We start from the raw sequence: 144,179 nt of genomic DNA on the forward strand, positions 1-144,179 counted from the left end.
TTTTTTTATTTGGTTTCTAAATTCTCTCTGAAAAAATCACTTTTTTTTAATTTGTTTTCTAAATTCTTCCTTAAAAAATCATTTTTTTTTTTTTGGTTTTATAAATTCTCCCTGAAAAAAAAAAACAGTGGGAGATTAATATTGGCCTTTGGGCTTGTGTGCCAGTCCTGAGCGTGCCATCTCTCTCTCAAATAGTAGGCCATAGAAAGCCTATTTTTTTTTTTTTTTTGGTTTCTAAATTCTCTCTGAAAAAATCACTTTTTTTAATTTGTTTTCTAAATTCTTCCTTAAAAAATCATTTTTTTTTTTTTGGTTTTATAAATTCTCCCTGAAAAAAAAAAAACAGTGGGAGATTAATATTGGCCTTTGGGCTTGTGTGCCAGTCCTGAGCCTGCCATCTCTCTCTCAAATAGTGGGCCATAGAAAGCCTATTTTTTTTTTTCTATTGGTTTTATAAATTCTCCCTGAAAAAAAAAAAAAACAGTGGGAGATTAATATTGGCCTTTGGGCTTGTGTGCCAGTCCTGAGCGTACCATCTCTCTCTCTCAGATTGTGGGCCATAGAAAGCCTATTTGTTTGTTTTTTTTATTTGGTTTCTAAATTCTCTCTGAAAAAAATCACTTTTTTTAATTTGTTTTCTAAATTCTTCCTTAAAAAATCATTTTTTGGGGGGTTTCTAAATTCTCCCTGAAAAAATAAAAAAAAACAGTGGGAGATTAATATTGGCCTTTGGGCTTGTGTGCCAGTCCTGAGCGTGCCATCTCTCTCTCAAATAGTGGGCCATAGAAAGCCTATTTATTTCTTTTTATTGGTTTTATAAATTCTCCCTGAAAAAAAAAACAGTGGGAGATTAATATTGGCCTTTGCGCTTGTGTGCCAGTCCTGAGCGTGCCATCTCTCTCTCAAATAGTGGGCCATAGAAAGCCTATTTGTTTGTTTTTTTTATTTGGTTTCTAAATTCTCTCTGAAAAAATCACTTTTTTTTTATTTGTTTTCTAAATTCTTCCTTAAAAAATCATTTTTTTTTTTTTGGTTTTATAAATTCTCCCTGAAAAAAAAAAAACAGTGGGAGATTAATATTGGCCTTTGGGCTTGTGTGCCAGTCCTGAGCGTGCCATCTCTCTCTCAAATAGTAGGCCATAGAAAGCCTATTTTTTTTTTTTATTTGGTTTCTAAATTCTCTCTGAAAAAATCACTTTTTTTAATTTGTTTTCTAAATTCTTCCTTAAAAAATCATTTTTTTTTTTTTTTTTTATAAATTCTCCCTGAAAAAAAAAAAACAGTGGGAGATTAATATTGGCCTTTGGGCTTGTGTGCCAGTCCTGAGCGTGCCATCTCTCTCTCAAATAGTGGGCCATAGAAAGCCTATTTTTTTTTTTTTATTTGGTTTCTAAATTCTCTCTGAAAAAAATCACTTTTTTTTAATTTGTTTTCTAAATTCTTCCTTAAAAAATCATTTTTTTGGGTGTTTCTAAATTCTCCCTGAAAAAATAAAAAAAAACAGTGGGAGATTAATATTGGCCTTTGGGCTTGTGTGCCAGTCCTGAGCGTGCCATCTCTCTCTCAAATAGTGGGCCATAGAAAGCCTATTTTTTTTTTTTTATTGGTTTTAAAAATTCTCCCTGAAAAAAAAAAAACAGTGGGAGATTAATATTGGCCTTTGCGCTTGTGTGCCAGTCCTGAGCGTGCCATCTCTCTCTCTCAGATAGTGGGCCATAGAAAGCCTATTTGTTTTTGTTTTTTTGGTTTCTAAATTCTCTCTGAAAAAAATCACTTTTTTTTATTTGTTTTCTAAATTCTTCCTTAAAAAATCATTTTTTGGGGGGTTTCTAAATTCTCCCTAAAAAAAATAAAAAAAAACAGTGGGAGATTAATATTGGCCTTTCTGCTTGTGTGCCAGTCCTGACTCCTGGGTGTGCCATCTCTCTCTCTCAGAAAGTGGGCCATAGAAAGACTATTTGTTTTTTTTTTTTTATTTGGTTTCTAAATTCTCTCTGAAAAAATCATTTTTTTTATTTGTTTTCTAAATTCTTCCTGAAAAAATCATTTTTTGGGGGGTTTCTAAATTCTCCCTGAAAAAAAAACAGTGGGAGATTAATATTGGCCTTTCTGCTTGTGTGCCAGTCCTGACTCCTGGGTGTGCCATCTCTCTCTCTCAGATAGTGGGCCATAGAAAGCCTATTTTTTTTTTTTTTTGGTTTCTAAATTCTCTCTGAAAAAATCACTTTTTTTAAATTGTTTTCTAAATTCATCCTTAAAAAATCATTTTTGGGGGGGGTTTCTAAATTCTCCCTGAAAAAATAAAAAAAAACAGTGGGAGATTAATATTGGCCTTTCTGCTTGTGTGCCAGTCCTGAGCGTGCCATCTGTCTCTCAAATAGTGGGCCATGGAAAGCCTATTTATTTTTTTTTATTGGTTTTATAAATTCTCCCTGAAAAAAAAAAAACTGTGGGAGATTAATATTGGCCTTTGGGCTTGTGTGCCAGTCCTGAGCGTGCCATCTCTCTCTCAAATAGTGGGCCATAGAAAGCCTATTTATTTTTTTTATTGGTTTTATAAATTCTCCCTGAAAAAAAAAACAGTGGGAGATTAATATTGGCCTTTGCGCTTGTGTGCCAGTCCTGAGCGTGCCATCTCTCTCTCAAATAGTGGGCCATAGAAAGCCTATTTTTTTTTTATTGGTTTTATAAATTCTCCCTGAAAAAAAAAAAAACAGTGAGAGATTAATATTGGCCTTTGGGCTTGTGTGCCAGTCCTGAGCGTGCCATCTCTCTCTCAAATAGTGGGCCATAGAAAGCCTATTTGTTTGTTTTTTTTATTTGGTTTCTAAATTCTCTCTGAAAAAATCACTTTTTTTTAATTTGTTTTCTAAATTCTTCCTTAAAAAATCATTATTTTTTTTTTTGGTTTTATAAATTCTCCCTGAAAAAAAAAAACAGTGGGAGATTAATATTGGCCTTTGGGCTTGTGTGCCAGTACTGAGCGTGCCATCTCTCTCTCAAATAGTAGGCCATAGAAAGCCTATTTTTTTTTTTGGTTTCTAAATTCTCTCTGAAAAAATCACTTTTTTTTAATTTGTTTTCTAAATTCTTCCTTAAAAAATCATTTTTTTTTTTTTGGTTTTATAAATTCTCCCTGAAAAAAAAAAAACAGTGGGAGATTAATATTGGCCTTTGGGCTTGTGTGCCAGTCCTGAGCCTGCCATCTCTCTCTCAAATAGTGGGCCATAGAAAGCCTTTTTTTTTTTTTCTAATGGTTTTATAAATTCTCCCTGAAAAAAAAAAAAAACAGTGGGAGATTAATATTGGCCTTTGGGCTTGTGTGCCAGTCCTGAGCGTACCATCTCTCTCTCTCAGATTGTGGGCCATAGAAAGCCTATTTGTTTGTTTTTTTTATTTGGTTTCTAAATTCTCTCTGAAAAAAATCACTTTTTTTAATTTGTTTTCTAAATTCTTCCTTAAAAAATCATTTTTTGGGGGGTTTCTAAATTCTCCCTGAAAAAATAAAAAAAAACAGTGGGAGATTAATATTGGCCTTTGGGCTTGTGTGCCAGTCCTGAGCGTGCCATCTCTCTCTCAAATAGTGGGCCATAGAAAGCCTATTTATTTCTTTTTATTGGTTTTATAAATTCTCCCTGAAAAAAAAAACAGTGGGAGATTAATATTGGCCTTTGCGCTTGTGTGCCAGTCCTGAGCGTGCCATCTCTCTCTCAAATAGTGGGCCATAGAAAGCCTATTTGTTTGTTTTTTTTATTTGGTTTCTAAATTCTCTCTGAAAAAATCACTTTTTTTTTATTTGTTTTCTAAATTCTTCCTTAAAAAATCATTTTTTTTTTTTGGTTTTATAAATTCTCCCTGAAAAAAAAAAACAGTGGGAGATTAATATTGGCCTTTGGGCTTGTGTGCCAGTCCTGAGCGTGCCATCTCTCTCTCAAATAGTAGGCCATAGAAAGCCTATTTTTTTTTTTATTTGGTTTCTAAATTCTCTCTGAAAAAATCACTTTTTTTTAATTTGTTTTCTAAATTCTTCCTTAAAAAATCATTTTTTTTTTTTTATAAATTCTCCCTGAAAAAAAAAAAACAGTGGGAGATTAATATTGGCCTTTGGGCTTGTGTGCCAGTCCTGAGCGTGCCATCTCTCTCTCAAATAGTGGGCCATAGAAAGCCTATTTTTTTTTTCTATTGGTTTTATAAATTCTCCCTAAAAAAAAAAAAAACAGTGGGAGATTAATATTGGCCTTTGGGCTTGTGTGCCAGTCCTGAGCGTGCCATCTCTCTCTCTCAGAATGTGGGCCATAGAAAGCCTATTTGTTTTTTTTTTTTATTTGGTTTCTAAATTCTCTCTGAAAAAAATCACTTTTTTTAATTTGTTTTCTAAATTCTTCCTTAAAAAATCATTTTTTTGGGTGTTTCTAAATTCTCCCTGAAAAAATAAAAAAAAACAGTGGGAGATTAATATTGGCCTTTGGGCTTGTGTGCCAGTCCTGAGCGTGCCATCTCTCTCTCAAATAATGGGCCATAGAAAGCCTATTTTTTTTTTTTTTATTGGTTTTAAAAATTCTCCCTGAAAAAAAAAAAAACAGTGGGAGATTAATATTGGCCTTTGCGCTTGTGTGCCAGTCCTGAGCGTGCCATCTCTCTCTCTCAGATAGTGGGCCATAGAAAGCCTATTTGTTTTTGTTTTTTTTGGTTTCTAAATTCTCTCTGAAAAAAATCACTTTTTTTTATTTGTTTTCTAAATTCTTCCTTAAAAAATCATTTTTTGGGGGGTTTCTAAATTCTCCCTAAAAAAATAAAAAAAAACAGTGGGAGATTAATATTGGCCTTTCTGCTTGTGTGCCAGTCCTGACTCCTGGGTGTGCCATCTCTCTCTCTCAGAAAGTGGGCCATAGAAAGACTATTTGTTTTTGTTTTTTTATTTGGTTTCTAAATTCTCTCTGAAAAAATCATTTTTTTTATTTGTTTTCTAAATTCTTCCTGAAAAAATCATTTTTTGGGGGGTTTCTAAATTCTCCCTGAAAAAAAAACAGTGGGAGATTAATATTGGCCTTTCTGCTTGTGTGCCAGTCCTGACTCCTGGGTGTGCCATCTCTCTCTCTCAGATAGTGGGCCATAGAAAGCCTATTTTTTTTTTTTTGGTTTCTAAATTCTCTCTGAAAAAATCACTTTTTTTAAATTGTTTTCTAAATTCATCCTTAAAAAATCATTTTTGGGGGGGGTTTCTAAATTCTCCCTGAAAAAATAAAAAAAAACAGTGGGAGATTAATATTGGCCTTTCTGCTTGTGTGCCAGTCCTGAGCGTGCCATCTGTCTCTCAAATAGTGGGCCATGGAAAGCCTATTTATTTTTTTTTATTGGTTTTATAAATTCTCCCTGAAAAAAAAAAAACTGTGGGAGATTAATATTGGCCTTTGGGCTTGTGTGCCAGTCCTGAGCGTGCCATCTCTCTCTCAAATAGTGGGCCATAGAAAGCCTATTTTTTTTTTTATTGATTTTATAAATTCTCCCTGAAAAAAAAAAAAACAGTGAGAGATTAATATTGGCCTTTGGGCTTGTGTGCCAGTCCTGAGCGTGCCATCTCTCTCTCAAATAGTGGGCCATAGAAAGCCTATTTGTTTGTTTTTTTTATTTGGTTTCTAAATTCTCTCTGAAAAAATCACTTTTTTTTAATTTGTTTTCTAAATTCTTCCTTAAAAAATCATTTTTTTTTTTTTGGTTTTATAAATTCTCCCTGAAAAAAAAAAACTGTGGGAGATTAATATTGGCCTTTGGGCTTGTGTGCCAGTCCTGAGCGTGCCATCTCTCTCTCAAATAGTAGGCCATAGAAAGCCTATTTTTTTTTTTTTTTTGGTTTCTAAATTCTCTCTGAAAAAATCACTTTTTTTTAATTTGTTTTCTAAATTCTTCCTTAAAAAATCATTTTTTTTTTTTTGGTTTTATAAATTCTCCCTGAAAAAAAAAAAACAGTGGGAGATTAATATTGGCCTTTGGGCTTGTGTGCCAGTCCTGAGCGTGCCATCTCTCTCTCAAATAGTGGGCCATAGAAAGCCTATTTTTTTTTTCTATTGGTTTTATAAATTATCCCTGAAAAAAAAAAACAGTGGGAGATTAATATTGGCCTTCGGGCTTGTGTGCCAGTCCTGAGCGTACCATCTCTCTCTCTCAGATTGTGGGCCATAGAAAGCCTATTTGTTTGTTTTTTTTATTTGGTTTCTAAATTCTCTCTGAAAAAAATCACTTTTTTTTAATTTGTTTTCTAAATTCTTCCTTAAAAAATCATTTTTTGGGGGGTTTCTAAATTCTCCCTGAAAAAATAAAAAAAAACAGTGGGAGATTAATATTGGCCTTTCTGCTCGTGTGCCAGTCCTGACTTCTGGGTGTGCCATCTCTCTCTCTCAGAAAGTGGGCCATAGAAAGACTATTTGTTTTTGTTTTTTTATTTGGTTTCTAAATTCTCTCTGAAAAAATCATTTTTTTTATTTGTTTTCTAAATTCTTCCTGAAAAAATCATTTTTTGGGGGGTTTCTAAATTCTCCCTGAAAAAAAAACAGTGGGAGATTAATATTGGCCTTTCTGCTTGTGTGCCAGTCCTGACTCCTGGGTGTGCCATCATTCTCTCTCAGATAGTGGGCCATAGAAAGCCTATTTTTTTTTTTTTGGTTTCTAAATTCTCTCTGAAAAAATCACTTTTTTAAATTTGTTTTCTAAATTCATCCTTAAAAAATCATTTTTTGGGGGGGTTTCTAAATTCTCCCTGAAAAAATTAAAAAAAACAGTGGGAGATTAATATTGGCCTTTCTGCTTGTGTGCCAGTCCTGAGCGTGCCATCTGTCTCTCAAATAGTGGGCCATGGAAAGCCTATTTTTTTTTTTTTATTGGTTTTATAAATTCTCCCTGAAAAAAAAAAAAACAGTGGGAGATTAATATTGGCCTTTGGGCTTGTGTGCCAGTCCTGAGCGTGCCATCTCTCTCTCAAATAGTGGGCCATAGAAAGCCTATTTTTTTTAATTGGTTTTATAAATTCTCCCTGATAAAAAAAAAACAGTGGGAGATTAATATTGGCCTTTGGGCTTGTGTGCCAGTCCTGAGCGTGCCATCTCTCTCTCAAATAGTGGGCCATAGAAAGCCTATTTGTTTGTTTTTTTTATTTGGTTTCTAAATTCTCTCTGAAAAAATCACTTTTTTTTTATTTGTTTTCTAAATTCTTCCTTAAAAAATCATTTTTTTTTTTTGGGGTTTTATAAATTCTCCCTGAAAAAAAAAAAACAGTGGGAGATTAATATTGGCCTTTGGGCTTGTGTGCCAGTCCTGAGCGTGCCATCTCTCTCTCAAATAGTAGGCCATAGAAAGCCTATTTTTTTTTTTTATTTGGTTTCTAAATTCTCTGTGAAAAAATCACTTTTTTTTAATTTGTTTTCTAAATTCTTCCTTAAAAAATCATTTTTTTGGGGGTTTCTAAATTCTCCCTGAAAAAAAAAAAAAAAACAGTGGGAGATTAATATTGGCCTTTGGGCTTGTGTGCCAGTCCTGAGCGTGCCATCTCTCTCTCAAATAGTGGGCCATAGAAAGCCTATTTATTTTTTTTTTATTGGTTTTAAAAATTCTCCCTGAAAAAAAAAAAAAACAGTGGGAGATTAATATTGGCCTTTGCGCTTGTGTGCCAGTCCTGAGCGTGCCATCTCTCTCTCTCAGATAGTGGGCCATAGAAAGCCTATTTGTTTTTGTTTTTTTTGGTTTCTAAATTCTCTCTGAAAAAAATCACTTTTTTTTTATTTGTTTTCTAAATTCTTCCTTAAAAAATCATTTTTTGGGGGTTTCTAAATTCTCCCTGAAAAAATAAAAAAAAACAGTGGGAGATTAATATTGGCCTTTCTGCTTGTGTGCCAGTCCTGACTCCTGGGTGTGCCATCTCTCTCTCTCAGAAAGTGGGCCATAGAAAGACTATTTGTTTTTGATTTTTTATTTGGTTTCTAAATTCTCTCTGAAAAAATCATTTTTTTTATTTGTTTTCTAAATTCTTCCTGAAAAAATCATTTTTTGGGGGGTTTCTAAATTCTCCCTGAAAAAAAAACAGTGGGAGATTAATATTGGCCTTTGGGCTTGTGTGCCAGTCCTGAGCGTGCCATCTCTCTCTCAAATAGTGGGCCATAGAAAGCCTATTTATTTATTTTTTTATTGGTTTTATAAATTCTCCCTGAAAAAAAAAAACAGTGGGAGATTAATATTGGCCTTTGGGCTTGTGTGCCAGTCCTGAGCGTGCCATCTCTCTCTCTCAGATAGTGGGCCATAGAAAGCCTATTTGTTTTGTTTTTTTATTTGGTTTCTAAATTCTCTCTGAAAAAAATCACTTTTTTTAATTTGTTTTCTAAATTCTTCCTTAAAAAATCATTTTTTTGGGGGGGTTTCTAAATTCTCCCTGAAAAAATAAAAAAAAACAGTGGGAGATTAATATTGGCCTTTCTGCTTGTGTGCCAGTCCTGACTCCTGGGTGTGCCATCTCTCTCTCTCAGAAAGTGGGCCATAGAAAGACTATTTGTTTTTGTTTTTTTTGTTTGGTTTCTAAATTCTCTCTGAAAAAATCATTTTTTTTATTTGTTTTCTAAATTCTTCCTGAAAAAATCATTTTTTGGGGGGTTTCTAAATTCTCCCTGAAACAAAAACAGTGGGAGATTAATATTGGCCTTTCTGCTTGTGTGCCAGTCCTGACTCCTGGGTGTGCCATCTCTCTCTCTCAGATAGTGGGCCATAGAAAGCCTATTTTTTTTGGGGGGGGTTTCTAAATTCTCTCTGAAAAAATCACTTTTTTTATTTGTTTTCTAAATTCATCCTTAAAAAATCATTTTTTGGGGGGGTTTCTAAATTCTCCCTGAAAAAATAAAAAAAAACAGTGGGAGATTAATATTGGCCTTTCTGCTTGTGTGCCAGTCCTGAGCGTGCCATCTGTCTCTCAAATAGTGGGCCATGGAAAGCCTATTTATATATTTTTTATTGGTTTTATAAATTCTCCCTGAAAAAAAAAAACAGTGGGAGATTAATATTGGCCTTTGGGCTTGTGTGCCAGTCCTGAGCGTGCCATCTCTCTCTCAAATAGTGGGCCATAGAAAGCCTATTTATTTTTTTTTATTGGTTTTATAAATTCTCCCTGAAAAAAAAAACAGTGGGAGATTAATATTGGCCTTTGCGCTTGTGTGCCAGTCCTGAGCGTGCCATCTCTCTCTCAAATAGTGGGCCATAGAAAGCCTATTTTTTTTTTTTTATTGGTTTTATAAATTCTCCCTGAATAAAAAAAACAGTGGGAGATTAATATTGGCCTTTGGGCTTGTGTGCCAGTCCTGAGCGTGCCATCTCTCGCTCAAATAGTGGGCCATAGAAAGCCTATTTTTTTTTTTATTGGTTTTATAAATTCTCCCTGAAAAAAAAAAAAACAGTGGGAGATTAATATTGGCCTTTGGGCTTGTGTGCCAGTCCTGAGCGTGCCATCTCTCTCTCTCAGATAGTGGGCCATAGAAAGCCTATTTGTTTGTTTTTTTATTTGGTTTCTAAATTCTCTCTGAAAAAAATCACTTTTTTTTATTTGTTTTCTAAATTCTTCCTTAAAAAAATCATTTTTTTTTTTTTGGTTTTATAAATTCTCCCTGAAAAAAAAAAAAACAGTGGGAGATTAATATTGGCCTTTGGGCTTGTGTGCCAGTCCTGAGCGTGCCATCTCTCTCTCAAATAGTGGGCCATAGAAAGCCTATTTTTTTTTTTTATTGATTTTATAAATTCTCCCTGAAAAAAAAATACAGTGGGAGATTAATATTGGCCTTTGGGCTTGTGTGCCAGTCCTGAGCGTGCCATCTGTCTCTCAAATAGTGGGCCATAGAAAGCCTATTTGTTTTTTTTTTTTATTTGGTTTCTAAATTCTCTCTGAAAAAATCACTTTTTTTTTATTTGTTTTCTAAATTCTTCCTGAAAATATAATTTTTTGGGGGGTTTCTAAATTCTCCCTGAAAAAAAAAACAGTGGGAGATTAATATTGGCCTTTCTGCTTGTGTGCCAGTCCTGACTCCTGGGTGTGCCATCTCTCTCTCTCAGATAGTGGGCCATAAAAAGCCTATTTTTTTTTTTTTTGGTTTCTAAATTCTCTCTGAAAAAAATCACTTTTTTTTATTTGTTTTCTAAATTCATCCTTAAAAAATCATTTTTTTGGGGGGTTTCTAAATTCTCCCTGAAAAAATAAAAAAAAACAGTGGGAAATTAATATTGGCCTTTCTGCTTGTGTGCCAGTCCTGAGCGTGCCATCTGTCTCTCAAATAGTGGGCCATGGAAAGCCTATTTATTTATTTTTTATTGGTTTTATAAATTCTCCCTGAAAAAAAAAACAGTGGGAGATTAATATTGGCCTTTGCGCTTGTGTGCCAGTCCTGAGCGTGCCATCTCTCTCTCAAATAGTGGGCCATAGAAAGCCTATTTTTTTTTTTTATTGGTTTTATAAATTCTCCCTGAAAAAAAAAAACAGTGGGAGATTAATATTGGCCTTTGGGCTTGTGTGCCAGTCCTGAGCGTGCCATCTCTCTCTCTCAGATAGTGGGCCATAGAAAGCCTATTTGTTTGTTTTTTTATTTGGTTTCTAAATTCTCTCTGAAAAAATCACTTTTTTTTAATTTGTTTTCTAAATTCTTCCTTAAAAAATCATTTTTTTTTTTTTGGTTTTATAAATTCTCCCTGAAAAAAAAAACAGTGGGAGATTAATATTGGCCTTTGGGCTTGTGTGCCAGTCCTGAGCGTGCCATCTCTCTCTCAAATAGTGGGCCATAGAAAGCCTATTTTTTTTTTTTTATTGGTTTTATAAATTCTCCCTGAAAAAAAAAATACAGTGGGAGATTAATATTGGCCTTTGGGCTTGTGTGCCAGTCCTGAGCGTGCCATCTGTCTCTCAAATAGTGGGCCATAGAAAGCCTATTTGTTTGTTTTTTTTATTTGGTTTCTAAATTCTCTCTGAAAAAATCACTTTTTTTTTTATTTGTTTTCTAAATTCTTCCTGAAAATATAATTTTTTGGGGGGTTTCTAAATTCTCCCTGAAAAAAAAAACAGTGGGAGATTAATATTGGCCTTTCTGCTTGTGTGCCAGTCCTGACTCCTGGGTGTGCCATCTCTCTCTCTCAGATAGTGGGCCATAGAAAGCCTATTTTTTTTTTTTTGTTTCTAAATTCTCTCTGAAAAAAATCACTTTTTTTAATTTGTTTTCTAAATTCATCCTTAAAAAATCTTTTTTTGGGGGGGTTTCTAAATTCTCCCTGAAAAAATAAAAAAAAACAGTGGGAGATTAATATTGGCCTTTCTGCTTGTGTGCCAGTCCTGAGCGTGCCATCTGTCTCTCAAATAGTGGGCCATGGAAAGCCTATTTATTTATTTTTTATTGGTTTTATAAATTCTCCCTGAAAAAAAAAAACAGTGGGAGATTAATATTGGCCTTTGGGCTTGTGTGCCAGTCCTGAGCAAGCCATCTCTCTCTCAAATAGTGGGCCATAGAGAGCCTATTTTTTTTTTTTATTGGTTTTATAAATTCTCCCTGAAAAAAAAAGAAACAGTGGGAGATTAATATTGGCCTTTGGGCTTGTGTGCCAGTCCTGAGCGTGCCATCTCTCTCTCTCAGATAGTGGGCCATAGAAAGCCTATTTGTTTGTTTTTTTATTTGGTTTCTAAATTCTCTCTGAAAAAATCACTTTTTTTTAATTTGTTTTCTAAATTCTTCCTTAAAAAATCATTTTTTTTTTTTGGTTTTATAAATTCTCCCTGAAAAAAAAAACAGTGGGAGATTAATATTGGCCTTTGGGCTTGTGTGCCAGTCCTGAGCGTGCCATCTCTCTCTCAAATAGTGGGCCATAGAAAGCCAATTTTTTTTTTTTTATTGATTTTATAAATTCTCCCTGAAAAAAAAAAAACAGTGGGAGATTAATATTGGCCTTTGGGCTTGTGTGCCAGTCCTGAGCGTGCCATCTGTCTCTCAAATAGTGGGCCATAGAAAGCCTATTTGTTTGTTTTTTTTATTTGGTTTCTAAATTCTCTCTGAAAAAATCACTTTTTTTTTATTTGTTTTCTAAATTATTCCTGAAAATATAATTTTTTGGGGGGTTTCTAAATTCTCCCTGAAAAAAAAAAACAGTGGGAGATTAATATTGGCCTTTCTGCTTGTGTGCCAGTCCTGACTCCTGGGTGTGCCATCTCTCTCTCTCAGATAGTGGGCCATAGAAAGCCTATTTTTTTTTTTTTTGGTTTCTAAATTCTCTCTGAAAAAAATCACTTTTTTTTATTTGTTTTCTAAATTCATCCTTAAAAAATCATTTTTTGGGGGGGGGTTTCTAAATTCTCCCTGAAAAAATAAAAAAAAAACAGTGGGAGATTAATATTGGCCTTTCTGCTTGTGTGCCAGTCCTGAGCATGCCATCTGTCTCTCAAATAGTGGGCCATGGAAAGCCTATTTATTTTTTTTTTATTGGTTTTATAAATTCTCCCTGAAAAAAAAAAAACAGTGGGAGATTAATATTGGCCTTTGGGCTTGTGTGCCAGTCCTGAGCGTGCCATCTCTCTCTCAAATAGTGGGCCATAGAAAGCCTATTCTTTTTTTTTATTGGTTTTATAAATTCTCCCTGAAAAAAAAAACAGTGGGAGATTAATATTGGCCTTTGCGCTTGTGTGCCAGTCCTGAGCGTGCCATCTCTCTCTCAAATAGTGGGCCATAGAAAGCCTATTTTTTTTTTTTTATTGGTTTTATAAATTCTCCCTGAAAAAAAAAAAACAGTGGGAGATTAATATTGGCCTTTGGGCTTGTGTGCCAGTCCTGAGCGTGCCATCTCTCTCTCAAATCGTGGGCCATAGAAAGCCTATTTGTTTGTTTTGTTTATTTGGTTTCTAAATTCTCTCTGAAAAAATCACTTTTTTTTTATTTGTTTTCTAAATTCTTCCTTAAAAAATCATTTATTTTTTATTTGGTTTTATAAATTCTCCCTGAAAAAAAAAAAAAACAGTGGGAGATTAATATTGGCCTTTGGGCTTGTGTGCCAGTCCTGAGCGTGCCATCTCTCTCTCAAATAGTGGGCCATAGAAAGCCTATTTATTTTTTTTTTATTGGTTTTATAAATTCTCCCTGAAAAAAAAAAAAACAGTGGGAGATTAATATTGGCCTTTGGGCTTGTGTGCCAGTCCTGAGCGTGCCATCTCTCTCTCTCAGATAGTGGGCCATAGAAAGCCTATTTGTTTGTTTTTTTATTTGGTTTCTAAATTCTCTCTGAAAAAAATCACTTTTTTTAAATTTGTTTTCTAAATTCTTCCTTAAAAAAATCATTTTTTCGGGGGGTTTCTAAATTCTCCCTGAAAAAATAAAAAAAAAAACAGTGGGAGATTAATATTGGCCTTTCTGCTTGTGTGCCAGTCCTGACTCCTGGGTGTGCCATCTCTCTCTCTCAGAAAGTGGGCCATGGAAAGCCTATATTTTTTTTTTTGGGGGGGGGGGGTTCTAAATTCTCTCTGAAAAAATCAATTTTTTTATTTGTTTTCTAAATTCTTCCTGAAAAAAATCATTTTTTTGGGGGGGTTTCTAAATTCTCCCTGAAAAAATAAAAACAAACAGTGGGAGATTAATATTGACATTTGTGCTTGAGTGACAGTCCTGCGTGTGTGGCATCTCTCTCATTTGGTGCCACCAAAAACAGAGTGTGTAACATTGTGCCTGCTTTTCCTTGCGGTCTCACCCACCTGTAAAGGGGTATCTAAATCATACTGAAGTTATAGCTCACCGTGTAAGTTGTTTGACAGCAACAAATACCGTTAGTTTGGTTACGTTTTTAAAACAATGAGGAAGTCTGGTGGAAGAGGTCGTGGCTGGGGGCGTTCATTGTCAGCTGGTAATGAGGGTAGTGGTAGTGGTGGAGCATCAGGTGGTCGTGGGAAAAAAAATATTGCACCTAAGTCTGGAGCTGTGGAGCCAGGTTCGTCGTCTGGCTACACAAGGCCTCGAATGCTCCCTTTTCTGGGAGTAGGAAAACCGCTTTTAAAGCCGGAGCAGCAAGAGCAAGTTTTGGCTTACCTTGCTGACTCAGCCTCTAGCTCTTTTGCCTCCTCTTTTGAAACTGGTAAATGTAAAAGCAGCGCGTCGTTAGTGGATGTTCACGGTCAGGGACAAGTCGCTTCCTTGTCCTCTTCAGCAAAAACAACAACAGAGAAGGATGCAGCAGGCGACACAACGGGTTACTCCATGGAGCTCTTTACACATACCGTCCCTGGCTTAGAAAGTGAAGCAGTTAACAGGCCATGCCCATTACATGTTGAATCTGACATGGAGTGCACTGATGCACAGCCACAGCCAGACTACTATGCTGGTCCTTTGACTCAGACCACAACATTGCCCTCGCAGGGTACTGATCCAGAATCAGACCCTGATGAGACTATGTTGCCCCATCACGAACGCTCTACCACCGACTTACACGGTGACACAGACGGAGTTGCGCACGAGCTAGAAGAGGAGGTTATAGATGACCCAGTTGTTGACCCCGATTGGCAGCCATTGGGGGAACAGGGTGCAGGCGGCAGTAGTTCTGAAGCAGAGGAGGAGGGGCCGCAGCAGGCATCAACATCGCAACAGGTTCCATCTGCCGGGCCCGTATCTGGCCCAAAACGCGTGGCAAAGTCAAAACCTGTTGGAGGACAGCGTGGCCATCCGGTTAAAGCTCAGTCTGCAATGCCTGAAAAGGTATCCGATGCTAGAAAGAGTGCAGTCTGGCATTTTTTTAAACAACATCCAATTGATCAGCGCAAAGTCATCTGTCAAAAATGTTAAACTACCTTAAGCAGAGGTCAGAATCTGAAAAGTCTCAATACAAGTTGCATGCATAGACATTTAACCACCATGCATTTGCAAGCCTGGACTAACTACCAAACGTCCCTTAAGGTTGTAGCACCCTCGGCCAATGAAGCTAGTCAGCAACGCAACATCCCTTCCGGCAGTGTAGGGCCACCATTTTCCGCACCACCTGCAGTATCTGTGCAGGTTTCTTTGCCAGGCCAAAGCAGTCAGGGTCAGGGAATCACCAGTTTCGTAGTAGGAAACACTGCATCTAGGGCACCGGCGGCAACAATACCATCTCCCACCGTCTCTCAGTCTGCCATGTCCACCGACACCCCCGCTAATTCCACGATCTCCAGCTCTCCAGTCCAGCTCACCCTACATGAGACTATGGTTAGAAAAAGGAAGTACTTAGCCTCGCATCCGCGTACACAGGGTTTGAACACCCACATAGCTAGACTAATCTCGTTTGAGATGATGCCCTACCGGTTAGTTGAAAGCAAAGCAAAGCTTTCAAAGCCCTGATGGACTACGCTGTACCACGCTACGAGCTACCCAGTCGACACTTCTTTTCCAGAAAAGCCATCCCAGCCCTCCACCAGCATGTTAAAGAGCGCATCGTTCATGCACTCAGGCAATCTGTGAGCACAAAGGTGCACCTGACAACAGATGCATGGACCAGTAGGCATGGCCAGGGACGTTACGTGTCCATCACGGCACACTGGGTGAATGTTGTGGATGCAGGGTCCACAGGGGACAGCAATTTTGGGACAGTTCTGCCTAGCCCACGGTCTAGGAAACAGTTGGCTGTAGCCGTTCGCACCCCCTCCTCCTCCTCCTCGTCCTCCTGCAGAAGCGAGAGCTCGTCCACAGACCGCAGTCACACAACCACTCCATCCGCAGCTGCCACTGTTGCACACCAGGTCTCCCATTATGGGGCACCTACTGGCAAGCATCAGCAGGCTGTATTGGCTATGAAGTGTTTGGGCGACAACAGACACACCGCGGAAGTTCTGTCCGAGTTCTTGCAGAAAGAAACGCAGTCGTGGCTGGGCACTGTAGATCTTGAGGCAGGCAAGGTAGTGAGTGATAACGGAAGGAATTTCATGGCTGCCATCTCCCTTTCCCAACTGAAACACATTCCTTGCCTGGCTCACACCTTAAACCTGGTGGTGCAGTGCTTCCTGAAAAGTTATCCGGGGTTATCCGACCTGCTCCTCAAAGTGCGTGGACTTTGCTCACATATCTGCCGTTCGCCCGTACACTCCAGCCGTATGCAGACCTATCAGCGGTCTTTGAACCTTCCCCAGCATCGCCTAATCATAGACGTTGCAACAAGGTGGAACTCAACACTGCACATGCTTCAGAGACTGTGCAAACAGAGGCGGGCTGTTATGTTTTTGTGGGAGGATACACATACACGGGCAGGCAGTAGGATGGCAGACATGGAGTTGTCAGGTGTGCAGTGGTCGAAGATACAAGACATGTGTCAAGTCCTTCAGTGTTTTGAGGAATGCACACGGCTGGTTAGTGCAGACAACGCCATAATAAGCATGAGCATCCCCCTAATGCGTCTGCTGATGCAAAGTTTGACGCACATAAAGGATCAGGCGTCTGCAGCAGAGGAAGAGGAAAGCCTTGATGACAGTCAGCCATTGTCTGGCCAGGGCAGTGTACAGGACGAGGTATCGGGCGAAGAGGAGGAGGAGGACGAGGAGGATGATTGGGATGATTATATTTTTAATGAGGAAGCTTTGCCGGGGCCACTGGAAATTGGTGGCGTGGCAAGGCCGGGTTCTGGTTTTTTGAGGGACACAAGTGACGTAGATTTGCCTGAAACTGCCCCTCAACCAAGCACAACCGCAGATTTGACAACTGGAACTTTGGCCCACATGGCGGATTATGCCTTACGTATCCTCAAAAGGGACACACGCATTACTAAAATGATGAACGATGACGATTACTGGTTGGCCTGCCTCCTTGATCCTCGCTACAAAGGCAAATTGCAAAATATAATGCCACATGAGAACTTGGAACTAATATTAGCAACCAAACAATCAACTCTTGTTGACCGTTTGCTTCAGGCATTCCCAGCACACAGCGCCCGTGAAAAAAAAAAAAGGACTCGTCTGGCTACCCAAAATGTAGATGATCTAACCTTCATTAAAATGAACCACAACTGGATTTCGAAATCTTTTGCCCCACCTTGCCCGGCCGACACCTAGCTTTCCTATGAAAAGGTCTTGCCTGTGGACTATTCTGAATGACTTTTCCAATCTCGTAATTTGCAGCACCTGATTGTCCAGCATATGACATGTTTACACCTCCCTAAATGGCCAAACTCCCCACACGGGGCCGTGGTATCGCCACTTGGCGCCAGCACCCGTGAGAGTGCTGTTTGTCTGAAGAGGTGGGTGTGCCCGCTTTTGGTCAACGGCACTGCCACTGGGTCCCTCATAGTACAATAAAGTGTCTCTGGCGGTGGTGGTGCGCACCCAACGTCAGACACACTGTTGTAACATGAGGGGCCCTGGGCCTGTACCGCCGGCCACAAGAGAGTTCCCCCACCCCCAGCTCAAACATTGCTAAACCACTTGCACAATTATCTCTCACAATTCCACCAATGTTTAGTCTATGCGCTGACATCCTTAAATTCCAGCCACTGACAATACCATTGTATTGACATGTATGATGGTACTTAACATAGTCCGGGGCAGTGTCCTATATTTACCCAAGTAAATACTTTGCGCCAAATTACTAGGTCTGAAACTCCGCAGAGGAGTCCACCCCAGTACCGAATGATTGCACTCTTTGGTGGTTTCGTTTTGTTGTCATGCGAGAGATTAACATGTATTTATTGTTTGGGACTACTAACTGGCAGACACTCATTACAATCGGCCTCTGCTGACAACACCAATGCTGCCCATGTACCCCTGGAACCAATTTTAAAGTGCCTACAGCCCAATTTTTTTTATGTTAGGCCTTCGAAGCCTGTCTGCGGTCCCTCCTTCCACTAGTCCTCCACTGACCAGACCACTGCTGCCCGTGTACCCCTGGAACCAATTTTAAAGTGCCTACAGCTCAATTTTTTTATTTTAGGCCTTCGAAGCCTGTCTGCGGTCCCTCCTTCCACTAGTCCTCCACTGACCAGACCACTGCTGCCCGTGTACCCCTGGAACCTATTTAAACGTGCCTACAGCCAAATTTTATTATGTTAGGCCTTCGAAGCCTGTCTGCGGTCCCTTCTTTCTACTACTCCTCCACTGACCAGACCACTGCTGCCCGTGTACCCCTGGAACCAATTTTAAAGTGACTACAGCCCAATTTTTTTATGTTAGGCCTTCGAATCCTGTCTGCGGTCCCTTCTTTCTACTACTCCTCCACTGACCAGACCACTGCTGCCCGTGTACCCCTGGAACCAAATTTAAAGTGCCTACAGCCCAATTTTTTTATGTTAGGCCTTCGAAGCTTGTCTGCGGTCCCTCCTTCCACTAGTCCTCCACTGACCAGACCACTGCTGCCCAGGTATCCCTGGAACCTATTTAAAAGTGCCTACAGCCAAATTTTATTATGTTAGGCCTTTGAAGCCTGTCTGCGGTCGTTTCTTTCTACTACTCCTCCACTGACCAGACCACTGCTGCCCGTGTACCCCTGGAACCTATTTTAAAGTGCCTACAGCCCAATTCTTATTATGTTAGGCCTTCGAAGCCTGTCTGCGGTCCCTCCTTCCACTAGTCCTCCACTGACCAGACCACTGCTGCCCGTGTACCCCTGGAACCTATTTAAAAGTGCCTACAGCCCAATTTTATTATGTTAGGCCTTCGAAGCCTGTCTGCGGTCCCTTCTTTCTACTACTCCTCCATTGACCAGACCACTGCTGCCCGTGTACCCCTGGAACCAATTTTAAAGTGCCTACAGCCCAATTTTTTTTATGTTAGGCCTTCGAAGCCTGTCTGCGGTCCCTTCTTTCTATTACTCCTCCACTGACCAGACCACTGCTGCCCGTGTACCCCTGGAACCAATTTTAAAGTGCCTACAGACCAATTTTTTTTATGTTAGGCCTTCGAAGCCTGTCTGCGGTCCCTCCTTCCACTAGTCCTCCACTGACCAGACCACTGCTGCCGTGTACCCCTGAAACCTATTTAAAAGTGCCTACAGCCAAATTTTATTATGTTAGGCCTTCGAAGCCTGTCTGTGGTCCCTCCTTCCACTAGTCCTCCAGTGACCAGTCCACTGCCGCCCAAGTACCCCTGGAACCTATTTCAAAGTGCATACAGCCTACTTTTTTTCTTTAATTTATAATTATAAAGCCCAGATGGACTACGCTGTACCACGGTAAGAGCTACCCAGTCGTCACTTCTTTTGCGAGAAAAGCCATCCCAGCCCTCCACCATCATGTAAAAATCCGCATTGTCCATGCTCTCAGGCTATCTAATAGTAGAAAGGTGCACCTGACAACAGATGCATGGACCAGTAGGCATGTCCACGAAAGGTTACATGTCCATTACGGCGCACTGGGTTAATGTTGTGGATGCATGGTCCACAGGGGACAGCCTACTAAGTCTGTCTGCAGTCCCAAATAGAAATTGTCCTCCGCTTACCACACCAATGCTGCCTGTGTACCCCTGGAACATTTTATAAACTCCATTGACCAAAATTTTGGGTTTAAAGCCTACTACCAGTGTCTGCCGCTCCACGGTGTTCCCCGGGTTGCCTTTTCTGAGCTTTGATCTTCAGGCTCTCATTTAGTAGTTTTTTTAAATCTAACTGCAGTGGGACTAGTACTTGGGTTGGGGCCTACTACCAGTGTCTGCCGCTCCAAGGTGTTCTCCGGGTTGCCTTTTCTGAGCTTTGATCTTCAGGCTCTCGTTTAGTAGTTTTTTAAAAATCTAACTGTAGTGGGGCTAGTACTTGGGTTGGGGCCTACTACCAGTGTCTGCCGCTCCAAGGTGTTCTCCAGGTTGCCTCTCCATTGCTTCAATCTTCTGGCTCTCGTTTAGTAGTTGTTGAAAACAGCACTGCATGCGGCCTACAATTTGGGTCAGGGGTGTAGAGACGGTGTGTTCCACTCCAAGGTGTTCCCCAGGTTGCCTCTCCATTGCTTCAATCTTGAGGCTCTTCTTAAGTAGTTGTTGAAAACAACACTGCATTCGGCCTACAAGTTGGGTCTGGGTTGTAGAGACGGTGTCTTCCGCTCCAAGGTGTTCTCCAGGTTGCCTTTCCTGAGCTTCTATCTTCAGGCTCTTGTTAAACAGTTGTTAAATGGAACAACTGCATTTGGCCTACTAGTTGGGTTGGGGCCTACTAACAGTGTCTGCCGCTCCTTGCTGTTCTCCTGGTTTCCTGTCCTGAAATTCCATTTTCTGGCTCTCGTTAAGTAGTTGTTAATGTTAGACTGCATTTGGCCTACTAGTTGGGTTGGGGCCTACTATTGGTGTCTGCCGCTCCTTGCTGTTCTCCTCCACTGAACAAAGCTGTGCCGCCTGTTTACTACTGTTGCCAATTTCAAACTGCATTTAGACTAATTACTGATTTGGGCCTACTCTCTGTGTCAGCCTCTCATTACAGTTGTCCTCCACTGAACAAAGCAATGCCCCCTGGTTAGTCCTCTTACCAATTTTGAACTGCATTTAAACCACTTTATTCTTTGGGCCTATATCTGTGTTTCCTCCTCATCCTGCCCATTGCCCAGCCAGTGATAGATGAGTCTGCTGGTACATTGACCCATAACGCAACATTCCCCGTGCACGCTACACAGCAAGATTGTGACCCTGCTGAAAGTCAGGTTCCTCTTCCCACATACCATACCACCTTACACGGGGACAAAGAGGAAGGTGCAGATGAAAGTGCAGGTTCCTTCATCAGGTGGGGGGAGGAATACTCGTTGGCGACGTCACTGGCACAGGGCCCCTCATAGTACGCAAAAGTGTCGCTGCCGGTAGGAGGCGCCCCCGCCGTGCAAACACACCGCCGTACTTTGAGGGGCCCTGTGCCAGTGCCAATGCCAACGAGTGGGCCCCCCCTGCTTGCTCAGGATCACAGCACTTGCAAAGTTTAAATACTTACCTTACCTTAACTATTATTATAAGGGAAATTAAGATTGACAAGCTTCATTAAGAAGAATGCATGGTTTTGGCATCAAAATGGGCACTCTAGGTGTTTTCCTGGCCCCCACTCACTGCCGACTATGCTCCCCATTGACTTGCATTGGGTTTCGTGTTTCGGTTGATCCCGACTTTACGTCATAATTGGCCGATTTCACTCGACCCGACTATTGAGATAGTCGGGTTTTGCGAAACCAGACTCGACTCTAAAAAAGTCAAGGTCGCTCAACCCTACTCGTGATCTTGAGGCTTTTCAGCTTTTTCTGGAATTTGCCAACTATTATAAAAAACTTATCAAGGTGTTTTCGCAGATTGCTAATCCACTTACTGACCTTACACATAAGGGGGCATATCTCAAGGTTTGGTTACCGGGTGGTATCAAGGCTTTAGAAAGATTAAAAGAACTAAGGCCAGGAACTAAGAATGTATGAGCTGATGCATTATCTTGTAGTCTCGATTCCATTTCTTCTCCAGAACCTCCATCCTCCATTATTCCTCAGGGTATTGTGGTTTCAATGGTAACCTCGGAATTTGAAGAGGAGATTTGTAAAGTCCAGTCATTGACTCCTTCAGCTTCCCCAGGGTCCAAATTATTTGTGCCTGTGTACATAAGATTGCTGGTGTTACAGGAATTTCATGATTCCATCTTAAGTGGTCATCCTGGGATTACTGCTACATGGAAAACTGTTGCTAGACGTTTTTGGTGGCCGTTCATGCATAATGATATTAAAGATTTTGTATCTGCTTGTGAAGTCTGCACACACCAAAATCAGTCATAGCTCGCTGCCTGCGGAATTGGCTCCATTGCTAATTCCAGAAAGACCATGGACTCATTTGTCCATGGATTTCATTACAAATTTTCCTCTATCTGATGGGAAAACTGCTATCTGGGTGGTAGTTGATCGATTCAGCAAACAAGCTTATTTTGCTCTTTTGTGAGAGTTATCTAATGCAGAGACACTCTCCAGGTTCTTTATTTCTCATATTTTAAGGTTATGGGATCCTTCTGAACATTGTGTCTGATAGGGGAGTACAATTTGTCTATAAATTTTGGAGAGCTTTTTGCAGTAAACTAGGTATTGACTTGTCATTTTCATCTGCTTATCACCCTAAAACCAATGGTCTGACTGATTTAGATTGAGAGGACAAATCAATCTTTGGAACAAATTTTAAGGTGCTTTGTAGCAGCTAGATAGGAGGAAAGGTCTTAGTTTTTACCTTTCTCCGAGTTTGCTTTTAACAGTCGAGTAAATCAATCTACCAGAACCTCACCATTCTGCTGACTGCTGAAATTATAGTTTTCATCTCCATTTGGTGAATTTTCTAGGATTCGTTCTGAACGCCCTGGGGTGAAGGTCGCCGTACATAAACTTGGGGATATATGGTGGGAGATTCAAAACAATATTGGGACTGCTCAGATTCTCCAAAAACGAAAGGCCGATAGAAGACGTTCGGTGAGTCCCGTTGTTAAGATTGGGGATAAGGTTTGGTTGCCATCTTTTTTCCGTAGGATCCTTCCTACTGGTCTTTATGATATATTTTTTACCTTTTTATTATTAAATTAAAATTTATTGTTTTAGGTCTTGTGTCAGTTCTTCGGTTTTCTTTTCTTAAATAATAGACCTTGTTTACTGTTATTTTGGTTTTTCTTGCCATCTAGGAACATTAAACTTAAGTGACGTCAGCGAAGTTGGGTCTGGTCCAAAGTTTATTGGTCCATATGAGATTCTAGAGGTGGTCAATCCTGTGGCATTTAGATTAAAGCTTCCTCCATCCCTTTGCATCCCTAATGTATTCCATAAATGCCTATTAAAGGAGTATGTCCCTTCTGCATTGTCTCCCTGATCTCTGAAATTTTTGTAACACTCGCCGCAAATCAGGGGAGATGGCAGACACAATGACTCCTTCCTTGAGGATACTCGCCGGCTCAGATGAACCCGGAGAGTCGGGCACAAAACTCCTAGACAGAGCATCCGCCTTCACATTTTTTGAGCCCGGAAGGTACGAAATCACAAAATCGAAGCGGGCAAAAAATAACGACCAACGGGCCTGTCTAGGATTCAAGCGCTTGGCAGACTCGAGATAAGTAAGGTTCTTATGATCAGTCAATACCACCACGCGATGCTTAGCTCCTTCAAGCCAATGACGCCATTCCTCGAATGCCCACTTCATGGCCAGCAACTCTCGGTTGCCCACATCATAATTACGCTCAGCAGCCGAAAACTTCCTGGAAAAGAAAGCACATGGTTTCAACACTGAGCAACCAGAACCTCTCTGTGACAAAACCGCCCCTGTTCCAATCTCAGAAGCATCAACCTCGACCTGGAACGGAAGAAAAACATCTGGTTGACACAACACAGGGGCAGAACAAAAACGATGCTTCAACTCCTGAAAAGCTTCCACAGCAGCAGAAGACCAATTAACCAAATCAGCACCCTTCTTGGTCAAATCGGTCAATGGTTTGGCAATGCTAGAAAAATTACAGATGAAGCGACGATAAAAATTAGCAAAGCCCAGGAATTTTTGCAGACTTTTCAGAGATGTCGGCTGAGTCCAATCCTGGATGGCTTGGACCTTAACCGGATCCATCTCGATAGTAGAAGGGGAAAAGATGAACCCCAAAAATGAAACTTTCTGCACACCGAAGAGACACTTTGATCCCTTCACAAACAAGGAATTAGCACGCAGGACCTGGAAAACCATTCTGACCTGCTTCACATGAGAGTCCCAATCCTCTGAGAAGATCAAAATGTCATCCAAGTAAACAATCAGGAATTTATCCAGATACTCACGGAAGATGTCATGCATAAAAGACTGAAACACAGATGGAGCATTGGCAAGTCCGAACGGCATCACTAGATACTCAAAATGACCCTCGGGCGTATTAAATGCAGTTTTCCATTCATCTCCTTGCCTGATTCTCACCAGATTATACGCACCACGAAGATCTATCTTAGTGAACCAACTAGCCCCCTTAATCCGAGCAAACAAGTCAGATAACAATGGCAAGGGATACTGAAATTTAACAGTGATCTTATTAAGAAGGCGGTAATCAATACACGGTCTCAGCGAACCATCCTTCTTGGCTACAAAAAAGAACCCTGCTCCCAGTGGTGATGACGATGGGCGAATATGTCCCTTCTCCAGGGATTCCTTCACATAACTGCACATAGCGGCGTGTTCAGGCACGGATAAATTAAATAATCGACCTTTAGGGAATTTACTACCAGGAATTAAATTGATAGCACAATCACAATCCCTATGCGGAGGTAGGGCATCGGACTTGGGCTCTTCAAATACATCCTGATAATCAGACAAGAACTCTGGGACCTCAGAAGGAGTGGATGACGAAATAGACAAAAATGGAACATCACCATGTACCCCCTGACAACCCCAGCTGGATACCGACATAGAGTTCCAATCCAATACTGGATTATGGGTTTGCAGCCATGGCAACCCCAACACGACCACATCATGCAGATTATGTAGCACCAGAAAGCGAATAACTTCCTGATGTGCAGGAGCCATGCACATGGTCAGCTGGGTCCAGTACTGAGGTTTATTCTTGGCCAAAGGTGTAGCATCAATTCCTCTCAACGGAATAGGACACCGCAAAGGCTCCAAGAAAAACCCACAACGTTTAGCATAATCCAAATCCATCAGATTCAGGGCAGCGCCTGAATCCACAAACGCCATGACAGAATACGATGACAAAGAGCATATCAAGGTAATGGACAAAAGGAATTTGGATTGTACAGTACCAATGACGGCAGACCTATCGAACCGCTTAGTGCGCTTAGGACAATCAGAAATAGCATGAGTGGAATCACCACAGTAGAAACACAGACCATTCAGACGTCTGTGTTCTTGCCGTTCAACTCTGGTCATAGTCCTATCGCACTGCATAGGCTCAGGTTTAATCTTAGACAATACCGCCAAATGGTGCACAGATTTACGCTCGCGCAAGCGTCGACCGATCTGAATGGCCAAAGACATAGACTCATTCAAACCAGCAGGCATAGGAAAACCCACCATGACATCCTTAAGAGCCTCAGAGAGACCCTTTCTGAACAAAGCTGCCAGCGCAGATTCATTCCACAGAGTGAGTACTGACCACTTCCTAAATTTCTGACAATATACTTCTATATCATCCTGACCCTGGCACAAAGCCAGCAAATTTTTCTCAGCCTGATCCACTGAATTAGGCTCATCGTAAAGTAATCCGAGCGCCAGGAAAAACGCATTGACATTACTCAATGCAGGGTCTCCTGGCGCAAGAGAAAATGCCCAGTCCTGAGGGTCGCCGCGCAAAAAAGAAATAATAATCAAAACCTGTTGAATAGGATTACCAGAAGAATGAGGTTTCAAGGCCAGAAATAGCTTACAATTATTTTTGAAATTAAGAAACTTAGTTCTATCACCAAAAAACAAATCAGGAATAGGAATTCTTGGTTCTAACATAGATTTCTGATCAATAGTATCTTGAATCCTTTGTACATTTGTAACGAGATTATCCATTGAAGAGCACAGACCCTGAATATCCATGTCCACACCTGTGTCCTGAAACACCCAAATGTCTAGGGGAAAAAAAAGACTGAACACAGAGCTGAGAAAAAAAAATGATGTCAGAACTTCTTTTTTCCCTCTATTGAGAATCATTAGGTTGGCTCCTTGTACTGTTATGTAGGCAATCCAGTGACACAGTGTGCCAGCAATCAGAGCACATACAGTGATCTGACAATAACCCAAAAATAATAGAACGAGCTCTGAGACGTGGAATCTCTGTAGACCGCAATACCTGAACCTATCCTAAACACAACTAAAGACAGCTGTGGATTGCGCCTGACAATACCTATGCAACTCGGCACAGCCTGAGGAACTGACTAGTCTGAAGATAGAAATACAAGCCTGACTTGCCTCAGAGAAATACCCCAAAGGAAAAGGCAGCCCCCCACATATAATGACTGTTAGCAAGATGAAAAGACAAAACGTAGGGATGAAATAGATTCAGCAAAGTGAGGCCCGATATTCTAGATAGAGCGAGGATAGCAAAGAGAACTTTGCAGTCTACAAAACACCCTAAAGCAAAAAACCACGCAAAGGGGGCAAAAAGACCCACCGTGCCGAACTAACGGCACGGCGGTACACCCTTTGCGTCTCAGACCTTCCAGCAAAACGAATTGACAAGCTGGACAGAAAAAGTAGCAACAAAAGCAAAGAAGCACTTATCTAAGCAGAGCAGCAGGCCACAGGAAAGATCCAAAGCTCAGATCCAACACTGGAACATTGACAAGGAGCAAGGAAGACAGAATCAGGCAGAGTTAAATAACAAAGCAGCCAACGAGCTCACCAGAACACCTGAGGGAGGAAGCTCAGAAGCTGCAGTACCACTTGTGACCACAGGAGTGAATTCAGCCACAGAATTCACAACAGGTGTAGTACAATGCCAAAGATTCCACTTACTTCTTACATTACATGAGTGATATCAATAACTCAGAAACTGGACAGTATAGTCCTCCATACTATATTATGGGCATCACATAGTGCTCTATACAGAATAATGAGCCCCATATATTGCTTCATACAGAATAATGGACCCCATATAATGCTTCATACAGAATAATGGACCTCATATATTGCTCCATGCATAATGAGCCCCATATAAGGCTCTATACATAATGGGACCCATATAATGGTCCATACATAATGGGCCCCATATAATGCTCCATACAGTATATGATGGGCTCCATGTATTGCTTCATACATAATGAGCCCCATATATTGCACCATACATAATGAGCCCTATAAAATGCTCCATACTGTATATGATGGGCTCCATATAATGCTCCATTATATTATGTGCCCCATGTAATGCTCCTACTGATGATCATCATGACAAGATGAGTTGTGACTGGAAGATGTTGACATGAAGGTCTGACCAGATGGAGAAGGAACAGCAGAAAATGACTCTAATCAGATGAGACGTCAGCGGTAAGGTCCTGGATATAAATATTATTCTGTATCTGGACTGTGTGACTTGGAGTGATAATGTTATCTGTAAAACCCGTTAGGCCACATTCTCACATTTGTGTGAAATGTCTATGTGCTGCTAGATTTTTTTATCGGATGGCACATGACTTGTAGAGAGTAAGGACACTGACAGACAATGGTGAAAATACATCTGCGGCGACACTTCGCGGGACCTCCATCTTTCTCAAAACTCAGGCCTTTTCGTTGGTCAGTGTCTCTACTCTCCTCTTAATCTAAGGAAGTGCATGTCCGCACATCCAAGATGTGTCTGTAAGTTAGAAGCTTGCTTAAGCTCTTACCGCAGTCTGGATGATTTGTTCACAATGATGAATATACTGCAAAGGTATTTGTATCACTTGTAAATACATACTGGATTAAATATTTTATTTATAAATTATGAAGAAAAATTACTTGTTGTGCCATTTTCTGTTTTTTATTATCAAACTTATCCTCCATCTCATGCTTCCAAATGGAAATGACTGATTGAAATACTGACCACTGAGAGACTTTCAAAATTAATTTGCTGCTTTGCCTATTCTATTGTGATTTATGCCACTACGGTATATAAAGATGAATGGAGCCTCACTTCTATATCAACAAGCAGCTAGACCTGTTTTCTGGCAGGTCATAAAGAAATCCTTCTGTTTGGTATTCTGATAGTAAAGATAGATCTTAATGTCACAGATTATAGCTTTATGTTGAAATGGCAATAGATCACACGGTTTATAATGCTATCTCAGACAAAGGAACATACCGTGAATTTGTTGATAAAATCACAACCCCAACCATGTGTGGAGGACCTACAGTATGTTACATGTCACATAGACAAGAGCAATGAAACAATAGTAAATTCAGGATAAACACATTGTACACATGCCACATTAACACTTACTATGTATCTTGACAAGGCATGTAATATGGTAAATGGTAATTGTAATAGTGAATGATGGTTTCCAAGTATGAAAGTGTCTTGTATTCCAAGGTATGATTGCTTTGATAAACAACATGATGAAAAAAAGACTGTATGATATGGTTTCAGTATGATTTTAAAATGGTTAGGAAACCTTTGTAAGTTAATTCTTAGGTTGACAAAATAAGGTATATATAATATAGCGTAGTAAATGTAGTTAAATGCCAATTTGTTGACATTGGATAAAAGAAAAAGTTATAATGATTTTTTAATGTTTAGACATTTAATCATTACTATTGTTAACCCCTTTACCCCCAAGGGTGGTTTGCACGTTAATGACCGGGCCAATTTTTACAATTCTGACCACTGTCCTTTTATGAGGTTATAACTCTGGAACGCTTCAACAGATCCCAGTGATTCTTACATTGTTTTCTCATGACATATTGTATTTCATGATAGTGGTAAAATTTCTTTGATAGTACCTGCGTTTATTTGTGAAAAAAACAGAAATTTGGCGAAAATTTTGAAAATTTCGCAATTTTCAACTTTGAATTTTTATGCAATTAAATCACAGAGATATGTCACACAAAATACTTAATAAGTAACATTTCCCACATGGCTACTTTACATCAGCACAATTTTGGAACCAAAATTTTTTTGTTAGGGAGTTATAAGGGTTAAAAGTTGACCAGCAATTTCTCATTTTTACAACATCATTTTTTTTTAGGGACCACATCTCATTTGAAGTCATTTTGAGGGGTCTATATGATAGAAAATACCCAAGTGTGACACCATTCTAAAAACTGCACCCCTCAAGATGCTCAAAACCACATTCAAGAAGTTTATTAACCCTTCAGGTGCTTCACAGGAATTTTTGGAATGTTTAAACAAAAATGAACATTTAACTTTTTTTCACAAAAAATTTACTTCAGCTCCAATTTGTTTTATTTTACCAAGGGTAACAGGAGAAAATGGACCCCAAAAGTTGTTGTACAATTTGTCCTGAGTACACCGATACCCCATATGTGGGGGTAAACCACTGTTTGGGCGCATGACAGAGCTCGGAAGCGAAGGAGCGCCATTTGACTTTTCAATGCAAAATTGACTGGAATTGAGATGGGACACCATGTTGTGTTTGGAGAGCCCCTGATGTGCCTAAACATTGAAACCCCCCACAAGTGACACCATTTTGGAAAGTAGACCCCCTAAGGAACTTATCTAGAGGTGTGGTGAGCACTTTGACCCACCAAGTGCTTTACAGAAGTTTATAATGCCGAACCGTAAAAATAAAAAATTATATTTTTTCACAAAAATTATCTTTTCACCCCCAATTTTTTATTTTCCCAAGATTAAGAAAAGAAATTGGACCGCAAAAGTTGTTGTCCAATTTGTCCTGAGTACGCTGACATCCCATATGTGGGGGTAAACCACTGTTTGGGCGCATGGGAGAGCCTGGAAGGGAAGGAGAGCCGTATGACTTTTCAATGCAAAATTGACAGGAATTGAGATGGGACGCCATGTTGCGTTTGGAGAGCCACTGATGTGCCTAAACATTGAAACGCCCCACAATTGACACCATTTTGGAAATTAGACCCCCTAAGGAACTTATCTAGAGGTGTGGTGAGCACTTTGATCCACCAAGTGCTTCACAGAAGTTTATAATGCAGAGCCGTAAAAATAAAAAAAAAAATTTTCCCACAAAAATTATTTTTTAGCCCCTAGTTTTATATTTTCGCGAGGGTAACAGGAGAAATTGGACGCCAAAATTTGTTGTCCAATTTGTCCTGAGTGCGCTGATACCCCATATGTGGGTGTAAACCACTGTTTGGGCGCATGGGAGAGCTCGGAAGGGAAGGAGCCCCGTTTGACTTTTCAATAGAAAATTGACAGGAATTGAGATGGGACGCCATGTTGCGTTTGGAGAGCAACTGATGTGCCTAAACAGTAGAAACACCCCACAAGTGACACCATTTTGGAAAGTAGACCCCCTAAGGAACTTATCTAGATGTGTGGTGAGCGCTTTGACCCACCAAGGGCTTCATAGAAGTTTATAATGCAGAGCTGTAAAAATAAAACAAAAATTTTTTCCCACAAAAATTATTTTTTAGCCCTCAGTTTTGTATTTTCCTGAGGGTAACAGGAAAAATTGAACCTCAAAATTTGTTGTTCAATTTGTCCTGAGTGTGCTGATACCCCATATGTGGGGGGGAACCACTGTTTGGGCGCATGGAAGGGCTCGGAAGGGTAGGAGTGCCATTTGGAATGCAGACTTAGATGGAATGGTCTGCAGGCATCACATTGCATTTGCAGAGCCCCTAATGTACCTAAACAGTAGAAACCCCCTACAAGTGACCCCATATTGGAAACTAGACCCCCCAAGGAACTTATCTAGATGTGTTGTGAGAACTTTGAGCTCCCAAGTGTTTCACTACAGTTTATAACGCAGAGCCGTGAAAATAAAAATCTTTTTTTTCCCACAAAAATTATGTTTTAGCCCCCAGTTTTGTATTTTCCCAAGGGAAACAGGAGAAATTGGACCACAAAAGTTGTTGTTCAATTTGTCCTGAGTACGCTGATACCCCATATGTTGGGGTAAACCCCTGTTTGGGCACACGGGAGAGCTCGGAAGGGAAGGAGCACTGTTTTACTTTTTCAACGCAGTATTGGCTGGAATTGAGATTGGACGCCATGTCGCGTTTGGAGAGCCCCTGATGTGCCTAAACAGTGGAAACCCCCCAAATTATAACTGAAACCCTAATCCACACACACCCTTAACCCTAATCCCAACAGTAACCCTAACCACACCTCTAACCCTGACACACCCCTAACCCTAATCCCAACCCTAATCCCAACCCTATTCCCAACCGTAAATGTAATCTAAACCCTAACCGTAAATTTAGCCCCAACCCTAATTGTAGCCTTAACCCTAGCCCCAACCCTAGCCCTTACCCTAACCCTAACCCTAGCCCTAACCCTAACCTTAGCCCTAACCCTAGCCCTAACCCTAGCCCTAACCCTAACCCTAGCCCTAACCCTAACCCTAACCCTAGCCCTAACCCTAACCCTAGCCCTAGCCCTAACCCTAACCCTAATGGGAAAATTCAAATAAATACATTTTTTTAATTTTTCCCTAACTAATGGGGTGATGAAGGGGGGTTTGATTTACTTTTATAGCGGGTTTTTTAGCGGATTTTTATGATTGGCAGCCGTCACACACTGAAAGACGCTTTTGATTGCAAAAAATATTTTTTGCGTTACCACATTTTGAGAGCTATAATTTTTCCATATTTTGGTCCAGAGAGTCATGTGAGGTCTTGTTTTTTGCGGGACGAGTTGTCGTTTTTATTGGTAACATTTTCGGGCACGTGACATTTTTTCATCGCTTTTTATTCCGATTTTTGTGAGGCAGAATGACCAAAAACCAGCTATTCATGAATTTTTTTTGGGGGAGGCGTTTATACCGTTGCGCGTTTGGTAAAATTGATAAAGCAGTTTTATTCTTCGGGTCAGTACGATTACAGCGATACCTCATTTATGTCATTTTTTAATGTTTTGGCGCTTTTTACGATAAAAACTATTTTATAGAAAAAATAATAATTTTTGCATCGCTTTATTCTCAGGACTAAACTTTTTTATTTTTTTGCTGATGATGCTGTGTCACGGCTCTTTTTTTGCGGGACAAGATGACGTTTTCAGCGGTACCATGGTTGTTTATATCTGTCTTTTTGATCGCGTGTTATTTCACTTTTTGTTCGGCGGTATGATAATAAAGTGTCGTTTTTTGCCTCGTTTTTTTTTTCTTACGGTGTTTACTGAAGGGGTTAACTAGTGGGCCAGTTTTATAGGTCGGGTCGTTACGGACGGGGCGATACTAAATATGTGTACTTTTTTTATTTTTTTTTTCATTTAGATAAAGAAATGTATTTATGGGAATAATATATATTTTTTTTCATTATTTAGTAATATTTTTTTTATTTTTGTTTACACATTTGGACATTTTTTTTAAACTTTTTTACTTTGCCCCAGGGGGGGACATCACAGATCGATGATCTGACAGTTTGCACAGCACTCTGTCAGATCACCGATCTGACTAGCAGCACTGCTAGCTAGCACTGCTAGCGCATCGCGTTGCTGCGGGGGGCTCAGGGAAGCCCGCAGGGAGCCCCCTCCCTGCGGGATGCTTCCCTATTCTGCCGGCACATCGCGATCATGTTTGATCGCGGTGTGCCGGGGGTTAATGTGCCGGGAGCGGTCCGTGACCGCTCCTGGCACATAGTGCCGGACGTCAGCTGTGATAGGCAGCTGACACCCGGCCGCGATCGGCCGCGCTTCCACCGTGAGTGCGGCCGATCGCATATGACGTACTATCCCTTCGGTGGTCATAGGGGCCCACCTCACCTCGACGGGATAGTACGTCCGATGTCAGAAAGGGGTTAAAATATATCTTGTGGAAGAGATCCATAAGATAGGTATACACAAAGGCCATCCATGTCTAAATGTGCTTCCATTTCTGGTTTGGCTAGAGAGTTGAATTGGAATATAATCTGAATAAATAGACTGATATCATGGATCAGATACTTAATTTACCAGTTTTATCCTAATTCTCAATGAAAAGTGTCCTCCAAAAACAAAGGAAACGTGGACAAGCACATAGCACCATGGACCTTCTATAGAAATCATTCATGTCTCCAGGGTGGAAATTCTCTTCATTTGAAAATAAACACAATTAAAGAGAATTGTCTATACAAATTTGTACAGGGTGTAAAAATGAATGAAAATGTTCTTGACTATGTCAACTCCAAGATTTATAGAAACTTAATTCCAGCTCACCCACTTGCTCTATGCTCATCTATGCTGCACCCTACTACTCATCTGTCTCCACACCCTCCATTCACACGATAACTGCACTTGATACTTGACTATTGCCCTTAAACACACGGGCTGATGACCGGATCATGCAGCTTCATATGAAAATCCCTATTTATTATAATTGCCAGACCTGAAATAACAAGCGCTTTTCACCTATTGTGCCCCCCCCCCCCCCATTTCCTTGTAGATTGTAAGCTTGCGAGCAGGGACCTCACCCCTAATGTCACTGCTTAAATTGTCTTAACTTGTACTGAATTTATTGTCTGTACATGTCCCCGCTTAATTGTAAAGTGATGCGGAATATGTTGGCGCTATATAAATAAAAATTATTATTATAATTATTATTATTATCCACCTGGGGCTCAGACACTGGCCTCGCTCTGGCTTCACATCAAGGAAAATATAAAAAACTGGAGTCTAGCTCAACAGGACTGGATTTTCCTTTTCTTTTGTATGCACTATATTTTCTTTTCAAAAAGAAAAGGAAAATCCAGTCTTGCTGAGGCGGACTCCAATTTTTTCTAACTGCAAGATTTGCTGTCATTCAGTTTATATGTCATGTTCACCGTTTACCTTTGCGGATCTTGCAATTTTAATTGCTGACAAGATACGGTAGAGTATTAAAGCATATTTTTCCTGCTTCTATAGATTTATTAAACTTCAAGCTACAACAAATAAAGAATGAAAAAAGGAGAATCATGATAAAAATGCCTAAATTGAATATTGCATTAATCAGATCTGATATTTCATCCCTTTTTGAATATTCTATTTGTCAGGATTAAGAAAGCATCTTACATGTCGATTGACAATAGTTTCCTGCATCTAAAAAAAGACACATAAATCACAAGATCATGAAATAGCAGGTGTTCAGGAAAAAATCGCTTCATTGGGGAATTATTTTTCAGCGCTGGGTTTGCTTTGATTTTCATTGTCTTCTGCATGTATCTGAAGAACTTCTGCAGTACCAATGTGCTCTGAAAAAGATTGTGTAAAATCAATGGAGTTCATTAGGGGCCCATACTTATCACAAAACAGGGCAGCACGGTGGCGCAGTGGTTAGCACAGCAGCCTTGCAGCGCTGGAGTCCTGGGTTCTAATCCCACCCAGGACAACATCTACAAAGAGTTTGTATGTTCTCTCCGTGTTTGCGTGGGTTTCCTCCCACATTCCAAAGACATACTGATAGGGAATTTAGACTGTGAGCCCCAACAGGGACAGTGATGATAATGTGTGCAAAACTGCTGCGCTGCGGAATATGTTAGCGCTATATAAAAATAAAGATGATTATTATTAAACATGTTGGTTTGGTGCTACTCCTTTTATATTTATGTCTAGAACTTGCAGGTTAGCTCCCTTTTAGGGAATGATGCTAAACTGTAATACTAGACACCTCCACAAACTTAGATCTTTGTCAAATGACAGCTACCTTGCTTCAACCAGATACAGAGGATATAAAAGGTCTACACATTCCTGCTAAATACTATGTTTTAGTCATGTAAAAATATAACAAGAAGAATAATTTCAGAACTGTTGGCAGTGGATTAATTTCTATATTGTCCAGCCATTCAACAGTTAATATATGTTAATTTAGGAACAAAGATAACACAGCTTACAACTGGTATTTATTATAGCTTAGGATCTTAGCCTCATCAGATCTTTGTCTCATCAGACTCCAAAATACTTTCCCACATGCTTTAGGCAGACTTGATGTAGGTTTTGGTAAATCATAGCCAGGCTGGAATTTGTCTAAACATACATTTTTGATGAATGTCAAGATCTTGGTAATTCAGAAATAAAAACTGGAAACAAATGGGTTAATCTTCGCTGCCGTTGAAAAAGATTTAAGAGATGTAGAATGCAAATGTAAGTGGTTTATCCGTAAACGAGTTTCAAAGTTTTATAACTTCTTCATCAAAGTCATGGTTTTTCCTGATGAAGAAGTTGTAAGGCTGTGTGCACACGCTGCGGATTTTGCTGCGGATCCGCAGCGGATTTGGCCGCTGCGGATCCGCAGCAGTTTTCCCAAAGTTTACAGTACAATGTAAACCTATGGGAAAAAAAAAACGCTGTGCACATGCTGCGGAAAAAGCCGCGCGGAAACGCTGTGGGATATTTTCCGCAGCATGTCAATTGTTTGTGCGGATTCCGCAGCGGGTTTCAACCAGCACCAATAGGAAAGTGCTGGTGAAAACCCGCAGAAGAATCCGCAGAAGAAACCGCAAGAAAATCCGCAGTGAAAACCGCACCTGGTTACCAGTGAAGACATCGCTGAATTGGCGTCACACACGCTGATTCAGCAATATCTGCGGGAGATCCAGCGACGAAATAAAGTTCTGGCCTTTCTGCTCTGACCAACGATGTCACAGCAGGATCCAGATCGCTGCTGTGTGTTAAACACAACGATATCGCAATCCAAGACGCTGCAACGTCTTGGATCGCTAGCGATATCGTTGTTAAATTGTTCAGTGTGAAGGTACCTTTTGGACAGCTGCCTTCTTACACACCTTCTTGATACCTTGATATTTGCAATTCGATATCTTATTCCAGAGATATCCATGTTTTTTTCTGATATGTAAATGAGCTTGTTTGGGACTATGGGCCAGGCACTGATGTGTATGAGAATCTGCCTCCAGAGACTATTGTAAATAAAAGGGGGAGTTACCAGTGTGATATGTAATGGCTGTTGTCCTGATCTCACTGCAGAGCTGTATGTGATTATAATTGACACAACTGTAGGTGTCCTGATCAGCTTCCATCTCACAGGCAGACAGGGTTGCAATACAGAAAAACTTTGAGAGCTGCAGCAAATGTGATTGTAAGGAGCAAAGTTTAGTTGTACTGTTCTATGTTAGTTGTATGTCTCACATAGGTAACTCCCCCTTTTATTAAACATAAGCTCTGGAGGCAGATTCTTATGCAGATCAATATTTGGCCTGTAGTCATATAAACAAACATGGATTTCTCTGGAATAAGACATTGAATTGAAAATTTCTTTTTTTTTTCAGCTTCCTATGACCTACATGCCCATGTAGACAGCTTTGGAGGTTTGATCCTTCTGACAGATTCCCCTTTAATATGAATTTAAACGTGATTGCCTAATTCTGATCACAATCACATCCACAATTTATAACAGCATGTTCACACTTATGCAGGCACTAGATTGTGGCCCGATTCTAACGCATCGGGTATTCTAGAATATGCATGTCCCCGTAGTATATGGACAATGATGATTCCAGAATTCGCGGCAGACTGTGTCCGTCGCTGATTGATCGAGGCAACCTTTATGACATCATCGTCGCCATGGCAACCATTATGACATCAATCCAATCAGTCCAATCAGTGACGCGGGATGTCTACGTCCTTTATGACATCATCGTCGCTGTGCCCGTCGCTGATTGGTCGAGGCCTGGCGGCATCGACCAATCAGGGACGCGGGATTTCCAGGACAGACAGACAGACAGACAGACGGAAAAACCCTTAGACAATTATATATATAGATATTATTTTAATTTTGTTTTTATTTTCCATCTCAAAATTTTCAGTTTTTCAATTGAATGGCCACTGATTAAAGGAGAGAATAAAGGTGGAAAAAGTTCTGAAATGAATTGTTTTGGAGTATGTTTTTTTTACATGACAAAAACCATGCTTTTAAAACAGGGAAGTGTAGATTTTTTTTCTGCCCACTGTACATCATCACTGTAAATTGTAGAATAGACAAGCCTAACAGCTCATACATTTATATTTGAAATACAGTGAAAATAAATCATGAATTATGGTTGGTTACCTGGCTTATCTTCTTCGGGAACAGGCTCTGGTCTCTGCTTGTGACTTGACCTAATACACAAAAGAAATGAGTTGTTTGCTGATTACACATGACATTTTCTCTGTAGATTGTTAGGATCAATGACAGGATGAGTTGAACAAGCTTTTCGGTGTCCAGTATGAATTGCAGAAGAAAGGGCAAGTAATGGCATTGGGTGTGTTTTCCATCGTTACCTATAGGAAGATGTTACTTGTTACAGTGGTCACTTATCACATAGCATAAATCTAGTCCTGTGTGACATGCACAGTTCCCAAATAAAAGGCCACTCATGTTCACGAATAGTGGCCTCTTAAGTTGCACCATACTCAACCTGCCCCTTTTGGTAGGCCTAATTGGAGGCCATTGTCTACCTAATCACATTTGATATGCTGTACTAAATGGACTGGATACTTTATAGAGTATTCAATGCTTACCCAATGTCTTTGAACAGGCTTTTTCACTTGTATCAGCAGTCCCCAGATGCATTTGTCCCTACCACTATCTGACTATGGACTTAAATAGAGAAGTCTATGCATACTGATATAAAATTTTTCACATTTTTTTTTCTTTTGAATGATTTAATCTCAATATGCATGCGGACGCCTCTATTCAAGTCTACAGTCTATGCACAACAAAATGATAATCTCTTTTTGATGACTACTTTAGCTCAGGGGTTTACAGCCCATGTAAAGTGACACTTGTGGAGCTGGACTAGATAATACAGTGAACTGATCCTATGAGAAAACTGTTACACCCTAATTTGTCATGGTGCTTATGCCAGAAATCTGCTGTAAAGCACCTTGAAAAGTTGCCAAAACTTGAGGTGACTTTGGCGTTTTCACTCTTGTTTTGGCCAGCTCCACCCAAATGGGATAAGTTTGGGATGGACAAGGCATGATGCCACAGCTTGTGTAATCCACAACGAGCTATGGCATGCCTTGCATTAGAAATATTACTTCGGTCTCTGGTTGGGGTAAGATTTGTGGCGAAGTGAACTCCTCCTAATGAATCAGATGCCTCTGACCTCAACATGCACCCTCATCAACATAGGCATGATCAACACAGGTATTGATGAATCAGGGCCTTAGTGAAATTTGTAAGACAAAGCTTGTACCTGTTGAAATTTTTTCTCTGTAGGAACTCATCCTTCGTTAACAGACCTGTGCTGTTCTGGGTGTAGAGTGTTTCCCCCACAGATTCATGTTGCATATTGGCTGTAGCTGTCTGGATCATATTCATGACAAGGTCTTTTTCTGCAAGGAATTATGAAAGCATGAAAATTGGCAACTCATCTGTCTACTATTGAAGGGTTATTCATATTGTCTTAGATGACTAATATTTCAGAGTGCTTGTAAAAACAAGCAACTTAACAATTTACTAGTCATTACAATTCCCCCTTGTTCTCAACATAAGAGATTTTTCTTTAATTATTTACAGGTTCATGTACGCAGTGGTGGCCATATATGTGCAGTGCTTACAAGCTCTTTCTAAAAGAGCTTGACTGTTAGACCCAGAGCCACTGTGCATTTGATGCTGCCTCATATCGGTCTAAACTGTTTATCCAGCAGGAGTGCATGTCCCCAAGCAACCAGGATGCCGGGGGGCCAAGGAGCGGGATGATCCTGAACTAAGAGGATGAGGATAACCTTGAAATCAACATCAACCTTGAATGTTTCAAAACACTAAGTCAATATTTTGATCATATTTCTTATAGTTTTATTTATTCTTATATTTATTATAACTCATCACATCACTGCATCCGGTGCAGAGAGAACTGCACGGTAATGAAGAAGGTGAAATATACTATATAAAGGGTGGACTATTTATACATCAGAAAAAAACAAAAAACGAAAATATATAATGTGGGCTCCAAAACAGTATAAACCAGAACAGAACAAACCCCTAAAAAAATAACTTTTAATAATAAATGTCTAAAATCATATCCATATTAGAAACATTCTCATAGTTGAAAAATTAAATATACATAATGAAGGGTATACACAGGAAAGAGCAATAAGTAAGACTCGTTGACCCTAATAAGCCCAGTGAACAGAGGATGGGGTACAAATCATGAAGACTCTTGTTTCGAGATAAGTAATACCTCTGGGATTCTATATACAGTACATGGTTGGCTATTTCACTATCTTTGCTGGGGGTGCATCCCAGCAAATTATATTAAGAACTATATATTTTAATATTGTATATATATATATATATATATGCACTTTAGGCTTTATGTCATATTTTTCTCGGAGGACATTTATGCATTTTGTAATAGATGATTATGGGTTTTCTTGTTTCCTTCATACTGAGATTCCCAGAAGGGCAATATATATATATATATATATATATATATAACTTGTGTATATGAACTATATAGCATAGGTATTACTAGTTTCCAGGGATTGCCGTCGTTGAGCGGAGACACCATGACGATTAGTTAGGGTGCCAACCTCCGTGGTCAGGGAGGCTAACAGTTTTACATGGCTTATTAGAGTCGGCCAGCCTTACTTGTTTTTCTTTCCTATGTATAACCTTTATTATGTATATTTACCTTTTAAACTATGAGTGGTTTTACTATGGATATGGTTTTAGACATTTATTATTAAAAGTTATTTCTTAGGGGTTTGTTCTGTTTTGGTTTATATTATACAACATTAGCCATGCAAAAGTTAAAAGAATAAGACAAATATTAGCATGCATGTTAATTTTAATTATGATACATTGGCTCGCGTTTAGCATTAGTGTAAGTCAGAATTCTGGCATAACTTGGAGCTTCTTTTTGATGCAAACCAATTTTAGCACCAATTTAACACTAATTTTCACCAGCTTTAATATTGGGTTGGGACCATTTTTAGGCGTAAACATTAAGCCAAGTAATAGAAACCGTTTACCCTCTCACGAGACAGCTCTATCAGACAATGTGCCCACCTATGATAAATTTGGCACATTTCTCGACTACCTAGACTAAGTTTAGTCAATCTTTATGAGTACTTTACTAAATATGGGTCATTATTTCGTAATAACCAGTAAAGGTTTAAAGTTTACAAGGTTGTGCCATCTAAGAATGGTACCCCAAGAAAAAATTGTGCAGGTTTCACAGCTATATAAAAAAAAAAAACAGCCGGGTGGGAGGTTAGAGTTGGCAGTATGATCCTGAACTAAGAGGATGAGGATAACCCTTAAAGTAACTTCAACCTTGGATGCTTCATAACCTTAAGGAAATATTATCAGATAATCCAATATAACAATGTGCAACTGTTAGACCACAATATCAATGAGTATTTTCCGTTCTATGGCAGAAAAGTGGAAGTTAGTGGACCAACACATCACTTTCATTTTGGCATAAGGAATCTTTATAGTCTCTAAGGTGGAATGCCGCACTAAACCTGATACTTAATTTTTACTAATAGAGCATTGTTATTCTACTGAAAAATACATGTAATAATAACATGACTTTTTTTTGCCATTGAACAAAAAAAAGAAGTTTTACTATTCTCTTGTGATTGCTCTTACCTCTCTGGCCAGCTGACAAGAGCCACTGTTGGATGGCTGACAGAGAATCAGTTTGTAGAATCTGGCAAAGCAACTCCAATATCTATTAACAGAAAAGAGCCGTGTTACAATCCTCGGTCACTGTGACCTGTTTATCATTGGAAATACTGACGATTGATCCAATTTTGGGGACATAGCTTCACTAGATCATCTCTTTTGGTTTAATGTTCTGATGAGTAACCGGAAAATTTAGGGTCATGCAGAGCCACAAGAACTTTTGACCATATATAATCTACATTTAAAATCAACAGGGCTCCATTATCTTACAGATTAGTAAAATGCTGACATATCAAATGACTTTTGTCTCTTTTTGTATTTCTTAGGACTTGCCATAAGTTCTTGATCTTGTAAATTAGCACTTGTATTCTTTTCTTTGGCAATGCTGTTTTTTTTTGACTTTCGTGATGCCTGCCGTGTCATAGCTCTTGCAGATGCGGGTATGATACGTCCAGTTTCTGCAGAGTACTGCGTACATCTTCGTGGCTCTTCTACCTAAACAATTAATTTTAAATTAAAATTTTTCGGCGATGTATTCTATTCATCTTTTTGCACATTTTTTATGCAGGATGCAAGACAGGCCCTTCAGTGATGGCTGGGAAATGTTGGGTATCTGGCCTGTGGGTGCACATACGTATGTTATTATCAGCCCAAGACCACGAAAAAGTATTTTGGTGCCCTAGGCAGATGAAGCCAATGGCACTCCCCCAAAGCAAAGGAATGGCTCAGAGACTAAGGTAACAGGACTCCTAATGCACATCCCCATTTCCCTACGATGGGTTATGCAGCAAACTGTAATGACCATTTCAACTAGATTTGTTACCATTTTTGCAAAAAAAAAAGTAATCAAAAGGAAAAAAATGTGGTGCTCTTTAGGGATGTAACTTAACAGGGAGTACATTTAAAGTTACAGTAGATACAGAAACAATAATTTTTTGCTAACCATTTACCCAATACAGGGGAAGAAATAGAGATATTCACTCCTGACATCCTTTATTTTAAATTTAGAACCAGAAGGGTAGTTATGGAAACTAATAAAGCATAACTATAATCAGGGCTTTTTGGTTTCAATTAGGGCCTCCAGCATTTGGCAAATACCCTAATGGAAAATAAATAGACCTCCATCTAATATATAAAGCTGAATGTGTGTGTGTATGTATGTATGTATGTATGTATGTGTGTAAGTGCAGCGCCCCAGAGACCTGGTCGTTGCAGTATGACACTCTGCCACTAAGGGGAGTGATGGTACGTCTGATGGCACTTAAGGAATTCTCCTGACCAGGTATCACCAGCACACATTACACTTCACACTCCGGCCACTAGGGGGAGCAAAAGGCTTTATTTATTGGGCCCCTTCTCACACTGGTAAAACTAGGGGTTGGATAGAAAGTTAGTCAAAAGCTGACTGGGTTGGATTCAGGCAACATCCTGTGGCAGGGGGTGTTGCAGGGAGAAGGCACAGGGGGGTCCCTGTCAGGCGTGGGAACCTGGCAGGTACCTAGCGAACAGAACAGAACGTTACGGAACTGCGCCTGCACTACCTTGCAGCGGTATCCTAAGAAAGAGACAAGAAGCGAAGGATATTGTGGAACAGTGTAAACGAGATCAAGCAAAAAGGAGTACCAGTAGGAGTCGTGCCGTGAGACCGAGGCAACATCCTACTGAGGCGCGTAGCCGGTGGCCGGAACACCGTGGGAGTAACTGACTTTAGGCTTCACTTCAAACTCCGCAGGACAGTTAATTATAGGTTGGCTGTCTACCTTAAATTTCCTAAGAAGACATAGGGGGTAACAGTGGGAGAGGGGCATCTCTAGGGTCCCGGAAGACCTCCAGGCCTTCCCAAAACATCCAAAACATGCGTCCTAGCCAAAACATACTGGGGGACGAGAAACTAGCAACATCTGGAACTAAAGAGAGAGAGAGCTGTAGAGAACGAACGAACGAGAACAGCAGTTGTGAGGACTATTCCGAATGCTTAGCAGGGTAGGACTACAACACACAGGCGCTAGTGGTGGGCAACGATTTCCATCTGCGAGGGAAACTCTGGAAGTGAACATCAGGCCGGCCTGTCTCTGATAGCCCTGTTAAACGTGCTCTGGATTGAGGATCCTGAAGTCTTCAGTAAAGAGGTAAAGAGACTGCAACCTTGTGTCCTTGTTATTGCCTGCACCTCACACCATCACCTTCCATCTTACTGGGAAGCCCTGGGGACATACTTCACCTGTGGGAAGGTATACCATCCAGCTGCCATTCCATCACCCCAGCGGACCCCACAGCAGCGTCGGTCACCCTGACCGAACACCACAGGTGGCATCACGAATCCCTGACAGACTGTACCACCTTTATTGGACGCCCCTTAGCAGGGTCGCGGACCGGGTCTAGCCACCGTGACAGCCTCAGAACCGAACCAGAGAGGCCCGGTACCGAGAACGCGCGGCCCTGTGTCTGGGGGCGATCCATATGTCCGGGATTGGCATCTGCACCGTCGCAGCTACAGCCACAAAATTTTGCACAGTCACAGGTCTGGACCCTGAGAGCGTCATAGGCTATGTTGTGATGCGAAATTTTAACCCTGCATGTTCCAATTCACCAAACAATTTTGCCCCTATCTACATAATGGGGAAAAAGTGAAAGGAGGCATCGCAGCTACAGCCACAAAATTTTGCACAGTCACACGTCTGGACCCTAAGAGCGTCATAGGCTATGTTGTGAGGTGAAATTTTAACCCCACGCTTTCCAATTCACCAAACAATTTTGCCCCTAGCTACTTAATGGGGAAAAAGTGAAAGGAAAAGTGTTGGAGGCAAATTAACTGCTGCCAGATGTGACACGAGGGGAATTTAAAGAGTGAGAGCGATGGTGCCAAAGAGTATACACCGTACAGCTGCTAAGGTGGGGCCACGACATGGGATACTCACTACACACGGGGATATGAACACACACACAAAATGCACCACACACTGCCACATGCTTGAACACATATCACCCTCAGCGCACATTTCACCACACATACACCAACCTCGCCACATAAAAGTCGAAACACAAAAGTCGCCGCTGTCATTTCGACCTCACATCTGTCATTTTCTGATCACTCCACTATTTTCCCTCACTCCTCTCATTTTGCACTCACACCTTTTCATTTTCACCTCACACCCCTCATTTTCACCTCAGTATATACATGTTTCTTATCTCCCTTACACATAGTATACACCTGTATGTCTTCTCTTGTATATAGCATATACCTGTATGCCATCTCCCCTGTAAATAGTATATACCTGCTGTATGTCATCTCCTCCTGTATATTGTATATACCCATGTGTCATCTCCTCCTGTACATATTATATACCTGTATGTCATCTCTTCTGTATATACTATATACCTGTATGTCATCTCCTCCTATATATAGTATATACCTGCATGTCATCTCCTGTATATAGTATATACCTGTATGTCATCTCCCCTGTATATAGTATATACCTGCTGTATGTCCTCTCCTCCTCTATACCTATGTGTCATCTCCTCTTTTATATAGTATATACCTGTATGTCATCTCCTCCTGTATATAGTATATACGTGTGTCATCTCCTCCTGTATATAGTATGTACCTCTAAGTCATCTCCTCCTGTATATAGTATTTACCTGTGTATCATCTGCTCTGTATAAAGTATATACCTGTGTGTCATCTCCTCGAGTATATAGTTTATACCTTTATGTCATCTCCACCTGTATATAGTATATACATGTGTGTAATCTCCATTGTATATAGTATATACCTGTGTGTCATCGCCCCTGTATATAGTATGTACCTGTATGTCATCTCCCCTGTATATAGTATATACCTGTATGTCATCTCCTCCTGTATATAGTATATACCTGTGTGTCATCTCCCCTGTATATAATAATAATAATAATAATAATCTTTATTTATATAGCGCCAACATATTCCGCAGCGCTTTACAGTTTAACAGTTTCAAACACAAAAGTCATAAGTAACAACGTTAACAATACAATAATTAAAGCAAAATAAGACGACCCTGCTCGTGAGAGCTTACAATCTACAATGAGGTGGGGGAGATGCAAAGTACAGGTGTGTATTTACAATGATGTATTTACAATCATGGTCCAGCCATCTTCAGGGGTTGGGGAATAGATGAGGAGTATACAGTATATAGTATATATGTGTGTGTCATCTCCTCCTGTATATAGTATATACCTGTGTGTCATCTCCTCCTGTATATAGTATATACCTGTGTGTCATCTCCTCCTGTATATATGCAAACAACCACAAGGTGACAGTCAAATTACTGTCACCTTAAAGAAGCCAACCATTAATAAAAACTTGAATACATTTTATTGAAAGAAACAAAAAATGAAGACAATACATATACATTTTAAAAACTACTTCCATTTTTCCGGATATTCCCCCTAGGGAGAGCCATGAGAAGCAGACACGATCATATTCCGGATCCCAACATACGGTACATAAAGTTATACCAATGCCATTACCTAAGATAGGTTTTTCTATTGTGGGCCTCCTCTCCTGGCTTCTCCCTGCGCCCCGACGCGCGTTTCGCCCTTGCTTCTTCTATCTTAGGTAATGGCATTGGTATAACTTTATGTACCGTATGTTGGGATCCGGAATATGATCGGTTAATAGTGGTAATATAGGACATAATGGTACTAAGGGCTGCTTCAATAACATAGGACACTAGCATTAGAAAGGGGAGGCTGATAGCACCTTATATACAGTCTATGTGTTGTTTGAGAAGCTGAGTCTCTTTGTTTTTGATATATGTACTTTATTGTTGATTTATAATTGTGTGCTTCTCATGGCTCTCCCTAGGGGGAATATCCGGAAAAATGGAAGTAGTTTTTAAAATGTATATGTATTGTCTTCATTTTTTGTTTCTTTAAATAAAATGTATTCAAGTTTTTATTAATGGTTGGCTTCTTTAAGGTGACAGTAATTTGACTGCCACCTTGTGGTTGTTTGCATGTATCAAGGAAGTACCATTAGAAGTAGATGGTTGGACTTAGTTGAATAATCCTCCTGTATATAGTATATACCTGTGTGTCATCTGCTCCTGTATATAGTATATACCTGTGTGTCATCTGCTCCTGTATATAGTATATACCTGTGTGTCATCTCCTCCTGCATATAGTATATACCTGTGTGTCATCTCCTCCTGTATATGGTATATACCTGTGTGTCATCTCTCCTGTATATAGTACTAAATTGGCAGCCTGATAAATCCCCAGCCAACAGGAAGCCCTCCCCCTGGCAGTATATATTAGCTCACACATACACATAATAGACAGGTCATGTGACTGACAGTGTATTTCCTATTTGGTACATTTGTTGCTCTCGTAGTTTGTCTGCTTATTAATCAGATTTTTATTTTTGAAGGATAATACCAGACTTGTGTTTGTTTTAGGGCGAGTTTCATGTATCAAGTTGTGTGTGTTGAGTTGCATGTGGCGACATGCATGTAGCGACTTTTGTGAGATGAGTTTTGTGTGGCGACATGCGTGTAGCAACTTTTTGTGTGTCGAATTGCATGTGACAGGTTAGTGTAGCAAGTTGTGTGCAGCAAGTTTTGCGCATGGCGAGTTTTGCGCGTGGCAAGTTTTATGTGTGGTTTGTTTTGAGTGTGTGCAAGTTTTGTGTGAGACAACTTTTGCATGTGTTGCAACTTTTGTGCATGTGGCAATTTTTCCGTGGGTGCAAGTTTTGTGTGTGGTGAGTTTTCCATGAGGTGAGTTTTGCACGTGTGGCAAGTTTTGAGCGGCGACTTTTGTGTTTCGACTTTTATGTGGCGAGGTTGGTGTATGTGTGGTGAAATGTGTGCTAAGGGTGGTATATGTGTTCAAGCACGTGGTAGTTTGTGGCGCCTTTTGTGTGTGTGTTCATATCCCCGTGTGTGGTGAGTATCCCATGTCGGGGCCCCACCTTAGCATCTGTACAGTATATACTCTTTGGTGCCATCGCTCTCACTCTTTAAGTCCCCCCTGTTCAAATCTGGCATCTGTCAATTTGCCTCCAACACTTTTCCTTTCACTTTTTTCCCATTATGTAGATAGGGGCAAAATTGTTTGGTGAATTGGAAAGCGCGGGGTTAAAATTTCACCTCACAACATAGCCTATGATGCTCTCAGGGTCCAGACATGTGACTGTGCAAAATTTTGTGGCTGTAGCTGCGACGCCTCCAACACTTTTCCTTTCACTTTTTCCCCATTATGTAGATAGGGGCAAAATTGTTTGGGGAATTGGAATGCGCGGGGTTAAAATTTCACCTCACAACATAGCCTATGACGCTCTCGGGGTCCAGACGTGTGAGTGTGCAAAAATTTTGTGGCTGTAGCTGCGACGGTGCAGATGCCTATCCCGGACATACACACATACATACATACATACACACATACACACATTCAGCTTTATATATTAGATATACAGTATCTATATATATAATTGTCTAAGGGTTTTTCCGTCTGTCTGTCCTGGAAATCCCACGTCAATCAGTGACGGGCACAGCGACGATGATGTCATAAAGGACGTAGACATCCCATGTTTCTGATTCAGCGACGGGCACAGTATCGACGTAGATGTCATAATGGTTGCCATGGCGACGATGATGTCATAGAGGTCGCCTCGACCAATCAGCGACGGGCACAGTCTGCCGCGAATTCTGGAATCATCATTGTCCATATACTACGGGGACATGCATATTCTAGAATACCCGATGCATTAGAATTGGGCCACAATCTAGTACATATATATATATATATATATATATATATATATACCATATTTTCTGGCATATAAGACGAACCCCAAATTTTCCAGTTAAAATATAAAATCTTCTCAAAAGTCGGGGGTTGTCTTATATGCTGGGTGTCGTCTTAGTGTCGTCTTATAGGGTGGGTGCAGAGCAATTTGCGGTCGACGTATATAGTGGGTGGGAGTGGTCCCGATGACGAGGTGAGGGAGCGCCTCACCAGGAAGGTGTAAGTGAAGCAAACTGTCAGCGTCTGGGATGCCAGAGTTATGCAAAAAAGAGAGAGAGCGGTGCTGTGCCTAGAAAAACACTCCTCTTTCACTCATCTGGCTCGCCCTTGTATCCTATTATCTCCTTCTCTGCCTCTGCTTCACTTACACCTTCCCGGTGAGGTGCCCCCTCACCTTGTCATTGGGGTCGCTCCCCCCACAATATGTGGCGACCTCAGATTACTCCGCACCTGCCCTATAAGACGACACCTGGCGTATAAGACGATACCCGACTTTTGAGAAGATTTTCAGGGGTTAAAAAGTAGTCTTATATGCAAGAAAATACAGTATATATATTATGGCTGTGCATCTTTATACATGTACTTGATTGGGTAGACTGAAACCCAATCTATAGTGATTGATAAGTGGAACAGGCTGCCACGAGAGGTGGTGAGTTCCTCTTCAATGGTTGTCTTCAAACAGAGGCTGGACAGACATCTGTCTGAGATGGTTTAGTGAATCCTGCATTGAGCATGGGGTTGGACACGATGACCGTGGAGGTTTCTACCAACTCTAACATTCTATGATTCTATGAAACCTAAAAACCTATGAGTCTGTTTGCAGTTGCAAAAGCTTTTATCAAATGTGGACCTTCTTCTAATGGGTTCCATAAACGTGTTCATCCATTTAATGTCAAAGTCAGGCACAACTGATGACAATATCTAGGTGTGTCCCTTCCAGCACTCCAATAGGAAACTTGACTTTTCAACGAGTCACATGAAAAAACATTCAGCACAACAACTGATGCACCAGGTGTCATGATTCCAAGGAAAATAAGTTGTTGCATCAGCTTCTCTCCAGTATGAAGGCTGACAATTAGTGTTGAGCGATACCGTCCGATACTTGAAAGTATCGGTATCGGATAGTATCGGCCGATACCTGAAAAGTATCGGATATCGCCGATACCGATATCCGATACCAATACAAGTCAATGGGACACCAAGTATCGGAAGGTATCCTGATGGTTCCCAGGGTCTGAAGGAGAGGAAACTCTCCTTCAGGCCCTGGGATCCATATTAATGTGTAAAATAAAGAATTAAAATAAAAAATATTGATATGCTCACCTCTCCGGAGGTCCCTGGACATCACCGCTGGTAACCGGCAGCCTTCTTTGCTTAAAATGAGCGCGTTTAGGACCTGAGAATGATGTTGCGGCTTCTGATTGGTCGCGTGCCGCTCATGTGACCGCCACGCGACCAATCAGAAGCCGCGACGTCATTCTCAGGTCCTAAATTCCTAGAATGAGGAGTTTAGGGCCTGAGAATGACGTCGCGGCTTCTGATTGGTCGCGTGGCGGTCACATGAGCGGCACGCGACCAATCAGAAGCCGTGACGTCATGGAAGTCCCTAAACGCGCTCATTTTAAACAAAGAAGGCTGCCGGTTACCAGCGGTGATGTCCAGGGGCCGCCGGAGAGGTGAATATATCAATATTTTTTATTTTAATTCTTTATTTTACACCTTAATATGGATCCGATACCGATTCCCGATATCACAAAAATATCGGAACTCGGTATCGGAATTCCGATACCGCAAGTATCGGCCGATACCCGATACTTGCGGTATCGGAATGCTCAACACTACTGACAATTAATCTCATAAAATTACACTTTTATAACTTGTTGTCTAAGTTAATCAACAAGACACATATGAGGAGCACTGGAGACAGATTTAGTAAGTAGTATATAGTACAGGCCAAAAGTTTGGACACATCTGTTTCTGCCGTGATTTTCCTTATTTTTATTTGAATGTATACATTGTAAATTCAGACTGAAGGCAGCAAAACCACAAATGAGCACACATGTAAACATGAAGTAAGAAATTCTTGTGAAACAAACTAGAATATTTGTTAAACCTTAGATTCCTCAATGTACCCTCCTTGTACTCTGATGACATCTTTACACACACCCTTGGCATTCTTTCAAGCAGCTTCAGCAGGTAGTCACCTGGAACAACTTTCCAACAAACTTCAAGGAGTTTGCAAAGGTGCTGAGCATTTGTTGTCTGCTTTACCTTAACTTCTCATCCAACACATCCCAAACCATCTCTGAAGGTGCAAGTCATGTCATCTGATGTAACAGTCCATCCCTCTCCTTCTTAGGCTATGTGCACACGCTGCGGATTACTCTGCAGATTTTTCTGCATTGATTTGGTAAATCTGCAGGTAATCCGCATTGCGGAATTCCTGTGGAATTACCGCGGATTTACCGCTTTTTTTATGGATTTTGTGCGTATTTCATCTGCGGTTTTACACCTGCGGATTCCTATTATGGAGCAGGTGTAAACCGCTCCGGAATCCGCACAAAGAATTGACATGCTGCGGAATAAACAACGCTACATTTACGCGCGTTTTTTTCGGCAGCATGTGCACTGCGGATACTGTTTTCCATAGGTTTACATGGTACTGTAAACTCATGGAAAACTGCTGCGAATCTGCAGTGGCCAATCCGCTGCGGATCCACAGCAAATTCCACAGCATGTGCACATACCCTTAGTCACCTAGCCCTTACATAATCTGGAGGTGCTTGAGGTCATTGTAGGAAGCAACGCAAATGCTGGTCACACAAAGTCAGTTTGTCTGTAAAGGATTCAGGTACAGATCCTAGTTCTCATTAGAAATGGAAACCAGGGACGCAATTGTGACAGCGCTTACACATTTGCTTATAATGCTGTCACCATATACAATTATGCCTTAACTATATTTTAACTGTCGCTTTAAGAAAGAATAGTTTTACCCAATTCTTGCAATGAAGCATAAGTAATACCTCTTGCTTTTCTGCCTTTCTGTCTGTTGTGCAGACTTTTGCTGCAAGTTCTTTCAGCTCATCCCGCCATGCTTCAGACATGGAACCTGCGTTACAGGAGATTAAAGAGTGATAGATTTACCACTGTGATTCCTACTGGGCAGCTAAATGCTCTGGAAGATTGGGTAGATTGCACCCTATTATTTATTACAGACTGTTTACTCGATTAGTTACAAGACAATAAAATGCAGAATCAATAGAAAGAATTAATGGTGTTCTACCCCAAATTGTCTCTTATTGTCCTATTGATTCGCTCTTCTAATATGACAATTCTTTGTCATGTCAAGAGCTAAACTTTCTTAGCCTCAGTCTGGTCTCGGGTTTGCTATTTATCCCCGCTGTGTTCTTCAGACGATGTCTGTTATAGTTTTTGCCTAGTGCTGCTGTAGCTGACTCTGATTGCTCTAATTTGTCCTGCTGCGTTGCTGTCTGAACTCGTGTCTCTGTTTTCCCCTATTTCTGTCTTGACTCCGTGTTTCCCTTCAGTGCTGACTCCCTGGTTTTGACTTGGCTTGTATCCTGACCTGCTTCTGTCTTTTGTCTTTTGTGTAATCCGCTCCTGACCATTACGGACTCCCTGGCTCGTATCTGACCGTGAATTTGCTTATTCCTTTGGTACTGCGCTACAGTCTAGGATTTGACCTAGGATTTGACCTGGCTAGTTTGACTATTCTGCTGCCACCTGTGGTAACCTCACTGCTGCACTGCAGGCCAGCTCTGTTTAGATACAGTCCTGCTTCCACTCTACTTCCACCTAATGGAGCCTGCACCTACCTGCATTGCAGCAGCTTGACATTCTTGCTTTTTTTGTTTATCTCTCTAGAGAAATGCTGAAGCTAAAGTGTTGGTTGTGTTTCATCAATATACATATTCAGCAATAAGTTTATCTATGCAAGTCCCTATAAAAGCATAAAAGGACTGCCATAGTTGCTTGCTTGCAAACGCTGTTTTTCCATTGGAGATTTCTCAGTTGAATGCATCAAGCTTAGTGTTCATTTAAAAAAGCATACGTGCTGTACCTTCCACCACATCAGTTATATGTTTAGATACTTTCGATGCCTTGTTCAACAAATGTGACTTAGCAAAAAGTAGGCTTATTGGGAAAGGGAATGTGGCTCAAAATGTATCAATGTTCACCAAACTTGTGCCAAAATATAGACATAAAGCAGTAGAACTGTAACATTTCTCAGTGCAGTAGCTCAGAACACCTGACCACCACAGGATAAGAAATCCCCAGAAAGTCTTACAGCTCAGGAATCAATAATATGCCTTTATTAAATATAGTGGCAATTTATACATATGATATAAAATATGTGTTTTTTAGCAATAAAAACAAAAAACGCAGGGACAATATTGTATGGTACCCAGAAAAAATAAATATAATATATATAACTCCCCAAAGAGAATGATGGATAATGCCTTTACTTACTGTGCCAGAGAAAATAAAAAAAATATAAAATATATATATATACAGTGGGGCAAAAAAGTATTTAGTCACTCAGCAATAGTGCAAGTTCCACCACTTAAAAAGATGAGAAGCGTCTGTAATTTACATCATAGGTAGACCTCAACTATGGGAGACAAACTGAGAAAAAAAAATCCAGAAAATCACATTGTCTGTTTTTTTAACATTTTATTTGCATAATATGGTGGAAAATAAGTATTTGGTCAGAAACAAACAATCAAGATTTCTGGCTCTCACAGACCTGTAACTTCTTCTTTAAGAGTCTCCTCTTTCCTCCACTCATTACCTGTAGTAATGGCACCTGTTTAAACTTGTTATCAGTATAAAAAGACACCTGTGCACACCCTCAAACAGTCTGACTCCAAACTCCACTATGGTGAAGACCAAAGAGCTGTCAAAGGACACCAGAAACAAAATTGTAGCCCTGCACCAGGCTGGGAAGACTGAATCTGCAATAGCCAACCAGCTTGGAGTAAAGAAATCAACAGTGGGAGCAATAATTAGAAAATGGAAGACATACAAGACCACTGATAATCTCCCTCGATCTGGGGCTCCACGCAAAATCCCACCCCGTGGGGTCAGAATGATCACAAGAACGGTGAGCAAAAATCCCAGAACCACGCGGGGGGACCTAGTGAATGAACTGCAGAGAGCTGGGACCAATGTAACAAGGCCTACCATAAGTAACACACTACGCCACCATGGACTCAGATCCTGCAGTGCCAGACGTGTCCCACTGCTTAAGCCAGTACATGTTCGGGCCCGTCTGAAGTTTGCTAGAGAGCATTTGGATGATCCAGAGGAGTTTTGGGAGAATGTCCTATGGTCTGATGAAACCAAACTGGAACTGTTTGGTAGAAACACAACTTGTCGTGTTTGGAAGAAAAAGAATACTGAGTTGCATCCATCAAACACCATACCTACTGTAAAGCATGGTGGTGGAAACATCATGCTTTGGGGCTGTTTCTCTGCAAAGGGGCCAGGACGACTGATCCGGGTACATGAAAGAATGAATGCGGCCATGTATCGTGAGATTTTGAGTGCAAACCTCCTTCCATCAGCAAGGGCATTGAAGATGAAACGTGGCTGGGTCTTTCAACATGACAATGATCCAAAGCACACCGCCAGGGCAACGAAGGAGTGGCTTCGTAAGAAGCATTTCAAGGTCCTGGAGTGGCCTAGCCAGTCTCCAGATCTCAACCCTATAGAAAACCTTTGGAGGGAGTTGAAAGTCCGTGTTGCCAAGCGAAAAGCCAAAAACATCACTGCTCTAGAGGAGATCTGCATGGAGGAATGGGCCAACATACCAACAACAGTGTGTGGCAACCTTGTGAAGACTTACAGAAAACGTTTGACCTCTGTCATTGCCAACAAAGGATATATTACAAAGTATTGAGATGAAATTTTGTTTCTGACCAAATACTTATTTTCCACCATAATATGCAAATAAAATGTTAAAAAAACAGACAATGTGATTTTCTGGATTTTTTTTTCTCAGTTTGTCTCCCATAGTTGAGGTCTACCTATGATGTAAATTACAGACGCCTCTCATCTTTTTAAGTGGTGGAACTTGCACTATTGCTGACTGACTAAATACTTTTTTGCCCCACTGTATATATATATATATATATATATATATATATATATATATATATATATATATATATATATATATATGAAAAAATAAAATATAATAAACCAAAAAATATATATATAATAATAAATTTTATTATTTTTTCATATATATATATTTTTTTATTTTCTCTGGCACAGTGAGTAAAGGCATTATCCATCATTCTCTTTGGGGAGTTATATATATTATATTTATTTTTTCTTGGTACCATACAATATTGTCCCTGCGTTTTTTGTTTTTATTGCTAAAAAACACATACCGTATATACTCGAGTATAAGCCGACCCGAGTATAAGCCGACCCCTCTAATTTTGCCACAAAAAACTGGGAAAACTTATTGACTCGAGTATAAGCCTAGGGTGGAAATGCAGCATTTACCGGTGAATTTCAAAAATAAAAATAGATCATTATTTCCCCATAGCTGTGCCATATAGTGCTCTGCACCGTTCATTATTTCCCCATAGCTGTGCCCCATATAGTGCTCTGCACCGTTCATTGTGCCCCATTGCTGTGCCCATATACGGTGCTCTGCACCGTTCATTGTGCCCCATTGCTGTGCCATATACGGTGCTCTGCACCGTTCATTGTGCCCCATTGCTGTGCCATATACGGTGCTCTGCACCGTTCATTGTGCCCCATTGCTGTGCCATATACGGTGCTCTGCACCGTTCATTGTGCCCCATTGCTGTGCCATATACGGTGCTCTTCACCGTTCATTGTGCCCCATTGCTGTGCCATATACGGTGCCATATGCTCCCTGCATGTCCCACATATATACACAGCTCTGCCGCCTGCATGTCTCACATATATACACAGCTCTGCCGCCTGCATGTCCCTCATATATACACAGCTCTGCTCCCTGCATGTCCCACATATATACACAGCTCTGCTCCCTGCATGTCCCACATATATACACAGCTCTGCCGCCTGCATGTCCCACATATATACACAGCTCTGCTCCCTGCATGTCCCACATATATACACAGCTCTGCTCCCTGCATGTCCCACATATATACACAGCTCTGCTCCCTGCATGTCCCACATATATACACAGCTCTGCTCCCTGCACCGTTCATTGTGCCCCATAGAAATCTCTGCCGCCGCCGCCGCTGCTGCAATAAAAAAAAAAAAACACATACTCACCTCCCTTGATTGCAGCTCCCGGCGTTTTCCGGCGCCTCCATCTTCCCGGCGTCTCTGCTCTGACTGATCAGGCAGAGGGCGCCGCGCACACTATATGCGTCATCGCGCCCTCTGCCTGAACAGTCAGAGCGCAGACGTCGGGAAGATGGAGGCGCCGGCCGGGAAGATGGAGCGACGCCCGGCGGCTGGAACGAGGACAGGTGAATATGACATACTCACCTAGTCCTGGCGATCCTCGCGCTGTCCCTCTGCCTGGTCTTCGGTGCCGCAGCTCTTCCTGTCAGCGGTCACCGGCACCGCCGATTAGAGGAATGAATAGGCGGCTCCGCCCCTATGGGAGGTGGAGCCGTTTATTCATATCTCTAATGAGCGGTCCCACGTGACCGCTGAAGAGAGGAAGAAGCTGCAGCACAGAAGACGGGGAGGAAGGCAGGGACAGCGCGAGGATCGCTGGGACTAGGTAAGTATACCTCAGCGCCCTCACCCCCTCACCCGCCGACCCTGCCACCCACATTGACTCGAGTATAAGCCGAGAGGGGCACTTTCAGCCCAAAAATTTGGGCTGAAAATCTCGGCTTATACTCGAGTATATACGGTATTTTATATCATATGTATAAATTGCCACTATATTTAATAAAGGCATATTATTGATTCCTGAGCTGTAAGACTTTCTGGTGATTTCTTATCCTGTGGTGGTCAGGTGTTCTGATCTCTTCATTTCAGTGTTTTATTCACTGATGCTTTCACAGTGCACCCTAAATCCTATGAGATATGTTTTAAATTAATTGGATTTGTTTGTGAGATAGAATTGTGGTTATAACAGGGGTTCACTGTGTTCTCTTTAATTTTTCAGTGCAGTAGCTGTGGTCTAGGTACCTGTCTCTTACACCACGGCACGTTACATAAAAGTAGGGGGCTCCGCATTGGCAGAGATCCCACTTTGTGTCAGGGGTTGATTAACCAGTGCACACTGCACTTTGAACTCCTGACTCATCAGTTTACCTCGGACCAAGCCAAAGTGGCCTTCATCATGTCACATCTATCTGGTAAGGCCCTAGCATGGCTTAATCCTCTGCGGGAAAGAGAGGATCTGGTAGTGTTGAACCTACAATCCTTTTTGGAAGCCTTTCGCAAGGTCTTTGATGAGCTCGGTCATGTTTCTTCTGCAGCCTCTTCTCTGATCGGTTACGGCACGGGTAACCTTTCTGTGGGCCAGTATGCCGGCCGTTTCTGTACCTTGTCTTCTGAACTCGCTTGGAACAATGAGGCTTTGGTAGCAACTTTATGGGAAGGCCTCTCTGGGCGAATCAAGGATAAAATGGCTGGCCGGGGATACCCACCTCTCTGGGTGACATGGTGTCTCTCGCAAACAAAATTGACATTAGGTTTCAGGAATGGAGCAAAGAGGTGAACCACGAGAGGAGATCGGTACGCCAGGCTCCTCACCTGAACCTATGCAGATTTACCAAGTGAAGCTATCCTAGCGTCTCCAAGAGGTTCGTTGGGCCGTAGGGACATGCTTTTACTGCAGCAGCTCTGAGCACCTAATTCATTCCTGCCCAGAGAGATTGGGAAACCCCAGTGCCTAGGGTCGGTAGGAGAGACTACCCTGGGCAAGACTTCTACCTCTCCATCGTTGAGCCTGACTGTGTCTGTCTCCTGCGGCAGAGGGTCTTTTGTTGAATTGGCCCACCTGGACTCCAGCTCTGTGGGTAACTTTGGTCAACAAGCTGTGGTCGATCGGTATAAGATTCTAAGATTCCTATGTCTTCCGGATCCATTGGTGATTCTTCAGTGGATGGAAAGCCTCTTCCTGAGACCATCCAGTTCATCATGGAGCCCGTGGAGCTACAGGTGGGGATACTGCATTCAGAGAAGATTTCTCTTCATGCGCTGTCTGGTCTTTCTTATCTTCTACTTCTAGGTCTCACTCTGGCTGCTAAAACACGAACCTGTTCTGGACTGGAGGTCTGGAGAAGTACTCCTTTGGGGCTCAGGATGTCACGAAATGTGCCTTGCTCCTGTTTGCCCTGTCCGGTCTCCTACTTCAACTAATTTGCCTGGCCTGCCCCAGACATATTGGACATATGTGGACATTTTCGACAAGAAGAAGGCTGATACCTTGCCACCTCATAGACCGTATGACTGCCCCATTGACCTTCTGCTGGGTACCTCACCTCCACGAGGCCGAATTTACCCCCTGTCCCAGGCCAAGACTCGTGCTATGTCCGAGTATATAGAAGAGAACCTCACTAGGGGATTTACCCAGAAATCCTCATCTCCGGCCAGAGCCAGGTTTTTGTTTGTGAAAAAGAAGGATTGCTCTCTGCAACCTTGCATTGACTACAGGTGCCTTAACCAAATCACCATAAAAAATAAGTACCCCCTACCCATGATGAGTTGTTTGATCGACTGAAGGTTTCCAGAGTCTTCATGAAACTTGACCTACAAGGGGCATACAACCTGGTTTGAATTCGCCAGGGAGAAGAGTGGAAAAGGGCTTCCAACACTCGCGATGGCCATTACGAGTATCGTGTTATGCCATTTGGACTCTGTAATGCCCCAGCCGTCTTCCAAGAGCTGATGAATGACATCTTTCGTGACCTGCTCTATACGTGTGTAGTAGTATACCTGGACAACATCTGATCATCCTGATCATCTGAATATCTTGATCTGCCAACACACAGGAGGGATGTTCGCCAGGTTCTACTATGATTAAGAACTAATCATCTCTACGCCAAATATGAAAAGTGTTCCTTTTGAACAGTCCTCCCTTCCATTTCTGGAATACATAGTTTCAAAGACCAGTCTGAAGATGAATCCTGATAAATTATCCACCATCATGAAGTGGCTCCATCCAGATGGTCTTAAGGCTATCCAACGGTTTCTCGGGTTTGCAAATTATTATTGCCAATTTATTCTGCATTTTTCTTCCTGGACTGCTCCTTTTTCTGCCCTAACCTGCAAAGGAGACAATCTTAAGGAATGGACTCCTGGAGCAGAAGACACCTTTGTATACCTCAAGCAGACATTCTCCTCGGCTCCGGTGTTGCATCGCCCAAACCATAACAAGCAGTTCTTCCTGTAGGTCGATGCATCTTCCATAGGAACCAGTGCTGATCTCACTCAGAAGTCTTCATCCGGTTGCATGGTGTCCTGCAGCTTTTTTTCTAAACTCTTCTCGGCACCAGAACGTAATTACTCTATTGGCAATAAAGAACTGCTCGCAATCAAGCTGTCTCTGGAGGAGTGGCGGTACTTGCTGGAAGGATCGTTTCACCTTGTGGTAATTTACACTAACCAAGAGAACCTTGCTTATCTGCAGTCTGCTCAGCGGCTTAACCCCCGTCAAGCCAGGTGTTATGTGTTCTTCGCTCGCTTCAACTTCACACTTCACTTTTGGCCGGCTGATAAAAACATTGAGGCGGACGTGCTCTCCAGGTTCTTACAGGCCTCCGATGAGGAAGAGGAGGAACCTAAACATATCATCGAGCCCTCAAAAATTAACACAGTCGCTCCGCTAGACTTATCTCGTCTACCCGCCAGTAAAGGTACCTTCACATTAAGCGACGCTGCAGCGATACCGACAACGATCCGGATCGCTGCAGCGTCGCTGTTTGGTCGCTGGAGAGCTGTCACACAGACCGCTCTCCAGCGACCAACGATGTCGGTAACCAGGGTAAACATCGGGTAACTAAGCGCAGGGCCGCGCTTAGTAACCCGATGTTCACCCTGGTTACCATTCTAAAAGTAAAAAAAAACAAACAGTACATACTTACCTAACGATGTCTGTCCTCCAGCGCTGTGCTCTGCTCTCCTCCTGTACTGTCTGTGTGAGCACAGCGGCCGGAAAGCAGAGCGGTGACGTCACCGCTCTGCTTTCCAGCTGACCGACGCTCACAGCCAGTACAGGAGGAGAGCAGAGCACAGCGCTGGAGGACAGACAGCGGTAGGTAAGTATGTACTGTTTGTTTTTTTTTACTTTTAGGATGGTAACCAGGGTAAACATCGGGTTACTAAGCGCGGCCCTGCGCTTAGTTACCCGATGTTTACCCTGGTTACCAGTGAAGACATCGCTGGATCGGTGTCACACACGCGGATCCAGCGATGTCAGCAGGAGTCCAGCGACGAAATAAAGTTCTGGACTTTATTCAGCAACCAACGATCTCCCAGCAGGGGCCTAATCGTTGGTCGCTGTCACACATAACGATTTCATTAACGATATCGTTGCTACGTCACAAAAAGCAACGATATCGTTAACAATATCGTTATGTGTGAAGGTACCTTAAGACTTGCGTGGCTGAACCTGGCAGGAAGCAAGTTATTCTCTGGGGACATTCTTCTAAGGTGGCAAGCCATGCCAGACAGAAGAAAACTCTCCTTATCTTTTGACACTATTGGTGGCAAAGATGTTGCAAATTTCATCTTTGCTTGTCCCTGATGTGCCCAAAATATGACTCCCAAACAGCTTCTGACCGGTCAGTTGTGTCCCTTGCCTGTGCCGTCTGCTCCCTGGCAGCATATCTCCATGGATTTCATCACAGATCTGCCAGTGTCACCTGGATGTACTGTCATCTGGGTGGTAGTGGATCATTTCTCCATGATGGCTCATTTCATCCCGCTATCCGGTCTTCCATCTGCGCCAGTACTGGTAAAAGAATTAATTCTTCAGATTTTTCGCCTCCATGGTCTACCACTTCACATAATCTCCGATAGGTGTCCAGTTAACCTCTCTTCTGCAAGCTACTGGATGTTACTTTGGATTTATCATCTTTTTACCATCCTCAGTCCAATGGCCAAGTGGAGCGAGTCAATCAGATCCTGACTTATTTTCTACGGCATTTTGTCAATGATCACCACAGTGACTGGGCTGAGCTCCTGCCTTGGGCCGAATTCTCTTACAACAACCACGTGTGCGAGTCTCCAGGCAAATCTCCTTTTTTTGTGGTCTACGATCAACACTCCAAAGTGTTGTTCCCTGTTGCTTTCACCTCCGATATTCCCGCTGCCGATTCCCTCGTCACAAACTTTTCTGAGATCTGGGAAGATACCAAAGCGTCCTTGGTGAAATCCTCCGAACGGATGAAAAGACATGCAGATAAGAGACGTCTGAACTAGTGATGAACAAATATACTTTCTACTTGAGATTTCACGAGCACGCTCGGGTGTCCTCCGAGTATTTTTTAGTGCTCAGAGATTTAGTCTTTATTGCCACAGCTGAATGATTTACATCTGTTAGCCAGCATAAGTACATGTGGGGGTTGCACTGGTTGCTAGGGAATCCCCACATGTACTTATGCTGGCAAACAGATGTAAATCATTCAGCTGCGGCAATAAAAACTAAATCTCCGAGCACTAAAAAATACTCGGAGGACACCCAAGCGTGCTCGAACGAATATACTCGTTACTCGAGATTTCTCATCACTAGTCTGAACTCAACTCGGTTTCATCCTGGAAATAAGGTCTGGCTATCATCTAAGTTTATCCGCTTCAAGATACCAGCCTATAATTTGGGTCCTCGCTTCATTAGTACCTTTGATGTGTTGAAATAGATTAATGCAGTAGCCTGCAAACTCAAACTCCTGGGCTCCTTGAAAATCTCCAATTCCTTCCATGTGTCTCTTCTCAAACCTGTTGTCCTCAGTTCTTTCCTTAAGATTCCAGGTGCCACTCCAACTCCTGTCAGCGCTGAGGACGTTTTTGAGGTAGAGAACATTTTGGCCACCAAGAAGGTAAGAGGGAAGACCTTCTTTCTTGTGGATGGAAAGGGGTTTGATCCTGAGGAGAGGCCCCTCTCCTACAGGAGAAATTTCTGACAGACTTGAAAAGAGGGGGCGTAAGGGGGGGGGGGGGGTAATATAGCGTTTGCATCTCTGAGTGCAGTCCCTCTCTCTCTACAGAGACACCAGCATACTCACCGCCGAGGCTCCCGTCCTGCTACTTCCAGGTCTGCTGCTGCCTGGGGTGCATGCAAGTCTGAGGTCCAGAACACTCTGGAAGAGGTTTTCATCCAGGATATCTCAGTACTTGGCCGCATTCATGTTGCCTTCAATGGCAACCTGTTGTCATGTCCCTGCAGCTGAAAAACACACCCATAGCATGATGCTGCCATCACCATGTTTCACTGTTGGGATTCTATTGGGGAGGTGATGAGTAGTGCCTGGTTTTCTCTACATATACTGCTTAGAATTATCACAAAAGGTCCATCTTCGTCTCATCAGAACAGAGAATCTTATTTCTCATAGTTTGAGAGTCCTTCATGTGTTTTTTAGCAAACTCTATGCGGGCTTTCATATGTCTTCTACTGAGGAGAGACTTCCGTCAGGCCACTCTGCCATAAAGACCCGACTGGTGGACAGCTGCAGTGATAGTTAAACTTTGTGGAGTTTTCTCCCATCTCACGACTGCATATCTGGCGCTCCGCCACAGTGATCTTAGGTTTCTTCTTTACCTCTCTCACCAAGGCTCTTCTCCCACGATTGATCAGTTTGGCTGGACGGCCAGGTCTAGGAAGTGGTCACAAATTTCTTCCATTTAAGGATTATGGAGGCCACTGTGCTCTTAAGAACCCAGATCTGGGCCTGGCCACAATTCTGTCTCTGAGCTTCTTGGCCAGTTCCTTTGACCTCATGATTCTCATTTGGTTTGACATGCACTGTGAGCTATGAGGTCTTATATAGACTGGTGTGTGTGCATTTCCAAATCAAGCCCTATCAGTTTAATTAAACACAGCTGGACTCCAATGAAGGGGTAGAACCATCTCAAGGAGGATCACAAGGAAATGGACAGCATGTGACTTAACTATGAGTGTCTGAGCAAAGGGTCTGAATACTTATGACCATGTGATATGTCAGTTTTTCTTTTTTAATAAATTTGCAAAAATTTCTACATTTCTGTTTTTTTTCATCCAAGATGGGGTGCAGAGTGTACATTAATTAATGATACAAAAATGAACTTTTTTGAATTTACCAAATGGCTGCAATGAAACAAACAGAGAAAAATATAAAGGGGTCTGAAGACTTTCCATACCAATTGATTATAAATCTCCTCTATTTTATAATGTTTAGTTGTTAGACAAGATTAGTAATTCAGTGCTACATCTGCAACATCTGGACCATTTGCCCTTCCTAATCTATCTCACTGTAGGGCTGTATGACAACTGTTGTATTTTTTTGGTCTAGGGATTTTATTTTTAAGAAATACATTAGAGAAAAGCTGATTCTAGTGGAGAAAATCTTTGTTTCCCATGGATACAATAAACATATACATGGCCAGTGTGGCTCTTAAATCTGAGGACAATAATTTCATGTGCATAATCCATTTCTGACATACGTGGCGGGCAGGCTAAGTAGCTAAAAGTTTTGATTGGGCAATTTGCTCCCAGAAAAATATAGCATTTTTTGTCATATATATTTATATAAAGATTTAAAGTCACTGATATTGTTTTTTTTTTATCAAATCCAATCTAATATTTCCAATGGAAAATATAAAATATTACAATTTTTAAAAATATCATACCTGCCCCAAGATATGGAACTATGTTACCATGTGGATCTCCTATAGGTATGCTGGGTACACCGAGGAGATTGGTTGGAAGTTTGCTCTTTATCATGGGATGAGGGTAAAGCGGAGAAGTCACATTCCACTCATCGTTGACAATGCATATGGGAATTCCATTAAGACCTGACATGAAACCACACAGAAATATAGTGAAAACTGTTAATCAAACTATATACTTGGATTCACTGTTATCCAGCTGTAACATTATGCCTTGTACCACTAGAGGGTAGCAGTGAATAAATATGTATAAATGCTTATGGAAAATAATCAGAATACTTGGCAACACTAAGAATACTGAGAATGTGAAACCTGTGCATTTAGTATACAAGGAAAATGTCTACTATTTTGCCATGGAGATAGACATGCAAAACCTCTCTGCCATCAGCTGGTATTGCAGGGGGAGACAATGGGTATAGATCAGAACGAGCATGACTGGTTTGTTACCATTGTAAGACAGACAGTAAAGAGCTAGTGGGCAAAAAAAGTAGATGGGCCCTTAGCAGTCCAATAGTTCATGATAATACACCACTTTTTGTGTCTATGACAGAAGCTCCTTGTTGCTTTGTAGGTAATAGAGGACCCCCTTTCCTCTTGGACCCCTGTGCGGCTGCACCAATGGCCTGTCCGCCCCTGATTCTAACCATTTGTGCAACCTGGCGTTTAGAATAAAATCCAAATGTCTATTGTGCAATTTCTATTTTACCCTCTACGATAAAACTAAGTTTGCGGGAACATACCTTGAATATGTGTAACACGATGAGGATGAGGGTTATGCCTGGAAAAGAATGAGTGTTGACTGAGGTTACCAAACCGAGAGATGCTTTTTGTTGGGGGTCTCATTGCTTCATCACTGAAACGCAATGGTGTATTCTGTGAAAGGTTTTCCAGTTTTTCAGCCAAATAAGTAATGTCTTGGCTTTGGACTGCGCTAGACACCAGATTCTTCACATGCTCCATCTTTTCCTTTGCAGTACTATGGGTATTGCTATAATGTAAAACAAGAGGACAATTCAGTGAAGTGCCAGTAGTACAGTACAGTGAACCACTGCACCAAGCAAAACTGCTAATGGAGTGCCCCCAAGGGCTAGGCGTTACTCGGGACCGGGCCCAACGGTTCTCGAGGGGGATGTCACGGTGGCTGACCCGGTCCGTGGCCCTAAGGACGTCCGATAATAACTGGGGAAAGTCTTTAAAGGGGTAATATTCGTGACCAGTGGTATTCGGTCAGGGTGACCGACGCTGCTTAGGGGTCCGCTGGGGTGATGTTATGGCAGTTAGATGGTATACCTTCCCACAGGTGAAGTATGTTCCCAGGGCTTCCCAGAATGTAGATGGTGGATGGTGTGAGGCGCAGTGAAGAACGAGGACACAAGGTTGCAGTCTCTTTACCTTTTCTGAAGGCTTCAGCGTTCACAGTCCAGAGCACCAGATCACAGGGCAGGTGGAGTCTGGCCGGTCTGAAGGCAAATCCAGAGTCCCCTTATCCAGGTGGAAATCAGTAGCCTTCCTCTAGCGCCTAGGTGTTGTAGTACCTCCCTGCTGTGTGTCTCGGTAAGGTCCTCACAACTGTTGTGGATGTTATGTCTTTCTCTCTGTCCCCCTGATGGTAAGGATAGGACAAACCCGTATGACTGATGGCCTGAGGCTTTTTACAGGGACTCTAGCACACCCCGGCCCCCACAGTTGCCACTGTGCCTCCTGGGTAAAGGGTCGGGCAACTAATATGGAATTAGCTGTCCTGCCGGTCTCTGGAGCCAGGCTTGGAGACGATGACTCCCTCGGTGTTCCGGCTACCGGCTTCTGCGCCTCTGGTTTCCTCTCCTTTTGCTATGACTTCGTTTCTCACTCTCTGCAACACAATTCTCCTTCAATGTCTCTTTCTTAGGATGCTGCCGCATCAGTAGGCAGGTGCAGCTCGTGTCCTTCTGTCTAGGCCTCTGACAGGATCCCACCCCTGTCAGGGACCCACTACCTGAATGGAGCTCAGATAGCAGCTCACTGGATGAAGCCCAGCTCGCTTCTGCCTAACTTCGTATCCAGACCACCAGTTTTACCTAATTGTGAAGAGTGCCCTAATAAATAGGAAAAAGAATAGGGGTAGCCAAAGGCAGAGAGTATCTATAAACTCGCATCTGGGAAAGTTGTAAATAAAGTATAATACAAAATAATATATAATAAAAATATTCCCAGTAGAATTAGTTCAGCCCTAGTAGCGGATCAAGACAGTTATCAAAACCATATACTGAAAAGAGGGGGGGAAGGAAATAAATCCAGAAAGATAACCTTATGTCTTAAGTAAAATTGCTTTATTAGAGTGCAAGGCAAGGGGACAGTGATGACAACAGAGTCATCCAATTGTGCATTCAAGCAGTCAGTGCATATAGGACACTGAGACAGCTGCCTACCAATACATAGTAAAAAGATTAATACGCCACATTAGCATAAAGGATTAAAGTTGTAAAGTCAATAGGGGACAGAACCTCAGTCATAATAGACTAGAATGCAGGAAAACCGCCATATATTACACATGATAGTGCAGTATCAAACATGTCATACAACATCAATGGTAGTTAGAGACTATACAGAGCGGTAATAAAAATAAATACATCACCCCAAAAAGACCGGTCCTTGGCAAGCGCAGCGTCTCAGTGTCCGCCCCAATGCGCGTTTCGGAACACCTTCATCAGAGTCATCACAATTGGATGACTCTGTTGTCATCACTGTCCCCTTGCCTTGCACTCTAACAAAGCAATTTTACTTAAGACATAAGGTTATCTTTCTGGATTTATTTCCTTCCCCCCCTCTTTCCTACTAAATAGGAGCATAGCCCCCCTGGTGGACTGGAGTGTGAAGTGTGGTGTGTGGTTGGTGATACCTGGTAAAGAGATCTCCTTTATTGCCATCAGACATAACATCACTCCCCCTGGTGGAAGAATGACATTACTGCAACGACCAGGACCCTGGGCGCTGCACTAATACAATTGTATGGGTGCAGCTGTTTACTGATGCTCCCCCTGAATGTACGTACAATGTATATATGTATCTTATATATAATTGTCTAAGGGTCACTTCTGTCTGTCTGTCCTTTTGTCACGGTTATTAATTCGCTGATTGGTCTCACCAGCTGCCTGTCATGGCTGCCGCAACCAATCAACGACGGGCACAGTCCAGACGAATATGGCCGCTTCTTACTTCCCGCAGTCAGTGCCTGTCACCCACATACTCCCCTCCGGTCACCGCTAACACAGGGTTAATGCCGCTATTAACCCTGTGTGTCCCCAACTTTTTACTATTGACGCTGCCTATGCGGCATAAATAGTAAAAAATGTAATGTTAAAAATAATAATAAAAAAAAAACCTGCTATACTCACCCTCCGTAGTTGCTCGCGCCGGTCACCATCTTCCGTTGCAGGTTCCGGTGGCAAAGATGGTATGGGAGAAGGACCTGCCATGACGTCACGGTCATGTGACCGCGACGTCATCACAGGTCCTGCGCTCATACCAACCCTGGGACCGGAAGCTGCCGTGGACTACAAGGGGCCCTCGGAAAGGTGAGTATATGTTTATTTTTTTATTTTTAACCTGTGACAAACCTGGCTGGGCAATATACTACGTAGCTGGGCAATATGCTACGTGACTGGACAATATACTACGTGGATCTGTGTTGTATACTACTTCGCTGTGTAAAATACTACATGGCTCTGTGCTGTATACTACATCACTGGGCAATATACTACGTAACTGGGCAATATACTACGTGGCTCTGTGCTGTATACTACGTCACTGGGCAATATACTATGTCACTGGGCAATATACTACGTGGCTGTGCAATATACTACGTCACTAGGCAATATACTACGTAACTGGGCAATATACTACGTTGCTGCGAAATATACTACGTCACTAGGCAATATACTACATCACTGGGCAATATACTACGTGGCTGGGCAATATACTACATCACTGGGCAATATACTATGTGGTTGGGCAATATACTACGTGACTGGGCAATATACTACGTCACTGGGCAATATACTATGTGGTTGGGCAATATACTACATCACTGGGCAATATACTACGTCACTGGGCAATATACTACGTAGCTGGGCAATATACTACGTGTCTGGGCAATATACTACGTCACTTGGCAATATACAACGTGTCTGGGCAATATACTACATGGCTGGACAATATACTACATGACTGGGCAATATACTACGTGGCTGTGCAATATACTACGTGGCTGTGCAATATACTACGTGGCTGTGCAATATACTACCCGCAAACCCGCAGAGGACAGATGTTACAGCATAGTGGATGGGATTTCAAGAAATCCTATGTCCACTATGCATCCATAGACACTCGAGTATCACCTGCAGACACTGACATGCGGCTTATCTTTCCAGACCGCAGCATGTCAATTTCTCTTGTGGAGATGCTAGCCAGTTACACCGTTGTATACAGTTTACATCGTATTTATTCTAAGAGAATCATATTTTCCCCCTGAGTTAAGAGAATCTGCTAAAAATGAATTTTGACAGATTTCCTTATCTATACTTGCAAACATTATGTGGCCAAGACCATTAGCTAGAATAGTTGTGCTCTTTATTAAGTAGTGCATGCACAGAAGCTCAGGAGACTGCAAACATGAAGCAATAGTACTTGCTTACAGTGATTAAGGGCATCAAACTTATCACCATAGAGGTTGTAAGAGATGAGAAAATGTTGCTGCTTTGTTGTAGAAACAACTCCATTGTTGCAAATAGACTTCATGTGGTATTCAAGTTTACCACTATTCATTTGTTTGGTCCAAGTTACAAATACCAGATACAGCTCATGGGAAAGAGAGGCGCTATTTCTGGATTTGTAGGTTATGTAGCTGCTTTACTAATTTACTACTGTTATATACCTGCTCCTCCTGACAATTGGTAACAAAACCTAACAAACACTGGGTGACACAAGTACCACTCAGCCAGCATGATTGCTTGTGATATGGGATTAATACGTAGTCTGGCTGACCTGCAAATCATAAGTCATATGAGCTGGTCAACTAATCAATTGAGAGATATGTTTGGTGTCCAAATACTGCTCCCTGCATTCTGTTTCAATCACCTATTGTCACGATTGGACTGGCGAGTAAACTGGGACTAGGGGCACCTTTCCTGGCCCTAGCAGTAGGGGCGCCCTAGCTTGCCCTGTTCCCCGGGATACCTCAGATGGTGAGGATGCCAGAGCCTCCACCCTTGCCCTGTCTCCTAGCTGCAGCCCTGCATCTGTCCCCTTCCCCCCACCCGTGGAAGAGAGGCGCTACCGTGTACCGCAGTACACCATCCAGACAGACAGGGGAACAAAGACAAGGGGAAAAGAAAATTCCACTCACACAAATATACTCTTACAAATAACAGAGATATTCACCAGGGTGTGTAGGAAGGGGGGAAGAAAATAAGGCAGGTAAGGATGAGGAATCTCCAACGAACAAACCAAGCAACAGTCACACAATAAACTCCTCCAGCTCTCCAGACACCAGTTCCTCACTCTCCAGGTCTATCTAGCAAGTGCTATCTCAGACAAGGATCTGGCCTGAAGGCCTAGCTTTTATATGAGAGAGGAGTGGCTAACCGAGCACAGCTGAATGCAGGAATTACCATATGACCGATTAACCCCTGTCCTGCTGAAAGAAAACAAACACATTTAATACACCAGAAAAGTGCTTCTTCTCAGCGGCGAAGCAGGAGCCATCAGATGCTGCGGTCTTCTGGCACTGCTCTGTCGCGGAAACTCTGTGACACCTATTCCCTCTATTCACTGTTTTATCCCCGCTCACCTTTTATCCCTAGATATAATGTACTGTTTTCTTACCCAGCTGACCATTCTGCCTGGCTATTCTGATTGACTCTCTGGACTTTGATCCATCATTCCCCTTTAGTAATTTTTATTATTCATTTTATAATATCCATAATTCCAGGGCACTGTATATATGAAAACCTGCTTCATAGTACATATAATTTAACAATACATATGAAGGTACAAAACAAGTAAAACTACACATGGCAAAGTGACAGCTACAAAAGGAGAGAGGATACTTCACATGAGGGCTCACAATTTACAATTAGAAGGAGGGATACAATACATGAGGGTAAAATCTGCAGACATGGCAGTGCAGTGATAGTGGGATTATTGAAGGCAGGGCTGCCACCAGCAATTTCGGGGCCCCATACTGGCAAAATTTTCGCACCCCTTGAGACTTCGCCCAGGCTCCTCTCCAGCTCTGCCTCAGACCCTAGAACTTTCCACAGTCTCACCGCCACTCATAGAAAAACTCCACATCTGCACCACATCCTCACACATTGTCAGTTCCCATCTAACACCAGATCACATACATAGCCAGCAAATTTTGTTTTGGCTGAAAGATTTTTTTTTTAAGCCACCATGAGAAGGTAGATTCTTTTGGCCGGGACCTACTCTAATCTAACCTATTAAATATTTGTTAAAATATCCAATACTCTTTTCTGTATATTTTTATCTATTTTTCTTTAAAGGAATGAGTCCTACACAATTTTTAAAATGAACAATAATACCACATAGAAGGGACAATTATCGTCACACCATGACCAGACCATATATTACCACCACATTGTAAGTTATAACACCACATACAAGGCAAAAATACCGCCACAGCATGGCCGGACCACATTACCACCACAGTGACAGAATAATAACACATACAAGGGACAAATATGGCCACACCATGGCTGGACCAAAAATTACCATCACAGTTACCGAATAATACCACGTACAAGGGACAAATATGGCCACACTATGACCAGACCACATATTACAACCACATAGTGACCGAATACTACAATACTGATCATTAATAATAAAAACAATGCTAATTTTACCATAAGTGCCATTATACACAGGAGCTTTGTAGACAGTACACCAGGGGTGTCAAACTGCATTCCTCGAGGGCCGCAAACCATGTGTGTTTTCAAGATTTCCTCAGCTTTGCACAAGGTGCTGTAATCATTATGTGTGTAGGTGATTAAATTATCACCTGTGCAGTACAAGGGAATCCTGAAAACATGACCTGTTTGCAGCCCTTGAGGATTGCAGTTTGACACCCCTGCAGTACACAGTGTTTTGTGTCAGTGTCCAGGTAATATAGTGATCATTGGTGACATTATACATAGGAGCTCTGTATATAGTGTCAGTGTACAGATAATACAGTGATCACCAGTGACATAAACAGGAGCTCTGTGTACAGTGTCAGTGGACAGATAATACAGTGATCACCAATCACATTATATACAGGAGCTCTATATATAGTGTTAGTGTACCGGTAATACAGGGATCCCAGTGACATCATACACAGGAGCTCTTTATATACTGTCAGTATACAGGTAATACAGTGATCACCAGTGACACAGGAGTTCTGTATATAGTACACAGTGTATAGTGTCAGTGTACAGATAATACAGTGATAACCATTAACATTATACACAGGACCTCTGTATATAGTATACAGTGTATAGTGTCAGTGTACAGATTATACACTGACTCACCGGTGATGTCTCTAGTTGAAGTTCTTCATCTTCACTTTTCATCTTCATCCAGCGCACACCGCCCTCACGTCTTCCAGCCAGGACTTGTCTCTGCAGAAAATAGCACAGTCATCTAGAGCCCATTCCCCAACCTCTACAACACGCCAGATGAAGAGAAAAAGCGACCATGTCACCCTGCACTGTACAGGACCCACACTGAAAACAGTATCCTCAAAAATAAATATCCTTTAATTGGCCCCTGCAGAAATAATATCTCACATTCTGGACCCACGTGTCCACCCATTCTGCTTCATGTCTCTCCATATTTCCTCCATAGTCATCCATAATAGTATTATGCATCCCATAGTCATATATAGTAGTATAATGCACCCCCATAGTCATATATAATACTTTAATGCACCCCATAGTCATATACTGTATAGCAGTATAATGCACCCCCATAGAAGAATAATGCACCCCATAGTCATATATAGTATAATGCACCACCATAAAAGTATAATGCACCCCCATAGCAGTATAATGCACCCCAGTAAAAATATAATATAATGCTCCCCCATAGCAGTATAATGCACCCCCATAGTAGTATAATGCACACCATAGTAGTATGATAGTGAGGATAAGCTGGGCCACAAACAGACATCAGGTAACACTCCAAGGCAGTCCCCATGACTGCAGCAGCTGACCCCTCCAATGGGCGAGACAAAAGGGAGGTCAGATGGTCCGAGGTCGGGGCAGGCAGGACAGGTTAAGAATCTGTAGCCAAGATCAGAGGCATGGCATTCAATGCAATATTATTTCAGGAAGCCCTCCTGTACCTCTTGTGAAAGGGGTATTGGGTGCGTCGTAATTCTTTGCAGCCCAGCCATTCACTGCATAGACAATAACAGCATAGGAGACCCACTGTTTAATAATGGCTCTTTAAGATTATTAATGCAGCCTGATGCCCCTCTAAAAATAGGCTTTGTGACTCGAAGAGTCACTCCTTCATAAATGAAACAAGAATTGTCTCCTTATGTTGGCCAGCTAGGGTTGTTAAATGTTACAATTACATTTCCCAGTGAATACATTTGTAGTAGTTGAAAGCAATGTTAAAGTTGAAAAACGCATCAAAAACGCTGCACGTGAACATATCCCATATCCCAAGTGGTGGAGGAGCATTTTGGTCTGGGGTTAATTATTTTGCCTTATATACAAGTCATTACCCTGGAAAAGATGTACCTTAACATCTTAGCACCACCAACACCGGAGCTACCGCCTCACCAACACCGGAGCTCCTGCAACCCTCAACCTACTGTCTCCTTCCCCATAATCCTGTAGAATGTAAGCCCGCAAGGGCAGGGTCCTCGCCCCTCTGTATCAGTCCGTCATTGTTAGTTTGTTTACTGTATGTGATATTTGTAACTTGTATGTAACCCCTTCTCATGTACAGCACCATGGAATCAATGGTGCTATATAAATAAATAATAATAATAATAACATATGTCCCAGTAAAATCCATTTTGGTTTCGTTTTTGTATGTTTTTTGGTGCACTTGTTAAAATGGCGTGAAACTCTGACAACATTGTTTACAGCTATGACCTAGGAGTCAGAAATGCTTCTGGGGCGATCCCCATGAGGTTCCTGTGTCATTTGAGCAGTGTATCCATAATTTTCAGACGTTTTTAGACCTTAAAAGGCCCCTGGAGGGATTGCGGTAAAAATACTCTGGTTTCCCATAGACTTACATTGGGCTAGTTGCTCTGGTCGAGTACCCGAGTATTTGAATTTGCTCGACCTGAGCATTGAGCACCCGAGCATTTTAGTGCTCGCCTACCACTAATTAGGAATAGTGATGAGCGAATAGCATTGTTGCTCGGGTGATCTCCGAGTATTTTGTAGTGCTGGGACATTTAGTTTTCATTACAGCTGCCGCTCCCTATACACAGAGTGGTGATTCAACTCAAACAAGTTCTACCCCCGTGACTGAAACCCAAATGCTACTGGAAAGAATAGAGTTAAAGGGATCCTATCACCTGAAAATCCACTATTAAGCTACAGATATGGGGTTAATCTGCAGTTTAATAGCATTATTAGACTACCTGGTGCTCTCACTTAGATGACTGTTGTGGGGATAAAATTAACTTTATCACCCCCACAGCGTTCGGCTTCAGTCACGGTGAGGCTCCGGCGTTGGTTCAGTCACAGCCTGATAATACAGTGCCGTGGCTGTAACCGCGCCCCCGACCCTGCCTGATACTGGCACTGCCTTGGGGTTGGCCATCAGTCAGGGTCCGGGGTGCGGTTACAGCTGCTGCTCTGTATAATCAAGGTGGTGACTGAACCTCCGTATATTGTATAGTCACGCATTGCATAGTCACGTAGTATATAGCACAGCCACGTAGTATATAGTACAGAGACATAGTATATAACACAGCCACGTAGTATATAGCACAGTCATGTAGTATATAACACAGCCACGTAGTATATTGCACAGCCACATGGTATATAGCACAGCCCACGTAGTATATAGCACAGAGACGTAGTATATAACACAGGCCACGCAGCATATAACATAGCCCATGCAGTATATAACACAGCCCACGTAGTATATAACACGGACCACATAGTATATAGGAATGTGGGCACCATATCCCTGTTAAAAAAAGAATTAAAATAAAAAATAGTTATATACTCACCTTCCGGCGGCCCCCGGATCCAGCCCAGGCGTTTAACGATGCTCCTCGTGACGCTCCGGTCCCAAGAATGCATTGCGGCAATATCACGTGATGATGAAGCGGTCTCGCGAGACCACTACGTCATGTCCAGTCATTGCCGCAATGCATTCTTGGGACTGGAGCGTTGCGAGGAGCGGGAGAGGTGCCGGAAGGTGACAATATAATGATTTTTTATTTTTATTATTTTTAACATTAGATCTTTCTACTATTGATGCTGCATAGGCAAAAGTTGGTCACACAGGGTTAATAGCAGCGTTAACAGAATGTGTTACATCACGTTATGCCGTGGTGTAACGCAGTCCGTTTAACAGACTGCTAAACCGCTATGGGGGCACTTACGGGAGTAGGGAGGGGGCGCTGACTGGAGGGGAGTAGGGAAGGGCGAATTCGCGGCCGGACTGTGCCCGTCGCTGATTCGTCACGGCAGGCCACGACCAATCAGCGACGCTGGATTTCCGTTACAGACAGACAAACAGACGGAAGTGACCCTTAGACAATTATACTGTATATATAGATAACCCTTTTTTAACCCCTTTACCCCCAAGGGTGGTTTGCACGTTAATGACCGGGCCAATTTTTACAATTCTGACCACTGTCCCTTTATGAGGTTATAACTCTGGAACGCTTCAATGGATCCTGGTGATTCTGACATTGTTTTCTCGTGACATATTGTACTTCATGACAATGGTAAAAATTATTTGATAGTACCTGCGTTTATTTGTGAAAAAAACAGAAATTTGGCGAAAATTATGAAAATTTCGCAATTTTCCAACTTTGAATTTTTATGCAATTAAATCACAGAGATATGTCACACAAAATACTTAATAAGTAACATTTCCCTCATGTCTACTTTACATCAGCACAATTTTGGAACCAAAATTTTTTTTTGTTAGGGAGTTATAAGGGTTAAAAGTTGACCAGCAATTTCTCATTTCTACAACACCATTTTATTTTAGGGACCACATCTCATTTGAAGTCATTTTGAGGGGTCTATATGATAGAAAATACCCAAGTGTGACACCATTCTAAAAACTACACCCCTCAAGGTGCTCAAAACCATATTCAAGAAGTTTATTAACCCTTCTGGTGCTTCACAGGAATTTTTTGAATGTTTAAATAAAAATGAACATTTAACTTTTTTTCACAAAAAATTTAATTCAGCTCCAATTTGTTTTATTTTACCAAGGGTAACAGGAGAAAATGGACCCCAAACATTGTTGTACAATTTGTCCTGAGTATGCCAATACCCCACATGTGGGGGTAAACCACTGTTTGGGCGCATGGCAGAGCTCGGAAGCGAAGGAGTGCCATTTGACTTTTCAATGCAAAATTGACTGGAATTGAGATGGGACGCCATGTTTCGTTTGGAGAGCCCCTGATGTGGCTAAACATTGAAACCCCCCACAAGTGACACCATTTTGGAAAGTAGACCCCCTAAGGAACTTATCTAGAGGTGTGGTGAGCACTTTGACCCACCAAGTGCTTCACAGAAGTTTATAATGTAGAACCGTAAAAATAAAAAATCATATTTTTTCACAAAAATTATCTTTTTGCCCCCAATTTTTTATTTTCCCAAGGGTAAGAGAAGAAATTGGACCCCAAAAGTTGTTGTACAATTTGTCCTGAGTACGCTGATACCCCGTATGTTGGGGGAAACCAACGTTTGAGCGCATGGCAGAGCTCGGAAGGGAAGGAGCGCCATTTGGAATGCAGACTTAGATGGAATGGTCTGCAGACGTCACATTGCGTTTGCAGAACCCCTTATGTACCTAAACAGTAGAAACCCCCCACAAGTGACCCCATATTGGAAACTAGACCCCCAGGGAACTAATCTAGATGTGTTGTGAGAACTTTGAAGCCCCAAGTGTTTCACTACAGTTTATAACGCAGAGCCGTGAAAATAAAAAATCTTTTTTTTCCCCACAAAAAATATGTTTTAGCCCCGAGTTTTGTATTTTCCCAAGGGTAGCAGGAGAAATTGGACCCCAAAAGTTGTTGTCCTATTTGTCCTGAGTACGCTGATACCCCATATGTTGGGGTAAACCCCTGTTTGGGCACACGGGAGAGCTCGGAAGGGAAGAAGCACTGTTTTACTTTTTCAACGCAGAATTGGCTGGAATTGAGATCGGACGCCATGTCGCGTTTGGAGAGCCCCTGATGTGCCTAAACAGTGGAAACCCCCCAATTATAACTGAAACCCTAATCCAAACACATCCCTAACCCTAATCCCAACAGTAACCCTAACCACACCTCTAACCCTGACACACCCCTAACCCTAATCCCAACCCTATTCCCAACCGTAAATGTAATCTAAACCCTAACTGTAACTTTAGCCCCAACCCAAACTGTAGCCCTAGCCCTAACCCTAACCCTAATCCTAACCCTAGCCCTAACCCTAGCCCTAACCCTAACCCTAGCCCTAGCCCTAACCCTAGCCCTAACCCTAGCCCTAACCCTAACCCTAGCCCTAACCCTAGCCCTAACCCTAACCCTAACCCTAGCCCTAACCCTAACCTCGTTTTTTGCGGGACAAGATGACGTTTTCAGCGGTACCATGGTTAGTTATATCTGTCTTTTTGATCGCGTGTTATTCCACTTTTTGTTCGGCGGTATGATAATAAAGCGTTGTTTTTTGCCTCGTTTTTTTTTTTTTTTCTTACGGTGTTTACTGAAGGGGTTAACTAGTGGGCCAGTTTTATAGGTCGGGCCGTTACGGACGCGGCGATACTAAATATGTGTACTTTTATTGTTTTTTTTTTATTATTTAGATAAAGAAATGTATTTATGGGAATAATATTTTTATTTTTTTTTTCATTATTTTGGAATATTTTTTTAAATTTTTTTTTACACATTTGAAATTTTTTTTTTTTACTTTTTTACTTTGTCCCAGGGGGGGACATCACAGATCAGTGATCTGACAGTTTGCACAGCACTCTGTCAGATCACTGATCTGACATGCAGCGCTGCAGCCTTCACAGTGCCTGCTCTGAGCAGGCTCTGTGAAGCCACCTACCTCCCTGCAGGACCCGGATCCGCGGCCATCTTGGATCCGGGGCTGGAGGGAGCAGGGAGGGAGGTGAGACCCTCGCAGCAACGTGATCACATCGCGTTGCTGCGGGGGGCTCAGGGAAGCCCGCAGGGAGCCCCCTCCCTGCGCGGTGCTTCCCTGCACCGCCGGCACATCGCGATCATCTTTGATCGCGGTGTGCCGGGGTTAATGTGCCGGGGGCGGTCCGTGACCGCTCCTGGCACATAGTGCCGGATGTCAGCTGCGATAAACAGCTGACACCCGGCCGCGATCGGCGGCGCTCCCCCCGTGAGCGCTGCCGATCGCATATGACGTACTATTGCGTCCTTGGGAAGTAAAGCCCACCCCACATGGACGCAATAGTACGTCTAATGGCAGAAAGGGGTTAAGCAAAATTTAAGTCAATCCATATGGTATCATCCATATGAACTTTTATGGTCCATTATGTCCCTCCATATAGTTTGCAATTCTTCCACAATTTTAATCTATAATTATCTGGGGCAGAGGGACGCCGAGGGTTTTCCACATAACTGATATCAGGTACTCAAAGCCTTTTTGATATTAATCATTTGCAAGCAATGTCACTATATGATTCAGCTTATATGGACACATACAGTAGGGGCAGCTATAGATCTGCCCAACAACCTAACAACTTGCTAATAGCTGTTTTTTTGCTGACAAATATACATGTACTTGTAAGGATGGATCATTGACTCTCACACTGTTGGGAGCCAACTCACATTTCAAACAGGCTTACTATCCGATTTTGTACCCTATTCCTCTTATATATTGATTTACATCTACCTTCACTTTAGCCAATGTATTGGAACAGCCTATGGCATTTAAGTCCATCCATTATTGGATCTAGCACCTTTCTTATCTTGCATGTTTTATTTTAATTGTTTTCATTAAAGTAACATTTTATCTTTAAGTACCACCTTTGGGATCATCATTTACACATGTTTGGTCACCATTATAGTGATATAGAATTGTATATAGATCTAAAGGAAAAAATATTGCTTGTTTCATCAGATGCGATATTATATGCCATAGCTGGTCACAGAATTGCAGTTCCTCTGCTCTGCCTCTGTGTATATGGGCCTGGTGTTTGGGCACAGATCGATATTGACTTTATATTTTTTCATGTGTGGGTACTCACTGTGTTTGACGCAGAACAGGCTGAGGATCATGTGCCTCACCTGGCATTTTAATGTCCTGTAAAAAAAGATCATTACATTATTTTAATTTCATCAGTTGTCAGCTATATAAGAGAAGCTGACGACCTTGCAGAAACACATTGTTTATAGCAGCAAGAAGAAATTGTTAACAGCACGGTTCTGGAATAAAAGATATACTGTACGATGCCGAGAGCCCGATCCGTGGAGCAGAGACTCAAACAATGCCAAAAACAGAATTATGATACCCCCTTCAGGCTCTCTACTAAGCACACCCTTCCACAATATATTAGTTTTACTGGAGTATTTCCTGAGAAGATATCCTTTCCTGTTATTATTATATTATATTTTTTATCATTTTGGAACATAAAATGAATTTTACTCTGTTGATCAATATATCAATTAAGTGTGAAGTTCTTGGTCTATGCTATTTTTTTTCTACAATGCAAATTTTTCCCAAACATAATATACCGGTAGTTGCATAGTTATATAGGTTGAAAAAAGGCACGGTTCATCAAGTTCATCCTTTTTCCATCACGTATACATTCTCTATCGCTAGATTATGTATAATTCACAATGCTATTTGCTGTGAAAAATGCTTTCAGCCCTTTGTTAAATGCTGATATAGTACTTGCCATTATTACCTTTTTGGAAAGTGCATTCCACAGCCTGACTGCTTTTACTGTAACAAACCTTTTCCTATTTATCTGCCACTGTCGCCTTTGATTCACGTGTAATGAGTGCCTCCTGGGCCTTTGGAAGATCTTTGGAAGAAATGTAATGTGCCAGTCCTTTGTATTGACAACACATATATTTACAGTTGTGTGAAAAAGTGTTTGCCCCTTCCTGATTTCCTATTTTTTTGCATGTTTGTGACACTTAAATGTTTCAGATCACCAAGCAAATTTAACTAGGCAGACGCAGGTTCTCTGACAGAAAGCCAATAGGCAAGTGTAAAATACTGAGTATATTTTACAGGAGAGATTTCCAGAAAAGTCTTAGACTAGAACATTATTTAAATAAACTATATATAATAATTAGCAAATTGTCTAATGGTGTGTCTGTGTGCATGTCACCCTGCACTCAATTCTGCATGGTTCCATCAGGTTTCACTCAAGCAGACCTAGCCAGGCATGAAAGCTAAAAACTCCTCTGGCTACGCACACTCCTCTCTGTGCTCCCCTCAAAAATAGAGGGGATGCTTCATTCCCATAGGAGGCCCCTTGTCTTTGGGTCTGCTACTCGGTAGACCAGATGTGTCAGCCCCAAAATGGTGTCCTTGAAGCTTTTACTCTGGCCTCAGATATCTACATCCAACACCTCACAGATGTGGCACGCAATCACCTCAGTACTTACAGTACACAAGTGGACCTCTCTCTCACTCGTAGAAACTCTTCGCAGTTTGGCTCACACACGATCACTGGCTCTCAGGCACACTCTTCTGTGACTATACTTTTCCACACTTTTCTATTTCAGTGGTGAATACTTCTCTTAGGCCCATGAACCTTCTCCTCCCAACTAGCACATTGTACCTTCACGTGTGCCCATCCCTTGGGTAAAGATTACAATACAGACTAGATCCGATAGTTTAGCTGTCACCTGAGTTATCAGCTTCCATGTCTGACTCCAAATTGTGGGAAATCATGACTTAAATACACTCAACCACATCACATGCTCTGTGCTAACACAGTATACTTCATATACGCAACGTACATGGCTTATTTACATGCATCCTGCCATACTTAGGACCACATTTTAGATTTGTACATTTTACATGTACATAATACAATATAAGAGCAACCTCCGATATAGCACACACATATCAGTGGGGGTCCTGTCCAACTGACTGGCAGAGGAGTAACCTTCCTACGAGTTACTGGAGTAAAAATGGAGCTCTTGGCACATCACGTTTAGCTTCACCTTTCACCTCACCCTCTGCTGCTGAGCAGAATGTGGACACAAAATGTATTTCTGCTCTATTCTCAGGCTATTGGTAGACGCTTATTATCAACCGTACTCTTAGGAAACAGGTATAACAAAACAATAGAAATCAATGAAACATTAACATTGCATAACCTTAAGTAAAACTGAAACTGTAGGTAAAATGTGAGATGAAAGTATCATCGTGTGACATATAGTGCATCCATAGTGCTGGATAAAATTATACAACTTGGGAAGCCACTTATGTATTAATTGACACTTGTCAAGAAAAATGTCTTATATTATACGGCGCACCTCACCTGCTCGTACCGCTCAGTTCTAAAGACAAGTCACATGTACTATACTTAAACACAATTAGAAAAGTTTGGCAACTGCTCTAACATTTTAAACACAAGTGTTTGCACATACAGCTCTGGAGAACGTGTTCCAGATACCGTAAGTGGGAAATGTTCCTCATTTATAAGTGTCATGTTATTAGTAGAAACACAATGGATGCTACTGGCACACAAATAATAGAATGGGAATATAGGCCAGTAAATATAGGGACAGCAAATGCATATTGGCAACAATGACACAAAGGAGTGCTTAGGAAAATTTCATGGTGTTTACGACACCTCACTTTTTCTGGGTTGATCATTGCTTTAGCCATACCTTGTAAAAAGCAAGAATAATATGCCATGATTTCTGTGCCCATGGGATGGCAAACTAATGTACAAATTAGGAAAAGGAGGAACGAAGCTAACCCTGTGTCCATGAACCAATAACACAACTGATAGCAATATCGCTAATGAAAAGTCCTGTGTCAAGGATAATAGCCGGGGTGGTTGTGCAGATCCCAGGACTGCTATGGGTACCGTCACACAGTGGCATTTTGATCGCTATGACGGCACGATCCGTGACGCTCCAGCATCGTAATAATATCGCTCCAGCGTCGTAGACTGCTGTCACACTTTGCAATGTACGACGCTGGAGCAATAATTTCATGACGTATGTGCGATGTAGAAGCCGTTGGTTACTATGCGCACATCGTATACAATATCGTGCACACCTTTGTTACACCATGCGATCATGCCGCCACAGCGGGATACTAGACGACGAAAGAAAGTTTCAAACGATCTGCTACGACGTACGATTCTCAGCGGGGTCCCTGATCGCAGGAGCGTGTCAGACACTGCGAGATCGTATCTATATCGCTGGAACGTCACGAATCGTGCCGTCGTAGCGATCAAAATTCCACTGTGTGACGGTACCCTAACAGTTTGTCACAGATGTCCCCGGAGAAATCACCCAGATCCCACCACTGCCACCAGTTTGTCAGGGGAATGCAACTCCGCTGGCTTCAACTGTCTGGGCAATTGTGCAATTGACTGATGCACAAAGCCGCGTCTGTTTCCACTACTAGACCAGTTATTGGAGAACTCACAGTGAATGTATGGTATATACACCTATTCCAACACATGGAGTATATATAAAAGATATATATATACAGCTCTGGCAAAAAATAAGAGACCGCTGCAAAATGATCTGTCTGATTTTGTCTGATTTTCTCTTTATAGGTATATTTTTGAGTAAAATGTAAATTGTTCTTTTATTCTATAAACTTCTGACAACATGTCTCCAAATTTCAAAGCAATAAATTTTGTATTTTTTTTTTCTGAAAAAGAGAAATGGTCAAAATTAAAAAAAATCAGTGGTTTCAGACCTCAAATAATGCAAAGAAAACAAGTTAATAATTATTTAGAAACAACAATACTAATGTTTTAACTCAGGAAGAGTTCAGAAATCAATATTTTGTGGAATAACCCTGATTTTTAATCACAGCTTTCATACCTCTTGGCATGCTTTCCACCAGTCTTTCACACTGCTTCTTGCGCAAATATGTAAGCAGTTCTTCTTTGTTTGATGGCTTGTGACTATCCATCATCCTCTTGACTACATTCCAGAGGTTTTCAATGGGGTTCAGGTCTGGAGATTGGGCTGCCCATGACAGGGTTTTGATGTGGTGGTCTCCATTTTGCCAGAGCTGTATGTATATTAATATATCTATTTGTATATATATATATATCTATCTTGGTACAGTCACTGCCAACTGCACAACAACAAAGAGAGGAACCACTACTAGCTGCCACTGCCAATCGTTTGTACAGGCCAATTGGACACCCCTTGAAGGTAGCATAAGCTTTCAGGGGTACGGTTTACAAAGAAAGAGGAACCAAGCTATTACATTTTAAATATTTATTCCAAAAAGGAAAAATCTTTCTAAAAAAATATACAAAGATAACAGAAAAATGGGAACAAAACAATATGGTATATATAATTACATAAAGTAAAAAGGAATGACAAAAGAGAATGAAAATTGCAGAGGAAAATGAACAGAGCCTACAGTGAGCTGTACCTTCTGAGTACTCACAAATGACCAAGTTACACCCACACAACTCACCTTTGTGAGCTCATGTGGAGGCTGTTTGTGGGATGTGCTAGGCCCTTTAGAGTTTTATGAAATCCCCAACTTTCAGGATATCTTATTCTTCGCCCTTGGAGGTCTCAGTAGAAACTGTTGTCTTGTTCCTTATCACGATGTTACCTTTATATTCAACCCTGACCAGTGGCTTTTAAAGCTCTATGAATGATTATTTGACCAGAGGAAGCTCATGCCTGTGAAGCAAACTTCTCCTTTGGGTAAACTAATCTCAGACTTGTCTTCTTCTCAGCAGTTCCCTGCTGTAATTAGCTGGTCACTGCCAGGTGCCCTACTTCAATGGAGACTGATGTGTCCGCTTTCTCTCTTTCTTACTTCCGCAGTTTTAATTAGTTTTCCTTTAACCCATATACAGGTCCTTCTCAAAAAATTAGCATATAGTGTTAAATTTCCTTATTTACCATAATGTAATGATTACAATTAAACTTTCATATATTATAGATTCATTATCCACCAACTGAAATTTGTCAGGTCTTTTATTGTTTTAATACTGATGATTTTGGCATACAACTCCTGATAACCCAAAAAACCTGTCTCAATAAATTAGCATATCAAGAAAAGGTTCTCTAAACGACCTATTACCCTAATCTTCTGAATCAACTAATTAACTCTAAACACATGCAAAAGATACCTGAGGCTTTTATAAACTCCCTGCCTGGTTCATTACTCAAAACCCCCATCATGGGTAAGACTAGCGACCTGACAGATGTCAAGAAGGCCATCATTGACACCCTCAAGCAAGAGGGTAAGACCCAGAAAGAAATTTCTCAACAAATAGGCTGTTCCCAGAGTGCTGTATCAAGGCACCTCAATGGTAAGTCTGTTGGAAGGAAACAATGTGGCAGAAAACGCTGTACAACGAGAAGAGGAGACCGGACCCTGAGGAAGATTGTGGAGAAGGACCGATTCCAGACCTTGGGGAACCTGAGGAAGCAGTGGACTGAGTCTGGTGTGGAAACATCCAGAGCCACCGTGCACAGGCGTGTGCAGGAAATGGGCTACAGGTGCCGCATTCCCCAGGTAAAGCCACTTTTGAACCATAAACAGCGGCAGAGGCGCCTGACCTGGGCTACAGAGAAGCAGCACTGGACTGTTGCTAAGTGGTCCCAAGTACTTTTTTCTGATGAAAGCAAATTTTGCATGTCATTCGGAAATCAAGGTGCCAGAGTCTGGAGGAAGACTGGGGAGAAGGAAATACCAAAATGCCTGAAGTCCAGTGTCAAGTACCCACAGTCAGTGATGGTGTGGGGTGCCATGTCAGCTGCTGGTGTTGGTCCACTGTGTTTCATCAAGGGCAGGGTCAATGCAGCTAGCTATCAGGAGATTTTGGAGCACTTCATGCTTCCATCGGCTGAAATGCTTTATGGAGATGAAGATTTCATTTTTCAGCACGACCTGGCACCTGCTCACAGTGCCAAAACCACTGGTAAATGGTTTACTGACCATGGTATTACTGTGCTCAATTGGCCTGTCAACTCTCCTGACTGGAACCCCATAGAGAATCTGTGGGATATTGTGAAGAGAAAGTTGAGAGACGCAAGACCCAACACTCTGGATGAGCTTAAGGGCCGCTATTGAAGCATCCTGGGCCTCCATAACATCTCAGCAGTGTCACAGGCTGATTGCCTCCATGCCACGCCGCATTGAAGCAGTCATTTCTGCCAAAGGATTCCCGACCAAGTATTGAGTGCATAACTGAACATTATTATTTGATGTTTTTTTTGTTTGTTATTAAAAAACACTTTTATTTGATTGGATGGGTGAAATATGCTAATTTATTGAGACAGGTTTTTTGGGTTATCAGGAGTTGTATGCCAAAATCATCAGTATTAAAACAATAAAAGACCTGACAAATTTCAGTTGGTGGATAATGAATCTATAATATATGAAAGTTTAATTGTAATCATTACATTATGGTAAATAAGGAAATTTAACACTATATGCTAATTTTTTGAGAAGGACCTGTATTCGATATGAGATGTCTGTATGGATTTTAATATTTCTCTACGACATTGTGTTATGGCTTAAATTAATAGAGCACTTAAAGTAATAGAACACTTTCATAATAGCTTGAAGGGGTTCTCTAGGACTTAAATATTGATGTTTTATTCATATATCGCCTGGTAATGTTTGATAAGTGGGGTGTTAGGGATAGCCAAAAATCAGTACAATGAAGAGATAACAGTTCTGCAATAACTGTGTCGTCTTCATTATATACTGATATACAGCTCCCTACATTGTGTTGATAGCTGGGGGTCACAAATAGAGCTGAGGGAACTTGTTTGGAAAAGGTTTGCCAATCTCAAATTCGGTATGAACCTTGTACATTCTGATTTGTGTTTGGATTCCCGAGCATTTTCCTCAAAATTAGCAAAATTTGGCCATAGTTTGGTAAATGATTGAGTTTCCACTAATGCTTTTGTTAGGACTTTGGCTAGGATAGTGGTGCTGTATGATGAGCGGGGTGGACATGTTTGATGAAGGGAGGGGTTGGGGAGAGGTCAGAGGAGTCGGGGACTGATATTCTTTTTTTTTCTTTTAAATTATCTGTGTGGAGATTCCGGAAGCCAATCAGAGCGCAGAAACCAACCACAACGTCCAGACACAAGGGCTTGTGTCATTGGCTGCCGAAGTCACATGTCCCCCTCCATATAAAAAGCGGACATGTGGCTTCAGCACCATTTTGTGAGTGTAACAGCGCAATGAGGCTGCTGCTGTAAGTATTCAGATAGTTAGATAAGCAGTTTATTCTCAGCTAGTTCAGATAGATAGGATCCTGTGTCAAATTGAACTTCCAGCATATAAATCTGGAGTGCTAATTCTGTGGTGCAGCCAAAAGTCATCAATTCAGCATATAAATTCATACTGCTGCTGATCCTGTGCTACAGCGACCAGTAATCACTTCAGCATATAAATCCGTTGTGCTAACTGTGTGGTCCCGCCATCAGTCCACATTTCAGCATATCGATCTTTTGTGCTAATTGTGCGGTCCAGCCACCGGTCCACATTTCAGCATATAAATCCTTTGTCCTAATTCTGTGGTCCAGCCACACTATCTCAGCAAATAAATACTGATCTAATATATAAAGCTGAATGTGTGTGTGTGTGTATGTGTGTATGTCCGGGATTGGCATCTGCACCGTCGCAGCTACAGCCACAAAATTTTGCACAGTCACACGTCTGGACCCCGAGAGCGTCATAGGCTATATTGTGAGGCGAAATTTTAACCCCGCGCGTTCCAATTCACCAAACAATTTTGCCCCTATCTACATAATGGGGAAAAAAGTGAAAGGAAAAGTGTTGGAGGCGTCGCAGCTACAGAAACAAAATTTTGCATAGTCACACGTCTGGACCCTGAGAGCGTCATAGGCTACATAGGTGAGGTGAAATTTTAACCCCGCGCTTTCCAATTCACCAAACAATTTTGCCCCTATCTACATAATGGGGAAAAAGTGAAATGAAAAGTGTTGGAGGCGTCGCAGCTACAGCCACAAAATTTTGCACAGTCACACGTCTGGACCCCGAGAGCGTCATAGGCTATGTTGTGAGGTGAAATTTTAACTCCGCGCTTTCCAATTCACCAAACTATTTTTCCCCTTTCTACATAATGGGGAAAAGTGAAAGGAAAAGTGTTGGAGGCAAATTGACAGCTGCCAGATGTGAACAAGGGGGACTTAAAGAATGAGAGCGATGGCGCAAAAGAGTATATACCGATCAGATGCTAAGGTGGGGCCCTGACATGAGATACTCACCACACATGGGGATATGAACACACACACAAAATGCGCCACACACTACCACGTGCTTGAACACATATACCACCCTCACCACACATTTCGCCACACATACACCAACCTCGCCACATAAAAGTCGAAACACAAAAGTCGCTGCTCAAAACTCGCCATGCGCAAAACTCGCCACGCGCAAAACTCACCACATGCAAAAACTAGGCTCACGCAAAACTCGCCACAAGTGCAAAACTCACCTCATGGAAAACTCGCCACACGCAAAACTTGCACACGCGGAAAAATTGCCACATGCACAAAATTTGCAACACATGCAAAAGTTGCCTCACACAAAACTTGCACATACTCAAAAGGCACCAGACATAAAACTCACCACGCGCAAAACTCGCCATGCGCAAAACTTGCTGCACACAACTTGCTACACTAACCAGTCACATGCAACTCGACACACAAAAAGTTGCTACACGCATGTTGCCACACAAAACTCATCTCACAAAAGTCGCTACATGCATGTCGCCACACACAACTCAACACACACAACTTGACACATGAAACTCGCCCTAAAACACACACAAGTCTGGTATTATCCTTCAAAAATAAAATCTGATTAATAAGCAGACAAACTACAACAGCAACAAATGTACCATATAGGAAATACGGCAGCTGTCAGTCACATGACCTGTCTATTATGTGTATGTGTGAGCTAATATATACTGCCAGGGGGAGGGCTTCCTGTTGGCTGGGGATTTATCAGGCTGCCAATTTAGCTTACAAATACTGAGGTAAAAATACTGACCAAATAACGTGTGAACGAGGTCTAATACAGGAGGAGATGACACACAGGTATATACTATATACATGAGGAGATGACACACAGGTATATACTATATACAGGAGGAGATGACACACAGGTATATACTATATACAGTAGGAGATGACACACGTATATACTATATACAGGAGGAGATGACACACAGGTATATACTATATACAGGAGGAGATGACACACAGATATATGCTATATACAGGAGAGATGACACACAGGTATGTACTATATAGAGGAGGAGATGACATACAGGTACATACTATATACAGGAGGAGATGACATACAGGTATAAACTATATACAGGAGGAGATGACACACAGGTATATACTATATGCAGGAGCAGATGACCTACAAGTATGTACTATATACAGGAGGAGATGACATACAGGTATATGCTATATATAGAAGATGACATACAGGTATATACTATATACAGGAGGAGATGACACAGATATATACTATATACAGGAGGAGATGACATACAGGTATATACTATATATAGAAGGAGATGACATACAGGTATATACTATATATAGATGATGACATACAGGTATATACTATATACAGGGGAGATGACACACAGCAGGTATATACTATATACAGGGGAGATGACATACAGGTATATACTATATACAGGATATGACATACAGGTGTATACTATATATAAGGGATATGCAAACATGTATATACTGAGGTGAAAATGAGGGGTGTGAGGTGAAAATGAAAAGGTGTGAGTGCAAAATGAGAGGAGCGAGGGAAAATAGTGGAGTGATCGGAAAATGACAGATGTGAGGTCGAAATGACAAGTGTTAGGGAGGAATGAGAGGAGTGAGGGAGAAAATGAGAGGTGTGAGGGAGAAAATGAGAGATGTGAGGGGGAAAATGAAAGATGTGATTGGGAAAATGAGAGGTGTGATGGGAAAATAAGAGAAGTGAGGTGCTATAACTAACCACAGATATTTACTATGCCCAGGCAACGCCGGGCTCTTCAGCTAGTTGTTAATATAGTGACAGGCCTAGGGTTGTGAAGCAGCTGGTTAAAAGAAGGGAATGGTACATCCAATATGAGTGGAAAAAAGCAAGGTTGAGGTCGAAGGGGGAATAGGCTTGGAGTCAGAGGTGTACATTGGGTAGATAGTAATGACACTGGCTCATCCTATCCAAAGACAACTGAAAACTTCTATTACTGGATGGGCTACTTGACTCCCTTTCATTAGCAACAGCACAGCTGTGCGCCCTTTAGATAATTTTTTGAAATGTGGACACTATCCATCTGTTGGGTCTCAATCTGATGGGTCTCCATCTGTTGGGTTGCCTATAGTGGAAGGGGTTTGAAAGCCCCTTTATACTATTTCTACTCTGGGAAAATTGATGCCACTTTAGTGGTGTGTTGCAATATTTTTTTTAAATGTTTGTACTCCAAGTTGTCTCCTTCATGTGTGTTGCCTGAACTTGGAAGGGCTCTCAGAGCACAAGGCCTACGTGTGTCAATCATTCACCTGTTACTGATCAATGTTTAAGCTAAAAATGCTGGTCCAAGCCCTATCCCAGGCGCTGGCACATGCATCCATGCTGTGCAATTATACTATTTGTTCTCTGGGTCAATTGATACCACTTTTCCTGGTGTCTGCCCCTAATTTGAGCTGTTGTTTTGGCAGCTATTTGGCCTCCCTGAAGGTGTTGTCTATGCATTTGGTTTTGCCTCCCATTGAATTCAATGGGGTTCGGGTGTGTTTGATGAACTGTTCAATGAACATCGGGCAGTTTGCTGAACCAAACCAAACCGAACTTTGAAAGGTTTGCTCATCTCTACTAACAATAGTAGTCTACAAAGCTGCATGTGGCTAAGCAGAAAAGCAGTTTGAGCTGTTACATGAGGCATCAGGACTCCCAGCACAGCAGGCCTACACAGGTCTCTCACTCACCTCTTAATTTCAACTGAATTTCAAAACTGTGAATGCTGGCCAGACCCTGTCTCTTGCATGGCCCATGCCTCACTGCTGCGCCATTAAAAATTTGTACTGTGGGTCAATTTATGCCAATTTTCCTGGTGTCTGACAATAATTTTTGGAAATGTTTCGACTCCAAGTTGGCTTTCCTTCACATGTGTTGCCTGAATTTGGCAGGGTATGCAGTACAGCAGGTTTACACCGTTCCCTCACCCACCTCTTAATTTCAACTTAATTTGAAAGCTGTAGATGCTGGTCCAGACCCTGTCTCATGCATGGTCCATGCCTGAGTGCTGCACCATTATAACATTTCTACTGTGGGTCATTTGATGCTACTTTTCCTGGTGTCTGCCCCTAATTTTTGTAAATGTTTGGCCTCTAAGTTAGGTCTCCTTCATGTGTGTTGCCTGAATTTGGCATGGCCCTCAGAGCACTAGGCCTACTTGTGTAAATCATTCACCTGTTACTGATCAATGTTTAAGCTAGAAATGCTGGTCCAAGCCCTGTCCCAGGCCCTGTACCATGTCCCTATTTGGACTTTGGGTCAATTAATGTGATTTTTCCTGGTGTCTGCCCCTAATTTGAGCTGTTTTGGGAGCTTTTGGGTCCCCCAAAAGGTGTTGTCTATGCGTTTGGCTTTGACTCCTATTGAATTCAATAGGGTTTGGATAAGTACAGCGAACTGTTTGTCGAACATTGGGAAGTTCGCTGAGCAGAATCAAACATTAAAAGGTTCGCTCATCTCTAGTCACAAAGACTAGATCCAATTGATCAAATCCTGGTGAATAATCCTAAAGGTGCATATACATTTGCCGATATGAAGGAGGGATCCTTGAAGCATGAGTTTTGCGATAATTGGCCAGGTCAAACCACGTGTCAAACATGCAGAATGCTCAGTCATGGGATGAAATGCTCTATAACTGTGATTTCTTGGCAGCACACGTCCCATTTGCACAGGATGATGCGCTGCCAAGAACAGTTACTGTCTAGGGGCACAGAAAGATATATTATGGATTGTTCTCTTCAGCTGAAAAGTGCAATTAGCCTGTCAAAACACTATTAATAGACTGCCAAAAAGCTTCTATGTAGCCAATAGGCAGTCATTTAATAGCCATGGCAAATGCAGTATGATCGCACCCTAAGGATAGCTCTCAAAGTTTAAAGATATGAAGAACCCATTTAAACTTTACTATTAGAATTAGACATATACAGTGATATGTAAAAGTTTGGGCACCCCTGGTCAAAATTTCTGTTTTTGTGAACAGTTAAGCAAATTGAAGATAAAATGATTTCTAAAAGGCCTAAAGTAAAAGATGACACATTTCCTTTGTATTTAGGCAAAAAAAATATTTTAATCTTTAACATCTTAAAAATTACAAAAGCAAAAATGGGCTGACCAAGGTTTCAGACCTTAATTAGCCTGTTAGGGTTATGGCTTGCTCACTATCATAATTTGAAAAGGCCAGGTAATGCAAATTTCCCAGTTTTATAAAAATCCAGCCTCCTCTAATGTTGTGCCAAAAAAACCAGCCATGGGTTCTTCTTTTAAGTTGCCCTTTTCTCAGTTCGAAATGCAATTAAGAAATGACTGTTAACAGGAACAGTTGAGGCCAAGATAAGGTCTGGAAGACCAAGAAAAATTTCAGTGAGAGTTGCTCGTAGGATTTCTAGAGAGGCAAATCAGAACCCCCGCTTGACTTCAAAAGACTGTCACAAAGATTTAGCAGACTCTGGAGTTGTGCTACATTGTTCTACTGTTCAGAAACACCTATAATAATAAAATAATAATAATAATAATAATCTTTATTTTTATATAGCGCTAACATATTCCGCAGCGTTTTACAGTTTTGCACACATTATCATCGCTGTCCCCGTTGGGGCTCACAATCTAAATTCCCTATCAGTATGTCTTTGGAATGTGGGAGGAAACCGGAGTACCCGGACGAAACCCACACAAACACGGAGAGAACATACAAACTCTTTGCAGATGTTGTCCTGGGTGGCATTAGAACCCAGGACCCCAGCGCTGCAAGGCTGCAGTGCTAACCACTGCGCACACCTGCACTAATATGACCTTCATGGAAGAGTCATCAAAAGAAAATCTCTCCTGCATGCTCACCATAAAATTTAGAGTCAGAACTATGCTAAAGAACATCTGAACAAGCCTGATGCATATTGGAATCAAGTTCTTTGGACCAATAAGGTTAAAATGGAACTCTTTGGCCACAATGATCAAAGGTATGTGTGCATAAAAAGAGCACATAATTTCAGGAAAAGAACATTTTGCCAACCATGAATCATGTGGGTGGATCAATCATACTTTGGGGTTGTTTGTGTTGCAGCCAATGGCACAGGTAACATTTCAGGTAAAGAGAGAAGAATGGATTCAATGACATTTCAATAAATTCTTGATGCAAACATAAAACCATATGAAAAAAAAGCTGAAGTTGATAAGAGGATGACTTCTACAAAGGGATAATGATCCTAAACACAAGTCAAAATCCACAATAGAATAACTCAAAAGGCGCAAGCTGAAGGTTTTACCATGTCCATCACAGTCCCCTTATCTGAACATAATTGAAAATCTGCAGCTAGACCTCAAAAGAGCAGTGCATGCAAGACAACCCATGAACGAAAATCCCTCAAACAAGAATTGAAAGGCTCTTGTCTGGCTATAAAAACTGTTTACAAGCTGTGATACTTGCAAAAGGGGGTGCTACTAGGTTCTAGCCATGCAGGGTGCCCAAACTTTTGCATCGGCCCATTTTTCCTTTTGTTATTTTTAAAATGTAAAATATGAAAATAAACTGCTCAAAAAAATAAAGGGAACACGTAAACAACAGAATATAACTCCAAGTAAATCAAACTTCTGTGAAATCAAACTGTCCACTTAGGAAGCAACACTGTTTGACAATCAATTTCCCATGCTTTTGTGCAAATGGAATGGACAACAGAGGGAAATTATTGGCAATTATCAAGACACACTCAATAAAGGAGTGGTTCTGCAGGTGGGGACCACAGACCACATCTCAGTACCAATGCTTTCTGGCTGATGTTTTGGTCACTTTTGAATGTTGGTTGTGCTTTCCCACTCATGGTAGCATGGGACGGATTCTACAACCCACACAAGTGGCTCAGGTAGTGCAGCTCATCCAGGATGGCACATCAATGCGAGCTGTGGCAAGAAGATTTGCTTTGTCTGTCAGCTTAGTGTCCAGGGGCTGAAGCACTACCAGGAGACAGGCAAGTGCACCAGGAGACGTGGAGGGGGCCGTAGGAGGGCAACAAACCAGCAGCAGGACCACTACCTCAGCCTTTGTGCAAGGAGGAACAGGAGGAGCACTGCCAGAACCCTGCAAAATGACCTCCAGCAGGCCACAAATGTGCATGTGTCTGCACAAACAGTTAGAAACCGACTCCATGAGGATGGACTGAGTGCCCGACGTCCACAGATGGGGGTTGTGCTCACAGCCCAACACCATGCAGGGCGCTTGGCATTTGACACAGAACATCAGGATTGGCAAATTCGCCACTGGTGCCCTGTGCTCTTCACACATGAAAACAGGTTCACACTGAGCACATGCAACAGACGGGACAGAGTCTGGAGACACCGTGGAGAGCGATCTGCTGCCTACAACATCCTTCAGCATAACCGGTTTGGCAGTGGGTCAGTAATGGTGTGGGGTGGCATTTCTTTGGTGGGCCACACAGCCCTCCATGTGCTTGCCAGAGGTAGGCTGACTACCATTAGGTACCGAGATGAGATCCTCAGACCCCTTGTGAGACCATATGGTGATGCGGTTGGCCCTGGGTTCCTCCTAATGTAGGACAATGCCAGACCTCATGCGGCTGGAGTGTGTCAGCAGTTCCTGCAAGATGAAGGCATTGAAGTTATGGACTGGCCCGCCCATTCCCCAGACCTGAATCCGATTGAACACATATGGTACATCATGTCTCGCACCATCCACCAACGTCACGTTGCACCACAGACTGTCCAGGAGTTGGTGTATGCTTTAGTCCAGGTCTGGGAGGAGATCACTCAGGAGACCATCTGCCGGCTCATCAAGAGCATGCCCAGGCATTGTAGGGAGTTCATACAGTCCCGTGCAGGCCACACATACTACAGAGCATCATTTCCTGTCTTGAGGCATTTCCACTGAAGTTGGATAAGCCTGTAACTTTATTTTCATCATTCCAACTCCAGACCTCCGTGGGATATTAGTTGTTATTTACGTTGATCATTTTTAGGTTTTATTGTTCTCAACACATTCCACTATGTAATGAATAAAGATTTTCAACTGGAATATTTCATTCAGTGATATCTAGGATGTGGGATTTTAGTGTTCCCTTTATTTTTTTGAGCAGTTTATATTTTTTATGCCTAAAATACAAAGGGAATGTGTCATCTTTAAATTTAGACCTATTAGTGATTATTTCATCATCAATTTCCTTAACTGTTCACAATAACATTAATTTTGACTGTGGGTATCCAAGCATTTACATGCCACTGTATCATGCACCATAAAATGCATATTCAATATTGCTTTATTGCTGATTTTTTTAATGTAAATTACCAGTGTTAAAATAACATAATGTAAAACAGTTTGATTCACCTGTTATGTGTTGCTATGTAGATGTCCTACGAATATAGTTGAATGGGACTTGCTCGTTCAGACTTCTGCAAAACACAGAACAATACCTTTTAATTTGGGTGACGTTACCATAGAACCATGCCTGGAAAGCACGACACTATTAAGTCAGAGGCACAGAGGATAACAATGCTCACAGGACCCATGACAGACAATGAAACACATTCCTGTTGCTCTCCTTACACAATTTTCAACTGTCATAGTACATATGCATTTCTGGAACCATGTCCTGTGGTCTGATGAGATCAAGATAAACTTATTTGATTCAGACGGTGTCAAGCATGTGTGGCAACAACTAGGTGAGGAGTACAAAGACAAGTCTATCTTGCCTACAGTCAAACATGGTGGTGGGAGTGTCACGGTTTGCAGCTGCATGAGTGCGGCCAGCTGTGGGGAGCTACAATTCATTGAGGAAGCCATGAATTCCAACATGTACTGTAACATACTGAAGCAGAGTATGATCCCCTCCTTTTGGGATCATTTTGAACTTACTTTTGGGATATACTGTATAACATGTATACACCCCAAATTAATATTCCTCATGCTCAAATACACAAATCTTTTTCTAGTTTTTTTGTGCCAGGAACTAACTTTTATTATCTAATACTTTTTTTTCTTATTTGTCAGGATGCCTTTAAATATTGATGCCATATGTCTCCCTGCACTGCATTGTAATGTACCTATGAGCCATTCATTTGAAGGACATTCCTTGGAATTACTGTATGAAGATTTCCTCCATTATTTAAATACAGCACACTAAATTATCCCTATTACTCCCAGAATCCTTTTTATCCCTCATTCCAAAATCATGTAATCAATTGAAAAAATAGGACTATGCACACATACATATTGTATAAAATAGATCATAAACTATGGTAAATTTACATTAAGACACGTTGTGTACCTTTAAACAAAACATCCTGGCAATAGTAAAGTTTAATCGCCTTCGCATTTCGAACCATCATATGTGCATGGCTCTTAGCCACAGTCACAGGAGGGACATTTTCTTTTTAGTGTGCCTTTAACATATTACCTTATATATATATTAGATTGCTGTAGGGTGAAAAACGTATCAGCTGATAGTCTCTCATGTGATCGGTAGTCCAAAATCGGACATGCATGATCGACATCCCCAGCGACATCAATCGGTCGGTGCCCCACACACATTAAACTGTTGGACCAACACATTGATCTCAGCAGGTTTGGCCAACATTAGTCTAATGTGTATGAGGGCAAAGGACCTATTGAATGGAAAACCACTGATAAATTGATAATGCATCATTTTACTACAACACAGGAGATTAGAAGTTGAATCTGCTCTAGGGAAATCTCAGCATTGCTACATAGTTATATGTATTCAATTGTTTAAGTATTCACTGTTAGTTAATGCATTTCCCTATCTGACTATCCTCTCAGTCCATGTGTGAAGTAAGACAATGCTACAAGCGGCTGCATTATGCTCAATCCTCTGTAGAACAGGTTGAAACATTTGTAATGCAGGATTTTTTTCTTGCTCCCATAGTTTTTTTTTTCCATTCTATGGAGTGTTGATAATGGAGTGGTCTTCTAATTCATGGCTTCAGCAGCCCTTTGTGGTTTAAAGAGTTGAAAATGAGCCATCAAGACAATCAAGACTTTAACTGAATCAGACATGACAATCAGCTGATTACTGGCATTTGAAACCTCTGCGAAATACTTATTTCCTGAACTTGATTCTTCAAAAAGCAATACAATTCCCCTGCAATGGCAAACCAGTATTACATGCTGACAATGTAATGTATGACCAGGTGAGGTCTGGTAGTCTACTAATTTCTTGAAAAGTCAGTAGATCAGAAACCTTGAAACTTATTTGGCAATATATCAAAATTGTAATAATTGTGGACAATTATTGAACACTAGATGGTGGCCCGATTCTAATGCATCGGGTATTCTAGAATATGCATGTCCATGTAGTATATTGCCCAGCCACATAGTATATTGCCCAGTCACGTAGTATATTGCCCAGTCACGTAGTATATTGCCCAGTCACATAGTATATTGCCCAGCCCATGGAGTATATCACACAGCCCACATAGTATATAACACTGCCTATGTAGTATATAGCAGCCACGTGGTAGCTAACACAGCCCACGTAGTATACAGCAGTGTGGGCACCATATCCCTGTTAAAAAAAATAATTAAAATAAAATATAGTTATATACTCACCCGCCGGGATCAAATCCAGCGAGGCTGTGGTGCAGGCGATGAGCGCGCGGCTGCCGCCATCTTCCGTTCCCAGGATGCATTGCGAAATTACCCAGATGACTTAGCGGTCTCGCGAGACCGCTAAGTCTTCTGGGTAATTTTGCAATGCATCGCTGGGAACGGAAGATGGCGGCAGGCGCGAGCGGCTCGGCGGAAAACGGAGGGTGAGTATTGCAGGTTTTTTGTTTTTTTTAATTATTTTTAACATTACATTTTTTTACTATTGATGCCGCTTAGGCAGCATCAATAGTAAAAAGTTGGGGACACACAGGGTTAATAGCGACGGTAACGGAGTGCGCTACCCACGGCATAGCGCGGTCCGTTACTGCCGGCATTAACCCTGTGTGAGCGCTGACCAGAGGGGAGTATGCGGGCCATTTTCTTCCGGACTGTGCCTGTCGCTGATTGGTCGTGGCTGTTTTGCCGCGACCAATCAGCGACTTGGATTTCCAGGAAAGACAGAGGCCGCGACCAATGAATATCTGTGACAGATAGACAGAAGGACAGAAAGACGGAAGTGACCCTTAGACCAGTGGTCCCCAACTCCAAGCCTCGAGGGCCGCCAACAGTGCAGGTTTTCAGGATTTCCTTAGTATTGCACAGGGGTTGGAATCATCACCTGTGCAGATGATCACATTACCACCAATGCAATACTAAAGAAATCCTGAAAACCTGCACTGTTGGCGGCCCTCGAGGCCTGGAGTTGGGGACCCCTGCCTTAGACAATTATATAGTAGATTTTTGCAAGCAGACATATTTCTGGAATCCTTCGTGATTTCATTATTGCACATAACAATCTAACTTTGAAAATAACATGTAAAACTGCTATTATAGTGATGATCAACCTAGGTTGTAAATATAATAATAATAATAATAATCTTTATTTTTATATAGCGCTAACATATTCCGCAGCGCTTTACAGTTTGCACACATTATCATCACTGTCCCTGTTGGGGCTCACAATCTAGAATAAATATCACTGGGAATCAGAGACCCGCATCACCACTGATCATCTGTCACCAGTTCTTGCAGTGGTCGGATGTATACAGTGTATGGAGTGGACCAGCACAGTTCTGTTCTCTCTTTATAGACTGCTGCCAGATACGGCAGATCTGCTCCTGTTAATTGAATATATAGCTCTGGCAAAAATGACGAGACGATTGCAAAATGTTCAGTTTGTCTGATTTTTCTCTTTATAGGTATATTTTTGAGTAAAATGTAATTTGTTCTTTTATTCTATAAACTTCTGACAACATGTCTCTGAATATCCAAGCAATATTTATTTATTTTTTTCTGAAAAGGAGAAATTGTCAAAATTAAAAAAACAGTGCTTTCAGACCCCAAATAATGCAAAGAAAACAAGCTCATAATCATTTAGAAACAACAATACTAATGTTTTACCTCAGGAAGAGTTCAGAAATCAATATTTTGTGGAATAACCATGAATTTTAATCACAGCTTTCATGCCTCTTGGCATGCTTTCCACCATTTTTTCACACTGCTTCTGGTGCAAAAATGTAAGCAGTTCTTTGTGTGATGGCTTGTGACTATCCATCATACTCTTTATTACATTCCAGAGGTTTTCATTGGGGTTCACGTCTGGAGATTGGGCTGCCCATGACAGGGATTTTATGTGGTGGTCTCTTAATTTTTGCCAGAGCTATATCTAGTCAACAGTCCCCAGCATCAGTAACTCAACAGTGTGATGGAGCTGAAGTCTTAACCCCTTTACCCCCAAGGGTGGTTTGCACGTTAATGACCGGGCCAATTTTTACAATTCTGACCACTGTCCCTTTATGAGGTTATAACTCTGGAACGCTTCAACGGATCCCAGTGATTCTGACATTGTTTTCTCGTGACATATTGTACTTCATGACAATGGTAAAAATTATTTGATAGTACCTGCGTTTATTTGTGAAAAAAACGGAAATTTGGCAAAAATTATGAAAATTTCGCAATTTTAGAAATTTGAATTTTTATGCAATTAAATCACAGAGATATGTCACACAAAATACTTAATAAGTAACATTTCCCACATGTCTACTTTACATCAGCACAATTTTGGAATCAAAATTTTTTTTTGTTAGGGAGTTATAAGGGTTAAAAGTTGACCAGCAATTTCTCATTTCTACAACACCATTTTTTTTTAGGGACCACATCTCATTTGAAGTCATTTTGAGGGGTCTATATGATAGAAAATACCCAAGTGTGACACCATTCTAAAAACTACACCCCTCAAGGTGCTCAAAACCATTTTCAAGAAGTTTATTAACCCTTCTGGTGCTTCACAGGAATTTTTTGAATGTTTAAATAAAAATGAACATTTAACTTTTTTTCACAAAAAATTTAATTCAGCTCCAATTTGTTTTATTTTACCAAGGGTAACAGGAGAAAATGGACCCCAAACATTGTTGTACAATTTGTCCTGAGTACGCCAATACCCCACATGTGGGGGTAAACCACTGTTTGGGCGCATGGCAGAGCTCGGAAGCGAAGGAGCGCCATTTGACTTTTCAATGCAAAATTGACTGGAATTGAGATGGGACGCCATGTTTCGTTTGGAGAGCCCCTGATGTGCCTAAACATTGAAACCCCCCACAAGTGACACCATTTTGGAAAGTAGACCCCCTAAGGAACTTATCTAGAGGTGTGGTGAGCACTTTGACCCACCAAGTGCTTCACAGAAGTTTATAATGTAGAACCGTAAAAATAAAAAATCATATTTTTTCACAAAAATTATATTTTCGCCCCCAATTTTTTATTTTCCCAAGGGTAAGAGAAGAAATTGGACCCCAAAAGTTGTTGTACAATTTGTCCTGAGTACGCTGATAGCCTATATGTGGGGGTAAACCACTGTTTGGGTGGATGGGAGAGCTCGGAAGGGAAGGAGCGCCGTTTGACTTTTCAATGCAAAATTGACAGGAATTGAGATGGGACGCCATGTTGCGTTTGAAGAGCCACTGATGTGCCTAAACATTGAAACCCCCCACAAGTGACACCATTTTGAAAAGTAGGCCCCCTAAGGAACTTTTCTAGAGGTGTGGTGAGCACTTTGACTTTAGGCCCCCTAAGGAACTTTTCTAGAGGTGTGTTGAGCACTTTGACTCACCAAGTGCTTCACAGAAGTTTATAATGCAGAGCCGTAAAAATAAAACAAAATTTTTTTCCCCCAAAAATTATTTTTTTAGCCCCCAGTTTTGTATTTTCCCGAGGGTAACAGGAGAAATTGGACCCCAAAATTTGTTGTCCAATTTGTCCTGAGTGCAATGATACACCATATGTGGGGGGAACCACTGTTTGGGCACATGGGAGGGCTCGGAAGGGAAGGAGTGCCATTTGAATGCAGACTTAGATGGAATGGTCTGCAGGTGTCAAATTGCGTTTGCAGAGCCCCTAATATACCTAAACAGTAGAATCCCCCCACAAGTGACACCATTTTGGAAACTAGACCCCCTAAGGAACTCATCTAGATGTGTTGTGATAGCTTTGAACCCCCAAGTGTTTCACTACAGTTTGTAACGCAGAGCCGTGAAAATTAAAAAAAAAAATCTTTCCCCCCAAAATTATTTTTTAGCCCCCAGTTTTGTATTTTCCCGAGGGTAAGAGGAGAAATTCGACCCCAAAAGTTGTTGTCCAATTTGTCCTGAGTACGCTGATACCCCGTATGTTGGGGGGAACCACCGTTTGAGCGCATGGCAGAGCTCGGAAGGGAAGGAGCGCCATTTGGAATGCAGACTTAGATGGAATGGTCTGCAGGCGTCACATTGTGTTTGCAGAACCCCTAATGTACCTAAACAGTAGAAACCCCCCACAAGTGACCCCATATTGGAAACTAGACCCCCCAGGGAACTAATCTAGATGTGTTGTGAGAACTTTGAACCCCCAAGTGTTTCACTACAGTTTATAACGCAGAGCCGTGAAAATAAAAAATCTTTTTTTTTCCCACAAAAATTATTTTTTAGCCCCTAGTTTTAGTTTTGTATTTTCCCAAGGGTAACAGGAGAAATTGGACCCCAAAAGTTGTTGTCCTATTTGTCTTGAGTACGCTGATACCCCATATGTTGGGGTAAACCCCTGTTTGGGCACACGGGAGAGCTCGGAAGGGAAGAAGCACTGTTTTACTTTTTCAACGCAGAATTGGCTGGAATTGAGATCGGACGCCATGTCGCGTTTGGAGAGCCCCTGATGTGCCTAAACAGTGGAAACCCCACAATTATAACTGAAACCCTAATCCAAACACACCCCTAACCCTAATCCCAACAGTAACCCTAACCACACCTCTAACCCTGACACACCCCTAACCCTAATCCCAACCCTATTCCCAACTGTAAATGTAATCTAAACCCTAACTGTAACTTTAGCCCCAACCCGAACCCTAACTTTAGCCCCAACCCAAACTGTAGCCCTAACCCTAGCCCTAACCCTAACCCTAGCCCTAACCCTAAAAAAATAATTATTTTTGCATCGCTTTATTCTCAGGACTATAACTTTTTTATTTTTTTGCTGATGATGCTGTATGGTGGCTCGTTTTTTGCGGGACAAGATGTCGTTTTCAGCGGTACCATGGTTATTTATATCTGTCTTTTTGATCGCGTGTTATTCCACTTTTTGTTCGGCGGTATGATAATAAAGCGTTGTTTTTTGCCTCGTTTTTTTTTTTTTTTTCTTACGGTGTTTACTGAAGGGGTTAACTAGTGGGCCAGTTTTATAGGTCAGGCCGTTACGGACGCGGTGATACTAAATATATGTACTTTTATTGTTTTTTTTTAAATTTAGATAAAGAAATGTATTTATGGGAATAATATTTTTTTTTTTTCATTATTTTGGAATATTTTTTTTTATTTTTTTTTACACATTTGAAAAAAATTTTTTTTACTTTTTTACTTTGTCCCGGGGGGGACATCACAGATCGGTGATCTGAGCTCTGAGCAGGCTCTGTGAAGCCACCTCCCTCCCTGCAGGACCCGGATCCGCAGCCATCTTGGATCCGGGGCTCGAGCAGGCAGGGAGGGAGGTAAGACCCTCGCAGCAACGCGATCACATCGTGTTGCTGCGGGGGGCTCAGGGAAGCCCGCAGGGAGCCCCCTCCCTGCGCGATGCTTCCCTGCACTGCCGGCACATCGCGATCATCTTTGATCGCGGTGTGCCAGGGGTTAATGTGCCGGGGGCGGTCCGTGACCGCTCCTGGCACATAGTGCCAGATGTCAGCTGCGATAGGCAGCTGACACCCGGCCGCGATCGGCGGCGCTCCCCCCGTGAGCGCCGCCGATCGCGCTGGACGTACTATCCCGTCCATGGTCATGGGGGCCCACCCCACCTCGACGGGATAGTATGTCCGATGTCAGAAAGGGGTTAAAGGGACTCTGTCACATGAATTTGGCAGGCTCTGTTAATGGTCAGATGGGCGGTGTTTTCTGTTCTGTCATGCACCCCTTCCTTTCCCACTGGCCGCAATATTGTCTTGAATTTGATTAGGTTTCCTCCGTAGTACACGCGTGCGCAGTGCAATCTCGCCTTGCGCATGCGCAGTATGCTTTGCCCAACTGCGGGCAAAGCCGAAAAGCATTAGTGCGCATATGCCGGCGCACTATGTCCCGGAACACAGTGTGCCGGCACATGTGCACTAATGCTTTTCGGCTTTGCCCGCAGTTGGGCAAAGCATACTGCGCGTGCGCAAGGCGAGATTGCACTGCCCACGCGTGAACTACGGTGGAAGCCTAATCAAATTCAAGACAATATTGCGGCCAGCGGGAAAGGAACGGGTGCATGAAAGAACAGAAAACACCGCCCATCTGACCATTAACAGAGCCCGCCAAATTCAGGTGACAGAGTCCCTTTAAGCTCTATAGGTTAATTACATCCAGCTGCTGCTGGACCTGGTAAAAGCTGGTCGGTGGGGTCCTACCACCTATATCGAGGTCATAAATGTTATAGTAGCAGAAAACCCTTTTAATATTGAGTATAATTTGTGATGGTCCATTTAAGTAGTTTGTTTAGTGTGAATTTTATTAGGGCATTATTTTTTATTAGATAATTTATGTCAAGTCACATATTAAAAGATGATAAAAATACTCATGCATAGACCACCAACAGTAATGAAGTAGTGTCCTAATTCCAGAGAATGCTAGAAATACTCTTATGCTACACCATCAAGAGTAGTGAAGAGTGAAGACGTATGTAGAGAAATCTAGAAAAACTTTCATAATCTGAAGCCATTAGCGGTTGACCTGAAGTGCCAGACTTTATATAGCAATGAACTACACATGTCTTAGTACATAGAATAAGTATTTGTAACTCATCCTTTGCCAAACCAATAAATGACTTACATTTTGTGATCTAAACTTACTGGAGTCTCTTCTAAATGAGTTTACAACTTACAACTAAACAAGATTAAAAAAAAATACAAATTCTATCAAAAGAACAATTTTTCTAATTTCCAAATGGAAAATCACTGTGCCACTGATTAAAGATATGAAATAATTAACACTTATTTTTAATTTAGATAGTTTCATGTTCCTGATTAAGTGATGAATGGAAACATATTGCCAGTTTATATCAGATTACTATTATTATATTGATGTTTTTTGCCTTACGTTGCTATTTTAGAGCTCTTTGTATCATGTCGGTTAAACACCTTTAGCGCTGAATTGTTTCTCAGTTGTCAATTTTCACACAAATTAATTCCTGTAATGTGTTTTAAGCTTATACTATCTTCGGGAACTTATGTTTGCCAAGAGAAATTCTTATTTGTGTAGGATTATCTGCCGTGAGGTTGAGAAAACAACGATGTAATTAAAGTAAATAATTTAGCGAAGTGCAAATACAATAGCTTATACCAATTAAAAAAGGACAATGGCTGCCTGAAATATGGAGGGTGGTAATATACACTGCTGTATGTAGAGTTACTTACTATATTTGAATAACCATATAGTATTAAATGAAAAATAATGCATCTATCCAGAAATGGTGCACTTTTATCAGTTATCTACAAATGTGCCCAAAATAGAGTACCCCAAGCTGGAGTTGTGAGTCCTTTGATGAATTTCTCATCCTATCATTGATATATGCGGGAAACCTTTCTATTAACACTTCTAGGTACATTAATTTTAAGCTAGTGACTATATTTTGTTCAGAGAACATGAATGCTAATGTTAGGATGATGAGGGCTCATTTCGTGATGTTGGGTGGTAAGTTGGTAACGTTACTTTCTACACCAATGAGATACAGACATAGGTCCGTATGTCTATTTTTGAGAGGTTAGTTAGTAAATCTGGTCCCTATATATAGTGATGTCAAAATCAGCTGTAAATCTTACCTTTGCTTCTGAATACATTATGAAGTGTCAGATTAGAGTGATAAGTTCTTTGTAAGTTCCAAAAAAAATCTTGACACCCGTGATTTGCTACAATTTGTTACAAAAGTGTTGCAAAAAGTTAGTCTTGTTATGTAACCCTGGATTAGCTGTAAGTATAGGAATGAAATGTGTAATTACCTGTAAATATCCGGCTAAGCAGCTATTAGCCTTACATGTGACATAAGAGAAGCCCTGTCCCTTCTCCCAGCAGCATGCGGATGCCTCCTCTCCTGCAGGGGCCTGGCCGGACTCGCACGGTCACCTCTATAGAGCTGTGTTTGCATTCATGTCTCCTTCTTATTCAGACTAGGTTGCTTGGATACAATTTTCTTGACAACAGCAGGACAACCCCCCTCCTCCCCACTAAGTTCCAGCGACATGCATTTTGACATTGGCAAAATTCCTTTTTTAACCCTCTAATTGTTTATTAGTCCAATACTTTTACCAATGCAGTAACCATCCGGTATTGTCATCTAAGAGCTAAAAGAAGATCAGGTCGTAGAACTTGTATTCTGAGCAAACACTGACAGTCCAGCTTTTATCATTTACCAACTCAACTAAAAAGTCTCAATTGTCCAGCGTCCCACAAGGTTTTACCAAAGGCAAACATTACATTTTAAGTGATTACATGCACATCTTGTTTGAGTTTAGCTAGTGACGTAAAGAAAGTTATAGTCACTTATGAATTAAACAGATTTCAAATAGTGTGTTATTATTCTGACCATTAACCCACAGTCAAATCTATAATATTATATCATACTAGATGGCAGCCCGATTCTAAAGAATCGGGAGTCTAGAATCCATATATACTTTATTTATTCAAATGTAAGAATAATACAATTAATAAATAATAGTAAGAAAGAACAAAAATAATAGGCAGTATATGGAGAAAACACCAAACAAAAGTTCAAAATTGGTGTGAAAATGTCACTGAACCACTTCACAACTAAATATATATAGTTTTGGTAAATGGTATTATCATTTTTTTGACGAAATTCGGCAGGAGCTTGAAGAGCAACGTCACTGGGCCCGCCTCCACGCAGTAGAAACTTGCTGTGAGGTAAAAATTCAAAAATCACACCAAAATGGCGGGCGGAGTGTGTCACAGTACGGCACGTTTCTGATTGGTCGCTCGCAGCAGGCGGCAACCAATCAGACACTGGACACTGTTGACGTCACTTATCTCCGAACATTAGCTCCGGACATTAGCTCCGGACATTAGCTCCGGACATTAGCTCCGGACATTAGCTCCAGACAAAGCCACGGAAGTTGGCAGAAATTGCAGGAAGTAGTATTCTAGGCAATTAATCTCCGGACATTAGCTCCGGACATTAGCTCCGGACATTAGCTCCGGACATTAGCTCCGGACAAAGCCACGGAAGTTGGCACAAATTGCAGGAAGTAGTATTCTAGGCAATTATATATTAGACTATGTGTTTGCCAAAGAAATAAGAAGATACTACAAATGATCTTATGATAAGGGGACAATTAAGAAAAATTGTCTGACTAATTTTGAGTATGACCATTCATCTTCTGTCAGTCAGATTCACAGATAATCAAGTTTGAGTTGAATTTTCTGAAATTTGCTGCTTCACGCAAATTTAAACATTTTGAGATTGAATTTGCAGTTTGCCAAAAAAAAAACTTTCCTGGAACCATTTCCCACACTGCTTACGTGTAAGAGAGTGGGTGAACCTAACTTTACGTTGCAACGCGAGCTATGACATCTTACGGATTATCATACCTTGATCTCTATTCCATCTCCAGAGTCACAGGATAAGTTTTTCTTCTGTACAGGGTAAGTTCTTATAGTCAGCAGGGTCCTCATAGTCTCCTCTCCCCCAAATACACAACACTGATGTTCTATCTAATATATAATTGCCTAGAATACTACTTCCTGCAATTTGTGCCAACTTCCGTGGCTTTGTCCGGAGCTAATGTCCGGAGCTAATGTCCGGAGCTAATGTCCGGAGCTAATGTCCGGAGCTAATGTCCGGAGATTAATTGCCTAGAATACTACTTCCTGCAATTTCTGCCAACTTCCGTGGCTTTGTCCGGAGCTAATGCCCGGAGCTAATGTCCGGAGCTAATGTGCGGAGATAATGTCCGGAGCTAATGTCCGGAGCTAATGTCCGGAGCTAATGTCCGGAGATAAGTGACGTCAACAGTGTCCAGTGTCTGATTGGTTGCCGCCTGCTGCGAGCGACTAATCAGAAACGTGCCGTACTGTGACACACTCCGCCCGCCATTTTGGTGTGATTTTTGAATTTTTACCTCACAGCAAGTTTCTACTGCGTGGAGGCGGGCCCAGTGACGTTGCTCTTCAAGCTCCTGCCGAATTTCGTCAAAAAAATGATAATACCATTTACCAAAACTATATATATTTAGTTGTGAAGTGGTTCAGTGACATTTTCACACCAATTTTGAACTTTTGTTTGGTGTTTTCTCCATATACTGCCTATTATTTTTGTTCTTTCTTACTATTATTTATTAATTGTATTATTCTTACATTTGAATAAATAAAGTATATATGGATTCTAGACTCCCGATTCTTTAGAATCGGGCTGCCATCTAGTGTAAATATATTTCTACAGGTGCTATTGAATTGAAATTCTCACCAGATGTCAGTAACAATCCATCCAATCCACACAGGCAAATAAATCAAACCATATATGTTCACAAATGATGTGTAATAATGAGAAACAACACAGGGAAAAAGTATTGGACAGATAAGGAACGAGATGCAAAAAGCCATGGAAAGTCATGACACCAGCTAAAATCTAAGGGTACCGTCACAGAGTGGCATTTTGATCGCTACGACGGCACGATCCGTGACGCTCCCGCTGGAGCGATAATTTCATGACGTATGTGCGATGTAGAAGCCGTTGGTTACTATGCGCACATCGTATACAATATCGTGCACACCTTTGTTACACCATGCGATCATGCCGCCACAGCGGGACACTAGACGACGAAAGAAAGTTTCAAACGATCTGCTACGACGTACGATTCTCAGCGGGGTCCCTGATCGCAGGAGCGTGTCAGACACAGCGAGATCACTGGAACGTCACGGATATATCGCTGGAACGTCACGGATCGTGCCGTCGTAGCGATCAAAATGCCACTGTGTGACGGTACCCTAAGAGTGATTAGAAAGCACCTGATAGCTGTATAAACACCTTAAACTAATTACATGGCTACATCTGTCTTTTAAGGCTTGATAAAGATAGCCATATTCTGTGGGAAAAGTTTACAGTATTCAGTGATACCTTCTCAAACTCCTTTTGTCACATATCCAAAACACCTTAACTAATTAAAAAGGCATGCACTACCGGTGGCCAGTCCTGCCAGTCCTGCCTTGTCAGCTAATAGCATGCCCCCTGAGGTGTGACTGAGGTCCCTGATCTGGCTTCACCCCTTCCTCCCACTACTTTTCATCCTGCCGACTGTTTAAACACTGCAACTTTGGGAAATCGCAGTGTATGGAGCGGACAATGACAGAAGAGGACCTCGGTGGAAGAACAATATATGGGGGCTCTTTGCAATCCAATAGCTCATTATAACACACAGTTCCACCTGCTTTGGAGGTAGAAGAGGGCTCCCTTACCTCTTTTGCCCTGATTGCCCCAATGGTACGTTAAGCCTCCAGCAAGTAGTTAGACATCCTCTGCTCATATCCAAAGTTGTGACAGTCACAAACATCAGCAAAATGCAAAGTTCTAGGAGGAGAGAGTCAGGCTGGATCAGTGATCCCAGTTACACCTCAGAGAGTATGCTGCTAGCAGACGGGGCAGGACTGGTCAGCACATAGCGCTTAACTTTCTGACTAGTCAAAGTTGGGTATGCTGCAAAAGAAGTTTGAAAATGTATCACTATATACTGTAAACTTTCCACATACAATGGGGATGCCTGTAATCAGGCAAATGCAGCCATATAATTAGTTTGGAAGTGGTGATCCAGCTGTCAGGTTCCCTTTAAACATAATGCATTGTTTTGAAAACCCATTATCAGATATGTTACCAGTGGCGTAACTACAAAGTTATGGGCCCCGGTGCGAACTTTCAAATGGGGCCCCCCCCCCACCATGCCAAAATATTTTCCACCCAAATTCACATTTTCCCTATTAATTTTGCACACTATAGATTTATTGCAAAGTTGTATAGTGTGATCTCAGTTGCATAACTATCCAGTGCCCCATCCTGGCATATATTTGTCCCCCGTACTGCCATTGTTATGTAATGTATAAAAGAAAATAAACCATTATACTCATCAGGGGCTAACATAGAAGTCATGGGGATCCATATGAGAAGTATAATGCACCCCCATAGTACTCCTTATAGTATAATACACTCCCCATAGTCCCCAATATAGTATTGTACACTCCTCAGTCCTCCATATAGTATAATACACTCCTCCGTATATTAAAATACACTCCTCATAGTGCTCCATATAGCATAATACACTCTTCGTAGTGCTCCATATAGTATAATACACTGCTCAGTCCTCCATATAGTATAATACACCCCTCATAGTCCTCCATATAGTATAATACACTCCTCAGTCCTCCATTAAGTATTATACACTCCACATAGTCCTCCATATATTAAAATACACTGCTGAGTCCTCCTTATAGTATAATACACTCCTCATAGTGCTCCATATAGTATAATGCACCGCCATCGTCATCCATGTTGTACAATTCACTTCCCATAGTATGATGGACCATATTTCTTCATATAGTATAATATATTCCCCATAGTCCTCGATTCAGTATAATGCAGCCCACATATAGTATAATACAGCCACCCCACAGAGTATACTGCAGCCCTGCTATACAATACAATGTAACCCCCATAGAATATAATGCAGCCCCCCTCATAGTGTAATGCAGCCCCTCCATACAGGGGCAGTGAGAAAGACATGAGGAAATGGTGACTAGGGGGCAGGGGACAAGGACACAAGGGGGGTAGGGGAGACAGGCACAATGGTAACATAGGGGGGCTAGGGAGCAAGGAAGACAGGCACAAGGGGACACATGGGGGCTAGGAGGCAGGGGAGGTTACAAGGGGACTAGTGGGCAAGGGAGACTGACACAAGGGGACAAGGGAGACTGGCACAAGGGGACACACAGGGACTAGTTGGCCAGGGAGACTGACAAGGGGACACACAGGGACTAATGGGCAAGGGAGACTGGCACACGGGGACAAGGGACACAAGCATAAGGAGACAAGGGAGACAGGCGCAAGGGGACACACAGGGACTAGTGGGCAAGGGACACTGACACAAGGCTACACACGGGGACAAGGGATAGATGCACAAGGGGACTCATAGGAACTAAGAGGAAGGGGAGAAGGGCACAATGGGACACATGGGGACTAGGGTGCAAGGGAGACAGGCACAAGAGGACACAAGGGGACTCTGAGGGCAGAGTAGATAGGGACGCAAGGGCTGCAAGGGAACAGAGGAAGATGGGGGGGAGACTTGGGAGGGAAGAAGGGGGCACAGGGATTACAAGGACAGGGTAGATGGAGAACACACGGTGAGAAAGGGGACAGGGGAGACTTGAGAGCAGGGCAGACGAGTCACATGGGGACAAGGGGCAGGGAATGCATGGGGGGTGCAGGAGGACTCAGGGCATGGGAGATGAGGAGCATTGGGAGACCAGGGGATGAGGAACAAGGTGTGTACGGAGGACCCGGAGGAGCACAATGACCTGAACTTGGGGACCTACTAGGACATGGGGCACGGGACAGCAGGGAGGAAACGGGGCTGGTGTCACAGGGGGCCAGGGACGCTGGGGGCAGAGACGGCGACACACGGGCAGCAGACACACCTCACTTCCGCCGGTCCCGTACACCTCCATGTTCATCCCCGGATCCTCCATATGGCTGAGCCGCTGCGGCATCCCCCTCCTGGGTGGCTTGGTCCACGTGCCCCCCACTAGCTCTGGAACCGCCTGTTCCCGATCGCAGCAGCCGCCACAGGCTTTGCCAATATGGCGTCCACCATGACCTGTGCAGATGCTGCACTGCTTGGGCCCCACACACAGTGGGTGCGCGATGAAGTGATGTCATCACGCACCCGCAGTGTCAGAGACAGAGGGGAATGATGGGAGAGGGAGCATCAGCTGACGCTCTTTCCTCCATCATTGCTTTGAACTGTACCGGCATCATAAACGCCGGTATAGTTCACTGCGGCGGCTACGACGGGGGGAGTCGGGTGCCTCTGACCTGTCGGGCCCCTGACTTGCCAGACTGTGGCAGTTACGCCCCTGCCTCACACACACTACAGATATCACACACACACACTACAGATATCACACACACACACACTACAGATATCACACACACACACTACAGATATCACACACACACACACACTACAGATATCACACACACACACACACTACAGATATCACACACACACACTACAGATATCACACACACTACAGATATCACACACACACACACACTACATATATAACACACGCACTACAGATATCACACACACACACTACATATATAACACACACTACATATATAACACACACTACATATATAACACACACTACATATATAACACACATTAAATATATAACACACTACATATATCACACACGCACTACATATATCACACACGCACTACAGATATCGCACGCACACACACACACACACACACCAGCTCATATACACATCTCACACTCCTCTCTGGTAAAGGGGAGGCTGATATTAACCCTGCAGCTCCTCAGCTTCTCCTGCTTGCACACCGCTGTCATGTCCCGCCCCTCCCCCGCTCTCCCCTTCAGTCCCGGGGCTCAGAGCAGGAGACGCTGTCACAGTCTCACAAAGCTGACTGGAGCTGCTTCAAAGTTCCTAATTCTCTCTTACCCCGGCTGCCCCCTCCCCCTTGATACGCCTCGGACTGTTGCTGTGCAGGAGGGATCTCCTCCTGCACTGCAACATGGTGTCTGCCGGTGCTTCTGACCTGCCGGACGGAGGGCCCCTGACCTGCCGGGCCCCGTCGCAATGGCGACCGCTGCGACCGCGGTAGTTACGCCACTGTATGTTACATTTATAACAATAGAAGTTGGTAGAGAACCTCCTCTTCCATCTTTTCCAGATCCTCATCTTCCATCTTGCTCTGAAGGACCTGGAATGCTCACGCTTTACATGGACATCCTGTTGATTACAATCAGCTCTTATTTTTCCTGGAGGGATAGTGAAAGGTTCCTACTAGATACCTCCTCTAATCTACAGCTACTGTGTTAGCACCACACCAGATCCCTGCTCTGACAGGTAGGGTCTCCGGCTTGTCACTTCACTCACCAGAGCTGTGGTCAATTCCTTCCCCATGCTCTGCATGCATCCAGCTGAGCTTTCAGCTTGGTTCTTAGCCATGCCCTTAGGGCACGTGCAAACCTATCCTCTTAAAGGGCCAGCGCATGCACTTGCTATTTCCTCCCCAGCCAATGGCTGCAAAGCAGTATGTATATATTGCTTCCTCCTCACTGGGGAGGTTTCTGAGCAACTTTCCTGTTCTGGAGTCTAAGTTGCGTAAGGTTATGTACTGCCTGCTGAACTCTGGTGCAGATCCTGTCTGCTGCACTCTGATGCAGATCCTGCCTGCTGCACTCTGATGCAGATCCTGCCTGCTGCACTCTTATTCAAGCTCTGCCAGCTGCACTATGATACCAACTCTACCAGCTGCACCACCCAGTCTGTCCTACTGGTTCCAGCTGCTGCGCGTCCGTTGGCCTGTCCTGGAGTGGCGCCTGGCATACATCAGGAGCCAAGCCTAACCTCACCATTAGAGGCTCTAGTGATGGTACTGCTCTCTGCAACTTTTAAGCGTTTACATCTAACTGTTTATGGATCACCCCCAGAGTAGGGCGATGGGGTACTGGGCACTGGGTCCTTCGGTTCGGGGGATTTCACGGTGGCTGACCCTCAGGGGTGTCCAGTAAAAGAGTTTATATATGGGCAAGGTGCAGTAAAGTACGAGAAGACGGGTTTGCAGTCTTTTACCTTGTTTACTGAAGGCTTCAGATGGTATCCTCTGCCCGGAGCGCCAGATGACAGGGCAGGCAGAATCCGGTCGGTCTGAAGGCAATTCCAGAGTCCCCTTGTCCAGGTGGAAATCAGTAGCCTTCCTCTAGCGCCTGTGTGTTGTAGTACCTCCCTGCTGAGCTTCTTGGTAAGGTCCTCACAACTATTGGAGATGGAATGTCTCTTTCTCTCTGTCCCCCAGATGGTATGGATAGGACAAACCCATATGGCTGGTGACTTGAGACTTTGGTTAGGGACTCTAGCCTCCCCCCCCCCCGGCCTCTGAGAGGTGTCATCGTGCCTCCTGGGTATACAAGGGCGGACAAGCAGCTTGGAATCACCTGCCCTGCCAGTCTCTGAAGCAAGGCGTAGAGCACTTACTTCCATGGTGCACTGGCTACCGGATTCTGCGCCTCAGAGGGAAGCAGCTTGCTCCTGGCTGAACTCCCTCTGATATTCTTCCCCTGTGCTCTGCTTTCCTGCACACTCTCTGCAATATATTAACTTTAGTGTCTTCTTCCAGGAGCTGCAGCCTTCAGGCTCCAGGACACCTTCCTCTCCCTCTGTCCTCCTGAAAGGAATTGCACTCTGAACCCCTTTTCCCTCCAGATCATGATGTTAAATAGGGGAGTTCACCCTAAACAGGCTTAGAGCTCCCCCTTCTGGTCTGGAGTGTGAACATGTTGCATGTGTGTGATACCTGAATGTGGTTGTCTTTCATTGCCTGACTGACCCCGACCGATCTGATATTAATGACTTATCAAAAGGATACATCATCAATATAATGTTCCTGGATAACCCATTAATGTTAAGATGAGTTAACTCTTAAGGGACATCAACAACTAAAAGAGATTGTCCAACGTGGTCAACAACTTTATCACAGTTGCCACACGCACCCACCATGAGACTCTATTGAATGGGGCTTTCCTCTTTCAAAAAACTTCAGAGTCTACAGTCTCTATTAGCATTAAAAATGCAAGCAGCAAATTACTTACACTCCCTGGATCCAGTGCTGTACACCCACTGCTGCTTCGGACTATTGTCTGGCAGCCGCAGTGATGTCACATCGATAGCACTGCAACCAATCACTGAGCTCATTGGCTTTGCCAAAGTAAATGGAAGAAGCTGCTGAACTCAGTAATTACCTGCAGTGCTGTTGACATTCCAACTGCACCCAAACAACACAGACTGGGGCAGAGGTGGGAACACAGTGGAGTGCCCGCTAGGGCAGTGGGGATACTCGGTACCAGGCTGGTTATTAAAGGGATGTGTCTCTGGGCTCTAATTAAAGGGGCATAATAGAAATGGAAATAAAGTGTAATGGAGTAGTGTTCGTGACGCCACCTGGCATACTCTGCCAGGAATGGCCAACGCTGCTTAAACGGGTCCACTGGGGATAATGGTATTGCAGCAGAGGTGGTACAGCTCCCCACAGGTAGAGCTTGGTCTCCAGGGCTACCAGTGTAGTTGACAAAGGATGATAGATGGTGAAGTGCAGGAAAAAATTTGGAGGACACAGGGTTGCAGTCTCTTTACCTTTTACTGGTGAAGTTCAGGTACAGGTTACAGGTGATTCGGAATCCCTCCAGCCAGGTGGGTTTGGAAGTCTTTCTTTCTGCACTGTATTCTCAGTCTCTTGCTGCCTGATGCTTCACACAAGGTCCTCTCTCAATCTGTCCTCTTAGGTGGACACTACTTGCATGGCAAGTGTTATGATCCGGTGACCATGGAGCAGCATGAAAACTTTCACTGGAGTAGGTGGTAACTATACTGACCGCAAACCATGATCTTAACACTGCAACTAGAAGTAGCCGTGGGGTGTGCCTAAGAAAACCTAGACACCTCGACACAGCCGGAGGACTAAATACCCCTATAGATGGAAATAGGAATTTCTACCTTGCCTCAGAGCAGAACCCCAAAGGATAGGCAGCCCCCCACAAATATTGACTGTGAGTAGTAGAGGAAAAGACACACGCAGGCAGGAAACAGGATTTAGCAAATGAGGCACACACTAGCTAAATAGGAAAGGATAGGACAGAATACTAAGCGGTCAGTATTAAAAATCCTTCTAAAAATATCCACAGCAGAAAATACAAAAACTCCACCATCTAACTAAAGATGTGGAGCGTATATCTGCAACTCCAGAGAATCCAACAAGACTGAGAAAACACTAACACAGTCTAAGCTGGACAAGAGAAAAACAAATGAATAGCACAGAATATAAGCACACTGCATGTGTGCCACAGAAACAAAAACCAGACACTTATCTTTGCTGAATTGGCAGCTAAGCAGGAGAAGCCAGAAAGTGATCCAACACTTCCCAAGAAACATTGACAACTGGCAAGGGCTAATGAATCCTGCACACCTAAATATCCCAGTCAGAACTGCAATCAGCAGATACACCTGGCCAGGACTGCGACTCAAAGACAACTGCATTCCCACCTACAACCACTGGAGGGAACCCAAGAGCAGAATTCACAACAGGCAAGCAACTCGAGCCTTTTTACAGGTGTCCCTTCTTGTGGTGACTCTGGGCTGTAATCTGCTGCTGAGCCTTCTAGTGTAATTGTGGCCAGGAGATTTGGAATCTCCTGCTCACCAGTTTCTGCTGTGAGGCATACAGTTCCCCCCACAACCTCGGACCTCCGGCCTCTGGTGTCTTGCGCTTGAACCTGGAGGGAGCCCACTCGCATCTCCACTCCAGTTTCTCTCTCCTCATGTGCTCCTTTTCCCCTCACTGTCCCCTACCATCTGACTCCTAACTCCTCCTCCATCCAGAATATATAGGAAAGTTCCCCTTAAACCGGGTGTACAGCTCCCCCTTCTGGCCTGGAGTCAGAACAGTGTTGTATGTACGTGTTACCTGTTAAGGGGATCATTCTCGCTTCCAGACATGGCATCACCCTCCCTGTGAGGAAGGCAATACCACTGTGACAACCAGACTCTTGGGATGCCACAACAGCACTGGAGGTTAATTAAAGTATTGCTTGTTTTTTAATGCTAATAGAGCCTGTGGACAAAAGTTTTTTGAAAGGCGACAATCACTTTAAACCCGTAACACCCAGAGGTATTTTCGTTCCGGCTTTTTCATTTTTTGCTCCCCTTTTTCCCTGAGCAATACCTTGGTCAAATTGGCCATGTGAGGGCTTGTTTTTTGTAGGACGAGTTGTACTTTTGAACAACCCCATTGGTTTTAACATATCGCATACTGAAAAACAGGAAAAAAGTTCCAAGTGAGGTGAAATTGCAAAAAATGTGCAATCCCACAGTTGTTTTTGTTTTTTTTACCATGTTCACTAAAGGCTAAAACTGACCTGTCATTATGATTCTTCAGGTCATTACAAGTTCATATTTCAAAAACCTGACCTGCACATCCAAACATAGACTGAGTGTGAACAGGTGCTGAACCCAGAGTCGCCAACTCGTATATAGTTAAGTAAAAAGGGCAGCACACTGCAGCGCCAAAACATGCAAACTTGAAAACACGAAATTTGAACTGCATTACTGCACTAGAAATATGAAAAATGAGAGCTTTTAGCGCATAAAAATGGCCATATTTATGTGTACCTCGTAGCCACTTTACGGCATCTCTCTTATACGAGGTCCTACGCTTGACCTACCTCATTGAGAATAAATGTCTCCATCTGAACGGGTACATGTGAAACCTCTTCTTGGACTCAAATTCTCACTCTCTGTGGAGGGGTATTAGACCTACTATAATTAAAACACCTGTGGCTAGGAGGCGGGAGTGCACGATCAGAAGGCTAGAGAATACATTTCAAAAACCTGACCTGCACATCCAAACATAGACTGAGTGTGAACAGGTGCTGAACCCAGAGTCGCCAACTCGTATATAGTTAAGTAAAAAGGGAAGCACACTGCAGCGCCAAAACATGCAAACTTGAAAACACGAAATTTGAACTGCATTACTGCACTAGAAATATGAAAAATGAGAGCTTTTAGCGCATAAAAATGGCCATATTTATGTGTACCTCGTAGCCACTTTACGGCATCTCTCTTATACGAGGTCCTACGCTTGACCTACCTCATTGAGAATAAACGTCTCCATCTGAACGGGTACATGTGAAACCTCTTCTTGGACTCAAATTCTCACTCTCTGTGGAGGGGTATTAGACCTACTATAATTAAAACACCTGTGGCTAGGAGGCGGGAGTGCACGATCAGAAGGCTAGAGAATACATTTCAAAAACCTGACCTGCACATCCAAACATAGACTGAGTGTGAACAGGTGCTGAACCCAGAGTCGCCAACTCGTATATAGTTAAGTAAAAAGGGCAGCACACTGCAGCGCCAAAACATGCAAACTTGAAAACACGAAATTTGAACTGCATTACTGCACTAGAAATATGAAAAATGAGAGCTTTTAGCGCATAAAAATGGCCATATTTATGTGTACCTCGTAGCCACTTTACGGCATCTCTCTTATACGAGGTCCTACGCTTGACCTACCTCATTGAGAATAAACGTCTCCATCTGAACGGGTACATGTGAAACCTCTTCTTGGACTCAAATTCTCACTCTCTGTGGAGGGGTATTAGACCTACTATAATTAAAACACCTGTGGCTAGGAGGCGGGAGTGCACGATCAGAAGGCTAGAGAATACATTTCAAAAACCTGACCTGCACATCCAAACATAGACTGAGTGTGAACAGGTGCTGAACCCAGAGTCGCCAACTCATATATAGTTAAGTAAAAAGGGCAGCACACTGCAGCGCCAAAACATGCAAACTTGAAAACACGAAATTTGAACTGCATTACTGCACTAGAAATATGAAAAATGAGAGCTTTTAGCGCATAAAAATGGCCATATTTATGTGTACCTCGTAGCCACTTTACGGCATCTCTCTTATACGAGGTCCTACGCTTGACCTACCTCATTGAGAATAAACGTCTCCATCTGAACGGGTACATGTGAAACCTCTTCTTGGACTCAAATTCTCACTCTCTGTGGAGGGGTATTAGACCTACTATAATTAAAACACCTGTGGCTAGGAGGCGGGAGTGCACGATCAGAAGGCTAGAGAATACATTTCAAAAACCTGACCTGCACATCCAAACATAGACTGAGTGTGAACAGGTGCTGAACCCAGAGTCGCCAACTCGTATATAGTTAAGTAAAAAGGGCAGCACACTGCAGCGCCAAAACATGCAAACTTGAAAACACGAAATTTGAACTGCATTACTGCACTAGAAATATGAAAAATGAGAGCTTTTAGCGCATAAAAATGGCCATATTTATGTGTACCTCGTAGCCACTTTACGGCATCTCTCTTATACGAGGTCCTACGCTTGACCTACCTCATTGAGAATAAATGTCTCCATCTGAACGGGTACATATGAAACCTCTTCTTGGACTCAAATTCTCACTCTCTGTGGAGGGGTATTAGACCTACTATAATTAAAACACCTGTGGCTAGGAGGCGGGAGTGCACGATCAGAAGGCTAGAGAATACATTTCAAAAACCTGACCTGCACATCCAAACATAGACTGAGTGTGAACAGGTGCTGAACCCAGAGTCGCCAACTCGTATATAGTTAAGTAAAAAGGGCAGCACACTGCAGCGCCAAAACATGCAAACTTGAAAACACGAAATTTGAACTGCATTACTGCACTAGAAATATGAAAAATGAGAGCTTTTAGCGCATAAAAATGGCCATATTTATGTGTACCTCGTAGCCACTTTACGGCATCTCTCTTATACGAGGTCCTACGCTTGACCTACCTCATTGAGAATAAACGTCTCCATCTGAACGGGTACATGTGAAACCTCTTCTTGGACTCAAATTCTCACTCTCTGTGGAGGGGTATTAGACCTACTATAATTAAAACACCTGTGGCTAGGAGGCGGGAGTGCACGATCAGAAGGCTAGAGAATACATTTCAAAAACCTGACCTGCACATCCAAACATAGAATGAGTGTGAACAGGTGCTGAACCCAGAGTCGCCAACTCGTATATAGTTAAGTAAAAAGGGCAGCACACTGCAGCGCCAAAACATGCAAACTTGAAAACACGAAATTTGAACTGCATTACTGCACTAGAAATATGAAAAATGAGAGCTTTTAGCGCATAAAAATGGCCATATTTATGTGTACCTCGTAGCCACTTTACGGCATCTCTCTTATACGAGGTCCTACGCTTGACCTACCTCATTGAGAATAAACGTCTCCATCTGAACGGGTACATGTGAAACCTCTTCTTGGACTCAAATTCTCACTCTCTGTGGAGGGGTATTAGACCTACTATAATTAAAACACCTGTGGCTAGGAGGCGGGAGTGCACGATCAGAAGGCTAGAGAATACATTTCAAAAACCTGACCTGCACATCCAAACATAGACTGAGTGTGAACAGGTGCTGAACCCAGAGTCGCCAGGTGTTTTAATTATAGTAGGTCTAATACCCCTCCACAGAGAGTGAGAATTTGAGTCCAAGAAGAGGTTTCACATGTACCCGTTCAGATGGAGACGTTTATTCTCAATGAGGTAGGTGAAGCGTAGGACCTCGTATAAGAGAGATGCCGTAAAGTGGCTACGAGGTACACATAAATATGGCCATTTTTATGCGCTAAAAGCTCTCATTTTTCATATTTCTAGTGCAGTAATGCAGTTCAAATTTCGTGTTTTCAAGTTTGCATGTTTTGGCGCTGCAGTGTGCTGCCCTTTTTACTTAACTATATACGAGTTGGCGACTCTGGGTTCAGCACCTGTTCACACTCAGTCTATGTTTGGATGTGCAGGTCAGGTTTTTGAAATGTATTCTCTAGCCTTCTGATCGTGCACTCCCGCCTCCTAGCCACAGGTGTTTTAATTATAGTAGGTCTAATACCCCTCCACAGAGAGTGAGAATTTGAGTCCAAGAAGAGGTTTCACATGTACCCGTTCAGATGGAGACGTTTATTCTCAATGAGGTAGGTCAAGCGTAGGACCTCGTATAAGAGAGATGCCGTAAAGTGGCTACGAGGTACACATAAATATGGCCATTTTTATGCGCTAAAAGCTCTCATTTTTCATATTTCTAGTGCAGTAATGCAGTTCAAATTTCGTGTTTTCAAGTTTGCATGTTTTGGCGCTGCAGTGTGCTGCCCTTTTTACTTAACTATATACGAGTTGGCGACTCTGGGTTCAGCACCTGTTCACACTCAGTCTATGTTTGGATGTGCAGGTCAGGTTTTTGAAATGTATTCTCTAGCCTTCTGATCGTGCACTCCCGCCTCCTAGCCACAGGTGTTTTAATTATAGTAGGTCTAATACCCCTCCACAGAGAGTGAGAATTTGAGTCCAAGAAGAGGTTTCACATGTACCCGTTCAGATGGAGACGTTTATTCTCAATGAGGTAGGTGAAGCGTAGGACCTCGTATAAGAGAGATGCCGTAAAGTGGCTACGAGGTACACATAAATATGGCCATTTTTATGCGCTAAAAGCTCTCATTTTTCATATTTCTAGTGCAGTAATGCAGTTCAAATTTCGTGTTTTCAAGTTTGCATGTTTTGGCGCTGCAGTGTGCTGCCCTTTTTACTTAACTATATACGAGTTGGCGACTCTGGGTTCAGCACCTGTTCACACTCAGTCTGTGTTTGGATGTGCAGGTCAGGTTTTTGAAATGTATTCTCTAGCCTTCTGATCGTGCACTCCCGCCTCCTAGCCACAGGTGTTTTAATTATAGTAGGTCTAATACCCCTCCACAGAGAGTGAGAATTTGAGTCCAAGAAGAGGTTTCACATGTACCCGTTCAGATGGAGACGTTTATTCTCAATGAGGTAGGTCAAGCGTAGGACCTCGTATAAGAGAGATGCCGTAAAGTGGCTACGAGGTACACATAAATATGGCCATTTTTATGCGCTAAAAGCTCTCATTTTTCATATTTCTAGTGCAGTAATGCAGTTCAAATTTCGTGTTTTCAAGTTTGCATGTTTTGGCGCTGCAGTGTGCTGCCCTTTTTACTTAACTATATACGAGTTGGCGACTCTGGGTTCAGCACCTGTTCACACTCAGTCTATGTTTGGATGTGCAGGTCAGGTTTTTGAAATGTATTCTCTAGCCTTCTGATCGTGCACTCCCGCCTCCTAGCCACAGGTGTTTTAATTATAGTAGGTCTAATACCCCTCCACAGAGAGTGAGAATTTGAGTCCAAGAAGAGGTTTCACATGTACCCGTTCAGATGGAGACGTTTATTCTCAATGAGGTAGGTCAAGCGTAGGACCTCGTATAAGAGAGATGCCGTAAAGTGGCTACGAGGTACACATAAATATGGCCATTTTTATGCGCTAAAAGCTCTCATTTTTCATATTTCTAGTGCAGTAATGCAGTTCAAATTTCGTGTTTTCAAGTTTGCATGTTTTGGCGCTGCAGTGTGCTGCCCTTTTTACTTAACTATATACGAGTTGGCGACTCTGGGTTCAGCACCTGTTCACACTCAGTCTATGTTTGGATGTGCAGGTCAGGTTTTTGAAATGTATTCTCTAGCCTTCTGATCGTGCACTCCCGCCTCCTAGCCACAGGTGTTTTAATTATAGTAGGTCTAATACCCCTCCACAGAGAGTGAGAATTTGAGTCCAAGAAGAGGTTTCACATGTACCCGTTCAGATGGAGACGTTTATTCTCAATGAGGTAGGTCAAGCGTAGGACCTCGTATAAGAGAGATGCCGTAAAGTGGCTACGAGGTACACATAAATATGGCCATTTTTATGCGCTAAAAGCTCTCATTTTTTATATTTCTAGTGCAGTAATGCAGTTCAAATTTCGTGTTTTCAAGTTTGCATGTTTTGGCGCTGCAGTGTGCTGCCCTTTTTACTTAACTATATACGAGTTGGCGACTCTGGGTTCAGCACCTGTTCACACTCAGTCTATGTTTGGATGTGCAGGTCAGGTTTTTGAAATGTATTCTCTAGCCTTCTGATCGTGCACTCCCGCCTCCTAGCCACAGGTGTTTTAATTATAGTAGGTCTAATACCCCTCCACAGAGAGTGAGAATTTGAGTCCAAGAAGAGGTTTCACATGTACCCGTTCAGATGGAGACGTTTATTCTCAATGAGGTAGGTCAAGCGTAGGACCTCGTATAAGAGAGATGCCGTAAAGTGGCTACAAGGTACACATAAATATGGCCATTTTTATGCGCTAAAAGCTCTCATTTTTCATATTTCTAGTGCAGTAATGCAGTTAAAATTTCGTGTTTTCAAGTTTGCATGTTTTGGCGCTGCAGTGTGCTGCCCTTTTTACTTAACTATATACGAGTTGGCGACTCTGGGTTCAGCACCTGTTCACACTCAGTCTATGTTTGGATGTGCAGGTCAGGTTTTTGAAATGTATTCTCTAGCCTTCTGATCGTGCACTCCCGCCTCCTAGCCACAAGTGTTTTAATTATAGTAGGTCTAATACCCCTCCACAGAGAGTGAGAATTTGAGTCCAAGAAGAGGTTTCATATGTACCCGTTCAGATGGAGACGTTTATTCTCAATGAGGTAGGTCAAGCGTAGGACCTCGTATAAGAGAGATGCCGTAAAGTGGCTACGAGGTACACATAAATATGGCCATTTTTATGCGCTAAAAGCTCTCATTTTTCATATTTCTAGTGCAGTAATGCAGTTCAAATTTCGTGTTTTCAAGTTTGCATGTTTTGGCGCTGCAGTGTGCTGCCCTTTTTACTTAACTATATACGAGTTGGCGACTCTGGGTTCAGCACCTGTTCACACTCAGTCTATGTTTGGATGTGCAGGTCAGGTTTTTGAAATGTATTCTCTAGCCTTCTGATCGTGCACTCCCGCCTCCTAGCCACAGGTGTTTTAATTATAGTAGGTCTAATACCCCTCCACAGAGAGTGAGAATTTGAGTCCAAGAAGAGGTTTCACATGTACCCGTTCAGATGGAGACGTTTATTCTCAATGAGGTAGGTCAAGCGTAGGACCTCGTATAAGAGAGATGCCGTAAAGTGACTACGAGGTACACATAAATATGGCCATTTTTATGCGCTAAAAGCTCTCATTTTTCATATTTCTAGTGCAGTAATGCAGTTCAAATTTCGTGTTTTCAAGTTTGCATGTTTTGGCGCTGCAGTGTGCTGCCCTTTTTACTTAATTACAAGTTCATAGACACCAAACATGTGCGCTGACGTTTTCATGATACCATTTTGGTGCAGATACGATCTTTTGATAGCCCGTTATTATATTTTAAAGCAGTGTTGCAGCGACCAAAAAATGTAACTCTGGTGTTTTGACTTTTTTTCTCATTACGCCGTTTAGCGATTGGGTTAATTCTCTTTTTATAATGATAGATCGGGCAATTCTGAATGGTGATACCAAATATGTGTATGTTTGAATTTTTGTATTGCTTTATTTTGAATGGGACGAAAGGGGGGTGATTTGAACTTTTATATTTTTTTGTATTTTTTTTAAATATTTTTAAAAACACTAGAGAGATTAGAAGCTATCATAATCCAATTGGCTCTGCTACATACAGGCGATGATCACATCACCTGCATGTAGCAGAATTGCTCACTTACTATGAGCGCTGACCACCGGGCAGCACTCATAGCAATCTGGCAGTGGCAAACATAGAGGTCTGCTGGAGACATCTGGTTTTCATGCCAACTCATTGGCGACCCATGGTCACGCGACACGCTTAGTTACATTAGTGACATGCTTCCTGTAAGCGTGTGTTAAATGCCGCTTTCAGAGTTTGACAGCAGCATTTAACTAGTTAACAGCCATGGGTGCATCGCAATTCCACCCACGGCTGTTAGGTGCACATGTCAGCTGTTCAAAAAAGCTGACATGTGCCGTAAAAGATGTGGGCTTAGTGCCGGAGCCCACATTAAAGGGAAGGAGCTCAACATTGGCGTACTATTACACCCAATGTCGGAAAGGGGTTAAGCATGTAATCGAATATCACAGCATTTATGTGCCCATTCGCTCTCTATAAGGGCCTCATTCACCCCTCCATCCCTAAACACGTACGTTAACAAATGGTACCGGTATCATCAGTGTTTTCCATGTGCTTCCGTTTTTACCATCAGTGTGTCATCAGTATTTTTAATGGATTGATAAATAAATAAATAAATAAATTACAAATCTTCTCCTGTTCTATGCAATGTTACACACATGGATGTCATCTATGTGGTGTACAAGTTCACAGACCCAAAGTCTTGTATTGGCCCTCTTCATTCATATACTGGAAAAAGAACTGACATGTTTTGCATTTACACATTTTCTGTGAAAAAGAACACACAGATATCCTAGAATAAAATGGGTATGTTTTGGCCATAAAAAAACTAGATACATCACATCTGTGCAACACCGACATCTTAGTGAGTAGTGTCTGAACTTGTGAAGACACCCTTGACCTGTACAGCAGCTGCATGTTTATTCAGCTTTTAAGCTTTCCAATGGCATGTCAGCTCCTGAAATGTCTTTAACATGCTTCAACTCCAATATTTGCAGAGGTTTGTTTCTTTTATTTGAATGGCTGATCAACCAACTACAGAGAACAAACTGTCTGTAGGAGGTATACCACACGCTGACTGCATCATAGTTTGATGAATTGTTCAGATACAAAAATGACGTTTTGCATAGAAAAGATCAATAGTGCCAGCTAATATAAGAAACTTTCTCAGATATCTCTTCAGATAGAATATGCTTTCTGCACCCCTGAACTAATTTTTCACTCCTAGAAACAGCTAAAATCCATCTGAAGCCACCCATACACCTTAAATAGCTATTGGTAGAACAATGGCTTGGCTGACAGTTTGGCCAGCAGCCATCTCCTGTGTTAAGCACACGGCTACCACTAGGAATTTCGGGGCCGCATACTGGCAACATTTTCTGTGCCCCCTTGAGATTCTGCCCAGGTTCCACCGCAGCCCCGCCTCCACCCCTCGAACCTTCCATAGTCCCACCGCCTACTCATAGAGTAACTTTACATCTGCTCCATGTCCTCCCCAATCACACATTAACAGTTCCCATCACCAGATCACATACGTAGCCAGCAGCTTTTGTTTTGGTCAAAAGATTTTTTAAGTCACCACCACAACAAGGTAGACTCTTTTAGCTGGGCCCTATTCTACTGTAACCTATCAAACATTTGTTAAGATATGCAATACAAGTTAGGTATATTTTTATTTATTTTTCAATTTTTAAAATGACCAATAATATCACAGACAAGGGGCAAATACCAGAACACAATAACCAGATAACATATTACCACCACAGTGACCGGATTATATCACATACAAGGGACTAATACAACTGCACCATGTCCAGAACACATATTACCACATGGTGGTCACATGCTCTGTGATGGAGAGTGTGTAGATCCTGGATGGCTTGTGTGTTGGGAGGTCCTGTGTGTGGACAGGATTCCTGAATAGCGCACTGAGAGGGCATGGATCTGAAGACTTGTGTGTTAGGAGGTCCTGTGTGTGGACCGGATCCCTGAATTGTGCTCTGAAAGGTCTATGTGTTGGGAAATCCTGGGAGCAGGATCAGATCCCTGAATGAACCTGTATGTTGGACGGTCCCAAGTGGGGACGGACGTCCTGAACAGCACACGTAGTGGCCTGTGTGTTGGATGGTCACAGGTGGGAATGGACGTACTGAAGAGCACACAGAAAGGCCATGTATACAGAGTCTGCAACGGCACTGCTTTGGGGGAGCTACAGCCTGTCTGAGGATCTGGACTGTCCGGTGGCCTGGTAAGCAAGGCATTGTCCAGGATGGTGATCCCAGTTCGGCAGCTTCCCTGGGAAAAAGGACAGAAGAGGAGTCAGTGTGTGGAGCAGGAGCTCCAGGAAGGCAACCCAGAGTATGGGGAACTGTGTGCACTGACATGGGGTCAGTCATTGAACTTTGCGATCACCTATGGTAACTGGATGGAGTAAGGTTCAGCATGTTTAGAGGCTGCAACCTAATGTCATGTGTTGGTGCCTGTTGTGTTCCATGGACACTGATGAACCGTTTGGCGGATGGTCACCCATGGTAACTGGACGAAGTGAGAAGTCCGGCATGTTTAGTGACTGTGAGTTGAAGCCGTATAAAATGAACTGTGCATGACCCACTTTATGATGCATATAATAAACCAGATAGACTGTTTAAGTGAAAAACCGTGCCTATCTTTGTTTATCCCGTTGCCAAGCGAGTGTCCCCAACACATTCAGTAAGCGCTATCTCACACAGTGTACAGGTAGCACACTGACTCACCAGTAACATCTCTAGGTGAAGTCCTTCATCTGCACTTTTCATCTTCATGCAGCACAGACCGCCATCTCTTCTTCCAGCCAGGGCTCATCTCTGCCAGAAATAACACAGTTATCTAGAGCACCCCTTGCAGAACACATTACTTAATTTTTTTCCAACTTCTACACTACACCAGATGAAGAAAAAAAGGCGACATAATGTTGCTCTGCACAGTAACAGGACCCTCCCCCCATTTAAAACAGTATGCTCAAAAAATAAAATTAATACATCACTGATGTAATAATATCCCTTAATTAGACCCTATGATAATAATATCCCCCATCCTGGCCCTCATGTGTCTCATTGCTGGCTCCAGCCATATGTTCTCCCATCCTGCCCTCATGAATATCCATTCTGCCCCCATGTGATGTCCCATCCTGTCACATCTGTCCCATGATCCTGCCGCATCTGTTCCATGATTCTGCTCCATCTGTCCCATAATCCAGCCCCATCTGCCCCATAATCCTGCTCTATCTGTCTCCATCATATCATCCTGCCCCAAGATCCTGCACCATGTGTCTCCATCCTGCCCCATGTCACCATCCTGCCCCATATTCCTACCCCATCTGTCTCCATCCTGCCCCATCTGTCTTCATCCTGCCCCCTGTGTTTCCTTCCTACCCTGTGTCTCCATCCTGCTCCAATGTCTCCTTTCTGCCCCCTGTGTCTCCATCCTGCCCCATGTCTGCATCCTGCTCCATGTCTGCATCCTGCCCATTTGTCTCAATCTGGCCCCCTATGTCTCAATTCTTCCCATTGTCTCCATTCTGCCCTGTGTTTCCATTCTGACCTGGGCAGGATGGAGACACATGGTCCTTGTGTCTCCATTCTGCCATCAAAATATATTGCAGTTTGCCGCTTTTAAAAAAAAACAAACTTCTGCTTACCTGGTCACAGTCCAGAGCCGATGTCCACCCAGGCATTTCAAGCACGTACTCGCCGGCAAATGACAATGCAGTCATACGCCGGCGACGTGTGCGCTGACATCAGCTGCCAGCCTCTGATTGGCTGGCGGTGTTTAACTATTGTCGTGCGAGCCTGCTCGGCAATATAGTTTAAATGAACCTTCGTCACAGAAGCAGGTTTGTGCATCGGCAGAATCCCCCTCTGCTCATCGGGCCCCCTCTGCTCATTGGGCCCCATACGCGAGTAGTAATGCCCTGATGGCCACCCTGGTTAAGCAATCCTGTTTTATGAGAGAGCCGCTGTAACGAGGCGCAGACGGTATCGTCACCTGCACACCAGCCCATTACATGAAGGTGGGGTCCTGGCTAGTTGTGTGGACTTGTGCTATGGCGCTAAGCCTTTGTAGGCCGCATGTTAACGATAACATAGCTTGGCCAGGACAAGATGCTTGACAGCTCAATGAGGGAGGCCACCAGTTAAAAATAAACTTTTTACTAAACGATAACTTGGTAAGGATTATGTACACTAGATAGCGGGCACACAACTTAATGAATATTTTCTTCACAATGAGAAGCTTTTTCTACATACAGTTTTAATTCCTTCCTCTTAACTCGCTTTTTCTCTATCTTCACCAATCCTCTCTACTTCACCACATTCCAAGCTGAGTACTACAGTCGAGCTAGCAAGAGTCCTATTCTCAGCCCGTGGTTCCGTATGGTCTTTCCCATCTGGGGAACTATATTATCAGAATGGCCAGCACTTACCTTCTCTGTCACTGACGCCATAGAATTCCCACCAGGGGCACTATATTTGTCTTGCGTACTCTGTGCTGTCTTCCCCCATAATCACTCAGAGCTGTATACTGCTTGGTGTCCTGATCCAATACCCGTTTCTGATTGATCACTTAGTAATTTCAGCCACTTCTCCCCTCTATTCCACTAGGATCTCGCTATCTTTTATCTCGATCTCCTCTCATGTTAGTGACACCCAAGAAATACAGCACAGTTCATTGATCAGACCTTAGGTCTGCTTTCTACACACACTGGGTCCTTTCTAATGTTCTGGCAGGAAACTGTCTTTATCCCTTTACCTTCATCCTACTGTCATGTAGCACACCAGATTAACCCATTTCCGACATCAGGTGTAATAGTAGGCAGATGTCGGAGACCCTCCCTTTGATGTGGGCTCCGACCGTGAGCCCACATCTTTCTCGACGCATGTCAGCTGTTTTGAACAGCTGACATTTGCCCGGAACGATCCACCCATGGCTATTTGACATGTATTCCATTGTATTTAGCAACAAATGCGCATCATATATATTGCGCCGAAGGCAGCCAAGAGTGACAATGATAGAAATAAACCAAATAATATACACAATGTTATACAATAATATACAATAATATACATCCATGGTATAGGTGACTATATCACAAGAGCATAAAAATATATATTTTTCTTACACTATGGCATATGTAGTAAGGTCTAATCATTATAGATTGCCATAGTAACCATAGGCAAATGTCAGCAATATTATGCCTCTGTATCATACATGTCACCTAGATCAATGGTTAATAAGTCCATAACATACAAACTGAATTAGCATATCATAGTACATAAATGTAAAATAAAAATAAAAAATTTAAATAAATTGTAGTAGGTAATAGTGATGAGCGAAAACTCGAGGTCATCCGAGCGTGCTCGGGAAATCTCGAGTAACTAGTATGTTCGCTCATCACTAGTAGGTAACATTATTCTGTGTAAGGATGCTGTTGAGGCATCTTACCGTGTGTGGGGACTGTGGGGGCATCATATTGTGTGAGGGGCTGTGGCTAGGCATGCTCTAGATGAGGCGGCGGATGGTCTCCTGAGGGATCTCCTCCCAGATCTGGACTAAAGCATCCACCAACTACTGGACAGTCTGTGGTGCAACGTGAAGTTGGTGGATGGTGCGAGACATAATGTCCCAGATATGCTCAGTCGGATTCAGGTCTGTGGAACGGGTGGGCCAGTCCATAGCTTCAATGCCTTCATCTTACAGGAATTGCTGACACACCCCAGCCACATGAGGTCTAGCATTGTCCTGCATTACGAGGAATCCAGGGTCAACCGCACCAGCATATGGTCTCAAAAGGGGTCTGAGGATCTCGTCTCAGTACCTAATGGCAGTCAGGCTACCTCTGGCAAGCACATGGAGGGCTGTGCGGCCCTCCAAAGAAATGCCACCCCACACCATTACTGACCAACTGCCAAACCGGTCATGTTGAAGGATGTTGCAGGCAGCAGATCGCTCTCCAGACTCTGTCACATCTGTCACATGTGCTCAGTGTGAACCTGCTTTCATCTGTGAAGAGCACAGGGTGCCAGTGGCGAATATGCCAATCCTGGTGTTCTGTGGCAAATGCCAAGCATCCTGCACAGTGTTGGGCTGTGAGCACAACCCACATCTGTGGATGTCGGGCACTCAGACCATCCTCATGGAGTCGGTTTCTAACCATTTGTGCAGACACATGTGCAGCGCCCCAGGATCCTGGTCGTTGCAGTAATGTCATTTTGCTCTAGGAGAGAAGGACAACTGCATCCAGGTATCACAAACATGCAACACATTTCACACTCCAGGCCACCAGGGAGAGCTCTGCTCCTATTTATTAGGTCACTCCCCCCACTTTGGTAAAACTGGTGACCTGTAGGGAAAGTTAGTTAATTGCTGGCTGAGCTTTGCTCAGGTAGTTGGTCCCTGGCAGGGGTGGGATCCTGTCAGAGATCAAAACAGAAGGACACGGAGCTGTGCATGCCTTGAGAGTTGCAGCTTCCAGAAAGAGACACTGAAGGAGAACTGTATTGCAGAGAGGGTGAAAGAAGTCGTGGCAAAGGAGTGGATACCAGGAGGGGATCAGCCCTACACAGGCTACCTCCTTCTGAGGCGCAGGATCCCGGTAGCCGGAACACCGAGGGAGCAACGACCCTTTATTCCTTGCTCCAGAGACTGACAGGACAGCTATTTTCATGTTAACTGACCACCCTTACACCCAGGAGGCAAGGTGGCACCCCTTAAAGGCTGAGGCATGATAGAGTCCCTATAAACCACCTCAAGCCACCGGTCATATGGGTTTGTCCTATCTATCTGGGGGACAGAGAGAAAGAGACATAACATCTACAACATCTGTGAGGACCTTATGAGAACCTTAACAGTAAGGGACTACAACACTATGGTGCTATAGGAAGGCTACTGATTTCCACCTGGACAAGGGGACTCTGGATTTGTCTCCCAACCGGCCAGACTCTGTCAACCCTGTGATCTGGTGCTCTGGACTGTGGATGCTGAAGCCCTCAGTAATGTAAAGAGATTGCAACTTTGTGTCCTTGTTCTTCACTGCGCCTCTCACCATCCACCAACTACACACTAGGAAGCCCTGGGGACATACTTCACCTGTGGGAAGGTATACCATCTAGCTGCCATAACATCACCCCAGCGGACCCCTTAAAGCAGCGTCGGTCACCCTGGCCGAATACCACAGGTGGCATCATGAACATTTTCCTTTTAAAGACCTTTCCCTTTTACACGGACGTTCCTGGGCCACGGACTGGGTCAGCCACAGTGACATCCCCCTGTGAACCAAAGGACCCGGTACCGAGTACCCCACGGCCCCATTGGGTCGCTCCACATGCACATTTATGGCCTGCTGGAGGTCATTTTGCAGGGCTCTGGCAGTGCTCCTTCTGTTCCTCCTTGCACAAAGGCAGAGGTAGTGGTCCTGCTGCTGAGTTGTTGCCCTCCAGCAGCCCCCTCCACATCTCCTGGTGTACTGGCCTGTCTCCTGGTAGCGCCTCCAGCCTCTGGACACTACGATGACAGACACAACAAACCTTTTTGCCACAGCTCGCATTGATGTGCCGACCTGGACGAGCTGCACTACCTGAGCCACTTGTGTGGGTTGAAAGGTGTGTCTCATGCTACCACGAGTGTGAAAGGACAGTCAACATTCATAAGTGAACAAAACATCAGCCAGAAAGCATTGGTACTGAGATGTGGTCTGTGGTCCCCACCTGCAGAACCTCTCCTTTATTGAGGGTGTCTTGATAATTGCCAATAATTTCCACCTGTTGTCTATTCCATTTGCACAACAGCATGTGAAATTGATTGTCAATCAGTGTTGCTTCCTAAGTCAACAGTTTCATTTCACATAAGTTTGATTTACTTGGAGTTATATTCTGTAGTTTAAGTGTTCTCTTTATTTTTTGAGCAGTGTATAATGTATGGGGCTGTGGGAACCATCATACTGTCTGTGCGGGCTGTGGCGGCCTTAATGCTATATAAAGGTGCTGTGGAGTCAACATACTGCATGTGGGGGAGAGCTGTGAGAGCATCAGACTGTGGGGTTGGGGAGGACATTATCCCATGTGTTGTGGATAGTGGGGACATGATACTTTGTTTAGAGGGATGTACTAGCCATTATAATGTGTGGGTAGATGTGGGGGCATCATACTGTGTGGGAACATCATACCATGTAAGGGGATGGTGGGGCATCATATTGTGTGAGGGACTCTGGGGGGCCATCATACTTTGTGTCATGGGGGACTATGAATACTTCATACTGTGTCAGGGAGACTGTCAGTTCATCATACTGTGGAGCTGGCTGTGGAGCTATAGGGTCATATACTATATGGGGGCTAAGCAAGCCATCATACTATGTGTGAAGGCTCTGGTGTGTATGGGTCCTATGAAGGCATAATATTGTGAGTTAGAGCTTGTGGGGTTAACATACTTTGTAAGCAGCCGTGGATAACATTATATTGAGTGTGGGTAGCTAGGACAGCTTCATCCTTTGTGTGTGGACTGTGGGGGCATTTTACAATGTGTGGGCTTGTGAGGGCCATTTCACTGTGTTTTGGGGAGTAATACATTTAGGGCTGTGGGCTTCTCTATAACTTGTGAGAGATGCAATGCCTCTGGACCCAACACCTGCATTCCTCAATATTCTATTCTCTAACATTCTCTAATGACGATAGGAATGAATATGTCCATCAAATAACATCTGGTGCAATAATCCAATTTTTACAGAAGCCATGATCATCAATTTACTGTTCAGAATTACTGGATAGTTGGGTGGTACTGCTGGTGCGGGAATGTCTGATTGAGTGAAAGCCAAAATGAAAAAAAAAAAGACTTTAAAAAAAAGGACAACTCGATAAGCTTTTTCCTGGTTTGATTCAAAATGTCCTTTAATGTTTGACCTCAAGGTTTATATATAACTAAAGTAAATGAAATGCATACTTGTATGCAATAGAATGTGATGTGTTTAATAACGTCTACATTCAAGTTATTTTATAATGTCTGCTTTTCTGCTTTCAAGGTATGTGACTGACTTCAATTAGTTTCCAGCAGGGGAGAAAGTACTGAATGCATTCTTGATTTACATACTCTAGGTAAGAGAATCTCTATATTGTTAATATGTTAATCTGACCATATAAATGTGGAGCAGAATCATGCATACCCTGAGCACAGGTCCACATTTGTCTTGTGTTATTTCACCTTTGTAAAAGAAAACCACTGAATTGTGTATTGACAAAAGTAACACCACTAAAATGAACCCAATAAATCTACAGGCTATGTAACACAAAACGTCAAAAAGGGTTCTAATCAAAGTTCTTCATTATTTGCTTTACTTACAGTGAATTATATTCTGTATACAAAGCAAAATAAAATGTTCTTATAAGAATCTCGTTCTTCTGCTCTCTCCTGGGCAAGAAGCCACTAACCATAACCCTGGTGCATAAAGCAGACAAACAAGAGGTGAGATGACTATTCTTTTATAAAATACTACATGGAGGCCCAATGTTATCGCATCGGGGTGGCGGCCTGGATCCCAACGGTGGGGAGGGGTCCTTGTCGCGTGGGGTTCTTGCAGCGGAGGGAGTCCCAGCAGCGGGCGGGTCCAGCGATGACCCGCTGGTGGTACCACACAAGGGCCTGGTACCACCAGTGGGGGCCATATTGAAATACCCATCACTGGCGTACTTCTGGTGCAGCGCAGTGGATTGTGGGATTCGAGGACGTCCAGACGGAAGTGGATGACAGACAATTTAATTATATAAATAGATAACTAGGAAACTAGTTGTGGGGCAAACGCAGTGTCTTAGTGCCAACCACTAAGATGGCCCACTTACCATTTCTCACTTTACACACCGATTTACATACATTGGTTTAAGGGTTAATGTTAGTATTTCTGTTGTGTCCCTAAGTGAATAGAATAGATGCAAACTTAGTGGTGTCTCTGTATCTATAAATTATAATTATGTTAGCCTGGTCAAAACAGGACAATCATTCTTAACGGGAATCTGTCAGTAGGATTAACCCTTCTAAGGCTAGGTTCTGTGCTTCTGTGCACAGCGTATCATCTACATGTGCAAACGCATGCCAAAATGCATGCAAATGCATGCTTTCGCCTCAGCATCATCTTACACAATACGCAAAAAAAAAAGCTGCGTGTGCATGCGTTTAAATGCGTTTTGTCATGCATTTGCGTTTTTATGCGCATGGTGGAGTTGGTCACATCATTTGCTGGACATGTGCAGTCTGTAGTATGCATGCATATCGGACACATGCGTACGCATGTCCTTGTGTACCAATGCGTTTCCATAGACAGTAATGCGTTTTTTGACACACTCATCCGCAATCATCCGCATTCGCACGATTGCACAATATTTGACGCCTCAAAAAATGCAACATGTTGCGTTCACCAGAAGCCACCGCACACCACAAAATGACGCATGCAAATGCATGTCTCTGCGTACACCATGTTAAAGATATGTACGCATGATGCATGCAGGTGTATGCAAATCATACGCAGCGCACAGAAAGCGCTAATGTGAACCCAGTCTAAGCAGTCTATATGGGCATGTAGGTCATAGGAAGCTAAATAACAGAATACCTTAATATATATGATCTGATGAAATCCATGTTTTTCTTAATCTATAAATGAGCTGTTCAGGAGTTTAAGCACAATAATACCAACCTTGCACAGATTTTTTTTTAATTATTTTAGCAGTGACAAAAATTCAGAGGTTTGAAAAAAAAATGTGGGTTTGTGTCACCATTTTCCAAGAACATTTTTATTTTGCTACCATTGGAACTGTCTAGGCTTGTATTGTACGTGGCAACCTGATTGTTTTATTTACACCAATTTGGCATACATACCACAATTTTGCATATTTTTAAGGAGACATGGTGACCAAGACCATCACAATTCTAGTGTTTTGTGTATATTTTCTCTTTGGTGTATATCTTATGGATTAATTATTTTTGTATTTTGATAAATCATATATGGCGATACCAAATATGAATTTTTTTAAACTTTAAATTATAATTGTTGTGTTTTCAGTCTCTTTAGGTGACTTGAACTTGTGATCATCTGATTTCTTCTACTATATTTTGCAATACCAGTACAGCAGCAACATCTCCATTTACATGCTTCTGTCAGAGCTGCTCAGCTTGCTGCTGTTAGAGACAGATGCTGGCTCCACACATGATGACCACAGTACTTACATAGATGTAAGTCATTTTGGGTTATAGGGATTAATGAGTACTAGCAGGTAGATTTGGATGACAACATGTAATTTGGTTATCTTCTTTGGGCAATGTTGATACATACAGGTGCTTCTAACAAAGTTAGAATATCATCAAAACGTTAATTTATTTCAGTTCTTCAATACAAAAAGTGAAACTCATATATAGAGTAATTTGAAACAGAGTGATCTATTTCAAGTATTTATTTCTGTTAATGTTGAGGAGTATGGCTTACAGCCAATGAAACCCCGAAAGTCATTATCTTAGTAAAATAGAATAATTAACACTAAACACCTGCAAAGGCTTCCTAAGCATTTAAAAAAGGTCCCGTAGTCTGTTTCAGTAGGCTCCACAATCATGGGGAAGACTGCTGACTTAACAGATGTCCAGAAGGGAGTCATTGACACACTCCACAAGGAGCCACAAATGATCATTGCTAAAGAAGCTGACTGTTCACAGAGTGCTGTATCCAAGCATATTAATGGCAAATTGAGTGGAAGGAAAAAGTGTGGTAGAAAAAGCTGCACAAGCAACCGGGATAACTGCAGCCTTGAAAAGATTGTTAGGAAAAGGCCATTCAAAAATTGGGGGGAGATTTATGAGGAGTGGACTGCTGCTGGAGTCATTACTTCAAGAGACACCACACACAGATGTATCCAGGACATGGGCTACAAGTGTTGCATTCCTTGTGTCAAGCTGCTCATGACCAATAGACAGCACCAGAAGTGTCTTACCTGGGCCAAGGAGAAAAAGAACTGGACTGTTGCTCAGTGGTCCAAGGTGTTGCTTTCAGATGGCATGACACTCGGACCATTCCATCAAAGTTTGCGTTCCAAATACCACTCCTTCTTTTGTGAGCTCTGTTGTGAGCCCAAACAGTGGTTTACTCCCACATATGGGGTATCGACATACTCAGGAGAAATTGCACAAAAATTGTATGGTGAAATTTCTCCTTTTACCCTTGTGAAAATGCAAAATTTTGGGCCAAAATATATTTTTGTAGGAAAAATGGGAAATTTTTAATTTCATGGATCAACGTTATAAACTTTTGTAAAGCACCTGGAGGTTCAAGGTGTTCACCACACACATAGATGAGTTTCCTATGGGATCTAGTTTCCAAAATGGTGTCACTTGTGGGCAGTTTTAACTGTTTAGGTGGAGCACCCGCTAGGACTGTGGGGTACTCGAGCCAGGTCCGACAGTTCTTCAGGGGGTTGTCACGGCAGCAGTGACCCGGTTCGTGGCCCTGGGCATCCAATAAAATTAACAAAATGAAGGGGAAATAAAGTTTTAGGGAATTAGTTCGTGACACCACCTGTGGTGTTCGGCAATTGATGGTCGACGCTGCTTAAGGGGACCTGTGGGGCTGATGGTGACGCAGCTGGGATGGTTCTGCTCCCCACAGGTGGAGCGGGGCCCCAGGGCTACGGTACAGTTGGTAAGGGATCGTAGATGATGGTGTGCAGGACTGAGGGTGTGGGAAATGACTGAAGGTCACAAGGATTGCAGTTTTCTTTACCTTTACTTGGTGGTAGAAAGTGCAGTCCAGGGCACAGGTAACAGGTGATGATGGGGGCTCCTGGCAGCCTGGAAGCAATTTAGGATCCACCTAGCCACCAGGTGGGTTCAGAGGCTTCCTTCTGCGCTGTTTTCTCAGGTCCTTGCTGCCTGAAGCTCTGCACAAGTTCCTCTCACTGTCTGATTCTCCTAACCTGTATGGCAGACAGCATGAGCCTATCATGGGCACTGCCTGTTCCCTGGCAGCCCCAGGCTCTTGGCCTGCTGTCGTGCCTCCAGGTGTTCGGTGTGGCCAGGGAGCTTGCAGTTCCCTGCCCTCCAGATTCGGCTGTTGGGGCGTACAGCACCTACAAAGCCAAGGACTCTGGCATCCTCTTTGTCAGCGCTCTGTTCAGGGGTGAGCATTGTCACAGCTTCACTTCCCAGGCTCTCCTCGACTCTTCTCAGACTCAGACTAACTAACCTCACCTCCAGGCCAGAACTTATAGGGAAGCTCCCCTGAAACTGGGTATTAGAGCTCCCCCTTCTGGTCTGGAGTCAGGAAGGTGTTGGATGCTGGTATTACCTGGTAAGGGGACCCCTGCTTGCTTCCAGGCATGACATCACCCCCTGTGAGGGTGACAATGCCACTGTGGCAACCCGACTCCTGAGGTGCCACAAAGGCATATAAGGGGCTTTTCAAACACGACATGACATCCGCTAATTATTCCAGCTAACTTTACACTCAAAAAATGACAAACGGTGCTCCTTTCTTTCAGAGCCCTGCCATGTGCCCAAACAGTTGTTTTCCCCCACATTTGGGTATCGGCATGCTCAGGTGAAATGGCACAACAAATTTTCCAGTCCATTTCTTCCTGTACCCCTGCAAAAATAAAGAATTTGGGTCTAAAGCAAAATTTTTGTGAAAAAAAGTTAAATGTTTTTTTTTCAAATTCTAAAAAATTCCTGTGAAGTACCCAAGGGGTTAATAAACTTCATGAATGTGGTTTTGAGCACTTTGAGGGGTGTAGTTTTTAGAATGGTGTAATTTTGGATATTTTCTGTTATATAGACACCTGAAAGTCACTTCAAATGTTATGTGGACTCTAAAAAAATTAGTTTTGCACATTTTGATGGAAAAATTAGAAATTGCTGGTCAACTTTTAACCCTTATAACTTCCTAAGAAACACAAATTTTGTTTCAAAAATTGTGCTGATGTAAAGTAAACATGTGGGAAATATTATTTATTAACTACTTTGTGTGAAGTAACTCTCTGATTTAGTGGGTATAAAAATTAAAAGTTTGCAAATTGCTAAATTTTCGCCAAATTTTTACTTTTTTCACAAATAAATGCAAGTTATATGGAAAAAATGTTATCACTATCATGAAGCACAATATGTCATGAATAAACAGTCTCGGAATCAGTGGAATCCATTGAAGCGTTCAAGAGTTATTACCTCATAAATTGACACTGGTCACAGGCTCAGGGGTATAGGGTTTAAAACTTTTTTCTATTTTTTTTAAGTTGCTACTGGCAAAATGATATTTTTCTTTAAAATGTAAGGAAGTCCCCACGGTGCTCCCCAGTATGATGCTTCTATAGCACATTCCACACACAGTATCTCACAGTACATCTCCCTCCCCATAACATGTCCCCAGAGTGCATGCATCCCCACCACTCTTTGATGCCAGTGTAGGGAGGAGAAGTTGATGGTCTCTCCTGCGTATCTGGGCCGGAACCATCGGGGCTGTTATCATTGTTGCAGGGGGAAGAGATTGCTGACTGGAGCAGTACAGGGCACCTGACTGATGGGAGTAGGTCGGACTTAAATCTTCCCGCAGTTTGAGCGGGAAGACAGGACACTTGGCGGGGACCGAGCTTGTGAGTAGTAACTCCCTCTTCACGGGCCCATGACCGCTAGCTGTGCCTATACCCCCAGATAGCCAGACTGTCGATGCTTCCTACCCACAGCCCAGAGAGACTTCCTTACTGGGTAGTGACCAGGATAGAGTACAGATCCTCGTTCTGCTCACCACCGTGGAGGCACCGCTTAGTCCCTTCCTTGCAGTGCCTGCTGAGGACCGGCTCATTCTTGTGGCTGTGTCCGCTGAACTGTGTGCTCCTACTGTGGCCTTGCTCAGTGAACCCTCTGCTTCTTCTTCTGTGCAACCGACCATCACCTCTGCTTCACCATGCGCATGGATCAGGAGATCACATGCCGAAGAACCTGGAGGATTCGTTGTCGCAAGGAGAAAGTGCATCGCTCATCTGTGGGATAGGATCGGAGACATCTCGCGCCGCCTGAGGTGCCACCGTGGGATCTTCCAGCCACCTTCCTCCAGCGCACAGAGACTGATAATTTAACCTGCTACATTCTATTGCATTTGACTTTCCCCCTATCCTCCAATCACATTCCTTACCCCCTGCGGGTACAATTACTGTTCTTATAAAGAACCTGTTAACCCTTGTTCTGCCTCCAGTGTGTCACTGCATCCTATGCACCTGCAAGCAACCTACAAGTGGCGTAGTCAGCAGGATGCAGTCCAATAGCATGCAGGCGGCAGACCAAGCAGTTGGGGGTGGCCCCAGGACTAGTCTTTCCTTGGGGGCCATGCTCAGTAGCTTGCCCAAGTTTGCGGGGAGCAACACTATGCTTTGGAGCTGGACTGAGCACCTTAGAGGCATGATGAGAATGCACCCCATGACCCCTGTGCTGGAGGCTGAGGTGGCCATTATGGCCATGTACGGACCTCACAAGGCCAGGATACCTTTAATAAGGTGCTACAGATCTTGGAGGAGATCCACAGGGACCCCACAGACATAGAGGAACTGAAAGCACAACATTTTAGTAGGATGCAGAAGGAGGGGGAGATTGTGACCCAATATATGAATGCCTTACAAGAGCTACACATCGCAATTATTAGGAAAGATGGCAGGGGAGTAGAACCCACAGACATAATGCTACGAAACCTCCTAGTGACAGGCTTGCTGAAAAAACAAGCCCTGCGAGAACGTGTACAGGTGAACCTCCAAATGCGTGAACAGGAGCAGGGGGTGACAGTCCTGGTGGGGATGGTCCAGAACGCGGGGGTGTCTGTAAATGCTATTGCTGAGCCCCAGTGGGTAGAAGAACTGAGAAGAGAACTTCTGATTGAGAAAGTTGAACTGGCTGACATCAAGAGAAAAATGGAGGCTACCAGTAACCCTTCAGAGGGCAGGGAGAGCCCGCAGCCCCGCCATGACTCCAGAATACTTCGCCGGCCGAGGTTTATCATGTGTTACAACTGCGGAGAGAGTGAACAAATTGCATGGGAGTGCACTCGCCGCGGAAGAGTGACTTCTCATAGCCCGTTAAACTAGAGGGTTCCGAGCCGGGGGGATGCCGCCTGGAGCCAGAACAAGTAAGGAAGAGTAGTGGAAGCCCCACAAGTTTAGTGTCAACATGCCCCCTGATATGGGCAGAAATGGACGAACGTGCAGTGAGATGCCTGGTGGACATGGGCTCTCAGGTGACAATGATGCCAGAGGCTTATTACCAGAAACATTTTCCCAGGGCAAATCAACCCAAATGGGGCTCTGAGATAAAGTTAATGACGGCCAACCAACTACCCATCCCAGTCGCAGGGGTGGTATGGATGCAAGTATCCATCTGTGGTGAAGACCTGGGACCGAAAGGTGTGGTACTGACACAAGGAAAGATAAACTATGGACCCATCATCACCTTGGGGATGAATGTGCTGAAGGAGTTTGGAAGCCTTCTCCTCAGAGACCCCTGTAATGAGACTTTGAAACAATGTGGCCCACACACACGACAGAGAAGAATTTCCAGCAACTGACACGAGTGGCACAAGCGCAGGAGTCTTAATTGCGAGGGGGGAGTGTTAGGGAAAGTAATTGTTCCGGCCCCCACCAAGATTGCACTTCCACCAGGACAAATAGTGCTGTCCCTGCCCTTTCATTCTTGTGTCCCCCTGGGGGGGTTGAGAACCAAATCGAACCATCCTCTTCTGAAGAACTACCCACGGGACTCCTGGTGGTGCGTACGTTGACCATTGTAAGGGAAGGAACTGTTCTGGTGCGGTGCATTAACTTAGAATATCAAGACATTCATTCCCAGAAGTGTGGTGGCCCGAATCATGAACCTACCGGAAGAAGTAATACCCCCTCAAACAGTGCAATTGGAGGTACAATCTGGAGACCCCTGGACTGTGTCAGTGAACTCCATCTCAGTGTCAGAACCTCGTTATATCAAGGAAGGCCGACCCATATTGGAACAATTGCGGGCTGAACTGGCCGAACTCGAACCCGCTCAAGCACGACAGGTAGAAGCTCTGCTGTGGAAATATAAGGAAGTCTTCGCCCTCCACGATGTTGATTTTGGCTGCACCGTGGACAAAATACCAACTGGAAGTGCCGCCCCCATACGAGATTCTTATCGACAGATTTCCCCACAGTTGTAAAAGGAAGTGAAAAACATGCTGAATCAGATATTGCAGGCCAGTGTGATCCAGGAGAGCCAGAGTCCGTGGGTTGCCCCAATTGTGTTGGTGCAAAAGAAAGACGGCACCTAGTGGTTTTGTGTGGACTATTGAAAACTTAATGCCTGTATCATGAGGGACTCGTGCTCACTGCCCCAGATTGAGGAGTCCCTGTCTTCTCTGGGGAAAGCCAGGTTCTTCTTTACACCGGACCTCGCAAGCGGCTACTGGTAAGTCCCCATGTCTGAACAAGATCGAGCAAAGACTGCCTTCATTCTTCCCATGGGTCTATACGTGTTCAACCGCATGCCGTTTGGCCTAGCCAACACTCCGGAACTTTCCAAAGTCTCATGGAGAGGTGCCAGGGGGACTTGAACTTTGAGTCGACACTCATCTATCTGGACGACATTATAGTCTTTGCAGCTTCATTTGAGGAACATCTGCAACTCCTGGAACAAGTGTTGGCCCGCCATCAGAAGCACGGACTAAAGGTGAAGCCCCCGAAGTGTCATTTGTTTCGCATGTCGTTTCTCCCGAAAGGGTGGAACCCTCAAGAGAAAAGGTCACCGTGATTCAATACTAGCCCACTCCAGAGACCGTGACAGATGTCAGGGCATTCCTGGGACTGACTGGTTATTACAGGCGGTTTGTGAAGAATTTTACTCGCCGGGCAAAGCCCTTAAAGGAACTGTTGAAAAAGGCACCCCCTGGTGGCAAGAACTGGAAAATTTGTTGGCAGGATCCTCAAAAAGAAGCCTTTCAAGATCTCAAAAGGGCATTCACCGAAGCTCCCATCCTCGCCTAAACAGATTTCTCTCAAACATTCATCCTCCACACTGATGGGAGTCTGCTGGGACTTGGGGCTGTGTTGTCACAGATGCAGGACAGAAGAGAGAGGGTGATCGCTTACGCCAGTCGGTCTCTTCACGATTCCAAAAGCCATCCGGACAATTACAGTTCTTTCAAGTTGGAGCTGTTAGCGTTGGTGTGGGCTATGATGGAGAGATTTGTGGAATATCTGTCAGGATCTGAAGTGGAAGTGCTGGTGCGAACCGATAACAACCCGTTTACGCACCTGGAAAATGCGAGACTGGGGCCTTGGAACAGCGGTGGGTAGCCAGGATGGCGAAATTCCGTTGTAAAATCTCCTACAGGAGAGGGGGAAGAAAATACCCACGCCGATGCCCTGTCCTGGAGGAAGAGTACCAGACCCAAGCAGGACAGAGCTAGAGGATGAAGAGGTCCCTAGATATTGGAGTTCCACCAGGACGGGGGTGGCAACGCAGGGACAGATACATACCCCAGTCCAAGACCACATACTGGGACGACCTCGGGATGAGTGGGTTCAGCTCCAACAGGAAGATGGCAAACTGGCTTTACTAAGATGATGTGGAAAGGGGGACCTTGTCCCTGGAGGTGTTGCAGATCCTACGACAGTGGGAACAACTACGAATGAAGAACGGCTTACTATATCGAAAAGCGCAACTGCGGACTGAGCAGAATGTGATCTGGCAAGTTCTCGTTCCAACATCGTCACTATCTGAAATTGCTGTCACTGCACATGAGCAAGGAGCCAACTTCGGTCCAGAGAAGACCTTCCAATAGCTACAACGGTTCATCTTCCATCCTCATTTGAAGACGAAAGTGGACAAGGCCTGTAGAGAGTTCCAAACATGTGAGCTGGCTAAGCCGCCCGAACAGAGAGCTCCCGTTCAGTCCATTATAACCTCTGTTTCTCTGGAACTCCTGACAATAGACTATCTAACCATCGGCCTGGCCCATCAGGGCTACGAACATTGCCTGGTAATGGTGGATCATTTTACAAAATTCGCCGTGGTGACTCCGACACAGAATCAGACTGCAGAGTCCCCTCTTTATGCAATATGTAAGAACTTCATCCAACCTTATGGGTGTCTGAAGAGAATTCACTCCGATCAGTGAACTTGTCTCTTGGGAAAAGTAATGGATAGTGTTGAGCATTCCGATACTGCAAATATCGGGTATCGGCCGATATTCGCTGTATCGGAGTTCCGATACTGAGTTCTGATACTTTTACAATATCGAATACCAGAAGCGGAAGTTCCCATAATGCAATGAGCCAGTTTTATTCTATTCAGCCAATGAGGATCCTAAGAAGTGTTGGCGCATCCTGTTAGGCATGTTAGCCATGTTAACTAATGGCATGGCTGTGATTGGCTGCTCAAATGATGTCATGATGGAGTGAGTGTGGACGGTGCGTGGGCGGAGACTGCATGTCTGTGTGTGCAGGCGGGGTCTATGCGGGACCATGGGGGGGTCTGTGCGGGCCTGCCAGGGGTCTGTACGGGCCTCTCGGGGGTCTGTGCGGGCCTGCCGGGGGTCTGTGCGGGCCTCTCGGGAGTCTGTGCGGGCCTGCTGGGGGTCTTTGTGTCTGTGTGCAGGCATTCTCCGATGGGACTACAAGTCCCATTGGGCTATGCCTGCTACAATGACAGTGATTGACACATTAGCCAATGATGGGACAGTAGTAGTCCCATTATCCGGCTAATGTGTTGAATGTAAAAAAAACCACAAACATACATACTACATACAACATAATACATACATACTACATACATACAACATACTATATACTACATACATACTACATACATACAACATACTACATACTGTACATACAACATATATACAACATACCACATACATACATACAACATACTACATACATACAACATACATACAACATACCACATACATACTACATACATACTACATACATACTACATACATACTACATACATACAACATACTACACACATACAACATACATACAACATACATACTACATACATACTCCATACAATACATTCATACATTACATACAATACATACATATAGACATACAGTACATATAACATAGAGTCCATACTCACCATCACTTGTCACTTTGTTCCCCGAAGCCAGTGTCATCTGTAAAAAATATTAAAATAACAAACAATATACTCCCTGATCCGCAGAAATCCACGAGTGTCCCACGACGATCTCTCTAGGGGCTCCAGGAATACAATGACAGGAAGAAGGTATCCTTCCGCACTGTATTCCTCCGCCACTGTAAAAAATAGTCCCTAGTCTCACTTTTGGCATTGCTGTGTGAGAAAGTTCCCACGCAGCTTTTGCCATAAAGTGAGACCAGTGAACTAGAGTAACCTCTCAGTGATGCACTGCAGGAGTCATTGTCTCCTGTCAGTGTGTCACTGAGGGTCCTATAGAGCAATGACATCACCCAATGTCACTGTTCTATAGGGGAGATCATCGTGGGACACTTGTTATTAATTGGACTGCGCGGACAGGGAGTATACGTTTTATTATTTTACGTTTTTTTGCAGGCACTGAAGTATGGTAAGTATGGTTAAATTAAGAATAATAAAATACTTTTTTCTGGCTGTGTCTTTATTTTGTTTTTAACCCTTTCACTACTCTAGGATTAATAATGGATAGGCGTCTTTTTGACGCCTCTCCATTATTAACCCGGCTTAATGACACCTTACAATAGGAAGGTGATATTAACCCCTTATTACCCCATATCACAGATCACAGCAGCACATGTACATGAATCTGCCATGTGAAAACACAGACAACTGTAAGAAAACTTACAGTTAAAGATGGAGATTCTTAGCGCATAAATTCTTTAACTGTAAGTCTTATGAAAAAAAAATTTTTGAAAAATTTTTTATGAAAATATTTTTGAGAAATGTATATTTGTCTGTGTTTTCACATGGCCGATTCATGTACATGTGCTGCTGTGATCCTTTTTATCTATGTGTTGCAGTTTGCAGCTTGCACCTTGCACGTGTTCACATTGGGAGTGCTGATTTGTTTTTATTCCTCTATTTGTATGGATGTGGCAACATCCAGACTTATCTTGCACTCCCCCCATTGACCTTGCAGGTGGCGGTAATCAACTCTACCTGCCCATAAATTGTAGGTTTAGCCCAGAGTGACATGTTTGTCCAAAGTTGTAGGCTGGTGGCCCAAGAGTGGCATGTACAGTAGAGTAGGACCCATCAGGGGGAGATCACCTTGCCGTGGTTGATGGGCACACATGAATTGGCCAATTTATGCGCTAAGAATCCCCATCTTTAACTGTAAGTTTTATGAAAAAAAAATTTTGAAAAAATTTTTATGAAAATATTTTTGAGAAATGTATACTTGTCTGTGTTTTCACATGGCCGATTCATGTACATGTGCTGCTGTGATCTTTTTTTTATCTATCTATAGATATATCTATAGATACATAGATGTTTTTATCCATATATATAACTGGCTAATTTTACACATCAAGTTATTGCCGTCAGGCACAATCCGGCGAATTTTGAAAAAAAATGATCCGTTTTTTTCTGCTGGATCAGTTTTTTCTCATAGAGTTGTATTAGCGCCGGATTGCACCTGATGGCCACACGTTTCATCCGTTTTTTGCCGGATCCGTCAAGAAAGCTGTTTCAGCTGGACGGAAAGCACATACAGAGGAACGGTTTTTATATGAAATAACGCACAGCAAAGGATCCGGCAAAAAACGGATGAAACGTGTGGCCATCAGGCGCAATCCAGCGCTAATACAACTCTATGAGAAAAAATGGATCCAGCATAAAAAACCCCGAGAGGCCCGTACAAGCCTCGTCAGGCCCACACAGACCCCCGAGAGGCCCGTACAGACCCCCGGCAGGCCCGCACAGACCCCTGAGAGGCCCGTACAGACCCCCGGCAGGCCCGCACAGACCCCTGAGAGGCCCGTACAGGCCTCGGCAGGCCCACACAGATCCCCGAGAGGCCCCTACAGATGCCCGGCAGGCCGCACAGACCACCGAGAGGCCCATACAGACCTCGCCCGCACACACAGACACGCACAGTCTCCGCCCATGCACCGCCCACACTCTTCCCACCTCCCGAACTGGATGTGCAAGGAAAGAAAGGGTTTATTTTCATTCCGATATTTGTGTCCCATTGACTTGCATTGGTTTCCGGTATCGGAATCGGCGATACACAATATTTTTTGGGTATCAGTCCGATCCAATCTGATCCAATATTTCCCTATATCGGAAGGTATCGCTCAACACTAATAATGGATGAATTGCACTGCCTGTACCGGATTGACAAATCACGCACCACACCGTATCACCCTCAAGGTAATGGTGCATGTGAACGATTCAACAATACACTGATGCAGATGGTAAGGACTCTAGAGGAAGATTGGAAGGCCCGGTGGCCAGAATACATGTCGGAACTGGTGTGGGTGTACAATAATCGAATACACTAAACCACGGGATATACACCTTATTCCCTTCTGTTCAGCCGAGACACAAAAGTAATCACCGAGTTGGCGTTGGACCCAGAAGAGGACTACCCACGGACGGGGGAGTCCTCCTGGGTTTGAGAACATCGACACGCCTACAGACCTTACACTGGTTGGTCCAAGCCAGGTTACAGGAACTAGAACATGCAGAGAGGATTTCATCCGGAGCCACAGAGTTTCGAGTTGGAAACTGTGTCTTAGTACAGGAGAAGCGCCCTCAAGACAAGCTGGAAAATCGTTGGGAGAAAGACCCGTATCGGGTGAAGAGTAGAGTTAGTCCAGAAGGACCTGTTTATGAAGTTCAACCTGAGAGAAGAGAAGATGCCACCACTAGTATTCTTCATCGGAACATGCTCCGACCGGGCTTGTCTAAAAACCCTGTTCGAGTAGAAGAGCCCAAGGCTCCTGAAAAGATCTATGTACCGGTAGAAGCAGAGGACGAAGAAGAGGTTGAGGGATTAAGCTCTGAGAGGTTAGAACCAGAGGATGCAAGCTCCCTCATGGCTCTTCACCCACAGCCAGACTCAGCCACACAAGAGGGCTCCACTACTTCTTCTGAACTGAGACGCTCCGAGCGAACAACAACTGGCAAGCCCCCAGAACGCTATGACAATGAGAACATCATCTGTCAACAATTCACACACATGAAGAGAAGACGGCCATACACTTCTCGAAGAGTCTCGCCTGTGGAATGGTGAGGAAAAAGAGTGGGGGAGTGTAGGGAGGAGAACCAAGTTGATGGTCTCTCCTGCTTATCTGGGCCGGAACCGTCCGGGCTGTCACCATTGTTCAGGGGGAAGAGATTGCTGACCGGAGCAGTACAGGGCACCTGACTGATGCAGTTTGAGCGGGAAGACAGAACACTTGGTGGGGACTGAGCTTGTGAGTAGTTAGATGGTTAACTCCCTCTTCACGGACCCATGCCCACTAGCTGTGTCTATACCCCCAGCTAGCCAGACTGCTGACACTTCCTACCCTCAGCCCAGAGAGACATCCACACTGGGTAGTGACCAGGATAGAGTACAGACCTTCGCTCTGCTCACCACCACAGATGCACCGCTTAGTCCCATCCTTGCGGTGCCTGCTGAGGACCGGCCCGTGCCTGTGGCTGTGTCCACTGAACCGCATGCTCCTACTGTGGCCTTGCTCACTCTCTGCTTCTTCCATGCCACCGACCATCACCTCTGCCTCACCGTGTGCAGTGATCAGGAGATAGCGTGCCGAAGAACCCAGAGGATTCGTCATCGCAAGGAGAAAGTGCATCACTCATCTGTGGGACAGGATCGGAGACATCTCGCGCCACCTGAGGTGCCACTGTGGGATCTTCCAGCCACCTTCCTCCCGCGCACAGAGACTGATAAGTTAACCTGTTACATTCTATTGCATTTGACTTTCCCCCTATCCTCCAATCACATTCCTTACCCCCTGCTTGTACCATTACTGTTCTTATACAATAAGAACCTGTTAACCTTTGTTCTGCCTCCTGTGTATCACTGCATCCTATGCACCTGCAAGCATCCTACACCCCCATGCATAATATGATACCCCAAAGGCACCACTGCAGTATGATGCCTCAAGGTGCACAATGTAATAATGTCAAAGTTTCCTCCCATACATAGAGTATGATACCCTTCCCCTACACACAAAATATGATGTCCTCAGTTTCATTCTCCTACTCACCCATTCACAATATGTTGCCCTTT

General features: G+C 42.8%; 1 protein-coding gene across 4 annotated transcripts; it reads right to left on the minus strand.

Annotated features, from left to right (window-relative positions):
• Positions 1-31,596: 31,596 nt before the first annotated feature.
• TBATA (thymus, brain and testes associated) lies at positions 31,597-101,681 on the minus strand. 4 transcript variants are annotated; one of them, XM_069753205.1, is made up of 12 exons: positions 101,549-101,666; positions 91,777-91,841; positions 76,207-76,262; positions 63,130-63,340; positions 62,478-62,725; positions 61,699-61,863; positions 49,902-49,987; positions 40,426-40,587; positions 40,057-40,138; positions 37,655-37,793; positions 36,523-36,572; positions 33,374-33,712 (listed from the first exon to the last, which is right to left on the minus strand). In XM_069753205.1, exons 5-12 carry the CDS (start codon positions 62,695-62,697, stop codon positions 33,633-33,635), a joined length of 984 nt encoding a protein of 327 aa, XP_069609306.1. In that variant the 5' UTR covers positions 62,698-62,725; positions 63,130-63,340; positions 76,207-76,262; positions 91,777-91,841; positions 101,549-101,666; the 3' UTR covers positions 33,374-33,632. The 4 variants fall into 4 exon arrangements, with proteins under 4 accessions (XP_069609304.1, XP_069609305.1, XP_069609306.1 ...); XM_069753203.1 differs by lacking the exon at positions 63,130-63,340 and having other exon boundaries at positions 31,597-33,712; positions 101,549-101,681; XM_069753204.1 differs by lacking the exons at positions 63,130-63,340; positions 101,549-101,666 and adding an exon at positions 101,372-101,458 and having other exon boundaries at positions 33,354-33,712.
• Positions 101,682-144,179: the final 42,498 nt, after the last annotated feature.

The sequence above is a fragment of the Ranitomeya imitator genome, chromosome 2, assembly GCF_032444005.1.
Source record: "Ranitomeya imitator isolate aRanImi1 chromosome 2, aRanImi1.pri, whole genome shotgun sequence".
NCBI classification, from domain to species: Eukaryota; Metazoa; Chordata; class Amphibia; order Anura; family Dendrobatidae; genus Ranitomeya; species Ranitomeya imitator.

Coding starts and splice junctions, on each gene's coding strand:
- TBATA (XM_069753203.1), bottom strand. CDS start 76,253: ATGCCAGGTGAGGCACATGATCCTCAGCCTGTTCTGCGTCAAACACA. Junction 40,588..49,901: donor GAAAGGCAGAAAAGCAAGAG/GTATTACTTATG, acceptor TTAATTGTTTAG/GTAGAAGAGCCACGAAGATG. Junction 33,713..36,522: donor TCCCGAAGAAGATAAGCCAG/GTAACCAACCAT, acceptor AATCTTTTTCAG/AGCACATTGGTACTGCAGAA.